This window comes from Lepisosteus platostomus, chromosome 20 (genome assembly GCF_059453375.1).
Source record: "Lepisosteus platostomus isolate fLepPlt1 chromosome 20, fLepPlt1.hap1, whole genome shotgun sequence".
NCBI classification, from domain to species: domain Eukaryota; kingdom Metazoa; phylum Chordata; class Actinopteri; order Semionotiformes; family Lepisosteidae; genus Lepisosteus; species Lepisosteus platostomus.
Window position 1 is genome coordinate 16,341,146 of NC_142630.1, and position 143,160 is coordinate 16,484,305.

Below are 143,160 nucleotides of genomic sequence, written 5' to 3' on the forward strand. Positions count from 1 at the left end.
GTACCGAGGAGGCGCTTGTCAGGCACCTGTGACAAAACTTTCCCGCAGGTCTGTCCACATCTCCCCAGACAGCCTCTAGCTTAGTGCCGGAGGAGCGGGTCTCCCTGACGGAACGTGGGGTGTGCAAACTGCACCACACAGCACCTCCAGTCAACTGCGTGTCTCAAGGGAAAGTGCTGACAGTTAGCAGCTCAAGTGCATGATATATTATAATCCCTAATCCAGAGTCCAAACACTTTGCAAAACTTTTCTCCTGACTCTGTTTTGCGAGTCTTAATACCTTTAACCACTGCAGTTGAAGAAAATAAGAAAAAGGCTTCATCCTTTGTGAGTGAGTTTAACACTCCTTGCACACCGCCTGTGTGTTAATTGGAGCCCGACCCCACCTAGTCAGGTAACACAGTTTCACACAAGGGAGTTATTTCCCTTTTTAACATATCTGTGATATCATCTTTTCATCTATGAGAGGATTATCTCACAGAACCCGCAGTTTCTCTAATAAATCCAGTTTCGACTGAAAGCCGTAGATCAGTTAACAGTAGAAAGACCCAATCTGTCTGTCCGTGTCAGAAAGGCAAGCTTCTTGAGCTGTTAAACTTCTTTCCCTGTATGTAGCCTTTCTCCAGCAGTATAGTACACCTGTGACTAACACATCGATTGCTTGACTCGGCTTCGCCCAGCCAAGAAGATGATTTTAACAAAGGAAAACAAAGCTATGACACATCAGTCACTAAAGCAAATTCCTCCCAGTGACCTGTGCGTGCGAGCTCTCTATAACAGTGGATTCGGCTCTTTGCATGCTTATCCCTTACTTTAGGGGTCAAGGGGGAGCGTTGGAACACAGCTCGGGATTATCTGAGAGAGGAATATCAGCGGCTCAGGTGTGTTTTTTAGTTGTACTCACAGGACAGTGTTATTATTGCGTGTGGTGTGCACACTCCTCAGTTCTGTTTTATTCCTGGATGAAGTAATATAGTCTGAGTGCTCCTGACAGTGACCGACACTTCTCAATAACACCCCCATCTTGTAGAGCCCAAGACTGGCAGGAACAGTGAGACGAAACCCGAGCAGAGGAGCAGCAATTGAATTGTAGTGGGATGGAGAGAAAACAAATACTTAGCGTTTTTATCGTTCACCCAGTTATTCGTTGCACAGTAAAATGTCCGTTCAGTTGGGCTGGAAGCACAGGGCTGAAAGAGACAGATAAAACAACCCAGCTTGACAGCCTGAGCTGTCCTGCCAGGTCTGAACACTGACGCCCTTGATGTGAGGAAAAGATGCTCCAGGGTTGGTCTGTGCTTGAGGGTGAGGATGTGGTACAGACACCTAGCAAGAGAGGAGTGATCCATCACACTGAGAGAACGATGTAGTGCAGTGGACACAGGGTGAGTGTCACAGGTGGTCCACCAGGGGTCACTCTCTCCTGGGTCAGCTGAGCTTTTCAAACTTCAAAGATCATTTTCCTCTTCCTCCTGACTGGCCAGTGCCTCAGAGCTTCCAGTATCCGCTCTGACTGAGGATCCATCCATCAATCACTTAGGATGTGAAGCAGTGTCTTTTTCATCAACAATACTGGCATTTAATCAAGCATGATTGGCCATTTTTTCCATCAAAGAAGTTAATGGAGGTACCCTGCGTTTCGCTACTTTTGGCATTTACCTTCATTTCACTACTATTTGAGCAAATGATTGCTCTTTTTAATCCTGTTCCATATTTTAATACAGTGGGCAGGCCCTGCAGCTGTGCACTGCCTGGATCTCTTTATAGAAATGTTTGAGGTGCTGTCTGCGAAAAGCCACATATCATAACGTTGTGTTTGTTACGTGTAGCTGTATAGAGGTTGTATATCCTTTGCAACAGTCGATTAACCACATCCTCACACATTGGGATAAGCAGTAAGGGAGGGAAAGAGCTGTAGCTGTATATACACCGTGCAGCTACCGCTAGTAAAATAGTGTACACAGTGCCATTAAAAGCAATCAGCTTGAAAAAACCATAGTAAATATGTACGTTAGAACAGACGCAGGTTAATTGCATTTCTCATAGCAGATGTGATCCAGATACTGAGCCCAGTCATGTTTTTCATTGTGTTATAATGCACAGCCTTCTGCTGTTTCATTTGTGCTGCACTGTGGACAAATTATTGAAAAGTTGTTGTAAATCCTGCATTGTCTTTGCTGACTACAGTTGTACACCGACACCGCCAGGGTAGTTATTATTCATCTCAGAGTTTTTGGTCACAAGTTGTTCTGCCTTCTAATTAGTGCTATAGGGTTTCATTTTTCATGAAACAATAAAGTTTTTAAAGAGGAAGATGCGGTTTTGTTTCTACCAAGCACTTTCAAAACCTGCCCCAGTTTTTTCCTGCTTCTTCTCCCACAGGCTGGGCTTAACCCTCTCCATATGATCCAGACAAATAACCAAATTCACTTAATAACCAAAACTGACAGTTTTTAGAAATGACAACAATTTAAATAAACATGACCTGGAGAGACACTGATTTTCACGGTTTTACAACTGCAGAATCTGTTTATTCTCACCTCTCTGAACGCTAAGTGAATATACATTAATTACATGCAATTCTATTGATAACTTTAATAACATTTAACTCCCTTAAATAAATTAAAACAGTTAATTTGCCAAGGGAATGAAGGTAACCTGGAGGGCAGAGTGTTATCGCTGTTGTGCTCTTTTCTGGATTACAGTATCTTAATGTTTGACTGGATCACTGCAATGAGAAATATTTAAATTCATTAGAAAAACAGAGGTTTCCTATAAGGTCGGTGTACAAGTAATATCAGAAGTCTGGACTCACTGGGAAATTGAATTGAAACTTAATTCATGTATTATTCATATTGGTTTTCTTTCACACCCACACACATTAATTCTTGTTTGAATGTTTTCTTGAATACAGTATTTCTTAAGACAGAGAATGTGCAGTGATTCTGAGGAGCATTCCAAACGTTTTCCTTTAATGCTGGAAAACAGTTTGGTTTTCGGCTATAAATCACAGATTCCAGGGAGCCCCATGGGAAAGAGACTCAGATGTTAGATGACATGGAGGTCATTCCACTGAACCATGGCGTCCAGTCCTGTCCTGCCTTGGACAGGAAAGACATACTGTACTGTATATCACCCTGATTCCAGGCTTTAAATCACTAGTATCATGCCTACGGAACTTTTGTATACGATTCAACTGGCTTTTTTTAGCTGACTCTTTGTAGGAAATAATCCACACCCACCTTTTCTAATTTTTGTCTTTATCTTGCATTAAATTAGTGAGGAAGCAATAATTATTATTCCAAGAGGCGACAAATAAAACCAACTTTTATCATTTTTTTGCCTCCCACTCTTAAAGCCTCTTTTATGAACTGATGAAGAAGCACATTGTTTGCAGACCCAAGAACTCTTTTCAGAGCGCGATTCTCGGAATGGCAAAATACAGCTGGACCACTGGCACACAGCTGGAACACTGGCACGCAGCTTGACCACTGGCACGCAGATGGACCACTGGCAAGTAGATGTACCACTGGCACAGAGCTGGATCACTGGCACACAGCTGGACCACTGGCACTCAGATGGACCACGGGCACAGAGCTCGACCACTGGCACACAGCTGGACCACTGGCACTCAGATGGATCACTGGCACACAGCTGGATCACTGGCACACAGCTGGACCACTGGCACAGAGCTGGATCACTGGCACACAGCTGGACCACGGGCACAGAGCTCGACCACTGGCACACAGCTGGACCACTGGCACGCAGATGGACCACTGGCACACAGATGGACCACTGGCACTCAGATGGATCACTGGCACACAGCTGGACCACTGGCACTCAGATGGACCACTGGCACACAGCTGGACCACTGGCACAGAGCTGGACCACTGGCACTCAGATGGACCACTGGCACAGAGCTGGACCACTGGCACTCAGATGGACCACTGGCACACAGCTGGACCACTGGCACACAGATGGACCACTGGCACTCAGATGGATCACTGGCACACAGCTGGACCACTGGCACTCAGATGGATCACTGGCACACAGCTGGACCACTGGCACTCAGATGGACCACTGGCACACAGCTGGACCACTGGCACTCAGATGGACCACTGGCACAGAGCTGGACCACTGGCACACAGCTGGACCACTGGCACTCAGATGGACCACTGGCACACAGCTGGACCACTGGCACACAGATGGACCACTGGCACAGAGCTCGACCACTGGCACACAGCTGGACCACTGGCACTCAGATGGACCACTGGCACACAGCTGGACCACTGGCACACAGCTGGACCACTGGCACTCAGATGGATCACTGGCACACAGCTGGACCACTGGCACTCAGATGGATCACTGGCACACAGCTGGACCACTGGCACACAGCTGGACCACGGGCACAGAGCTCGACCACTGGCACACAGCTGGACCACGGGCACAGAGCTCGACCACTGGCACAGAGCTCGACCACTGGCACTCAGATGGACCACTGGCACAAGTGCTCAACACGAGTGTTTCTGATCCTTCAAAAGAAAAAAAAATTCAGACTGTGAGACATTTTTATCATTTAAGTGTTTAGCTGGAGGTTATGAACAAGCACGGATATTGCTACTGTACACTGATGCTATTTGTTGTAGTGTTCAGCTGTTGGTTGTGGAGCTCATTTGTTTGTTGCGGAGCTGAGTTGTTGGTTGTGGAGCTCAGTGGTTGGTTGTGGTGTTCAGTTGTTGGTTGTAGTGCTCAGTGGTTGGTTGTGGTGCTTAGGTGTTGGTTGTGGAGCTCCGTTGTTGGTTGTGGTGCTTGTCAGATGTTTACAGAAACATGGTGCGATAGGTATTTTACTCTGCGTCTGTTCAGATTTTTAAAGCCAGCCGCCCCTCATTTTGTTAAAAAAAGTTGCTTGTTCAATTGGCAACAAAAGCATCCTCTCGCAAGTTCATTCCAGTCAGGAAGAAAAACGGTGTAGCAAGGATCATATAACCCTGTATAGCCCAGTGCCAGTGTTCTGGTAGCACCATCTCCCTTTGTGCTCTCAGCAGTGCTTAAAGCTGCACAGCCATGATACTGAAGCCCTGCTGAGCCCAACTGAGGCTTTCTTCAAGAAACAGCTTAGCTACTAACTACCAAATGGGCTGTGTTCGTACTGTATATCTCTGGTGTGAAGAAGCCAGTGTTTTGGTGCAGAGGATTTGACATTCAACAGGGGAAGTGTGGCATGCCCATTTGGAGACCTGGGGTGTCTTGGAGTCCCACAGGTCTGGGTGAAGGTGGATTTATGGGTTGAGACACACAGGATTCTCTTTTCATGCATGCATTTCAGGTTGTGTCCCTTGCCTCACCTCCACTTAAGACACAGGGGTCTGTGTGGAGATGCACCTGAAACTACTGAGGAGCAGTCACAGGTGAGCAGAGTGATGCCTCCGTTTCTGTGAGAGCCAAGTTGCAGGGCTGGCCTTCTCCAGCCTTGTCCATCAAGGCAAGTGGGAGATCTGGGAATGTCTGAGTCTGGCCAAATCTGCCTGAGGGAGGTTCTCTGGTGGAAATTGTGTGCCTGCAGAGTAAGTACAGATGGCTGTTTTACAGTCAAAATGTGACTTGTACGGAACATTCTCAGGACAAATGCTGTTGTTTAAAAAAGAATCCTTTCAAATGTAAATAAAATGAATTTTAAGGGGGACAACACTTTTTCCAAGCACCTTATGTTATCTCTGGATTCTGCAGGGAGTCTTTATCCTGGAAATGAGAGAATGCTCTATTCCTGATCATGAGCATTCCTGCACTGTCTTCTCACAGTTGATTGGAGCATGCTGTGCTGTGGAGAAGACGTGTACCAGAGGAAGGTCTCACAAACTGCAAACATTTTACTTTGAAATGATATGGCAGCAAACTCCAGAGTTGATCCTGCTGGTATGGTCTGTGTGTGTGTGTGCTTTGGTGGTTCAGTTGTGTGTAACAGGAGCCCATTCTCTTCAGATGTTAGTTTTTCCCATCCTAATGCCTCCTCCCCTCTCCCCACACACTTCCACCTCCATCCATAGAGCCTCTCATCAACACCTCCCTCCTGCTAAAATTAAACCAGAGGTGAAAAATCTGTGTGTGAAAAGAAAGGGAAACTGCACCAAAAATCAACACCACTTTAATAAGATCAGCAAACCGCTAATAACCCCTGTGCATTGGATAATTACTGTACACAAGCCTGTAGTGCAAATAAATGCTTATTATTTCTAAACTCTTAAGAATCGGATGATGAAAATAAAAATCGCCTGCTCCTGCCGGAACCGTTTTTCAGAGTGTTCTCACAGTTTCAGTCTTCACCAAAGAAGAATAAGCTGAAAAAGCCCAAGAGAGAGGCCCCTGCAGTATCGAATAGGCTGGTTTTAATTTCTGCAGCACAGTGTAGAAAGTCAAGCACCAGAGGCAGCTGCTGTTGCAGATACTCATGATGCATGTTGGGCGCACGCAAACCACTACTTTACTGTACCCTGCGGTGTCGATTTCTTCAGCCTCACCTGTTGGAGGCAGATCTTAGTGTCCCATAAATAAAACCTTGTATTCAGATCAAGTTCATAGTGTGAAAGAGCACCTTCCACCTGCACCCACAAATATCGCTTTGTGCTCAGTGTTAAAGACTGGCGCCCATCGTGGTCGTGCCTGTGGAAAAGTAAAGAAAGAAGAAAGCACACGACACAGACTTTTCCTTCTAAATTAGGTTCACTTTTTCAAACCACTCTTTGTAAGCCAGCTTCAGGTGTCATACATAAATAACATACAATGGCAGGGCAAGATCCTCACAATATCCTCACAGTGCCTGAGAATCACACCTTACAACCAGTGTTTTAACAGCCCTGGTGAACTGAAAATCTGCCAAGCATTGCTGAAACGGCTTACAGGTTAAAAGGTGTAAAGGTGTGCAATGTGGCGTGGTACTTCCTGGATAATCACAGCATAATGGATACCTCATAAACCCTCTGACTATGAAACTGCATACAACAGTTAGAACATTCAAGCACTTTAACTACCGCCAGAAATACAGTATATCCTCCCTCCGTGTGATGTATCACAAGCTCAGAACGATTGCGCTGGACAAATAAATGAACATCGCTTCTGGATGTCAAACCCTTTTGAGAACCCAAATAATTCTCGTCTCTGTTTGTTCCATCTGTTCCTCCGTTGTTGCTTTGCTGAAAGCGGGCGCCGTGCACCGCCAGCCTGCAAGAGAAACCTCTCTGGCTGGAGCCATTTTATTGGCCGACAAGCTCTCCGGCCCTCTGAGGAGTCTGCGGCTTTGCTGATGAATGCAGAAGAAGGATGAGGTGCAGTCGGAGGGCATGATGCACACCACCGAGACCAGCAGAGCTACATGCGTTTAATACAAGGGAGGAGATGCGGTTTCTAGGTGTATAAAAATAAACGAGAAACCGTGCAGTAGTGTAGTTATCCCTCTTCATTCGCCTGTGCTTAATGTTCTTTTTCTTTCACTTTGCAGTATTGTTGTCATTGTTATCAACAAGAATACTGTTGACAAAGGCTGTAAGGATTATTCACTGTTTCCATTCAGTTCCAGTTTAATTGCATGTTATAAATATACAGGGAACTTTCCAGTGATTGTGTTTCAAAATAGTAGCAGAAATATAGAACGCAGATGCAATCACAAAGCTGTGTGTCCACCTCCGGTGGGAAAAGATGCTGAGAGTAGCAGAGTAGGTGTGGTAATGTACTATAGAGAGGGGCACCGCTGCCACTGTCACACTGAGAGCGACTTAACATCACATCACCCCGTAGCTCATATGTGAAGTTTACAACGAATATCCAGGAGGGATGACAACTGGCCAGCTCAATGCGCCTCAGCTGTCCTCTATCGTAACCATTCCTGATGTCATTTTCTCACGTTCAAAATGATAAATACTACATCGGCCCCTTCTCTCCCTCATATTTGTCTTTTGCATTCCTCCTGCAAATGAAATATATATGATGACTGTGGTCTTATGCATGAGCTGCAAATGGAAGCTTTTGAAATGTCTCCTCCAGAAATCTCAATGAAAATCATTGAGCCTTTTGGTCCTTTGGCACTTCATCGAGTGTTCCTGACTCAGTCTGACTTCACTCTGTGGAGGGCTGGCTCTGTGGCTGGGCGAAGTGGTGGTACTCTGGCAAATGATCTGTGCCTGTGGCTGGAAGGGTGCTGGTCTTAATCCTGCTGCCGACAGAGGAATCCTACTCCGTTGGGCCCCTAAGCAAGGCCCTCAACCCCAACTGCTCCAGGGGCGCTGTATAAATGACCCTGCGCTCTGACTCCAAGCTTCTCTCCCTGTCTGTGTGTTTCATGGAGAACAAGTTGGAGTATGCGAAAAGATAAATTCCTAATACAAGAAATTGTATATGGCCAATAAAGTGATCTCTCTCTCTCTAATCACCCAATCAAAGAATTCATTGTGTATTAAATTATATGCTCTAAGTGTCTACCTGCAGGACAGAAATTGACATTCTTGAGATGGTACCATCATGCTTTATGTGATAATTCATTATCCACTGGTAATAATGCACATCTGATTATCCCTGGTAATAAAGCACAAAGCAGGATTATACCCTGAACAGGATACCAGCCCCTTACAGGATGTTCATACACACACAGAGGGAACGATTAACCTGGCCAGCATGTATTTGAAAGGTGGAAGGAAACCCATATGAATGCAAAGAGCGCATGCAAACTCCAGACAGAACGCACTCGAAAGCAGAATGAAACCCAGGATCCAAAAGCTGCGTTGCAGTAGCACCAGGCCCCATGCCGTCGTGCGGCTCTTGTGCGTTAATCAGATTTGTAAATTACATTTGCGGTGCTTTACATACGTGATTAGATTACTACAATGAAGAACTGGATGGGGGATGCGCTAATTACGTTAATCACCAAAAGAATCTGGAAATCAATAATGTAATAAGGCTTTAATTAAACTGCAATTCTGTTACCACTGCAGGAATGTGATTTATATTAAACAAACATTTCCAGCGTTGTTACTGTGTACACGCATTTTGCTGCTGCGTGCATTTCTAAATGCAAGATCAGTCAAACTGTTCATTTCTATACCTAAAAAATGCCTGTACATGTAGACGGCTGAATATACTGTATGAACTTCACGGTGTCACAACAGGTGTAGAGCAAGCTGTCTGTTTTTTGTGTGATAAACATTTAGGCTGTGTGACATTTTATGCACATGGTTTTTATCAGTGCGTGCTAATTGTTATACAAGGAGCTTAAATAAAGGTACATCTTGTCTTGTTGATGCATTTATGGTGTGAAATAGCATCTCTCATTGACAATATTCACAGCAATTTAAAATCATAAGTGCTAGGCCGTATTATTTCACACAGAGAAGCTTCTTATTTTTATTAATTTTAATATAATTTGCAATATATCAAAATACCAGCTGGCTTGTGCTATCTTGGTTTTCCACTCCAGTGTCACCTTTCACAGGGGTTTGACACAGACACATCTGCTGCCACTGGGGCACTACAGACGTCTCAGAAACTGAGAGTACAGCAGTGAGACACGGCGAGCATGACAGCAGTAAGCAAGCATTGATATCATACTGCAGTCCCTGCTCATGCTCACTTTTGTGGTATGAAAGAATAAAATTAGGCAGCAAGATTTATTTTGCAAAACCGAGGCTTGAGTTGGGGATCTGTAAGATAGCTTTAAAACGCCAAGGCAGCTGTACACATTCATGTTCTCAGATCCTTTTTATTTTTCACAGAAAGCCTTTTTTAAAAGCATTCGTCTTGAAAATAAAAATGTGTCGGGGGTGGTCTGGTCTTGAGAACTGTGCTTTGCATGAGAGGGCAGCTTTGTTTGTTCAGGGAACACAATGGAGTCACGGATTTGTCTCTGGTGCGGATGTAGTCACTCTGTTGTCTGGTTATGAGAGTGCTGCTATATTGTCTGCTGTTGCCTATCACATAGCACAGTGCCTCAATTTTCAATGAACAAAAAACAGGGTAAAAGAAACAAATAATTAAATTCCTCACCCAGACAAGTGCAGCTCTGCTACACTGACAGCAGCCCAACTTCTTTAACTTAGCCATTCACAGGAAGCTGCTCAGCCAGATGTGTCAGGGAGAGAAAGTAAGGTGGAGACAGAGGGAAGGTGTGGACGCACATCCCCTGGTGGATCAGCAGTGAATTGTGTACTTCCCTTGTGCTCTCTCATCACCCTTTACCCTTCACCCAGTACCCCTTCTCCCCCCAGTCTGCCTCTCTGGCACACTCCCTGCACTGGGGAGCCGCACAGGGGCACAGCACTGGGATGTTGCACTGGGGGAGTGTACTGGGAAACTGCACTAGGGACACAGCACTGGCATGTTGTACTGGGTAGCTGCACAGGGGCACAGCACTGGCAAGTTGTACTGGGGGAGTGTACTGGGAAACTGCACTAGGGACACAGCACTGGCATGTTGCAGTGGGGGAGTGTACTGGGAAACTGCACTAGGGACACAGCACTGGCATGTTGTACTGGGGGAGTGTACTGGGAAACTGCACTAGGGACACAGCACTGGCATGTTGCAGTGGGGGAGTGTACTGGGAAACTGCACTAGGGACACAGCACTGGCATGTTGTACTGGGGGAGTGTACTGGGAACCTGCACTAGGGGCACCGCACTGGCACATTGCACTGGGGGAGTGTACTGGGAAACTGCACTAGGGGCACCGCACGGGCACATTGCACTGGGGGAGTGTACTGGGGAGCCGCACAGGGGCACAGCACTGGGATGTTGCACTGGGGGAGTGTACTGGGAAACTGCACTAGGGACACAGCACTGGCATGTTGTACTGGGTAGCTGCACAGGGGCACAGCACTGGCAAGTTGTACTGGGGGAGTGTACTGGGAAACTGCACTAGTGGCACTGCACTGGCATGTTGCAGTGGGGGAGTGTACTGGGAAACTGCACTAGGGACACAGCACTGGCATGTTGTACTGGGGGAGTGTACTGGGTAGCCGCACAGGGGCACAGCACTGGCATGTTGTACTGGGGGAGTGTACTGGGAAACTGCACTAGTGGCACAACACTGGAGCTGCTCTTCAGTCAGAGAATGAAAGCTCATCTGAATCAGATGGCTATTTTAAGGCAAGTCCCCTCAAAACCAAAACAACAGCATTCCCCCCACCGTGTTTCCACACCCTCCATTTCAATGTTGGCCATATGCACAAAACCAAGTCACCTGAAGCTGATGTGTTTGAATTGCTCCATTTTGTGCTGGGTATCTTTTCTTATCTGTGCTGCAGAATATTTTCGTATGACTCTGTGCCAATATACTGTAGCTTACACTAAGTATTTAGTGAGTAAGTAATACAAATTTAGCTCACCTTAAGTGAGTTAGGTAAATTGATAGGATTAGTCAAATCAGTTGGGTATTATGCAGTAAAGAGCATGGGGATGCCCAAACTGTAAGTCCAGTCGAGACACATTCACAGCCATCCAACCTTAAAATCACTGAGATGTCAGGTTGCGTTGAAGACACAGAATAAACAGGTCGGTGGTTTCATTATTTGACAAAGTAAATTCCCACATAATGTAACTCAGGGCATACTGGAGTCACTCGTTTTGCCTGTATCTCTAGTCTTCTGAAGTTCTAGCCCAGTCCAGGTCAGAGGATAGTTTAACACTTGGAGGCTCAATTACTTTCTTATCATCAAGCAGGTGATGATCACCACTTTGTAGTTCACAGAGACCGATGATGAAAATAGACGCTTGTTATTTTATGTTATTATATTTCTAGCACAGATATGGAAATCAAGGCATTAGTGAGTTAGAAATAAAACCGAACTCACCTCAAAAGGAAGAGTCTGCTAAGTAAATTGATAGGATTTGTAATATCTGACTTATCCTATCTATTTGGTATGCTGATTACACCCGGTGTGCATATAAAACTATATGTTGTGGTGAAGTGTGGTTTGTTGAGGATGCTACAAATAACAGCCGTGGTGATGTTCTTTTACATTTGTTTTAATGTCTCGAGTGGCAACTGAGTTGTTCAGATACTTAAGGCAGACAGGTCGGCCGCTGGCAGGGATGTGGTTACATCGGGCGCGGAGACGTCAATCCGATGTCATCCGATGGCGCAGACAGCACGCAGATAATGAACACAGCAGCAAACGCGATTCCAGGGCTCACGGACACATACCGAGCCCGGCGGTGTAGCGTGGGCAACGTGTACGTGATGCTCTTAGAAAACACTCGCGTTCCACACGAGATGAAATCTTATTTTTCTCTCGGGTTTGCGTCACCCAGAAGATAAAATCCTCTTTTTCGGATCCTGCGGATGTGAGGCGTCCTCCACCTTCAAAAGAAGAGAGAGAGGGAGAGAGGAAGAGAAAAAAAGTTATTTTGATATCAGCCTCTCTGGAATGCAATCTTTCGCTCACGTTGTAAACAAATTAGATTTTTTACATCAGTAGTCCATTAACTGTAGTGTCTGGAAAAAATAAAAAATGTTGTGATCTGCGCCGGGAATCTGTTCAAATTTACGAACTGTTCTATTTTCGCCAGTTATACGAAGCTGTATAGGGGTCCGTCCCTAGAGTCTTTTAAAACTGTTCGGTTAATTTCCCGGATGGCAGTTTTACTCTGACTCCTGACTTACTCTGTAGTTCACTATTTAAACACCCCCTCACCCTCAAGACCGTGTGTTTCGTGGTGTGTAGTGCGTTCTGATAAATCCATTATGTCAAATTCGGTCTTTAAAGTGTTTTACAGGTCTTTTCTCTTTAAAAGACGTGTTTGAAAAGGAGCGACTCCCTTGTGTTTCTTACAGTCCTAAAGAGCAGGTGCCTTCAGAGCCCAGATTTCACACCTCCCAGTCCACCCGGCTGTGTCCCGGCTCTCTCCTGCGGTCGCTCCGCTTCTGCCTTCCACTTTCCAGCCTCCGCGCTTGCGGGGACACGTAAGGAGCGATCGGTGCTTTATAAACCGTGGCCCCCTTGTCTCGGGCCCGGGGTCCGTCCACTCCCCTCGCTTCTCCGGACCGGTGTCCACCTGGAGCACGCGTATAAGAACAGCCCCAGTCACGTGGGAGGGGGCGGGCCGGGACGCGATTGGAAACCTGCAGCGGTTCTGAGCCGTGATTGGGACCCGGCAGGGGGGTTCTGCTGGAAATGAGAAGGCGGGAGCACCGCTGACGGAGCCTTTGTGTTTCTGTTCCAATATCTCACATATCAATAATTCAGAGCGGCAGCGAACGGACACTGCGCTATGTATTCAACTGTGTTTCAACTTGACAAAGGCCGCGTTCTGCACTCCATGGCTACTTCGAGCCAGCCTTAGAGCGAGAGAAGAAGGCGGGGGAGCGCCAGTCGAGAAAGCCGAGCCAGCCGCAAAAAAACGAGGGAGTGAAAGGGGTGAAAAGGACGCTCTCAGAGAAGAGAAGAAGAAGAAAAAGCATAATCCGAGGTATCACCCCCCCACCCCGCTCTCCTGGGTAAGGAGGAGATAGCATCCCGTAACAGACAAACGAGAAACGCCGGAAAGCAAAAAGTACCTCTCAAAATCTGGATTGGATATAAAGATCTGGGGAGCCCATTCAAAAGAAAACTAAGTGCAGTCTAGTGGGAAATTGAGCTGCATTTCAGGCGCTGACTGAAGTTGCCGTCATGTTGGTGCTTGTAGTGAGTGCGGTGTGGCTAACTGGACTCGTCTGCGGCCAGAACGAGACGGAACCTATTGTGCTGGAGGGGAAATGCCTGGTAGTTTGCGACTCGAACCCCACTTCGGACCCGACGGGGACGGCGCTGGGAATATCCGTGCGGTCCGGGAGCGCCAAGGTGGCTTTCTCCGCGGTCAGAAACACCAACCACGAGCCCTCGGAGATGAGTAACCGCACCATGGTCATCTACTTCGATCAGGTAACTATCCGGGAGCCGGGCAGGGTGAGAGTGAGGCGTCTCCGCCGACACCCGCGGGGGGGAGAGGCTGGAGCAGTGGGCATCGTTGCGGACAGGTGGGTCTGGGAAACACCGGTCCCCGCTGTCCACGGCTCTGGTCCTTATTCGGGCATTCGAGACGTTTGGAAAGCAAGAAAGTTTTCTTGAATTCAGGGGTTCGTTTTTTTTTTTAAATAGAGAATGAGCGAAGACAACAAGCGACTGGAAAATCACAGAAAGAAAAGGAGAATATTTTCCACGTTTGTTGCTATTATTAATAGTAACAGCACTGTTTTCCTGCGAGAACCAGGCTTGCCGACGCGATAAAGCGATGTCTTATGTCGCGTCAGTACGGGCTTCAAACGGATACGGTGAAAGGTTAATTACTACAGTATCGCTTTCGATTATATTTAATGGCGCTGTCCGACCGATTCTGAGATCATAAACTACCTCTTAACTGGGTTATTTCCGTGCTTCTGTTAAATTAATTCTGCAGATTCCCCCGGGGGACGGGACGGGGGTGACACGAAAAAGAATTGAAAAGAGTTTCATTCATTTAGCGAGATATTAACAAACGTGCTCAAAGATATCATGCAAAGGGCTACAAGCCACTTTAGGCACCTACTGTAACAGACAACGGGTAGAGGTGGATTAAGCTGGAGAGCAGAAAGAAGGAAAAACCCTATCGGTTCCCGAGCCTCTCCAGGTGTAAGGATCTGTAAAGAGAACACAGAAGCCCTTTGTCAACAGAAGTTCACCGCCTTTTTATCTTCATCTTCATTTGAAAGAGCGTTCGTTTCACAGAAGGTATTTTGTTAGAATCGGTGCCTCGTCACCAGTGAACCGCGACCGCTGTAGCCTGATCTGACCGCGTTCGTTTTCTCCCCTGCTGTCTTTCCAGGTGCTTGTGAACATTGGGAGTAATTTCGACGCGGACAGAAGCAATTTCATCGCTCCACGAAAGGGGATTTACAGTTTCAATTTCCATGTGGTGAAAGTGTACAACAGACAGACGATCCAGGTCAGAGGCGTTCCGATCGTTCTCGTTTTTAATCATTAACACGCGGGCCAGGGGGTCCTGCGAGGGCTGATATATGCACAATCCTGACGCCTCTTTCGGTTGTGCGCTGATGGCATGTGCTACAGTTTGTTGCCAATTAAAAGACACATCCCATAATGTCAGAAAAGTTTTTTTTTCCCTTCCCCCCAGAATTGCATAACGGTTAATGCCCTCGGGGCTGTGACTTTTGTGTTATGCGCTATTCCTCGACTATAGAGTGAACTGTAATCGAGTCTGAAACAGAATTAGCGGAAATGTACCCGATAAAAATGATAATAATAATCAAGTGAATCGGCGTGCACCAGCTAGCAGTTTCGCGCTGTTGAAAGAGGAGAGACGCGCCGGCGGGAGAGAAGGTGCTGTCAGCACCTCGGACAGCGCCGTCGCCAAACCGCTCGGGTTGTGCTCCTGCTCATAACTCGGCTCTGAGCAGCACTTTCCTGTAGGAAAACAAGTACTCTTCATTCGTGCTCTTAACCAGCGTACCACATCACTACATGAATCTTTCGTGGTCCTTTAAATGTAAGCGAGCTCTTTTAACACGTCGTTCAGCGCACTAAGAGAACGACTTTCATCGGCTGGTAACTGAAATGAAGGGTCCTGTTCGTTCTTAAAATATTTTCGCATATATTATGATACCGTAGGTATTTTCTGTATATTCACTTGAGGGAAAGTCTATTAATGCACTAAACATCCCAATAAAGGGAGCATTAATCTTGTAAAAAACTTTAACGACATGATTTACATTTAATAAGATCTATGGCGTGGTTTATTTGGGTGTTGGCGTTCCCTCGCTACAATATCAGGTTTTTTTTTTCAATATATCCCGTGTCGTGTCACTGTAGCAAAAACTCGTTCATCGCATTGTAAGGACGAAGAGGCGCTGTGGCAGGTTTCTGGGGGTGGGGCGGAGGAGATGTACAGTATGTACCCCAGGAGCTGAGCCACACAAGGGAGCGTGTGAAGGAATCGCACATCACAGCGAACATATGGCTTCCTTTTAGACACAAAGAAAGCATTTCTATTTTAGATACGTTAGGCAGACTGGCGTCACAAGATAAATACACGTGCAGTCGACCCGCAATATTCATAATCTCACTGTTTTACTCTTATGTCAGGAAAGTTTTACACGTATGGTAAAAGTTTGCATCAAAGAGGCCGAATTTGTTTTGCCTCCACATTTAGAAAAAAAAACAGGTTCTTTTGAAGATGCCTTGTTACTGGAAAGAGATCATTTTCAACAGGGGAATAGTACCACATACAGTATTGCAACCCAGTGTGCATCAAACATCATACGCCGCCTGTCACGAGAACGCCCGAGAAAATATCGCCAGCCTTATAGCAGACGACGAAAGCCACACTCAAAAGAGATTACTATGAAATTAAAATATCGGAAGAAAATAGCAATGGAAGCTACAGTACTTGTGCATTGTTTTTCATAAATTCTGCCTTTATCATGAACCATTTGCATCGGAGAGCTGCTTTCCTCATTTAAAAGAGGACTAGACAGAAACCATCTAATTATATGACATTAAATTCCTAATTGAAGTTAATTGCAGCATTACAATGGAGCGCAAATCACTTCCGAAATGTATATTAGAAGCTTTCGCTTTGCTTAATAGGCCTAATTGGATGCTTATACATTAACGGCGTAGGCTAAAGGAACGTCCGTCCATTACGCTTTCATGTTTGTATAATTACAGGCGCTGCTGGCGCATGAATAGTTGTCATTCGGGGTAAAAGACTAATTGCCAGGTCCGGGTCAGTGTCTCACTCATTCTAAACCATCGCTAATGTCTGGTTGCTTGCGCTGCACAGCTGAGCGCGTCGTCCCGACAACATGAAGATGTATTTCAGTTGGAGGCACATGGACACGGAGGGCCAGAGCCAATCATTTTTGTCATGACACAATCATACTAAAATGGTGCTAAAGTAAAGTTCATATTTCGGATATATTAGCGGATTTTCGTAAATACGTTTAAGACGTTCAGTCTCGGTTAACTTTTGAAATGGCGGTCAGTTCGCCGTTTCGCCCAGCCACACGAGCAAGGAAAGAGCTCAGCGGCCGGACGGTGCCCGTGTCCACAGGCTGGTCTGCTGGACTGACTGACCTGGGGTGAATATTCACTCCTAAAGAACGGGCAGTGAGCAGACGGCTTATACACTTTTTTGTAGGGGAAAATCAGAAAGTATGATGACGAACAGGTTCAATTTTTGCCTCACACAAAATACCAGCTCAGTGCCTGTAGTGGAATGTATGAAGGACTGAAAACATCTGGTGTTCTTAGGGTCTCTTTTTGTCACTGCTAGACTAGAAATTCTTCTACCACCTGAATCTCAATTCTCTTCCTCACCTCTGACCACTACCCAGTAGAAAATGAACGATCATAGTCACAACTCCATTGTATTTTAACCACTAAAGATACTTTTAAATTGTGTCACCATGCTTCCTGTAACACCCGTATTCCTCGAATAGCTGCAGTGGTGTGTACAGTACACTTAATTATTTATTTTTGCGATTCTGCTGCTCAGAGAATAGGCATCAATGCTGACATCATAGGCGGAAAAGCAGGGCCGTTTCTGAGAAGGTGTGGTAATGCGCACTCCCGCCCTCCGCGATATACAGTCTTAGGCAACAGAAGTGAACAAAAGCTGTTTTTATTTCATGAACAGGATTTACAAATGAATGATACAGTTCTAAATACAATTACAGAAAATATGTCGGGAGTGGTGCATTCTGCAGGAGGCGTGAATATTTTTGAATCGTGGCACGCACCTTCGCAAACGAAACAACTGAAGCGATATTAAAGGTCAAATACCTCATTAGTATTTGTTTTTAGTGAGCCGTAGAAAGAGAAATAACCCGCCACAACAATAAGCAAGAATCACAAGTGCATTGTCCTCTGCGTCTGCTCACCCTGTCCTGGTGAGAGAGGTACTTGATGAACGCCACATGCTGGTGTGCTTTAGCTCTGAAGACGCTGTTTGACTGAATTACACTGTAAAGCAGAACTGTCCTTCAGAAGAGCGCAGCTGGTGTTAAGCTGAAACAGCTACAGTACTTTGCAGAAGAAATGCATTCTGTCTTCGTTGCTGTGTGACACATTTATACAACCAAAAGCACCTGTTTCTCTATAGTAATCAATCCTACCCGTCTCTCATTCTCCCCACATTGATGTGTCTCTTGAGATGGGCTCTCATCAAGCCAAGATTTTATTTTAATATTTTGTCCAGAACAGCATGAATTGCATGATGTCAATTTGAGAAACAAATCTGAAATGATTGACTTTGTTAAATACGACAAGCGTCTTTTACATCTTTTTTTATGATTTTTATCTCCCAGGGATTGTTTTATTCATTGGGGACACCAATGTATTTTATTATACTCTTATAGCACAACTTTTTACTGTACTGAAAAAAAGTCATTTTGTGGGTCAGACTGTGTCACCACCCAAACACTGTGCGTTTCTGTGCATATGTGTGATCATTCTGTATATATCTGGCCCTCATGCCTGTGCCTGACTGGGACTCTATCATTCCCTGGCTCTGTGGTCTCGTTGAGTATTATCTTAATGCCTTTGAAAGCATCAGTGCCTGGCAGTCTGTGCACCTGCAGGTGACTGCAGGTGACTGTCTGTTTCTCTGGGTGACTGCCAGTGCCTGCGATTGTTGGCGTCAGCGGGGTGTCTGTGGGTGTCTGTGGGAGACTGGGGGTGAGTGCGGGTGTTTCTGGGAGACTGTGGGAGACTGTGGGTGTCTATGGGTGACTGTGGGAGACTGTGGGAGACTGTGAGAGACTGTGTGTGTCTGTGGGTGAGTGCAGGTGTCTCTAGGTGTCTCTGGGAGCTTGTAAGAGACTGTGGGAGACTGCGGGTGACTGTGGGTGACTGTGGGTGTCTGTGGGTGTCTGTGGGTGTCTCTGGGAGACTGTGGGTGTCTGTGGGTGTCTGTGGGTGTCTACGGGTGTCTCTGGGAGACTGTGGGTGTCTGTGGGTGTCTGTGGGTGACTGCGGGTGACTGCGGGTGACTGCAGGAGACTGTGGGTGTCTCTGGGAGACTGCAGGTGTCTGTGGGTGTCTGTGGGTGACTGCGGGTGACTGCGGGTGTCTGTGGGTGTCTGTGGGTGACTGCGGGTGACTGCGGGTGTCTGCAGGGATGTATACGAGTGCACCCGAGTCACTGCCCCATGCTGCTTGCTCCGCAGGTGAGCCTGATGCTGAATGGCTGGCCCGTTATCTCCGCCTTCGCTGGAGACCAGGACGTGACTCGAGAGGCTGCCAGCAACGGGGTGCTTGTCCAGATGGAGAAGGGCGACCGGGCATACCTCAAGTTGGAGAGGGGGAACCTCATGGGGGGCTGGAAATATTCCACGTTCTCAGGATTCCTGGTCTTCCCCCTGTAAAGGACTAAAACTCTGGGGACGCTGGGAAGCCGAAGGGGTAGGAACACAGCGGCGCTCCGACGCACACACACAGTGGCTTTGCAGAGCTCTGGACAGCAAACTTTTATACCTTCAAATATCATAGGAAGAGGCCAAGCCCTTCGTTATCTGCGCCTGTACGCGTCTGCTTTGAGGAATGTTTCTAGTCTTTATTCGCAATCAAAAAGCCGAATATACCATTTTATTTTTGGAGCCTGTGATTTTTTTTCCTCCCTTTCGCTACATTTATCTGTACCTACAACTCTGTTTTCCAGCTGGAACTCTTTCCCCCTTCCTAGTCCCAGTTGCAGTTTTTTTTTTCTCAGACAGCTTAAGCGTTGTGGTTTTCCTTTTCTTTCCCCCCAAGATCCACGTGTGTGCCGTACTGTCTGTGTTCTTAACTCCATCATGATGGTGTTCCTTTGGATTCTCGGGTGGTGTGGAGACGGTCGGGAACAGTATGGAGAACTCTTGCTGTATACTAATCTATAAAATCCTAAAGTTTATATATAATATAACCTATTAATAGCCAAAACCTGGTTGAATATCTGTATTTCAGTATTTCGATGTAATCTCAGTGGTTGTGGAATACCAAGCTGCTATTTGTTCTAATGCTTCTTGTTTTGTTTCGGTCAGATGTGACTAAACTCAATGCCAGAAATGATAATGGAGTTTTATTATAACTGTAAAATATGTGTGAATATTCAAAAGGATTTTTTTTCTCTTTTCTTTGCTTTAAGTCAATAAAATTTAAACGGTACTTTTATTTTTCTTAACCAGACCACGTGACTCCCTACGCGATTCATTTTTCAGGTTGCACAGTGTGAAAAAGAAGCAGAGATGTCGCTCCTCCTGCACGCTGCAGGGCTTTGCACATTTCTCAAGACCGGCGGCGACAGGAGGACTCTTCTGTCCTGCTAACACAGGCCGCTGCAATGACTGGATTTTGTGACAGCAATGTACTTCAGCCTGGGAAGCAGTACTTTCTGTTGAACATCGAAATTGCTTTACCTGTTTTCTGCCAGTCTTGCAAGCCTCACTGCCGTACAGTGTCTGCAGCTCTGTTGCTGTTCCCAGTGAATGCCTTGGCCTTGTGATTGCTTGCCAAAGCTATTCTAGTGAGGAAGCACTGTGATCAGGGGCTTCTCAAGCTTATATTGCAGCACTGAAGAATTTAATTAGCTCCAGAGGGGAAAATTAATACTCGCATAATAAGCAAAGCTACATTGTTTATTCAAAGACTTTTTTTTCCCCCCTTTTAGTTTCTTTTTCTCTCCCAGTAATAGTTTAATAACACAGGAGGGGATTCTGTGTAATGATTTCTTTTCAAGGTGCAAATGGTTACAGCAGGGCTTGTTTATCGCTGATTGGGGATGGGGATTTATCTTTATTTTTATTTTTTTTTACAGTCTTGCAGCTTGGGGTCAATCCAAGGTCTTTGGCTGCTAAAAATAAAAAGGCTAAATTGAATAAAGTGAAATTATAACCTCTGGGCGACAGTATTCTGACAGCAGCGAAAACAAAACTGGAGTGGTTTTCCTGCAGCCTCAGCTAAACATCTGGCGAAAGAAAAACAACTGACTTAGGAGAGGTGAAATTTTAATAATGATCAATTTCAGTAAGCTTAGGTGTGATTTTAAGCAGTTTTATACAGGTACCATTGAACTTGATTTTAAGGTGAAGAAAAGCCTGTGTAAGCACTAGAGTAATTTCTTGTAAAGGAAAACTCTGCAATAATCCCCATTAAAGAAGCGGACAGCTATGGCTGCAGAGAGGGGAAGGCACTGCCCAGGGCTTTGAACAGTAATGGAAGCAGCATCACAGCATCAGAAACACTGTGTTTTTTAGTTACAAGACTATGAGCTACAAGTGTAGCAGCTACAATGTACAGGGGCAGTGACGATTTATTTCTAATAAAGATGTAAGTGTACAGGTCTGAAACTGGTAGCAGGAGTCAAATGCTGTTCTTTTTGGGGTGGGGTGGGGGGCTTGAGGCTGAGTTCATGACTGCAGCTTCTACATGTCTATAACATGTCCTTCCTGCCTGTCTCCCATCGTGCCTCTGGGGCTTTGGGGTGGACGAGTTTTGCCCGACGAATGTCGAACGAAGGCGGAACCACCTTCCCTCACGCTGAGGACTCCCCACCCTCATTAGAAACAAAACAGGTCTTTGTGTCATAAGCAACCGAGCCAACAGGTAAAGATCACAGAAGAGCCTCCTCTGGGGAAGCAAACACCTGATCCGAAGGGGACGATTTTGGAGACATATGAACTGATACCAAGTAGCTGGGGCTTGCAGTGCTAGCTCATCACCTTGCCAGTCTAGTGCAGTCCCACTGACAGACCTCTGCTGTCTGCAGCGTCTTAATGTTGTACAAACACTGCTTCTCCGGCACGGCCTCTTTAAAATACTGGGTGGTTTTATATCTCAACAAAACCAGGAGGAGGAAAATGTAGGAGTTACACTCCGATGGGAACTTTCACTCCCCTTACAAGACTAGCGCTGTTGCCAGTGTTCACGCCGCGGATAACAGCGCTGATAAAGCGACGATACAGACACGGGCAGCGCTCAGGTGCGGCCGCTGCATGACAGGCGTGTGTCTCATCTCCCCGTTCTGGGCGCCGCGGCCCAGCGGATGTCTGGACGTGCAGCCGCCCCGCAGAGACCCTCCTCGCGAACGCCCCTGTCCCCCTCAGTCGTGCGGGCGCGGCAGTGGCGGGAGCCGAGGGGCCAGCGAGGCGGGGGGGTAGAGGCTCGGCGCAGGCTCCGCGGGTCTGCAGCGCCGGGGGCCTGCGTGGCCCGACAGGACCGACAGGTTTTGCTGATGCCGAGACGAATCACGACTTTTTTTTTCGTTCTTGTTGCGTCAGCGCGCGTCATGCGAGGCTCCCTCGGTGCCAGCGCGTCCCGGGGCTGTGGACTGTGGACTGTCCGGCTGAGGTGCGGTCAAGCAGAGCACTCAGGGGCGCATTCCCAGAGTTTCTGAATGCAGTGTTAGGGGGGCATTCTAACTCTGTTTCAAGTACGGATGAGCCGTTTCTGGCCAGCAATGGACACCCTAAAAAAAAGACGAGCTCAATGCGTTTGTTATTCTACTTTCATCTCCCCAATCACAACTAATTCCGCTTTATTTTGATCTCCCCGTCCGGGGGACAGCGAGTTTATTTCGGGAAGAAGGGGCTTCAGACGAGAGCGCCATTCACGCACAGTGAGGTCTGAGATCCCACTTGCCCTTGACTCGTTTGACAGACGCGGAGGGGAAATTCTGTAAGATCGGGCAAAACCACTGAACGGAACTGTAAGCAAGGCCAGGAGCTGGACCTACAAACAGGTGCAGCGCTGACAGCCTCAGCCCAGCCTCCCAGGATGCAGCGCGGAGGGTCACATGACCCGTCGTGCGAGTAATGGTGGATTCAAGCAGCTGAAGGTTTTGGATGCGTCGCCAGGAGCTGAGTGTGAAGTATCTCTGTACAGTGGAAACAGCAAAGCTTCATGACCTACAGGGACACGTCTCGAAATGCACAGAGCGTGACTCCCCCAAACTCAGACACTTTCCACACCTGGGGAGACTTCTATAGCCCTGCTGTACCGCAGAATATTAACCGACTGCTGAGACCGTATTGTTCGATTGATAAGGCTGTCTAGATTGCACCCCGTATGCGAACTCTTCAGGCCTAGAGCAAAGACCTCAGGCGCTACAGGCCAGTGGGAGCGCGGTGCTGTCGCTGGAACTGAAACGTGCTCTCCGCCGACTTGAAAAAGTCCGACTTATTCATAATTTTGTAAGTTGCGGTACTGGTGGGATATAAATTACCGAATCAAGCTGTTTCTTTGCCAACATTGGTATTTAAAACTGTTTTAGATCAAGTTAATTATACACGGCCACGAAACCCCTGTAGTTGGGGTCCCTTTAAGATGGGTAAACGGGGAAACTTAACCTCTGGAGTATTTTATAGAATTAATTTGATCCGTCGACGATTATAACAACACTCCTGGACACGACGCCATTGCAGTGAGGCGGGATGAACCTCCGTTCCCCAAGGTAGCGCAGACTTGAGCGTGGTAACACGTACAGAATGGCTGCAAAAAATAAAATATGATAGTCTAGTCTTACCATGGGGTGTCCTAGAAACCGCACCACCGCGACATCAGCATGTTCATATAGACATGATCCTGTGCTTTTTTCTATTGAAGAGGATTTTATATAATCGTGGGCATTTTAGGCGTTGGTTGTGCGGAGATCATGAAGACCGTGGGAATATGGCCGAGTCTCTGGCGACGCTGGAGGGAGGTTTGAGCAGATTTACAAAGAAAAGCATGAGCTTGATTTCATCGACAGAGATATTGCTGTGGGAAATTGATTACAGCGAGTGCGGTCACACAGATACTAAAGTAAACCGGCAAATAACGAAAACATTTAAATAAAACCCCACCCTTGACCAACGAACTGCAGTTCGTACTGATAGAAATACACCGAACGAAACCTTTATTCTTTACCGAAGAATGAAAATATAAAGGCAGCAACATTTAAGTTAATGTTTTTCATGGACAGTTTTATCAATATTGCACCGTGTATGGAGGTAAAAACGCAGATGTACTGTTCTTACTACACGGTGAAGAAATCAGTGAACCCTAAGAATGTATTTTGGGGGTACTGTTGTATCCCTACAGAAAGGATTCATTATATTGTCCCAGGTACCATGGAATACAGGAAAATAATTTAGAGAATAGTAGGACCGCGATCTGAATTAACAAACAGGCGTTTCTAATCCAGAATGTAGAGCCGCGTGTAAATATCACAGAGATCTTTGCTCAATACAACAGAATAATTAAAACTCATCGTTTGTAATAACTGAGCACTGAACAGCTTTCGTATTTCCCTGTGCAAATGGATTGTGCAGACAAAACACACCTTCCCGGGATGAATGTATTTAGAAAGAAAAATAGATTTTAGGAACTTAAAAAAACGAAAGGGACTTATTACTGTACATGAGCAATAAATACAGTTGATAAGCGTAATACCAATTTTAACTGATGTACTGTATTATCGCTTCTTCCCCGACGCAGAGCTGCAGGTGTTAGCGCAGGGGTATAACGTGTATTAACGGGATATCATACTGTCAAAATGTCGCTTGAGATAGGCTGTAATTAGAAGGACACTTTTGTTGGGGGGAAAGGAAATCTTGGTTTGTAATTTAGATACTGATGAACACGTCTTTATTTAAACGAGCCTCCTAATTGTTCAGGCTATTTGTCTCTTCGATACACTGGGTTCAGCGCAAGTAACATGAATATTCACATAAGAATATTCTGGTCTGTAACTCAAAGATATATATATATATTTAAATTTCACATTTTAAGAGACGTTTCTTTAAAATGTCGATTAGAATTTATGTAGTTTGTCCAGATTTCCAACGAATGGCATAATAACGCGCAATAAAATCAAGTTTTCTCCAGGTGCACCGTGTTCTAAATGTAGGATGTATTCTCTATTATTGGGTAGTACTAGAAGTAGCTTTTAATAATCCTATTGGATTAAATCCTATTTATTATAAGTAGCCATTAATGCACATTGCTGACCTATAGTAGCAGAATCAATTGGACATCTACAGATTTGCAATGGATACAAAATAAAACGTGGCTCTTCAGCTACAGATCTGTAGCTGGCAAACGAGGGCCGAATTTCCTCCAACTGTGTAGAGAGCAATTTTTTTTCTTTTTGTTGAGCTTTTTTTTTATAACCTTAATATAAATTGTAGGTTCTGCAGAATCCGTCGTGGTTCGCTATAAATTATTTGGAATGTCTATCTGTTTTTCCCGCTTTAAAACTATGATTCAATAATGAATTGAACCACGTCGTGGCCGTCCAGAAGCTCGATGCAGACAGGCCAAGACGGAGAGAACGCGGATCTCTGCCTGTCCGCTTATTGATTCTGGGTGGAGGTCTCGGCTTCACCTCGGCCTTCGCAAGTAGTGGGCGTGTTAAACCCAGTCATAGACTTTAAATACATGAAAAAAAAATAATTCAAGGTTTCGTTTTTTTCTAGTTTTTACTGTATGGCCTTTTATTACCCAAATAGTGTAGTTGGTGCGACGTTTCTTAAGCATTCGACTTTTCCACATTTTCGCGCTGAGGCCTGGCGTGTGACACAGTCGGTGCTAAAACTAAACTGTTAAATCCAAGTGCCTGAGAACTCATCTCACCCGACCCAGCGCGGTAAACACAGCCGCTTCCTCACTGCCAGTATTATAACCAATTTTACACAAAATTAGTTTCCAAACAAGCTCAATAAAGACACCTCTTGTCGCGGCACCCGACAGTTTGTAAACGGGATTATTTATAGAAAACAGCTCTTCGCATTTGGAGTATGGTGACAAGCAATTAGGAGCGAAGTTAACTGCGATAATTCCTCAAAGCTACGTAGCAAAAGAGCGAGAGAAGAAGTGAAGCAATTACAGAAGGAAGGAGACCAGGCGTCGCAGATTGAATTTTAATTGCCGGATGAGGGATGTTTACGTTTCTGCGACGCTCGGGCGAGAGGGGAGTAATTATAAGATTGCTTTTTAAATTAAATTAGGCTAGCATAGGTTTATTTGTGGGTGAGTGTGGGGCGTGAATTCGGACTTTTTCGGTGTCGTCTCCTGGTCGAAGAGAATTGTCCCGCTCTCTCTTTCGCTGGGGTTACAGGTTTTATTTATCGTCAGTACCCCCCACTCGATCTGGTGCTTAATTTTGCCGTAATTATTTTATTGGGGACCTCTGGCCTCGGTCTCTCCCCTGTTCTGTGTCCGTGCTGCTTTGCAACCCAATAATTGCACATTGATCCAGCTCACAGAGGAACTTCATCCTTTCCAGACGCCGTTAATGGACTGAGTCCCACGCGGCTAAAAATCTCTTTTCTCGTTTAATGAGCTAAATCAAAACGAGATTTTCCCTTTCATTCATTACAAGGCTGTTTAACTCGTCGGATCTGTTTGCCGTGCCTCCAGCCGAGAAGCTTCTATAGCCTGGTGTTTTATTAAAACTACGAAAGCGTCTCTTCACTCCGGACGAGGTGAGTAGTTTGATGTGACGAAGGCTGTTTGGCGAGCTGTAATAGTTTTGAAGAGGGTGCCTCCATATGATCGAGTGAGTGTTTAATTTGTCGTGACGCTCTAAATTGACTAAAAGTAGGAGGAGCAGTACCGCCTCCTGCTATTGCTTATTGATTTATCAGCCCCCGACCCACCGCCCACTGCTTTGATGCGTGACAATAGAAACGTCACTGGCGTCCCTCACGGAAACAGAAGATTCCGAGAGGCCTGCATTGCAGCAGGACTCATCACCGCCACGGAACCTGGTATTTAAAAAGGGATTTTTTTTCAAGTGGAGTGGGAAGATCGGGTCGGGCCCTAATTCAAGACAACGATTAAACTGAGACTAACTGTGTTGGTTTATGCACTGAAAAGGCATTGACAAAGGGATTCAAATACATTTCCTAGTCTCCAGAAAACATCAACACAGGAAAGGGTTGGCATCATTAAAGGTTGCAGGAACCCGTAATCTACATTACCTGCAGTTATAACTGCTCTGGTGCAGCGTGGAGCAGTGGTCCGGGCTCAGAGCTCAGGGCTCACGAGTGTGAGGCCGTGGGTTCAGTGCCAGGTGGGGCGATATTAACCTTTTGAGCGAGGTGGTTTGTCAGGATGAACGTGCGCCATAGGGCAGTGTGGCACTACCCCTGAGGTGGCATGTGTTTAAACATTTGGGACTCACGAGGGACCACAGCCCTGTTTCTTCAGTTACTCAGCTGCTTAAGGCAGGAAGAAAGTCACAGATGAAAAGGGTTTTGCCACATGGCTGCAATATGGGAGCGAATGATGAAGTCCAGCCAGCAGCTTTCATCCAGAGGCGGTGCACACCGGGGGTGGAGATGTACCGTGCGATGTGGTTTAAGTGGTCTGGGTTGGGGATGGAGCCTCTCCTATTTGTTTTATTGAGGGTAATTCTTTTACTGTACCTGTGAGCTGTAAGGCTTGGCTCGGCACTCCTGTAGCTCCTTAGGGCAGCCACTTGCCTTGTGCCCTAAGACCGGAGAGCCCCTTCAAACATGAAAAACCCTCAAGGCTAGAAACAGGTCTTTCGCTGTTGCGTTTCAACAACTGCCAACGTGAGAACAGCTGTTGCCGTGAGCGGGAGAACCATGCTATCCCTCAGGAGAACAAGCTGCAGACTGTGGGAATTGTAATGAATTAAAATTCTCGAGAAACGTAAGTAAAATCAAAGATGTTGCTGAGACCACTTGACAGTCATTATGAGCAACAGAACAGTTGTCTTTTCCAAAGACGCTCGTGTAGTTTCACATCAGAACAGCTACATGGAGAAAAAAGCTTGTAGTACAACAGTCAAAAATAGCTGACAATGAATGAGATGTAGAATTATTGGCAGAATCATATAAACGGATAATTTACCACGTCCCTGTGATACAGGAAGTGTCCGTGCACATTCTGGGCTCCGCGTCGTCGACTTTTGATGTCGGCTGCCCTGCTTGCTTGTATAGGTGTGCTCCAGCAGGAATCGGAGCCTTTCCTGCTAGTGTTTTCCCAATTGTAGGATTCTGTAAACCTCCTACCTCACAGACGGGACACCACATGCAAATCATATGAACTCTGTTCTGACTTGTTCAGCCCTTGTTTTCCTGGGCTGTCTATGGTCTTTGGGGTTTCTTCCACCTCATTCAAAAATTGAATTGCCGTTTTAGTTAACATTGACATTGTTCCAGGTTGTCTTCTAGAAGTGTGTGACTATGCCTTCTTCCTGGTGCGGAACAGGAGTCTTTGGCCATTCCCCTGAATCCAGAGCTTCCTTCACAGGATGAGTAACTGATCTGGTCTGTGAGCTTCTTTCACCGTTATCGATGTCTTTCTCTGTCTTTGGAAGTATTCTTTATTCTTTATCTACTTTATCCCACTATTAACACCACGTGTGAGTCAGTTCAGCCTTTTCTTCTTGGGGAAACTGCTGACCTGTGGTATCTGCTTATTCAATAAATGTGGCTTTTGTTTGCTGGGAATCTCCTGTTAGTCATCCTGCTCCCAAGAAGGCCTTACTCACAGCGTGATATATAACAAGATCTCAAGACTCTGGCTCTGAAGGACTGCATCTGACTACTGACTGACCAAAGAGCTTCTAGCTCTACATCTCCTCCTTCACATCCTCCCTATCCAAGTTCTCCACCCATCTATCATTTCCCCCTTCACTGCTCTGCTTGTCCTCCATTTCTGCTGTGCAACTCACCCACACAGCACACAACACTGGCCTTTCCTAACAAAGTGGACAGGTATGAGTTTTTAGCCCTGAAATCAAGGTTCTCTTTGCCTAGAACTGTGAAGCTAACCAGCCCGTCAGATGACCACTCATCTCTGGTCATCACCACTGACGGCACTCGCTCGCTGACTCTCTTAGTCATGTGTCAAAGTGCATTTCCATTTTTAATCATTGTGCTTGCTTACGTTTGTCATTTCACTGTTTTTGCCACACTTTTGTATCTAGTTTTTACACGCTGACATTCAACAACTGTAACCCAGCATGTGTTCTTGTTTATAATCCTGATCGGGTGGCGTCAACACAGTTGTTATAGCAGACTGGAGGTTCGTGTGGCTGCAGTGCACCTCTCCTCTAGCTGGGGAGCTGGGATGAAACATCAAGCAACAAGGCCAGACCCTAATCCCAACCTTGCCAGCAGGTGTGACAGCGATCTTTAGCCTATGCCCACTGTGCTGTGCTCGGCTGATGGGCTTACAGACACAGGACGAGGGATTGTTACTGCTGATGAGCAGGTTTGAACAGCCTTTTCTGAATTTGAGTTTTATTGCGCATACATTCTTGTAAATTAAGGATTCCTGTAAAAAACATTTCACACACGTTTGGACAAGGACAAGAATTCAGCCAATCGTAACTAGAAAATCCATAAATATGTATATGTGTACACTGCGTTTCTCTGCAGTGTTTTCTTACCTGATGTCATTCCTCATTGTCTCCGAGATGAGCTGCGTCTTGTTGTCCACTCAACCTGGACTTCCGATCAGTGACAGCTTTGATTTGAGCAGCCCGCATAGTTTGTGAAGGAAAATCATTGATCAATCAAGTTGTTTAATACCACACTGGGAAACTACAGGCCACCCTGATGTAAACCTTAACCCTAGTTCTTTTGCTCTATTTCTATTTTAACAGCATGTACAGGTGCCAGACAGTCAAGTATAAAAATAGGATATCTGTCACCATCGGGGCTGGAGCTGGGTGTGATTGGTAACAAAGAACATGTCTGATTGTGCAGCCGAGCTTAGCATTGGATTTCTAACTGCTCTGGAAAATCTGCTGTCATATTGCTTGCGCTGGCTAAAACTGGGCTTTGTACTGAAGACAAGCGTGGAGGGGAGGGCAGTGATGTTTTAGAAACCGATTTTGTGGCTTGAGTGCTGTGGTAATTGGGATGTATAGGAGAAGTTTGACTTTAGTAAAAAAAAGAGAGACCATTAGAATATTACATTTATGGCCTGAGCTCTCAGTGCCTGTGTACTACAGCTCTTTAGTGCCCATAAAGCTGTCACTACATACTAATATGTCACTGTTTTAAAGGCTTGTGAATCTATAAGTCATAAAATATGGATGGAAGTAAATAGGAAATGGAGGAATGCAGGAGACAATTGTATGACTTATAGCTATGCAAATAGTTGTGATATTTCTTCCCTCAGAGTAATTATATAGAGCTGGAGCTGGCGGGAGGGGGGCAATTAGGGGAGAAACAGAAACCGTGAAGAAAGTGGAGTCTCAGGTGAGGACTCAGACCCTGACGGGCAGACTCGCTGAGGGCTGCTGGGCTCCCTGAGCTCTTTGTGTCTGACAGGTGACAGGGTGGCTCTGCTCACTGGGTCTGTTTTAAATAGAGCTGATAGCGGGCAGTGAAGCCAGTCACGAGGTAGTAAACGCTCTATGAACATTGTAAGTTACAAATGAGAGGAGGCCCTTCTTCCATCTAGCTCATCTGGTTGTTGGTGGATAATTCACGTAAAGATCTCATCCAGCTGTTTCTTGAATGCTGCCAGGGAATTCCAGACACTGTTCTACAGTAAATGTCTGCCAGGTGTTGCAGTGTCTTTAATGTGCTCCGGGTCTTTCTGTATTTCCTTCAGTGCTGGCTGAGGGAGAGAGGGAGCTGTGTTTCCGAGGGGATTAAGGAAGTGCTCGTTCTGTGCGACAGTGTTAGGACACTGTTCTGAGGACACCAGTCCCTCAAAGGCTCAGACGGCCTTCTGGAGGAGAGGGCAGCCTGCTCCTTGTGACCGCTCTGTGGGCGCGGACACCAGGTTCAGGAGATAAGGTGGGGGCACCTGGGGCAGCGTGGGACAAGCTGGTGCGCAGGTCCAGGAAGCCAGAGAGCAGGCTGGGAGCAGGAGACTGGAGCAGGCTGCATCCGTCCCCTCGCCTCGGACGTGGATTGTCGAAATACCTCACCAGCCCGCCCTGCTGTACTGTCGCATGAGCACCCTGACCCTTCCCCGGTCACCTTTGGTAGGCGGAGGGAGGTGGGAAGGGGGAGATAAAAAAAAAAATGCAATTGAAGAAGATGAAACCTTGTCATCTGACATTTAATAACCTTTCAGAAAAGGGAAAAAAAGCCGCATGTGGGAGTTTTTTTTTCTCCATTTTCTTCTCGTCTCCCGCTTATTGCTCGTCATTGTGAGCTGTATCCTTTGTGCGTTTTCTCAAGGTAAGCGTATTGATGCGAGCCCGGGGATTAATAGGAGAGGAGTGGAGTGGGCTTGAGCGTGGAGTTGTTTGAAAGTGTCTGCTGACGAGAAGCATGTGGCCCTGACGAGTTTGGCCCCTGGCGCAACATGTGCGGTTCTCTGGGAGCTGCCTGCCCGGTTCATCAGCACTGTGGCACATCGGCTGCCATCGCGCAGCTTCAGCCAGTGCACTACGCTCAGCAGGGTAAGACAGAAAACAGGTGCTTTATTCTGCCCAATAACTTGCCACTCTGCAGTGGGAGGGGGGACGGCATTGTTTTCAGGGATTATTGACTGACTTGGAAGCACACAATGGCCTGCTTTCTAGCAATGCCATTTTTAAATTCAGGTCTGTTGCTGCTATTCATTTTTTATGCATGAAACCCAGTGGGTCCAGGTCTTGCTGTGGAGGCGTGGATGAGGATTCTGGGTTATGGCACATTAACCAATGTCTCAGACAAGACCCACATTGCAGACAGCCAGTCCAGGTAGGATGAGTGGGTTAGACAGGGCTGTGAATGGGTGCTCCTATGTGGAGAGTGTGCATCAGGTTATTCTTGCCGCACAGCTGAATGAACCACCTCTTCTCCCAGTGCCAGTGCTCAGAGACCCTGCACCCTGCACCCTGCACCCTGCACCCTGCACCCTGCACCCTGCACCCTGCACCCTGCACCCTGCACCCTGCACCCTGCACCCTGCACCCTGCACCCTGCACCCTGCACCCTGCACCCTGCACCCTGCACCCTGCACCCTGCACCCTGCACCCTGCACCCTGCACCCTGCACCCTGCACTCTGCACTCTGCACCCTGCACCCTGCACGGCTGGGTGAGTTCCACTTCACCACAGGAGTACGTTACGCAGCTGAGTCTGAAAAATACCTGAGGACTAACCCCCTCAAGCTTTTTGTATTTTGTAGAATACAAAGTTGGGAGTAGAAAAATAGCCTGATGATAGAGGCCTGCTCTAACAAGAAAGGCTCCCACTGGGTTGACTAAAACGTTCTTACCCGTCTCCTCACACCTGCGGTACTGCCCTGCCTTCCAAGACCAATAGTGCCGGCCTCAGCAGTTCTTGCAAAAGGCAGGGTGGGGGCTCGCCTGTCTGCTTCACCACGTCAGCAGCTTTGTCCTTTGCTGGACGGACCTATTGCTATTGGATTTGAATGACCCCTTGTCAGACTGGCCAGAGGTAATTTCTGCTCAACTGAAACAAAGAAGATGTGAAATTTGAGAACAGGAGCATGTTGTAATCCTCCCCCCCCCTCCTCTGAGTCCTCCTGGGAGATGCAAAGCACAGTGTCAAGAACACACAGACTTGTTATTAATGGGGAGTTTAATTGTTTCGAGTTTTCTGTCTTGACTGGAAGCCCGATAGACTTTTAATCAGTGCAGAGCTGGATCAGTAATGAAGGCAGGACCCGCTTCCTGGTTTTTTCGTAACCAGTAGAGAATAATTGTGCTGAGATCTCCTTCTCTGACGGCAGGCACTGCGCCTCTGGCATTGCGCTGGAAACTGTGCTTAATTGCTTTGCTGATACTGGTAAGTGGTCCTGTGGGGCTGACGGGGTAAAGCTGAAACCCACACTCTCAGCCACGGAGCTGTTTTCTGACAATTAACTTAAAATTAGTCCAGCTGTTAGGATTAATAAACCCTGCCCAGTGGGATCACTCAGGTACAAAGGAGGCTCGTGTTTCTGAGCTCGTCGGTGAGGTCTAAACGCAGCCCTTGTGTGATCTGTGCACAGACGCTGCAGGGGCCGGAGACAGACATGGGTTTTGTGAAGAACGGGGTTGGGGTAGGGGGGGGCCAGGGGATTAAGAGCCCCTGATTGGATGTTCACTGTCTCGTGCAAGTTATAACGCTACTAGCTATGCATTAACGGGCAAGTTTTTTGCTTGTCCGATTAAATGAATGTGAACATCCACTCAGGCTTTGCCCTCTGGTGAAATGCCTTGGCAGTTCCAGACCAGTCTGATTGTTTTTTTTTTTACGCGCTTAGCATTGGATTGGGCGTGCCGCCACGGTCCGAATGTTAAGTGCAACAGCTGGGGCTTCCACTGCTGCCTCTCCCGCAGGAAGGCGATGAGGGGCAGTGAGGCCCTCGTGCAGCTCAACCAACACGGCGCCATCCAGGGGCTGCACCCAGGAAGGACGGGCTGACTGGGCGATTGCTGCTCCCAGCCTTCTGCCTCTGATTGAAGGCCCAGAGGATGGATTCTGACCCATCATAAGGCCCAGGAAGCATCTGATAGTTACGAATGGGAAGACATAACCAATTAAGGTGCGGAGTCTGCCGCCTGTTGCTGCTCCAGCTTGAGCTCCTGATGCAGATCCATGCAGCTCCCTGGGAGCAGCAGCGGTCCTACATGAAAGATTTGCAGTGTAATGAGCACAGACAGCAATCGTGCATGAAGAGCGCGTCAGGAGTTTCGGCAGGAGCACGGAGCTGTGCAATCGTGGAGGGTCTTGGTTGTCGGGATGGGGGGCCGGGGGGCTACCGGCAGCTTGCGCGTTGTTTGCCGCTAATGAAGAACACGTGACAGCGTGACAAGTTTCCACGCCATCGAACCCTGTGCTGCCCTCCCCCACACTTCCTTCTTTCTCCATGCCCCGGGTGGCGTCGCGAAATTCTTTTTACGAGCGCGCGTTGCACGGGATCTGTCGAAGTGCGCAGAACGTTTCCGAAAAGCTGGGTTTTCTCCTTTTATTTACTTGGAGTGTTTGGACATGCATCAGCTGCGCTTGACTGGTTGTTTTTAATAATTTTTAATGAGCTCTTCTCCCCGCTATTCCCCTTTCTAAGCAGCTCAATTAATACAGTGCTCATATCTTTGCATCTTGAGCACAGAAACCCCTGGAGTCCTTGCCATTTCCAAGACTTCCCTTATTCTCCTGGAATGAAATAAGTATATTTGTTGATTTAAATTAGTTTCAGTCTTATGCTTTCTCCCTGGTGGATACCTGGGTGAAATGCAATGAATTCAGGTTGAACCAAGAAATCAACACGCTAAAGTGGCTGTTGTGAGTCCTGAGCTGAGTTGAGCTCGGTTCAGGGCATCCCAGTGGTTTACGTCCTGTCCTCGATGACTGACTGCAGAATCTTGTTGATCTGAAATTCCTGCCCCCTCCTAACTAAACTCTAGAGATGGGCAGCTGAAAGTGGTTCTTGGTGGGACTTGAACAAATAGGATGGTCTAAGTTGGTGGAATAATTGAATATTGGAAAGGAAAGCACAGCAGTTTACCTTATGAAGACAGATATTTTCTTCCTCCAGCCTGAGTCCTTGAGGCGTTACATTTTAACACTTAATATATGCAGGTACACATAAACTGAGGAAACTCACAGGAGACTGCTGCCGAGGAAGCACAATGTTCTGCTTGTAGAACAGTGTAGACAATAGTCTCTCAACCTGCCAGGCCTGTAATTATTACTTTTTTCAGTTGCTGTTTACCTGGTTTCTGATTAATCCTGCCGCAGCAGTGGGGAAATCACCCGGGAGACCGCGTTTGTGTACCTGTGCTATTGAATTTCAAGGTGTTCTCGTGAAAGAACTTGCTCTGACATTTTTTTGGGGACAGTGGCCAAGGCTTGGAGGACCCCAAACTAACCGTCCGAGACCGGAAACTTCAGCTGTAGTTTCTGCCTTCGGTAATGATGTTCCACTTGTCTCTCGTACTGCGTTGTGAGTAAATGCGAGCAGAAAGGTTTTTGGTTTGTTTACCTGTTCTGGGAGTAGCGTCTGAAAGAAAATGAGCGAGCAACAAGCTTTCAAGCAGAGTCCCAATTTAAAACCAGCCTGTCCACCCCTGCCTGTCAGCGGCTGTCCAGCATCGCTCTTCAAGGCTGAGAAACGCAAAGGGCCTTTTAACAGAAGCAGAGAAGGGAATGATTTAGGTAAATTTCTTCTATGTATTTTGGCTGTTTGAAATGTTTTGATATTCGTTTGTTTGTGCATTTTCAAGCTGACAGCATTTTCCCCCTCCTCTATCTCACAAAGCAAATGGGTGGGTGGGAATGTGTGGCTTTATCAAAAAGAATTTTTCAGTTCTGAAACGGAATCTTAGCCACTCTTTTTAGCGGTTGCCGAGGTTTCTTTGTCTTCAGTTTTATAATTAAAAGTGGGGCTGTCAAATGTACTTGAGTGTAATCCCTACGTCTACCCGTATACTTTTTCAAATGAAAAACTCAGCTTATCTGAGGGAAAATGCCTTGAGATCTGCTTTCAGCTGCCCGAGTTATAATTTGAATGATAACAGTATTGTTGATAGATGTATAGGTAAAAATAGTGTTCATATATATTTATATTCATTTAGGAAATAACAAAAGAACAGTTATAAATTAAAGGTGGTTATTCAGCCCACCTGGTGAGTTGTGTAGGTCGTTGCTAACTGATCCCCGGATCCCATTCAGCAACTTCTTGAAAGCAGCAGGGCTGGGTAGCTTGTTTCACACTCCCACAGCTCTTGGTGTAAAGAAGAGCCACTCTGTTCTTGGGCTTAAATACACTTTCATGTAGTTTAATCTGTGTCTGGTGGTTTACATGTCATTCTGAATACACAACACGGATACGGTAACTCTTTCTTCATGACTAGTGAGTCTTGTTTCTCTTCTTCATGGACACTTACCTTGAGTAAGGATTTATATAAATATCACAAGGGACGAGTGCAATACAGATGTCGCAGATGTGGGCACTGGTGCCTATGGCACGAGATTATTTTTCAGGAAGTGTGCCCTCACCCCAGTTCTGTGCTGACAGATCGTGGCTCTCTGCATCTTCTTAGAACTGTGGCCCCGCGGATCAATGCAAGGCAGGGACTTGCTATATCCAATAATAACTCCTCCAGATGAGATGGTGGGCCTTCTGTTTATTTTAGCTACCCTCCCGAGTATAAAACCTAATACCGGGCAGTGGTGTGTTATTTTATTTTTAGCCAACTCCAGCTTGCGAAATGAAACTTGAGCAATTCCAGTGCTGTTCTCGGTGAAGTTGAGGGTAATCCTTGTTGAGCTACAGCCTTGTTTTGCTGCCTTCCCGGGTGCTGTGTGAAATGTCTGCTGTCTGAGCCATTGTCTGATGTCTCGGCTTTGCAGGCACAGCCCTTCACAATAAGCACTGTTTCTGCATAAATATTTAATTTGGAAAAGTTAGCGCTCGTTAGAGTTAGCGGCCGCGAGAGCTGAGCAGTTGCGTGGCAAATTCTTTGGCTGTGCGCTTCCACTCCTGGTGCCACAATGCTGCCCCAGTTGAGTTAAAATCCACTCTGCGGCACCAGGCACTTGAAAGGCCTTTGTTTTTTGTTTTATTTCTTAACATTCTCAGCGGTACGGCAGATTGATATAAAAATCCTCTCTTTTACCAATTAGGTTGCTTCAGCACTACATGAATCTAGCAATAAATAATTTAGCCGTGTCAGGGAGTCAGTGACTATAACCTTTTCCAGCTCTTCAAGGCGTCGTTTCCAATGATGTTGCGCCTCAATCACTTAGCGGCGAGGGGAGCGTTGCGCTGAGAGAAGGTCAGGCCGCCAGAGCGCAGTTCCCTGTTCAGTCTTTGTCATCGGCTCCCGGGGAAAAATGTGTGTGGGGGGGTGGGGCTCTTTTTCCACCCATCCGTGTTCCTTAAGCTTTTCCCGGCTCTGCTGTCTGTCCTGCTGGACAGAGGTACGATCGGAAAAGATAGATAGGTACTTTATTGATCCCGTGAGGGAAATTGCAGTGCAACAGCAGCTTAACACACACAACACAGCCACAGTGTAACGAATGATACAATACAATCAGTACAGTGAGGGGTGCACTAAAAGAGTTACTCGCAGTCCAGGACACACAAAGAACAAACTAGAACAGAACAGTACGCAGAAAAATGGTATTGCACATATGAATATAAATATAGATGTAAATATAGATATAAATATAAATGTATTGCACGGGTACCTGGCATATATTGCACAAAAAACGGTTGTAAACGGGAAAAGAAAAAGAACAGATGTGTCAGGTTACTGTTCAGTCCAGAAACAGGTCACTGTTTGTTAATGTTTGGATGCAGGTTTGTTAAGAGAGAAAGTGTGGCTTTTGTGTTGGCTTTTCCAAGGGAAGGGAAGGCTCTCCTGTTTGTCCCTGTTGTGAACTTATCCATTGAAATGTTCCCTCATTGCAGGCTAGTGGGAAGTTCTGTTCATGTGCATGTGAAGAACAGTGACCCTACTGTAAGTGATGATGACTGTGGCTGTTTCTGGTACTGGGTGGTACAGTGCCTTGCGAAAGTATTCGGCCCCCTTGAACTTTTCAACCTTTTGCCACATTTCAGGCTTCAAACATAAAGATATAATTTTTTTATTTTATGTGAAGAATCACCAACAAGTGGGACACAATTGTGAAGTGGAACGAAATCTATTGGATTTTTGAAACTTTTTTAACTAATAAAAAAATGAAAAGTGGGGCGTGCAAAATTATTCGGCCCCTTTACTTTCAGTGCAGCAAACTCACTCCAGAAGTTCAGCGAGGATCTCTGAATGATCCAATGTTGTCCTAAATGACTGATGGTGATAAATAGAATCCACCTGTGTGTAATCAAGTCTCTGTATAAATGCACCTGCTCTGTGATAGTCTCAAGGTTCTGTTGAAAGCGCAGAGAGCATCATGAAGACCAAGGAACACACCAGGCAGGTCCGTAATACTGTTGTGGAGAAGTTTAAAGCCGGATTTGGATACAAAAAGATTTCCCAAGCTTCAAACATCCCAAGGAGCACTGTGCAAGCGATCATCTTGAAATGGAAGGAGTATCATACCACTGCAAATCTACCAAGACCTGGCCGTCCCTCTAAACTTTCAGCTCAGACAAGGGGAAGACTGATCAGAGATGCAGCCAAGAGGCCCATGATCACTCTGGATGAACTGCAGAGAACTACAGCTGAGGTGGGAGAGTCTGTCCATAGGACAACAATCAGTCTTACACTGCACAAATCTGGCCTTTATGGAAGAGTGGCAAGAAGAAAGCCATTTCTCAAAGATATCCATAAAAAGTCTCGTCTAAAGTTTGCCACAAGCCACCTGGGAGACACCCCAAACATGTGGAAGAAGGTGCTCTGGTCAGATGAAACCAAAATCGAACTTTTTGGCCACAATGCAAAACGATATGTTTGGCGTAAAAGCAACACAGCTCATCACCCTCAACACACCATCCCCACTGTCAAACATGGTGGTGGCAGCATCATGGTTTGGGCCTGCTTTTCTTCAGCAGGGACAGGGAAGATGGTTAAAATTGAGGGGAAGATGGATGCAGCCAAATACAGGACCATTCTGGATGAAAACCTGTTGGAGTCTGCAAAAGACCTGAAACTGGGACGGAGATTTATCTTCCAACAAGACAATGATCCCAAACATACAGCAAAATCTACAAAGGAATGGTTCACAAATAAACATATCCAGGTGTTTGAATGGCCAAGTCAAAGTCCAGACCTGAATCCAATCGAGAATCTGTGGAAAGAGCTGAAAACTGCTGTTCACAAACGCTCTCCATCCAACCTCACTGAGCTCGAGCTGTTTTGCAAGGAAGAATGGGCAAGAATTTCAGTCTCTCGATGTGCAAAACTGATAGAGACATACCCCAAGCGACTTGCAGCTGTAATCGCAGCAAAAGGTGGCTCTACAAAGTATTAACGCAAGGGGGCCGAATAATTTTGCACGCCCCACTTTTCATTTTTTTATTAGTTAAAAAAGTTTCAAAAATCCAATAGATTTCGTTCCACTTCACAATTGTGTCCCACTTGATGGTGATTCTTCACATAAAATAAAAAAATTATATCTTTATGTTTGAAGCCTGAAATGTGGCAAAAGGTTGAAAAGTTCAAGGGGGCCGAATACTTTCGCAAGGCACTGTACTTCTCCCAGATACTTCAAGAGCAAGCAGAATCAAAAGAGTTAAATAGCCACTGTGGGCAGTACGTCTCAAAATAGTGCCCTTTTTCGCCACTTACCATTGTGTATCTATGAGCATGGTGTAAATACGAGCTTTCCGTTGCATTGGTCATCAGGGCCACGCCAGTCCAGCCAGAGACGACCCCGTCAGCTCTGGCTCGTGCCTGCTGCCTGCTGTGTTGTGCTGATTTGCATTCTCACTGTTTCAATGCAGCACCTTGTACTGAATGTCACACGGGTATGTGATGCAGCAGCCTAGCTCAGGTACTCCGATACAAAACTAATCAGAAACCTTGGTCTTGAGGAGGCACAGGAGGGCGAAGCTGCTCTCTGTCGTGCTGTAGGTGGATGTGATTGCATGGGAAGTGGATGCAACATGCAACTTGAAAGATGATTATTTTCAAAAGAAAAAGATGGAACTTGACAATTCCTTAGAATTGGCCAGGTTTATATAAATGAAGACGTGGGTGTATAAGTAGCACAGCTTTTCGGAAAAGGTAAAGAGGGGAAAAAAACTAGAATTCACATCCCTTTGTCAGAAATTGAAATCTGTGTCAATTAGTGAAAACTTTTCACATATGGAATTATGCAGCCATGAGCTGGCACCTGTTCTTGGTCTATCTGCAGATCAGAGCCTTTATCCCATCTGCCCAAGAGCCCAGTCTCCTGCTACTTGCCACTTTTACTTGCTGTAAAAAGCTTGTATTTCTAGAGCCATTGTTTGTGCTTTGAACTGCTGAATGCAAAAGTTCAGGAGAGATTCCTGCATTATTTTATCTTCGATTGAGAAACGACCGCTATGTCATTATCTGGTGAGTATTTGCTAACCACTCCATCCCCCACCCATCCATATGAACACACCTTCCCTAGAAAGAAGGGAAAAACTCCGATTCCTGACTAGCATCACTCCTGTAATCTCCGATTGCCATACTTCCACAGCCAGGAATCCCACTCAAGGGAATCGAAATCTGATAGAGCTGCACTTGGACGACAATTTGTATTATTAGGAGATAAGGAACTGTGAGAGATGAAATTTGCCTGAATGAATGTGCTAGGCTCTTGAGAGAGAGAGCAGAGATTGCTGTGTGATGCACAGACTGGGCTATGGATATTCTTATCAGTTCTCCTTCTGTCGAGCGTGTCTGTGCCGTAGTTCGAGGCCCGGTTGCCTGCTCACGTCTCTAACCTTTCTTGTGTGGCTGTATTCTTCTCAACAGGGCGCGGGTTCAGTTTTCCGTTTCTGAACGGCACTCCGAAGGAGTTTTAGTCCCCTACCCCCTGCCTGGTCCCTGTCCGCTCTGGAAATTTCATTTAAAAACAGTGTGATTCGGGGAAGAGGAGATGGATTTTATATAAACTACACGTCCTGATTAAATCTTTCCAGAGTCGTTGAATTGATTTGTATTGATTGGCCGGGATCTGAAATGTCAGAGGTCTCCATTAATAAAGGCAAAACACAATAGCAGGGGCTGGGTGATGGATGGGCACTCCTGATGCGGGTGGCCTGTGCTTGCTGGGTGCCAGACAGAGCTGCGCTGTTGAAAGCGCGAGTCACCAGCCCGGCAGGTAATAAATGGGTCCAAATTCCGGCTCAACGCAGGCTCCGTATGGATCGAGGGAGTGGAGGGGCTTGGGCCTGCTCTCTGCCCTGGTGTGTGTGCGACAATGTGAGATTTAAATTGAAATTTTATTGCTTTCCATATATAATGAAAAATCCCGTGTTGCCTCTATCAGTGCACTTTAGTCTGGTGCTGTTTTTAAGAGTGTTACTGGAGTTTTTAATGAGGGTTTCCTGCTGCTCTGGCTGCCTTTAGCTTTAACAGATATATCCTTGCTGGGAGAAAAAAAAGAATGTTGACTGTTGCATTTTTTATCTATTTGTGTTACTAGGCTCTTGCTATTCCAGTAGAAAATGTTGAAGACAGGACTTGCAAAGCTGTTTTTTCCTCTCTGTATATTAGTACAGCCATTTCTGCAAGGTCATGCATATACTGTGAGTCTTGAATGCCTAGTTACAGAGGTATTATCTTCTTGAAGTGTTTGAGAGCCATGCACGGCCACAAGGAGTTTCCAATATGGCAGCTTGCCTTTTTCCGAAATCTGCATTTACATTTTTTATTGTCTTAATAGATTTTTATCGTAGGGTTTTTTTTGTTTCAAGTCTCTGCGTGAAATATCCCAGAGCATTGTGAGTTTGCAGAAGAAATTGTTTGTTAGTCAGGAGCTCTGCTGTTCCCATGTCTCAAGTTTCCTGGGTGTTGGTAAAGCAGCTACTTTTCGGGTCCCGCCTCCTGCCTGAGTGTTTTGCAGTCTCCTAACACTCACGTAAGTGTGTGTGTGTGTGTGTTCATAATAATCTCTCGCAGAACCCCTCAATGAGGATTCATCAGAGGAGCTGCCCTTTCTGAGTGCCAAGGGAGACTTATTGTGTGGGACTGCATTGTCAATTCAGACTAAAACTGTACTCTGCAATTATGTATCATGAAATATTGAACTCCTGATAAACGGCTATTGATTTCACTGGGTTTCTAAAGTGGAGGGGTTAGAGCAGGTCCAATTAGCTTTCTTGCCTGCCCTGGCTCTGTATCTGCAGAACTCTAGTGTTGAGCTTCACGAGCTGAAGCCCCCTCACAGGCCCCCTGTGAAGAATCGTCTTTGTCCACTTTGGCATCCCCTCATTTTGTGTCCAGTTTGCAACTTAGGCCAGAATTCATGACATCTTGATTGTACCATGCGGGTTTGTAATACAAAATAGTATTGAGAGTCACTGGCTTTTAAATTTGCTTAAAATATTTATGGATTAAGATAATGACCTGGGCATGCAGTTGCCACTAATTACAATAGAATAGGTTAAAGAAAGAGTGTTTTAAGCATTGTTAATTAGTAATGCTCCGTTAAAGTGTTGCAGATTATAAATCTACAGGTGGAATTTGCCACCCCTAACCTCAATGTTACTGAAAGCAGAGCATGTGTACCAGAACCACTAACCAAGTTCCCAGTTGATGCCCATTCAGAAGTATTTTCACAGTACACTGTAGAAGTTTGAGCTGAGACGAAACTCAAGACTGGGTAGCACCTAGCAGATTACATTTTCTGTAAACAACTGCTGATGTCTGGTGTGCAGACTACACTACTTTATACTACATATTTAGGATGAGAGTGCATCAAGAGGCTCATTATGAAATGACTTGTAAATGTCTCATTATAAATGCTGTAGGATATATAGCTGAAATTGTTATTTATGTCAAGGGATTTTATGTTAAATTTGCTGAATACATAATTAAGACCTCCTTTAGAATAGTGTGCAATTTTGGTCGTGATGTTTGAAAAGATATTACTGCTCTTTAAACAGTCCATAGAAGAGCAAGGAGACAGATTCCAATGATTAAAGGTATGTCTTACTCTGACATGCTAAAGTGTATCATTATACTTTCAAACAGAGACAACTTTGAGGAACTTGATGTAAGTACTCAGAACAGTAAACCCATTGGTCTTTTCTGAATTAACACTGAAACGTGAACTAGAGGATATAAGAGATATATGTGAAATTAAATTTAACTTTGAGGAAGAAGCACTTTTTAACACATAGGGTGGTGGGAGTCAGCTTCAACAATATGGATAATCCTAGCTTGTCCAGATAATCCTAGCTTGTTTCGGACCAGTTAGCCACTGGCCACCAAATCAGTCTCGTTTGTAAACTTCATGGCCATCACATTTCTGACCGGCTCTTTGTCAGGAATTGTAGCTGTTTGCACTATTGTGGTGCTTAATGAGGCCATGTTTCAGTATATTACAGCATTGCTGGACAGCTGTGGCTTGAGACTATCAGCTCCCAGTTCATTGAGTATCGGTACCAAGAGTGTACAAGCATGTACTTACAAAGAGGCCCGAACTTTACAGTCTCCAGTCTCCTGCCTCGGAGCACACCATAAGGGGATGAATTACATTAATGTGCTGTTGTAAATGATCTGACTGGCACTTCTTTCAGAATGCCGTGTCTCTAATAGGCAGCTGTCAGGGAGATTCACAGCCTGCATCGGTAGGGCTTGATTCCTGGAGTAATGGAGATGACACCCATTTCTGGGAAACACATGTGAGAGGAGCTACAAAGAGCTCCATTATCAGCTTGTCAGTTATCTTCATATCAGCTTCTCCAAGAAGACAGAAGTCTATGTGTGGCATTACGTAATGCACATTTAACTGATACAGATAATTCCAATTTATTTCCACTTTTTCAGTAATATGTATTCCAAGCATATATTCAGTAATTGATTGTGTTATTCCCTGTCATAGGGAATTGGAGAGTTCAGGCTTAAGCATTGGAAGTGCATTTTCCAGACTGCCCTGGATCTTTCCTAGGATGGAGATGAATGAGCTCTTACAGTAAAAAAACACACACAAATATTTCAAAAAGTCTGAAGGAACCATTGCATTGATGAAGGTGATGGATGGCCTTCCACATGCAGATGTTGCAGAACAGTTTTGCATGATGTGCTGGGTCATTCTTGGGGTTAAAAAAAAAACATTCAAAACCTTTTCCCTGCATTGGGTGCCTATGTTGTCGTTATTCGGGAGACAGTCTGACGAGCAGCTGTGAGCCAATTATCTTTTATCCAAGGACATGTTTAAAGTCCTTTTGTCATTCGATGGACTTGGCAACATGAACTTGAAAAAGTCTTCAATGTCATCCAGATGAATGTTAAATTGCACACGAATGGCTCAGCTCCCCTCATGAATCCAGTTTAATTATGAATCATAAAGACCTCCTTCAATGGCGAGAATTGCTTTTATGTGAATGTGTGCTCTTCCTTTCAGCGCCAACAATTGATACATTTTATTTTTATGTTTTAAAACAGTAAAAACATTTTTCTGTGCTCGGGTTCCTCTTTCCCCATAAAATCTAGATAGAATATCAGGTCTTATCAGGTAAGATTTGAAGGCAGAGGAGCTGTTTGCAATTTTCATTCTTTACAAAAGTTTTCTTACTTGAACTTGATAGGAACATTTTTTTCTTTTAAAGCTTCTTCTTCAGAAGTATATTAAATTTTCAGCCTCCAAAAAGAAGCCTTTAAGATTCCTTCTTTTACTGTACAGACTGAAGAATCCTCCTTTCTTTGCACAGTGAGTGACAATGGGATAATTGCACAACAATAATTTTTCATTTGCTGAAATCCTGTTGTAGCTGCAGGCTGATAATATACTAGGTGCAACTATTTGAATATTTCTTAGGCAGGAAATTGCATTACTTACTATTAAAAAGTAATTATTTGTACATAAATTTCCTGCGAGTCAGAGGTGGTTCCTGCTGAAACGCTGTAGCTCAATACAAAGATAGTTAAAAAATATGCTCGCTGTGTCTTGTATATTAAAAAAACTGACAAGTCCTTCATCATTTTGTACCATCTTTGTGTCAGAAACCCATTTTTTATATAACCTAGTAATATAATTACTAACGCTTAGCACTGTCACTATAGAATTGCTGGCTTATATTACACACAAATGCATGTCAGATGGCTTCAAACAAGCTCTTAATCCAGATCGGTGGAGATTAGAATAACTCCTAGTCTTCTCTTGCACTGAAACAGATACTTGCATAAAATACTCCGCCTGCCTCCATCTCATTACCATTGCAAACTTATTCTGTCAGCCCGAACAGCTGCCTCTGCTGCAGAATACCAGCATCTCCTCAGCCCAGTTGTGTTGACGTGGGTCTTCACTGCAGTTTAAGAACATCAAGGTTGCAAACAAGCTGAGGCTCCTAGTAGCTAAGTGACTGGAAGATATGATGTTATACCAGCCTTTTAGCTGAAAGACATTCATCTGTTAAATTTAGCATTAAGCCTTTGCCGAGATGAAAATAGGTGATTAACGACCACGCACAATGAACAGTGAGCAATTTGTTTGCTTTACTTGCCAACGATTAGACAATGTGAACAGCTGAACGATGTTACTGTTCAACATTTCAAGTTTGGGTTTACAGGGATCACTATTATACATTTACTGTACCAGAGGCTTTAGGAACGGATATCATCTTGGCAAATGTATACTGCTGAATTCATGCATTCATGTTTTTCAGGTTAAGTCAGTACAATCCTGTGGGCACAGAAACATGGTCACCTGAGGCATGGTTAGCTTTGTTTTCACTTCAGTTCACTCTCACCTACAAAGATTGCCCATGTCCATCCAGCATCATCTGACTCAACGCCCCCGTCAGCTGCTAACCTTGCAGAGGATGCAGGAGGGTTTTTTTTTCCAGTTTTTTAATAATCTCTCTCGGCTCCCTCTTTTGTTGTGACTGTTGATCAGAGCAGAAGCAGCACAACAAGGCAATTAAGAAGTCATTAGGGTGTAAATAAATAAAGGTCATTAATACTTAATGTGCATGTGCCAGCGTGCCAGTTTCAGAGGAGGCACGGCAGACCCTGGCATTCAGGGAAGTGGGAACATGGCACACAGCGTGTCTGTTGCTAGGCTGGATGTTTCTGAGGCGTTGTGATGGCTTTGAACTCGGGGTTCATTCTGAGGGAGGGGAAAGGAGTGAATCTGGCTTGACAGGCGGGGTCTGGTCTGGGGTGTAATTAAAACAGCTGCGTTTCCAGCGGAAAGGGCACATATACTGTCTAAGCAGCTCTGGTATGGCCCTGTGGTCGTGTGTGTTGAGGAGTGATGTCTCCTGTCTCTCCACTGATGCCTCTGGGCGGTGATGTCCTTTAATGTGATTGTGCCACCAAGAATCACTCATTATTCCTTGGTCGCACCTCCAATTATGTGACTTTTTGGTGGCACTGTATTGAGATTGGAACCAGGGACTGGCAGCCCATTACTCCCAGTAATACTCAGTTTGCTGTCGGCGCAGTTTTGTCCAGAATGTGGTAATAAGCCATTTTTAAACTTCTATTAAAATTTAGAAGACAATTCTTATGGTTTTTTATACAACCCCCAATCTGTCATCATTTACTGTTTAAATGAGAATGAAAATAATTCGCTTTTGGCTGTTTTATAAGGACATAAGTTACAAAGTTACAAAAAGGAGGCTGTTGGCCCATCTAGCCCGTTTTTGGTAGATACCAACTTGTGACGTTGTGGTGAGAGACAAGCCCCAGTACTGGTACTGTGAAGTCATGTGTCGAATTTCAGTTGTGAGTGTTTCTTAATGTACTGGTAACAAATCCAAGGCACTAGTCCTCAGCACTGCTCTGTACAATAAGAAGGGATTGTCTGGCAGTGTGTTAAGTATACGGAATAAGACAGAGTCATAGCCCTGACACAGATTACCTGCACTGTGGGAAGAGCAGTCCGGCCCATCTGTGTCAGACCCTGGGCACTGACACATTGCAAGCTGCCTGCCAGCAAAGCGCTCTCTGAGAGAGGATGTCTTGTTTGGTTCTCCACGGCCTTGAAAATAAATGTAATTACCTGGAGCCGCGTTTAGAAACGGAGGGGTGTATGCATCTGTTTTTGTGCTTTTAGGAGCAACACCGCACAAGTGCTGTCGCGCAGCGAGCCCATAATGACGTGCAGGAGTCCTGTGGGTTTTTTAGTGGCAAGTGTGCTCGTCTTTGTCTTCGCCGCCAAGTTGCACATGTTCGCTTCGTACTCGCTCGTGCCCCCCCCCTCCAACCCCACACACCCTTGACCTTCACACCGGCTCGGCACCCCCAAAACCCCCTCCCCAGCCACCTCTCGGGCTTAATCACCGCATCTCTGCTCTGCCGAGTAACAATCTGACAGCAAACCGGTATCCTTGAAGCAGATAACATGCACATTGTAGCGCGGTTGACAGTAATTATTTTGCTTCCAAGGACTGCTGCCATCTCTCCGGCGCTGCTGATGAAAGTGAATGAGGCCGCTGTGTCACCACAGAGGCAGAATAATACACTGCCTGGCTGGGAGGGGGTGCGGATTTATTGTAAAATGAAAAATACCCCCAGAAAAACAAACAATGACTTTTTTTATTAACCGTCTGGTTTGTGCAGTTTGATTTTGTAGATGAGCGTTTTATAAAACTCGCACAGAGGCGTATGCCGAGGTGAGATAACGAGCAGCTCCTTGCTGTCTTGGGTGGGGGGGGGCGTCTTCAACCACATGAGGAGCCAAGATGTTTCTCTCTGCTTGACGCGGACTGGCCAGACACGGGCGCTGGCCTGCCTTTGACCTCGCCACTGCCCGTGCCCCATCTCGCCCTTCCTGTCCCCGAGCTGCGCTTGGCGTCCCCTCGGGAGATCCCTGCACGGGCCTGGCCTGGTCTGGGTGAGGGCGCCTCTCTCCATATCCCCGGGGGTCACAGCCACGCCGCTGTGCCATCTCACCCCATGTGCCCCTCTGTGATGTGGCCAAGAGGTGATCAAAAAGGTCGTCCCCGCTATGGATCCCTCCAGTCCAGCAGGTTTTAGAGCATGGCTGGTTCCAACCTTCAAAAAGCAAGTGATCTTCTTAACCATGCATTGTGTTGAATCGGTTCATTCAGCCCCCCAGGTTTGGATCTGCTCACTGCTGATCTGCCAGCTTGGCTCCCACAGGTCTTGGCACCTCCTGCCACTGCCTGCTGATGTCCCTGTAGCTCGTTTCCCTCTTTCGCCAGAGTGCGATGCTCCTCGTGGCCAGCTCAGCCACAGGAGGGCGTGCATACTCGCACCGCGCTTGTGTCTTTGGTGTTGATCCCTTGACACATCAGTCTTTGGCAGCTGAGCATTTTCCGGTCTATTTTTAAGACTGTTTTGGCCGATGGCACTCTGACATCTCAGTTTGGCCTCCTGTGCGGCGGTCTGGGGTCACGCTGGAAGAGCTGTGACGGTACCTTGCCCTGTCCCCTTCCTGGGATCAGTCAGCCCTTGTCCTTAAGGGTTTCTGAATCATCCTCCGACTCTGGGGAAAGCTGACATTTAAGACCACATAAAAAGCAATTAGCACGCTCTGTGAAACAATTAGATTGCACTTTTGTTCAGCTGATCAGACGCAACCCCGCTTCGTTAGAATTGGTCCGTGCCGAAAGCAGATTTCAATTAGGCCGCCTCTCCTGATCCACAAGCGCTCCTTTTCAAAGATTATGAGTAAATCCAAAGTGCAGCAGTAATCGTACAGTGTGCTAAGCAGGATTCCTAGTGCGATTGTGAACACGGATGAATTAATTATATGAAATGTAAGCCGGGGACATGTGATGTTATTTGGTGCAATCAAATTGCCCTTTGACCCCGAAGTGGCCCAGGTCACATGAGCTTGAGCTTGCAGCCTGGCCCAGAGCACTGCCGGATCGCTCATCTCAGTCCTGCTGCTTGAGCACACTCTGTGTGCCCCATAAAACAAGGGCAAGCCAGGGAAAAAGCCCTTTCCCCTGAGAAGATCCGATGTTTAAAGAATAGGGTTTGACTGCCTGGAGGGATCTGTTAGCCCGGCATCCCCGTCGCTGTGTGTGAGACCAGGCTGGGTCCACTGCGGAAAACGGCAGGGCCAGCCTGATGCACAGCACAGCCCCTGCGCAGCGCGGCGGCCTGCCCGCAACCCTGCGCCCACCCTGGCTTCCCGCAGCTCCTGGGTTTCGGAAGAGCGCAGCGCTAGAGTTCCAGCATTGAGGACTCCCTCTATAAAAGCTCAGCTCGCCATTTAGTTGCTGTTTAGTTTCACTTCATTCTGCTAGATGTGCTAGTGTTCTGGACATCTTCATTTTGTCAAAGTGATCAACTGGTACCGCCTGTCATCTAGGCCTTTGGTGTGCAGTATGTCAATGTCTTCCGGGTGATAGACTTCATTTTGCTGAGTGAGTGTCCTGCCCTGCTTCCCCAGACATAGGAGTTTTCATTTCCTAAGGCAAGTAGTGCACGATCTTAATTTTGTGTGCGGTGTGACAATTTTGACTTGACGATGACATACAGTAAAAGTTGGCTTTGCCTTAGTGCCGGCTGAGTTCTCCCACTTGATCCGGCAACGCTGGAGTGACTGGAGTCGGGGAGACAGGTCCTTGTCATTGTACTGTCCCTCACACTCTGGGCCAGCACATCGCCGTGTCCTGAGTCCTAGGAGTCTGGCATCCTGGAGGAATATGGAGAAACCTAAACTATCAGCATTTTTTTTCCTCCCACTTTTCATCTTTGGAAACGTATAAAGCTGTGAGCTTCTCGGTGACTATTATAAGTATCCGAAGTGCAAGATATTTATTTTGATAAAACTGACAGAATTGACATCACTCCTGTTAGCAACACACATACACCCCCTAATCACTCTGTTCCTGCCTCTCCCATCTCCCTGGTTTCCAACACGCTCCACGGATAATTATAACCACCCGTGTTGCAGCATTGTTAAAGAGCCCCCTGCAACATCTCAGCTGCTGGGGGTGTGACTCTGGGGGTGTGACACTGGGTGGCGTGGCTCTGGGGTGTGTGAAACTGGGGTGTGTGGCTCCAGGGGTTTGGCTCTGATAGGCGTGGCTCTGGGGTGTGTGACTCTAGGGGCATGGTGCTGTGGGTGTGTGTCTCTGGGGTGTGGCTCCAGGGGTTTGGCTCTGGTTGTGTGGCTCTGAGGGGTGTGATTTTAGGGCTGTGTGGCTCTGAGGGCGTGGTGCTGTGGGTGTGTGTCTCTGGGGGTGTGGCCTGGGACTCAGTCCCTGAATGTTCTGAAGGAAGAGTGTTATTGAACTGGATCCCAATCTAGAGCAGATTGTGGGGAGAGAAAATAATTGCCCCCAGTGAACAGGTTTCTGTTTGTTTTTTTTCCTGTGGAAACGTATGGTGTATGCACTGCATCGCATGACGGGAGAGGATACATCAAAGCATGCTTAAAGATCCCCACGGGAGCCCAGTGGATCTGTTATGTCACAAAGCACAAAAGAATAATGGAATCTGCATAATGCACATTCAATAGTTTCTAAACAAGCTGCTGACTGCTCTCTGCCAGCCCTTCGGGCATTACGGCTTAATATATAGAATCATTTAGGCAGCAACGGGCACTTTCTCCTTGTTTGTGGAGAAACAAACTGCTGTGTAAACTGCTAACAAAGCACTGAAAGACAAGCCTAATGGGTTTAGAATCTATTGTAGAGTATTCCTTTCTTCTTAAAGAAAGAAGCAGAGATCTGTTGCTGATGTCTTTGTTTTTCTGTCTTTCCGAGACAATTTGTCACCTCTCGATAAACAGGTTTCAGCTCCCTCCCCGAACACCCCCCGGCCAAAAAACAAAGAAGATGATTTCACTAAGTTTTAAATAGCGTTGTCTATTATTGAAGTGAAACTTGCGATGACTTCAAACTCGCGCGCGGTAGCGGTATTTTGGTGCTGGGATCTGTGCGCGGCCGTGGGGAAATGGCGGCTCTGCGGGAGGTGACAGCTTTTGTGGGAGTTCTCTGGGAACACTTGTGCTCCGGCAGGCAGTGCAAACACACCCACATGCAGAGAGTGGCGGAGGCAGCCAGGACTTTGCAGGAACTGGGTGGGTGACGTGATGTAAAATAAATAGCAAGGCATAAAAGCGCTCATCGCCACTGTACCCTGCGACACAGGGAGGTGGATTGCATTGCTTGCTGGAAAAAGAAAACCTTAATTACCCTTTGAGGTTGTATTTTTTATGTTTTGCTGTTTTTCTTTTTTTTTTTCAGAATTGTAAAACTTTGTCAGCATCTTTAGAGATGAATAGAAAAAGCGCCTCGGCTCTCACACTCTCTCTGCATGACTGAAAGCAGCTGTCCCTGAGCCTCTTGCTTTGCAGTCTTTATCAGAGGCAATAGGCAGTCGTGGTGGAGCTGGAAGCCAGTGGCTTTCCTGTTCCTGGAGAAGCAATACCGGCAACAGGTTTTTGTGTGGATCAGCTCCCTCACAGCCACCGTGGCAGTAAATCCTTGGTAATTGACTGCAAATCTGCACTCCCCATTGCACAGTGTAATCCACGCCTTTTGTGTGCGGTGGAACTGATCTACACATTAGAACATATTTCGGTATTCTAAATGGTTACTGATCCTGAAAGCCTGGTTTTAAATTCCCTGCCAATCCCTTAGGTGTTGTCACACTAAATTAAAAAAAAAAGAAATATTAATTTTAAAAAAGGCAGAAGCCTTACAGAAATGGAGATTTTTTTTAGGGGGTGGAGGGTGAAGAAGCAGTTTGGAGCTGCTCAGCAGAGCCTGATATTCAAAGGCCAGACAGATAAACTTCTTGTCAGCTAAGGAGAAGCTCATCCCGGTTTTCTGACTCAACACTAAGCTGTTCTTCGTGCACTACTGAGACCCAACCTGGACACGTATTGCAGGACGTCCTTATGTAAGACTTACTTCACACCTGCCTGCCCCTATTATTCAATATACGGCTGCTACGCCTTGGATGGGACACCAGTCTGTCACAGTATGCACATAGGACGCTTTGGACATGCCAGCTAACCTACCCAGCACATCTTTGAAAAGAAAGAGGAGCATCCGGTGGGAACTGGCAGAGTAAGGAGAGGAGGGGGGCACAGAAACTCACACAGAGTGCACCCCGGTCCAGAATCAAACTCCAGATCCAAGACATACAGGACACTTCCCCTTAATTACTTCAAAACATGAGGCAGATATGACCAGAAATCACAAGTGGATGACGTTTATTTTCAGGGCTAGTGAACTGAGGCTTATGGGTTTTTTGGCACATACAGTGGCTTTGAGCCAAAATGCACATTGTTAATAAAATTCAATTAAACTGCTGTTAAAACCGAACTATGTGTAAAGTCATCCTTATTTGACCTAGAGCTTCTCCATCTGTGCTTCTCAGAGTTGCTGTGGTGATCATGACTGAAGGAGCGATACTGCTAACAACACTTTCGCTGTTCTAATCAGCATTGTTAGGCACAAGGTAGTTATACTGTAAATCTAGTGCCCGTCCTAGAATAGATGTACTAGATAAGTCTTTCCTATCTTGTGGGTGTTCTGACTTCTTGTTTTGTGAGGCACCAGAGAGTTAATTTATGAGAGCACTTGGTTTTCCTTCCAAACTCTGCAGGTTCCTCCAGTACCTGTCTTTTAGCTAAATGCACGTTCAAGCACATCGCAGGAACGCGTGCCACGAGGGCACTGAATACTGATTTACACTTAACAATGCAAATGAGGTTGTGCTCCATCAGTTCTGCGCAATTTATCTGTGCATCTCCCAGCCCTCCCTCATTCCCCCTCGCGTGTCTTACGGGGAGGAAAGCAAGGGAATGCTGTCCCAGGATTTTTTAATTACAGGGTCTCATTTTTCTGTCACAGGTCACCCATCACTCTCCTAACCTCCGAGAAACAACAACTGGCCGACATAATCTGATAACGTTTTAAGAATGGGGGGAAAAAAAAAGACTAATTGCACCTTCTTGCAAGAGGATGGGCATCGTTGTTTTCTGGTGCAGCAATTTTTAATATGAGGTGGGGTGGGGTGTTTTTTTTTGGGGGGGTTGTCAACGATAAACAGTAACCCATTGAGCTTGTACTTCACACTTCAGTGCTGTTCCCCTGGAAGCTCACTGGGGCAGATAAAAAATCACTATGCCTTTGTAGTGCACCGCCCCTGATTAAATTCTGCGTGTCCTGTGCCTGTGTGTCACGCATGTTCGGCTTGGCTCTGCAAAAGCAATCTTGCTTTGATGGGCAGAAGTGTCTGCTTTCGTTCCTCAGCTCCCTCGTGTTCCAGCGTGGCCAGTTTTTTATCACCTCATCAAAGGGTGAGAGTCCTGGGACAGAGGAGGAGAATCAGGCGAGCTGCTGTGACTGCCCAGCCTGCTCCACACTGCACAGTGTCTGGGGAGTGACCTGTGCACTCTGCCTGAGTGATCCGCCACCTCAGAAGTGCAGAGGAGCTTGTGAAGTGGTGGAATGTATAATTAATAGGCAGTGCTTTGATATCATGCCGTGTTTTTCACCATTACCTCTTAATTTGGTGTTTACTGGGGAGGAAGGAAATGTCTGTAGCCTCTTAAAATCCAACTCATAGGCTGCAGTTGTTTCACGGTTTGCGTGTCTTAATCTTTCTTGTTCTTTGTCATTGCCCTTGTGTTTTGCATTGTCTTTGTTTTGCAGATATCCTGGTTTGCAGCACCAGAAACTGACACAAAATGGTGATAAGAATTTCTGCCCAACTGGTTTAAAAGCTTGGTGGTTGAAACCACCTGATCACCCCTCTGGGTGGTTAAAATAGGGCCACAGCAGTTAGACCCAATCAAGTAAACATACTGATCATAAAAACAGCAGAGTGGCTATGACCATCAGGGCTCAAGAAATATTGGCAATATTGTCTTTCCTACCCTAGAAAAATTCATTCCCTTTGTTTGGGATCTACAGTATCAATATAATTGATAGTCAACAGCCATATCACTCTGCAACTCACAACTGGCAACCCACTGAAGCGCTTTGAGTGGAGTGTCCAGAAAAGTGCAATATAAATGTAAGCAATTATTATTAAATTATTATTAATTAATAGGGCGCAGGTGTGAGCCTGGTCAGTACCTGGATGGGAGACCTCCTGGGAAAAACAGTTGCTGCTGGAAGAGGTGTTAGTGGAGCCAGCAGGGGGTTGCTCACCCTGCGGTCCATGTGGATCCTAATGCCCCAGTATAGTGACGGGGACACTATACTGTAAACAGGCGCCGTCCTTCGGATGAGACGTAAAACCGAGGTCCTGACGCTCTGTGGTCATTAAAAATCCAAGGGCGCTTCTCGAAAAGAGTAGGGGTATAACCCTGGTGTCCTGGCCAAATTTCCCATTGGCCCTTACCAATCATGACCTCCTAACAATCCCCCTCTATGAATTGGCTTCATTACTCTGCTCTCCTCCCCACTGATAGCTGATGTGTGGTGAGCGTTCTGGCGCACTATGGCTGCCGTCGCATCATCCACAAAGCGCTTTGAGTGGAGTGTCCAGAAAAGCGCTATATAAATGTAAGCAATTTTTATTAAATTATTATTAATGGATAGGGTGCAAAATACAAGGTAAAGGTTTATTCCATGCTGAAAGGAAAGGAAAAGAGACACCCTTTAATTATTTTCCTTTCAGCGTGGAATAAACCTTTACCTGTTCCTTTGCAAGCTACTCATGCTGATGCAGCTCCCTACTTGACAGGGCTACCATGATGGTTTTGTAATGGAAGCAGAAGATCCCACAGTTGACTTACAAACTGTCAGACATCGGTATGTGTGAAAATGAAGCCACTTGTTGAATGGTGATGAGGTTTATAAAGGGTGCAGTAAAGGTTTATATAGAGTACAGGGACGCCCTTGAGTCCAGCATGGTTCAGAGTAGTACCTCAGGGTTTTACACTGACAGTACAGTACAGTTGTCACAGGAGCTGATCCTGACTCCATGTAGTGCGTATTTAGGACCCTATTCAGACGGTATCATTCTGAAGAGACTGGAGAAGGACAATAGGGAACATACGGAGAGGAATGGATGGGAGGACTGACGGGGGGGGGGGCGGTGCCAACGGTGATCCAGGTGCGAGGGGGAGCGCAGGCGAACAAGTCCAGTGGAAATCCAAAAGGGAAAAACAGGGCGCAGTTCAAAGTCCAGGTAGCCGGGAGGTCAATCCAAGAAAAACTGTTAAAAACAGGAACCTGGGTTGGAACCGGAACGAGAACGGGGAAGTTCCAGAGCACTCCGAGCCCCGGACCCAGACGGGCAGGACGCCAGGGAAGAAGACCTCCCCTCCGGCTACCCGCGAGCCCAGGGAATAGGCAAGTCTTGTGGCGTCCATCTTCCAATACTGAGCCCAGAGCTTAGGAGCCACATAACTAATACAGTGACAAAACAGGAGACAGGTGCACGTAATAATGAAACTAATGATAAAAGTTCGGAGCGCCCTCTAGAGGAGGGATGACGGCCGTGACAACAATAGCCTCATAGTTGGAAATTGTAAAGACAGATGAGGCTGTTGAATTCAAGAGTAAGGTTTTAAATGGGATGAGCCCATTTGACCCATCTAGCTCAACTGGTTGCAAATTGATCTGCTGATCTCATCCATCTGCCTTGAGAAGTATCCAAATATATTTGCAAAAAAGGCAGGCTGAGTAGCCGGTCCCATATGCCTACAGCACATTTTGTAAAGAAGAACCTTTTGCTCATAGTCCTAAATGCCTTCCCCCTTGTGAAGTTTGTGTACTGTGTTAATTGGCATGCAGCAGGAGTAGCCTCTGTCAGAAAGGCTGTGCTCCTGACAGGGGCTGTGATTGGGAAAATGACAGCTGTAACTAAAACAGGAGTGCAGGAGGCCAGCACAGCATGTGGAATGATTTCACTAGGGCCAGGTCATTGTGCAGCGGGACAAGAGTACTGAGCATGTCTGGGCAGAAGGGTAAAAAAACACAGATAAAAAAAACACACACATTTTACCAAGTTCTGCTGGTTAAAAAATGAATGGGTTTAATTTATGATCAGAATGCACTCCCTGCTGTGTTTTGCATTCCAAAAGCAACAAACCTAGTGAAATCCTGATAGCTAAAGGATTTGATTTTCTGTTTTAGATCTGACTGACTCAGGATGAATTTGAATCGAGGTAGAAGCAAGAAAAATCAAAAGGGCAGGCATACCGCATCTGCCAGTTCTCCGCATGTGTGATTTGGGGAAACATAATCAATTAAGGAGAACATGGAACATCGCTGAACCACTTTGATGGACAGAGGTGGTGTATGAGCTTGAGCTGCAAAAGTCATTTTCGTTGCTTAAGTGAGCTGAAATAATAGAGCGTGCGTTTTTAGAGACTGGAAGAATCTTAGAAAGTACTCCAAGGACGCCACCTTTATTTCAAAGTGAGAGTGTTCATGGGGCACCACAGCTATATTTATGAGCTACGTGTCATTCTATGAGCAGAAAAATCCCCACCACCACCACCTCCTACTTTTTCCGGTCCTGAGTGGCTCCTGTGAAACTAATCATGTTGTTTAAATTTCTAACCTGAGCCGGTTCAACATTCTTCTCTGCAGTTTTTATCTGTTACATTACTTAATTAATTTGAAGTCATTATACACTTCTCTTTTCCTCTCCCTGACAAGTGGTAATACAAAACATGCAGCTTAATCCATGGTTCACTTCCCTCTGATAATTAGCATCAGCTGTGTCTGTGCTGTAATCACAAAGAGTTTGGCAAGGCAGGAGCAGCGCCTGTGAGAAGGGAGGGAAGAAAGAGGAGCAGCTTTGTGGTTTAAACAAAGCGAGATCAGCATGGGCTGTTTTTTTCTGCTGCCTTTAATTCCTTTTATTTGCACTCTGAAGCTTTCATTTCTCGGCTCCCTCTCTGTCCGCGCATAAGCAAATAAGGTTGATTACTGTGTGTCCCACAGTCTCACCCCTTAATCTTGGAATGCTAAGTACAGTACTGGCTCTCAGTGGCCAAAGCCCTCCAAACTTGGCTTGCGGGTCTTGTAATGTAAAGCAGAACTCTGGTGGTGATATCAGTTCCTAGGTCTCCTGGTAGCATTCAGGCTCTGTGTGCTGTGGAACAGGTCCCTTGTGGCTGAGAGATGGCCATTAGAGTTTGGGGTTCAACTGTTTGTGCTGCTTTCATGCTGTGGCTTGGATCAATGAGACTGGTACCTCACAGTGAGGTTTTTCCTTTGTTGCAAAACCCTTGCCGAAATGTGAAATCTGTCCCCTGTGGATGACGACGGACAGGGAGAGTTTCCGAGAACTCTCCGTGAATTAATGGCGATAGCCAGAACTGCTGCTCCACCCCTTGGGAAGCTGATGTGCTTGTGTGTCATGTCCTGAGCGAGAGGGCACACATGGTGCTGAGTGTGAACCTGTCCTTGGGAATTTTGTCATCTGCTCAAGCGGTGGCTTGTTGTAGGACCTACGCAAAGCCCTCTTAATGACTTCATCAGGGTTTTGTCAGACTGCAGCGTGCAATTCCTGTTGGAGCTTCTATATGTCTGTTCCATTCGTTTGGTGGGTTTTGCCTCTGCATCTCTGTAAAATGTTAAATCGTGGTGATTTTTGTGAGGTGAAAAGATGAGAAGGCTTGGCACTGAGCATTACATTCCAGGTCAAGGGCTCTGACTGGGCTTCTGTGCTTCGAAATAACATCAGAACTGCCAAAGCAGTGTGTGATGGTCTTGTCTGAAGCCTAGCTAAAACCTCCTTCCATTACATTGGACACATTTGGCCTGTTTGGCTGATTAGTATAGAAAATAGAAGATTCATTCCACAGGTGAAAAAAGAGGCTTATGCAATTGGCCCCCTGGATAATAGGATGTACTGCAGGATCAGCAAATTATCAGCAGGATATAACAGCAGTCAGGTGCAAGGGCCCGGGCTTGTATGCAGTTCAGGGTGAAAGTCAGGAGAACAACTGTAGGGAGTTAAGAAAAATGTTTTACTCCTGTGTTTTTACCTCAGCAGCCACCGTGCAGTCCTCTTTCCAGGTATGGTTGGAAGTTTTTAAGAGAGTTGAAGGGGAACTGCAATGCTGTTTTAATATTTGGGGGTTAGAAATATGAAAGAATAGAAAGAATCGACATTGATTGCATTTCAAATCGCAATAAAAGTAAAATGTGCACAGTCATTTGTAGAACCTCAAATTTACAGCACAAAATAGATTACATTTCCAGGTGTGCGCAGTGCCATGTTCCGCAATTCAGCTTCCAGTGACGTGTGTAAACAAGAAGGATTGCAAATAAATCTCTTTTAATCCAATAGAAGTATTGCTTCAATTTCAAAATGGTTTTGCCGACAAATATTACTTACTTGTTAGCTCTGCATGCAGATCGCATTGGAACATTTCTGCAGTGAGTTTCTGTACCTGTTCTTATTCGCTTATTTACATCACATTACATCGGTCATTACAGTGACTAGTGAGCAGGAGGGGTCGCGTCATGCCGCAGTCCGTGGGACCTCGAATGAAAGTTTGCAACACTGTCAACTTGCAGTATTTTCACAAAGTTCACGATTTTGTGCTCAATTCAAAATGTCATTTTTTTTCCAATAATGTCAATGAATTTATTTTCTCAGCAACATTTAATAACCAGTGTAAGAAATATTGAGTGCAGTTCCCCTTTAATGGAAGAAACTTTCAAGTATTTTGTTGAGCAGTGGATTTAGGTAAGGAATGATAGATCCTAAGTGAGTTTAGCACTCTGTCTTTCACATGTTCCTGAATTCAATTTGAATACTCCATAGTTGTTACAGAATTGTCGAGAAGTGTTGATTGTAGTTGGAAGCTGGGTGCTGAGGGTGAAGCCATGTGATGATGTAATATGTTAAACCAGATGAGTCCTGTTCAGTGTGTCAGGGTGGCCCTGGATGTGTTATGCATAGTGTTTTTGTAACGAAGAATAATGGAGTTTTTAGGAATTTGGTGGTTCCGGCTTCTCCTGGGAGGGATTGTAGAAGACTTGAATGGCCAATCCATGGGAGATGAAGAAGATCTGAAGATGTTGTAAATACATCTGTGATGGACTTATTTTTGGGACTGAGCAGGCTTCTTCAAAAGGGGACATGAAGGGTACATCATAGGAGCAGAAGCCAAGATGCACCACTGAAAGGCACACTCCTAATCTGGTGGTTTGCTGTCTCAGGCCTGTGGGTCCGCATTCAACAGAGACATTTCTGCAGCTGTGCACTAAAGACTGAAATTCAAAGCTATCCAACATCTCTTCTACATTTTCTTTTCCAACTTTTGCAAATGCATGCTCCCTGTAGTTAAAAGAGAAATTTTTGAAAAGGAGATGTAATAAAACTCAATGCATTATGCTATTCCAGTTTTGTTGAAGGTCAGCTCTTCTTTCTTAACCTTGCTGTATCTTTCGGTCCAACACTAATGATACAGTAAGCTTGAATGCGCTGTGGAATCTTGAAAGAAGCAAAGCCATCATTTAGCTGAATAAATTCTGAATGCCGGGCTTCTGAAGAAAAATCTGCATAAATCATCTGCTGTGATTGGCAATATAGATTTTGTAAAAACTCTTCTGCAAGGTTATAAACAAGGCAATGAGGTTGAAGGGGGAATAAATTAAATTGCGAAATGTTCAGCCTGGAAGCCTGAGACATTCTTTGTTATTCTGTAGCTGCAGCTGTTTTTCTTCCTTCAACTTAAAGAACAGGGGGTTCAATGGACATTGATGTTGGTATTGCAAAAAATTCAATTCCTGTATATGAAGATGCATCTGTTTCTCAAGCAGCACTTGATTCAGGCATCTGAATTTTGCAGATTGTTTTATGTTTGTAGCAATAATTGTTATGGGGAGTCCCCCACATGTTCTTTTTTATATATGCCACTGTTGGAAATGCTCGTTCACAAAGTTCTGTGTCAGAAATGGCAAGAGTACAGCGGTAGAGCAGCAGAGTTTGTCAGAATAATTATTGACTACGACTCTTCTTATAGTCATAGTCTTCCTGGAAAGTTTGTATTTATTTCTTGAGGTTCTAAATTGTCATCAACAGCTAAAATAATGGAAGAATCATCTCTTCTCATAACAATCTCTATCCATTTCTTTATAAATTAGGAGAAATAGATCTCGCAAATTAACATTTAAAACAAATTAACATGCAATCAATTTAGCTACATCTCCTAGCTTGTTCTATCTCTTTTTTTTTTTTCCTTGTTGAGAAAAAAGTCTGCAAACTCCATTGTTTTCTATGGTCACTAGTAAAAACTAGTGACTATAAAAACATTTTCTTCTGTTTGGCCACCTGCGCTTAAAACATTTTATAATCATTAGTACATAATACATCACTTTTATCAATTTTTAATGATTAATTTTTTAAGTATTACAAGTTCTAATTCTGGTTGAAAGATTAATATACTTTATAATATATTAAGATTAAATAGTTTGTTTACTTTCATTACCTTTGAACAGAATTTCTCAAAACACTTGGATAGGTTTCACAACATAGCACAGAGGTTAAAACCAAGTCTGTGGAGTACCGTGTGTTACTGTATTGTTGTTCAGCAGTATTATAGGCCTAGAATATTACATTATAATCATTATTCAGCAGTGGTTTATATTGAACTGTGTTGTAGCTGTATTTTAGCAGTGACATACCATCAGTTTACAATGTGTTTTATTGCAAATGTAATCCAGTCATTATATTAAGGTCTGTAGTGCAATTGTAATTCAGTTGAAATATAGCAAACGCAGTCATTCAGTTTTAATTGGTTATTAAATAAAATTCAGCCACAGACTGTAATAATTATAAGTCTTTCCTGGTGATAAAATCACATCATGTTACTTTTTCTTTCCTCTACGTGTGGCTAAACGTTAAACGTCCCCAAGGCAGAAAGCCCTGCGTACTCCTGAGCTGCTGTTTCAGAAAGCCAAGGTATATTGTGTACTTTGATATGCTCAGAAATAAGGCATGGTATTAGCCAGGAAGACATTCTTTTTTCTGCAGAGGCTTCTGTGATGTCTGTCCCAGCAGGAGTCTTAAGATTGATTCCTAGACCGAAGTATCCAGAGTGCCATGATCCATCTGCTGCAAACTGAGAGCGCACAGAGAGACTGGTTATTGAAAGTGGAGTTAGCTGAACACAGACTCTGGGAGGAGGGGGGTGCAGGGTGGGGGAAGGATATTACAACATTACCACCCTGTTTTCACAGTCCCCGTTGATGTGTCCTTTTTCCAAGCTCTGTTTATTCTCGGAAGTATGGTTTCACACCGAGGACTGGCTTCCAAAGCTTCCAGTGTCAGTCACTGCCTCGCCATCTGTGGGGTTTCTCCTGGGGGCGTGAGGATTGTTGGAATGGGGGGCGCTGGATAGGTTTTATTGAGTCAATCTTGAATCTCCATTTCCATGAAGCCATCAGGACAGGACATGGGAAAGTAAGAACATAGAGCTTTTTCACGAAGGATGTGGGAGTGTCTTAATGCCATAAGGTACAGTACATCACAACCAGTGTTGGCAGAAAGTGTATAAGAAGGTATAGACATTTTACAGAAATGCAGAGGAAGTTGCCCCTGTAGAAGTCTCCCTGTTAATTTAAACGGAAAGGAAACGTTATTTTATCAGTGCTGTACTGGTTTTGATTGGACTTTAAGCAGCAGTTGTGATTTAAGAGTTCAGAAATGACAAGTTAGAGCTGTCTTCTTTCATACCTTAACTTTTTTATAACATGAGTATACAATTGTTGATAGGCTGACCATTACATCTACCTGTTTACAGTAATGAGCGAAGAGCATCAGTAGGTTAACAGGGGAACTGCAAAGGATTTGCTAAGATTTTTCATGTTTACCATTCATAATGTACCAGTCGTAAAATAATGACTGCCTGTGAAGTCCCTTGGAGACGTACCTGTGAACGTGTGCCATCTGAAGAGTAAGTGGGGAAAAGAGCACAGTGGGGAGACTGGGCTGACCAGCAGAACTCTGGTGTCTATGGCAACAGCTTGGGTTCTGTCTCCCAGGTGACTTTCTACATCCTGCTCTGCAGAGAGAGCCTTTCAAACTACGAACATTTAACTGAATTATGGAATTAAAAAACCCCACAATCATTCATCATACACATTTATAGAGCAAAGCCTGTTTGCATTTGCAGGGAGTGTCGGTCTGCTCTTGCTGTCACTGTGCATGCTCTCTAGCACACTGCCACTCCCACTCCTCGTTCAGTTCTGCACAGACTGCATGTCATCCCCTCTGCCTTGACAGTCTCACTGCTCTTTACATAGTCTGTAACTTTGCTAGAGTTTGAAGTTCAGCTCTTTTGCATGACAATAGCTGCAGGGTCACCAATAACCCACTTATCCACACTTGCCTGTGTTGGGGACCTAGTGGTTATTTCCTGCCCAGTGTTTTTAACCTTCCCTGGATGCAGATTGATTTCACTAGTTTTGATCACCTTCCTGCCCTAATTGTCTGTTTTAAATTGGCGCTTTCATGTTTTGTCAGCATGTTGTTAAGCCAGATTTAGAGAGTTCTGTGTGTCATAGTGAAATTCTGCGCTGGTAATCGAGAAGGGCTGAGATGAACCAGCACCGCACACTGGGTCATGTGCAGGTTGATTTCTGGGGCCGGAACTGGTCTCCTGGATAGTCTTCCATCTCTGGGTAAACAAAACCGCTCCCAGCAGGACCTCTACCTTCCCAGCCTGCTGCACAGCAATCCAGTGACGTGTTCGAGTTGAGTGCCGTTCTGCTGTACTCCCAAATAGTCTGAAATAGCTCTGTATTCCAGAGATCTATTCCTTTCATCCACTCCTCTCCGTGCTCCATGGGTCATCCAGGGGGCTGTTTCACAGTCCTGGCTGTGAAAGACCAGCTCGATCAGTGCTGGCTGTAGCTGGGCCCCCGTCACCAGTGAAAACTTGCTTGGCCTGGATTTATTGCTGTCAGAATCAGGCTACAGTGCTCGCTTCTTTATTTTCAATGGGTTTTCTTCACAGTTTAATAAGGTTCAGGAGAGTCGTCTTGAAATATTCAGGACTTAACCGCAAAAACGTATCATCTCCGTCTGCTTCTCTGTCCCCCGAACCCCCCCTCCCCCCGCCACCTCCTGCCTTGCGCCTTGAAAATTTGTCTTTATAAATTTATGAAAAGAGCACAGCAATGAAAACAGGTGTCTTCTTAAAGGTTACTTTCCTAATAAATGCCCTGTGGGTCAATTTGTATAGAGAACCCAAACAAATGGAAGGGGAGTTCTTTTTATTGCCTTTGCATCTGCAGCAGTAGTGTCCGGCACACAGCCGATATTGGCAAAAACCGCAAACGTTCACCGCTTAACCAGGCGTGTTTGTTTGTGCTGGGAAGCCAGTCCTCCCTCTGCATGGATATCTATTATTCAACAAGAGTGCCAGGCTGAGAAAATGTGCAAACCTGCTTGCTGCACTCATTGCAGGGGGTTTTATTTCTGACATTTTTAGTTGCTCGTCTTTTCGAGGCAGGTTTTCCATTTGTTTGGACCACAGAACCTAACACGTTCACCGAGCCATGCACCTGGATGGTGCTGAAAAGAAGCTTATGCCTTCTGTCCAGGAGCACCCTGCCACTTCTTTTCAGGAGTAAGATGGTGGACGAAACGCCAGCGCGGTGCCGCAGGGGATGGGTATCTGGTGCCCTGCAACCCTTTCTCCTCAGGAGTCTGCTCTTTAGAAGAACCTCAGCCTGGGCCGTGGCCAGTCGCTTCACAAACCCGCTCGCGGGTTTAAAAAAACACTCCTTGCAACAGGCCTCCCACCCCGGTTGTCAAAGAGACGGGGCTGTGATCACGCCCACCTGATCGCTTCGCTCTCGGCGTGAACTCCTCAAGCTCTTCGGCTTGCAGCAGGATGTCCTCCACAGAGCTGCCTGCTCGCCACACCTGCTGTGGATATATTGAGATGTTTAGAAGCACAGGACAAGGCCTTTGAACTGTATTATTATTGCAGTCAGACAATGAGATCCTCCACATCGGAGTGACGGGTCCAGGTTTTGATGCCAGGTTGTGGGTTTGGATTTGGCCTGGTGGAAGCTGGGTGATTGTGCTTTACAGTGCGTTAGTTACACTGCCTGGTGTTTATAGCCACCACTCCCTCTGAGGGCAGATCGAGCTTTCCAACAGCGAAGGGGCTGACTTCTTCTCCCAGGTGCAGTCTGGCAGCAGCTGATGTCTCGTCACCTCCTCTGGGGGAGGTCGGAGAACGGAGGCAGTTTTGTGGGGATCGGTGCTGAGGTGCTAGTTTGAGATATTGCTTCTGTCCCAGGACTCCTTCCCCTTCTCCTGCCTGTCAATCATTGGTAGGACAGTGTCCCACAGGGGCCTCCTTGGTTTTAGTGCAGGTTGTGGTGAGTCTTTGACGGTTTTGTGTGCTTCTGGGTTTGTGCAAGTGTGTTGTTTGGGTTGTTTTCTCGATCCTGTGGATATGTGGAGATGCAGAGCCCCATAGGGCTGGAAGCCATTCGAGCAAGGTTGATTTCAGCACCGTGAAACCCTTCCTATAGCGGTGTTCACCTGCAAGTCCTCCAGCTTATTATGAGCACAGCAGTTGTGAGTCATTCCAGGTGTGGAATGGGAAAACCAGATATTGGATGTTGAACATTCCAGTGCAGGACCTTTCCAGCTTGTCGCAGAGTTTGAAGCCAATGTGCACAATCAAAAAGCTTGGATTACACCTAGAAAATCAATATAAATTAAGCAGAAAAGGACATATACTATGGTTTATGTAAGAGCCTGCAGCTGAAAAGTTGAAATGAATCAAGGAGGAGGGGTCGCGGGCTGTGATCTGCTCTGCCCTATGTGCTGTGTTTGGGACGGGGGCCTGACGGAGATCTCCAGGCTTCTTTCAGCTGCAGAGCCAGGAGGTGTTGACTTCAGGCCCTCAGAGGGAACGGGCTGAAACTGCAGTATCACGGTGGAGCCCATCTCCCTCTCGCTCCTGGCTCTGTGAAGAGTGGTTCAAGCCAGCTCACATGTGCAGTTGGAGCCCAGAGGCTGAGATCTGGGCATGGGGGGGCTGGAATTTGTTGGGTGGGGGTGGATTTTTTTTTTTTTTAGCGTGAATTCAGTTTTCAAACAATACCATCCTTCATTTCAGCAATATTTCTTTTTAATTCCACACATCCTTTTCATGTTATTTCACTGGAACAGTTCAAGGTGAGGTGAGAACCACAAGTTGCCATGGTTGCGATTGTGGGCTCACCGCTTTTGACAAAGCTCCCTCCATCGTTGGGCGGTTTGTGCAGGTTTGCATTCCGAGCCGTTTTCTGCTCACACACACAAAAATAAACACAAAGCCCAGGAGCAATGTGTTTAGATGGCAGTCATTAAAAAGGGTCTGCAGACTGCTTGCTGAGACCTGGTAATTTCTAACGCCCCTTCCCTTCACCCCTGCACCTCCACCCCACTTTCAGACGGTCTTCAAACAGAAAGATTCATTCCTCTGCTATGACTTTCAATTACCACTCATTAGCGTTGCGCACTGTTACCAGATCCCGACGCTCTTTACCGCTTCGTTTAGCTTGTTCTGTTGACCGCCTGGCCTTTCATATGAAGCCAGCTATTACTAATGGCTGTTGCTCCAGCTGTGATTAATGAAGAAAGGTCAGAACGTCTGCAGAGTAGAACAGGTCTCCTCAGCTGTGGTGAGGCTTCAGGCACTGTTGCCTCACGCCAGCTCTCCTCCTTTCTTCTGCGTTGTTCTTTTTCGCTCTTTTTCGTAATCTCCTTCAGCTCCCCGGTGCTGCTCAGCTCACAGGCGTGATTAGCGTGGAGTTCTGTGTGGCACCTCCTGCTCCGAGAGGAAATCGGGCCGCCCTGCCAGTCCTCAATGATTTCTCATTCCGGGGGCTGTGGTATCCCGGTCCAAACTTCCCGGCGTGTGAAAGTGATGCCTGGAGATTCCTTGTCTTACCGTCCTTAACCAGCTGCTTGTATGTCTTGCAGTTCTGCACTACTACATGAGCTCACAAGTGCAATTAACTCATTAAATAATTGCCATGTGGTTAATCTGTTGATTAAGATGACAGATCCATGAGGAATTCTCTGGGCCCTTCAGATTAGCTTGCTTGAGCTTAGGTTCATGCAGGATCAAGGCATTGTGGATTCAGTGCCGGGTCATGTCACTAGCTGACTGTGACCAGCGCTCCCCATGCACAATCAGCTGGAGGAGATGGAATAGTCCGCTAAGCTCCCTCAACTCTCAGTAAAACACAGCACCTCTGTGCCTTCCTGGGTGCTCGCAGTGCTGTGGGTGAAGGACATGCCTCTCAGCTGGCACTGGTATGCACCTCCACTCATCCTTCACAGTGTGAGGTCACAGGGTTCACTGCAGGGACTTGAAAACACAGATGTGGCCATTCCAAATTAGTTGGTTATATAAGACCAAAAATTGTTTAATGTCGAACTTTGTTTTGAGCCAACCATGATCGATGGACTCAGAGTCTTTCAATCGCGTAAAGGCAATTATCCAGTTTAAACTGCAAATTTTGTTCACAGTTGTCTCCTTTAATTACTCCCTTTTCTTTGTTTGCCTGTTTTGTTTGCTGTGCTTTTTCTGTGGACTTTAATTTGAGCAAAAGGGGTATTCGGAGTCAAGGTGTTAATTAGTGAACTTTGCTATCGTGATGCTCTTAATGAATGATTTAGCCAGGTTTGTGACCTTTTTCAATTAAAAATGTTAATAATAGTAATAGCAATTAAGAGGGAGAGCCATGCATTGTGATTGTGCGTTCAGAGCTGCTTCTTGTCCCACAGTGAGAGTGGAGGTGTGCCCAGCCGTGCGAGATGGTGCCTCTGTCCCTCTGGAGCAATTCTGATAAGGTGAATTGTCATCCCGCTGGGCCATTAAGTCCGTAATCACCGTTTTAAATAATGTCATTGTGACCAGCCGAGCACAACAGCCAGGGCAGAGGCTGTATTTAGAGCTTAATGAGCTACAACTAACTTGTACAGGAGCCAGCAGAGCCCCTTGTAGTGCTGAGAAGTGGGTTACTTTGGTGTCGCGGGGCCACACAAAAATTCGAGGGCGTGAACTGAGGGCCGCAGAGCAGCAGAGCAAGACCCCAACTTTCACCTCTTAGAGGCTTCCCTCCATGTTTCCAGGATTCCATGTTTCCTGATGTCTTTCCATGTGTCCATTGTGCGCTGCCACACTTCTGTGCGCTCCACGGTAAACGGATATGAGGGATGGTCTTCTGCCCTGTGCTTTTCACCCTTGTACATCCCGGAGAGAGAGTCTGTGCCTGGAGAGGGCTGGGTTCAGATAGGCTGGAGCATGCTTGCTTTTAATGTGAGCCATCGTAAACTTCGGACTTCTCCCGAGATCATGAAAACTGTAATAAGTTTGGTGTTCTGTGAGCGGTATTTTGGAGTGCAGGCTGCTCTTCTCGCTGGATTTTTTTTTTGCCTGTTAAAGTGCAGCGCAGTGGATGTCTGATCTGCAAGCACAAGCCAACAGTGCTGGAGAGACCGAATGGAGATTGCTTTGTAATGGGGGAACATGGCAAATATTGTATGAAAGGAAACCAACAGGAAAAGGAACCACTCTGCATCTAATCATCAAGATTGCTCTGCATTTGAATGATCTGTGTGAACAAGGAGACATATCTCTTCTTTTATTAAACCTGTCACTGCACTTGCTCGGAATTAGCTTGTCAATCCACTGCCAGGCTACAAGGAGAGAGGCGCTCGTTTTATGAGAGATCATTCAATTCCTCTTTTCATTATTATTTCCCTTAAGTCTTGTTCTGTTGCTTAAGGTTTAAAAAGAAAAAAGCTCAAGTAAAAACCTCACCCCCCTCCTGTTTTCTTTCAACCTGACAAAATATCACAAAGCATTTTTATCCTTTTGTTTTACTTGCTGTGTCATTGATCAATAGACCCAAATGCCATGACTCCATCAATGCTACAAAGTGTGATTGTAAGGCTGTCGCGGCCCAGTGGAGCCTATCTGCTCCATCTCAGCCTCCCCGAAATGTCACTTGGGGAGAGACTGAACCGACATATGTCAGCCGTCCTGTCAGATGAGCGCCGGCGTGTTGCGTCGGCTCCGCTGATCCGTCGCGCCTGATTGGTGCCCGGATCCCCTTCCAGGGCCGCAGGTGGAGAGAACTGACCTCTGGGGCCAGCGCTAACGAAGGCGTCAGCTGGTGACATTCCTGTGCTGATTAGCGCGGTCCAGTTGCAATGCTCTGATGTTCCTAAAACCAGCACTGCCCGCTGCTCCTCCGTGCTGAAGCACAGCATATCTCAGCTGCAAGCTTGGCGCTGACCGGAGTGACAATGAGAAATACGCGGCTTTTTCGCTCTTGTTGTAATGTACAACGAGTCCCGTTAAAACAGGTTCGTAGACAATACAGCACCTGCCAACAGGAAAAAGAGGTCATCAAGACAGGAAGATCGATTGAGGAAAGCAAAATAGAGCCGTTACATATTTTATTATGAGGTCTGAATCCAATTTGCTAAATTTATACTGGAATGTAATTCCATTCTAATAATAACAGTTTTTCTTAAGCTGCACAGAGCTGCAGAATGATTTGTTCTGACTTTAGGGAGTTATGTTGATTATGGTCATTGAACCACACTTTAGTTTATGGATTTGTCATTTCAATTAAGAATATAAGAACACATGCAAATGAGAGGAGGCCATATTACAGCCACGTTACAGCAGTAACAACATGATAGAATCCAGCTCTCCTGCAAGATGACTGAAGCTCAAATACAGCTTTTCAGTTACACAAAAAGTCAGTCAAGGGGTTCCAGATATTTTTCCTTGAAAAGACCTCTTTGTTGCAAACTGAATGAAGTGCTACATGTGATGCAGGAAGCATGGAGTTCAGCAGATGGTACTTTTTCTGGTGAAGGATACCTTTTCACTTCAGGTTGAGAGTTTGGAGGAAAAGGTTTTTTTAGAAAATACTTAATTGTATTTCTGAGTTTTGAAATCCTGCAGGTGATTTTTTTTTCTAGGAAAATCAGAAGTGGTCAGGCAACAAAATCCCATTCTTCAGGTGGCCATGGATATTTTTGTTCCTGCTGTTCTGGGTTTGTGAGGTCCTTTAATCTTTTGTAATGTACTGTACCCTCAGGGTGAACCACAGTGTTGCTAACAGCTACACAACATCTGTCTGGACATGGGCAGCTTACAGTGTGCCACATGAAGAATTGCAGCCTCCAATGATTTCTGTGCTACACCTCTTCCTCAAGGCATGCAAGCATTTTATCTACAGTATAAAAGTAATTTATTGTGAGACTTTGTACTCAGTCCAGAGAAGCTGTTGTATAAGTGTAATAAAATAGTCTATTGCATGTAGAGGGCTTACAAACTAACCATTCTCTTCATGTTTCTTTCAGGTACAATATGTCTTGAAAGCCTGCGGTAGAGTTTTGAAAATAGAGAGAGATGAAAATAATTCAGTGTGTGATTGAAATTGAATTTCAATTTACTAGGAAAACTCCATTCTGTGACTGTGGATGCCTGGGAGTCTGTTCAGTCCCAGAGTGCACATTCTCCTCGGGGGATGGCGTCTTGGCCAGAGGGTTTTTTTTGTCTTTAACCTGGTTGCCAAGAGCTGTCCTTCTGACTTTCAAAGCAGAGGAGGAAATTACAAGAAAAGTCAGTCAAGTCTTGCCATCTAATTGAGAGCGCGTTCTTGAAATAATACATCTTCCTGATCGGCGTGCATTCTAGCTGAAATCACCTGGGTTCACCTGTACCTCTCAAAGCTCTTCAAAACTTTGTTACGGCTCACTGTATTTTCCTTATTGTGATTTATGGTTATGACCCCAAATTGACATGTTGTAGTTTAGTGGTGTGTCAGTGGAACTCCTTGGCACGTTCTCATTGCCTGGGCTCCACACACAAGTGCACGCACCCCTCTGCAGTCGGCATCTCTCCCGATTAGATGTCATTCTGTTAGGATAAAAGAAGTAAAAATAATGGCACTTCCTAAATGGAACTTCAGAAGACATTATGTAGCCATTTTTTATCTTTTTAAAAGGCAAGGGAGGGGTTTGCATAAAAATGAGATTCTCAAGGTTGTCTGCATTTGTTCGGAGGGGCACCTCCTGTTCTGCTGTCTCCCCTTGTCCTCGGAGTCCAGCACGATCCCTTGACACCCACAGCAGCCATGGCTGGGTGACCACAGTGGCCATTGGCTTCCTCTGAATTGTGTGGCCGTGTACATGGCTAACCTCTCTCTCGACATCTGTTGTGCTACACCAGGATGGCCAGACCCTGCAACCTACATGTCCCCTAAACTGACCGCTAGTGATAATAATAATAATAATTGCTTACACTTATATAGCGCTTTTCTGGACACTCCACTCAAAGCGCTTTACAGGTAATGGGGATCCCCTCCACCACCACCAATGTACAGCCCCACCTGGATGATGCGACGGCAGCCATAGTGCGCCAGAACGCTCACCACACATCAGCTATCAGTGGGGAGGAGAGCAGAGTAATGTAGCCAACTCATAGATGGGGATTGTTAGGAGGCCTTGATTGGTAAGGGCCAATGGGAAATTTGGCCAGGACACCGGGGTTACACCCCTACTCTTTTCGAGAAGCGCCCTGCGATTTTTAATGACCACAGAGAGTCAGGACCTCGGTTTTACGTCTCATCCGAAGGACGGCGCCTGTTTACAGTATAGTGTCCCCGTCACTATACTGGGGCATTAGGACCCACATGGACCACAGGGTGAGCGCCCCCCCCTGCTGGCCCCACTAACACCTCTTCCAGCAGCAACCTGGAAAATGGATAGATTTTTAAAACACACCCTAAGAGAAAAATTGCTAGCGTTGCAGACAACTTTCTAAGGCTGTGTGCCGCTGGGTTATTTTTTGAGTTCTGCATCCCCGTGACCTCCGCTTGTGATGGGATGTGTCTGGTAAAGGAAGCAATATGGGTCACTGTTGCATTTTAAAAAGCACAACTTCGCTCAGCTGTAGGAAATTGGACTGTGTGATTCTCAGAGGAGCAGTGCAGGGCAGCGCGGGACTGAATCAGATTTATTCAGGTTAGGCTGCACTAATCGAAGCACGGCCTGATCACTGTCCCCAGCTGGTATTATGTCCACAGCAGGGATATGGATGTGCCTTGGCTGGCAGAGGTTATTACGTCCGGCATGCAGTCAGAATCTCCTCTGCACTGCAGTGCTCCTCCGTGCACTGGGGACGGGGGGAAGGCTGTGTTTTTACAGTAAGACTGGATAATGCCATCAGTGACATTTCCACCTGTTTGAAGCCAGCAACTGAATACTCAATAGCTCACAAAAAAAAAACCCACATTGAGCTCTTCTCCACACAGATATTGCATTGGATTCAGCTTTACTGTGGGAGCACTGCTGCTGTGCCTGCGGTTTAATAAAAGATTCCCTCTGTAGACCAGAGAGAGAGAGAACCAGAGAGGGAGGGTAAAAAAATCAGGTATGCTTTATTCTTCCTCTGTCTAGACCAAATAGTGAAAATGTCAGGATGCCTGCTAATTAATGGTGCGTTTCAGGAAAGGGCTTGTATCATTAGTTCTGTCCAGAGCAAAGTCTCAGTGGAGCTCATAGCTAAGCAGGTTGCAGTCTGGAAGCCCCAGCATTTAAAAAAAGGAAGGGAGAAAGTGAGAATTGAGTTTTTTTTGTTTTCTATTTTTTGATGTCTCCTTTGCCTGACCTCCAGAACTCACTGGAATGTCGAATTCTGGCGGTGCTTTCTTGGCCGGTAATGGGGCTAGAAGTAGAGACAGAACCACTGTCCAGAACCAGGCTGAAAGGTGTCAAACGTGCCCATTGCTCGGGGCGGAGACGAGAGGCCCCTCGTACTGCAGTCTGATCCACGTCCGAGTTTGAAAACACTAGGCTCTTGCACGAAAGGCAACTTCGTTTGGCAGGTTAGTTAAAGATATGTAAAATTCTCGCATGCTTTGCTTGCAATTTGTATGTGGGCTTGCAGCTTGCAGTAATAGCTGGAGTCTGTCAAGATGTCTTGCAATGGGAGATTTTCTTTTCCCTGTATGTTGTACTGACACTGCGGGCAGAAACAAGACTGCAGAACACAGTAGGCAAAAACCAACACATTTTAACCCTACCATCAGACTCACAAATCTGTGTGTAGGGAGAAAAACAGGGGATTGTAATTGTCCTACATACAACCTTTATATCTCAGATATCCTGGAATGAGTTGTATGATTGTGAAGCAACAGATTTAACCCTGGTCTGCACTTCCAGCTAGTGTGAAAACTGTGATGTGATTTGTTTCAGATGAGTACAGTAGCAACAGTGAAGTGTGCAGGTGGGTCCTGTTATGCCAGGTAGTTGCAGTAGGCAGTGTAGGTGATGGTGTTATATAAGATAAGGGATAAGATCACTTTATTGGCCCTATACAATTTCTTACATTAAGAATTTGTCTTTTCACATTCCCCAGCCTGCTTTCCATGAGACACACAGACAGGGAGAGAAGCTTGGGGTCAGAGCGCAGGGTCGTCCATTTATACGGCGCCCCTGGAGCAGTTGGGGTTAAGGGTCTTGCTCAGGGGCCCAACAGAGTAGGATTCCTCTGTCGGCCTGCGGGATAAAAACCGGCCACCTTCCAGCCACAGGCGCAGATCCTGAGCCACAGAGCCCCCGCTCGGTGCGCTAGTGAGTGTCTGTGGAGGAAGCAGACCTGCCCTGCAGGTGGAGAATCTGTGATGGGCAGCAAGGCAGACAGAGTCGGCGTGCGCTAGGGCGTGTGTGGCCGGAGAGCTGCAGTGATTCTGAGTGCGTGACGTGCCGAGGACTCGTCGGAGGGTGGCGGACAGGATGGAACTGTTCTGGTTGCTTGCAGTGCTGCTGCATACCCTTCTCTCTGCTCCTGCTCTGCCCTCTGCCCTGGTGTTCTCCACACGCCCCGCACAGCTGTGCCCTGCTCTGCACACCCACCTTCTCCTGCCTCCTTCCCCTCTCCACACCTGCTTTCCCAGCGCTGTCGGAACCAATACGTGTGCATTGCACAGCCACGTGAAATATTAATGCTTTGTGGAAGCTCTTTATTTTTCCCCCCTTTTCTTATTTTTTTTTACCAATTTGGAGGAGAAAGAAATGAAAGGGATGCTCGGAGATGCGCTGTGGATGAAATCAAACATGACTGCGCGCTGTGGCGGGGTGTGTGAAGTAATTGGGTCAGGATTGATATTAGAACTGCTTCCCGAGACTCGCGGAAGCAGGATTGCAAGCTTTCCGTAGATGAAGGTGCTGCACAGACAACGTGGCATCCAGGCGATGTCAACTTTTAATAAAAGCTGGCACCTGACGCCAGGCCGGGAAGCCATGCTGTGACCTCTGCCCCCTGCTGTTGTGACTTTCATTCCTGCAGTCAGCAGGGTGGGCAGAGACACGCCCCTTCCATGATGGCTGAACAGCTTTGCCCTATGAATGCTGCATTGGAGATTGACTCATCATGGTCTCTGATATAGGCCAGGCTCAAGCCATGTCAATGGCCCATCACATAGCCACTGCTGTTCAGATTCCAGAGGCTTAATGCTCCTAACCCGTGCAGACCCGCGTTCGAGTGCTAGCTTCGTCACTTAAGACTGGGTCGGCTTTTGATTTTACCCAGACCGCAGCCTGGTAGCTACTCCTATGCAACGCCATTTTTCTGTCGTGTGTTTTTAAGTTCATCGTTTACATTGAGCTGCCACAGGCCATGGGCTGTGGGGAATGGATACTGCCGTCTCCCGAAAAGACATCGGGGAGGCTATGAAACCCATGTGGGTTCAATGGGTTTGGCTCTCAAAACCATGGCTCATCAGCACATTGTTGAAGGTGCAACCGCTCCTGTCTGTACCTGCCCCCCACTTCAAATCTCCTCGCCTCCTAGAGCTTGGTTTAACAAGCTCGAGGATTTCTGTGCTGAGCTGCACTTCCTGTTGTCCTCCTGAGGCCTTCATCATGCTGATTCTCTGTCCCTGGGGCGTGAGAGGGTGCAAGCAGCGAGATCACTGCTCTTGACACAGAGGGATTCACACAGTGGGCTGTACTGGCAGGCCAGAGGTGGCTGTGTGGCTCAGTTCAGTGCTGCAACAGTGCAGCCTCCTGCATGGAGGTAAAGGATACAGCACACACTCTGGGACCCCCCAAACCTTGGAGAGGACAACCGCACAGGGAAAGGAAAAGAAGGCCCACCTCTGATCTGCTGTTATCTTTTATTTATTGTCTTTCTTCTGCTGGGACTGAAACCCATGCCTTGTCAATTAGAGACGCCTGTCGCATGTCGTGTCAAATAAAACATGGCTCCTTTTCAAAGAGCTGTGTAGCACTGCCTGTCTGTCGCCAGCTCCGCTGAACTGATTGGCATCATTCCTTTCTTCCTTTCCCCGGGTTTTGTAGGCCGGAATTGAAGTGTGTTGTCCTGTGTTTTGATGTCTCGAGCTGGGATTGCACAGAGCCTGGCCGCATTTATCAACAGCACAACAGCAAGCTTGCAGGAGCGTGGCCTGTTGTACTCCATGCAAGGCCTTTGACGTGTGGCTTGGATCCATGGCATAAAAGAAATAGGGTGTCTGTCTTTTTCAAAGATTGTTATTGCAGATCCTCATCGTTCCGCTAGGCAGTGGGGTGTTTCTATGTTCAAGTTCAAGTTCAAGTTTATTGTCATTATACTCATACAAGTATATGGAATAATGAAATGCTGTTTAGCTAGCTCTCAGACGATACAACAGGCAGTGTGCAAAAACAACAACAGGCAATGTGCAAAACAACAAAAAGGTAACAGGTAATGTGCAAAAACAACAACAGATATGCAAAAACATGCATCAACAGAATGAAATAAAGGGATAGAAGTTATGGGGAGTGAGCTTTTGACATGTAAGGTAGAGGTAGATTTCAATGTGTGAGTTTTTGGTAAGAAAGAAGGCACTGTGAGGTTCAGATCATAGGTGAGAGGTGAGGTGAGAGTGAGAGAGGCTGGGAGTTTAACAGTTTGATAGTGCGGGGGTAAAAACTGTTTCTGAGTCTGGTAGTCCGGGCCCGAATGCTCCGGTACCGTTTTCCAGATGGCAGAGGGTCATACAGTCTGTAGCTGGGGTGTGTGGGGTCTTTGATGATGCTTAGAGCTTTCCTCAAGCACCGTCTGTCATAAATGTCCTGTATAGATGGGAGGGCAACCCCAGTGATGGACTGGGCAGTTTTCACCACCCGCTGTAGGGCTTTGCGGTCAGCAGTACTGCAGTTGCCACACCACACTGTGATGCAACCTGTCAGTGTGCTTTTTGTAGTGCATCTGTAAAAGTTAGTGAGGATCTGGGGACATATCTTAGCCTTCTTCAACTGTCTTAGGAAGTACAGGCGCTGTTGCGCTTTCTTGATCAGAGGGCTGTGAGGAACAGCAAAGTCACATTCAAGTGAAGCTCTCCAACCACCTGGTGCATTGAGCCCAGCCAAGCAGTAACAGTCGCCAGTTGCCATCAGACATTCACAGGTAAGCATGAGATACAAATTAAAGACTCGGCTTTGAATTAGTCTTCCTCAACCATTTAGTTAAAATCTGTCTAGCGAATTGCACTTTTCTGCACTTGGTGTAACAGTGCCCCAACAGCACCAGAATTCTGGTGGCTCACTTTTCACTGCTCTTCAACAGGAGTTGTAAAAGCAAAAACGGAATTTCCACTAATGGAAGGTGATCTTCATTTGTTAGAATTCATTTTAAAATCTTTGTTGGTGCATGGGTTTTGGGCTATGGTGTGCAGCTCAGGTAGAAGCTTTTATTTGCAAAGCTGTAATTTCCACATTTTCTTCTTCAATGCCTGCAAAAGCAGAACTTCCCAGTTAGGGAATTTAAAGAGATTCTAAATCCCTTTGCGGCTGCTAAGATGGGCCTGACAGTGTGCCGGGATTTGGGAAAGTGAAACTCCATCCTGACTCCGTCAGCATGCCAGACAGCAGACAGGCTGGTGAGAGGCAGTGACTGCAGATCAGTCCTTGCAGAAGCTGCAACACTTCCACGAGAGAAAAACTTACACAATTTGCCATCTCTGGTGCTCTAACACTAAAGAAGATGAATGTTATAACACTTACTAATCGTCGCCTTCATCATCGTACAGACCTGAAGACAGAATGCTCAGAGCTGTAAATTGTCCCTGTGGGCAGTTGCCATTATAATCCCTACTGTTATGACCTTGGGCATTTTCTGGGCGTTTCTGTGCATGGCTTCTTATGGGTATAAGTCAGCCTAAAACATCCCTCCTGGACTCTGCTGCGGTATTTTAGCCTGACTTATTAAAGTGACCTTTCTGAACCAAGGATTGCTCTGCAGTTTCTTCTGAGACATACCCGGCCAGCTCACTGCTGTCAGTAGGAAATGGCAAAGGTCAAGGTTTCCAGTGTGAAAGCATGGTGTTTGGTATCATATACAGTAGCTCTCCTGCTTCCCCTGTAACATGCAGCTCTTGCAACTGCACTGTATTGCAATTCAGACATTGCTCTGTCTGGGGGAGGGGGGGGGGGGGGACAGTAGAAGCCAGATAAATGATGCATTTATGTCTTGCTCAGCTCTGGGTGGAAGCAGTGTAGCACAAGGCACTGAAAGACAACCGTGACGCCACCTTGAAGAAAGCAGAATTAAATAAGATAAAGCACCAGGGGGCAAAGAGGAACAAACGACTGCACGGGGGTTTGGAGACGCCAAGGTCTGAACTGTAAATTAAAGCCATTAATAAAAAATAAAAAAAAAGAAATGAAAAAGAAACAACAAAAGGAAGAAAAAGTAACATTGACGGTCATAAATAAATCACTGGGATTGCTCAGCTGACACCTTCCAGAGACAGTGGGTAAAAAAAACAAGTTTCCTTTGCCCTTAATTGAGGGGAGAGGAAGCGATATTGCAGCTGGAAGTCGGGGCGAGGGGTGTTGAACAGACTCCGGACTCGGGGCAGCCCACTGGGCAGGGGAGCAAGGGCACAGAGCTCTGCCCAGGCAGTGGCTTGATCCCAGCTGCCCCCTTTCCTCCCGCAGAGCAATAGCTGCATCCCGGAGCGTCCCCCTCGCCTCCTCATTCCCCCTCGGAGCACACCGGCCCGGAGGTCAAGGGCTGGGGCGTACGGGGGCGCGTGCTGCAGGAATAATGCAGGAGCGTCCCGCCACCTCTTTGATCTTTGCCGTTTGATTTACGGCAGCCCTGTCTTTCCCCGGCCTCTCCCCGCGTGCTCTAGCTGTGCGCAGCTTGTGCAGAAATGCCCTTATCGAAACAGAGAAGAAGGCCATTATGACAGCTCTCCCATTTCCATCATCTGTGCATGGAGTGGAAATGGCGTTTTCAACCGTTGGTTTGCTTGGCTTTTGCGTAGGAACGCCTGGTCTTCAGGTTTCTCCATCGTCGGCTGGGGTCGGCACAGAAGGAGTCATTTCTTTCAAGTTCTGTTGGACCAGGAGCTTCGAACCGAGCCCTCTGCTCCTGCATGTGTGTGCAGGGAGAGGAGGTGGGCTTTAAGAAGGCACGGACAGTTGGTGGGCCGGGAGAGCAGGGGGCTCGTTAAAGATGACCTCTCCAAGGTGGTGGAGACGAATCCGACACGGACTGCTCTGTACACCGAGTCGGGGATAAGTGAGGCGCCCAGGGGAGTGACATGCTAGGCATTAGGATGAGGCGAAACATGTCTGGTCAAACGCAGCAGCCTGGGTTTACTGTGCATTGCCACCTTTGGATATTATAACTGGCAGTAGAACCTGGCTCACTGGGCTTGTTTGCTTTGACAATTCAATGTAAGCAGTCATCCGAATGTCTTTCCAACAGTTTTTGAAATCCTTATTTGCTTTCATGAAGGAGTTGCGCTATGCTGGCATTCGTTTTTTATAAAGCAGGCGTGCGAACGGCTCCGGGTTCCTCCGCCAGTTATTGCGGCTCTCTGGACTAAGCCCTCTGTGAGGCAGGAGATGAGTGCCGGCTCCGGGCTGTGCCGCCGGGGGGTGGTGGAGACTCTTCCCCAGTTAACAGAGTCTTAGCAATTCATTTGTCTTGGCTCTCGCTGCTCGCGCTGCGCCGTGTTTGTGTTTTCAATCCTGTTTGCTGTCTGCCGTTTGTTTTTTCTCAGTTCTGAGTAATAAGAAGAAATATTGGCTTGCCTGTTCTCTGCCCTGCTATCGATTCTCCTACAGGTTGTCATGGAGATTAATGAGATATTTCTGGGCTGAATCGTTGCAAATTCCTTTAAATAAAACACAAATCAGCTCGCTGCCATATCTTGTCTAATTAAAGTCCCAGCCTGATGTTTCACTCTGCAGATGGCACAGTTCTTGAAGGTACTCGGCGATGCTCGGTGCAGGTAAATACCCTCCGGCTGTGGTAATGTCAGGAAAAGGGGTGCGTTTAACGAGCGCTACAACAGCACCATCTCGACAGGCAGCACAATAATCCTGCTCGTTTCTCACAGCGACGGAAGTCCACTGCGCACGTTTAACTGCGATGTGCTTCAGCAAGAGCACATAGACTTGTAGCACAAAGCCGTACCATCGTGGTAGAGGCGCTTGAAAGGCAACTTGATGAAAACTGTGCAAATGTACTGCTGTGAATGTTCAGAAGGGAAGGTATCTGCAATGAGTCGTTTTATCTCCCAGTGTGAAACAGAGAGTCGAACACATTGATGAGAACAGCTACATGGATGTGTTAATGATTGCAGTACCTGGATGATTAGCATCATGTTTGCTAGCAGTGCAGGTGTAATATGTTATTAATTATCTGAAATGGGCCAAACAGTCTGTAATTTGCCTCATTAAGACATTTCTAGCAAGGTTTCTGTAATTTAATAAATGGAACATAGTACAGACAGTTTGCTGGCGATTACTGGACATTTTTCACAGCCCAGGGCATTTATAATCATGCCCTCCCCCTATAGTGGCCATGAGCTCATCTAGGTTCTCCTCCAAAGTGAAGGGGAATGGAAGAGGCTGGAGGAACAAGCTGTGGTGAATGTGAGGATGCAATTCCCTCTCTGCACTGAGAGAGTAAGAGGTGTGTGTGTGTGTTGGCACCCCTGCGCCTGACCCCAAGGCGTGCTTGTGTTTAAAATCATCCACAATCCCTCCACCCCGCGCTGTGCCTGCATGGAGCTGCCCGTGATTGGTATTTGTTTAAGGGAACTCAGCCTTTCCTTTCCCCTGACCTGTCTGGCTCATCCAAGAGCACAGAGACGAGGAAGGGAGTGAGTGGTGTGTGTGATGGGGAGGAGAAAGGGGAGGCAGGAATAGATTTTCGTCTTGTTTGATCAAGCCTGAGCAGAACTGACATCTCATCAAAACCGCATGTGCGGTTTCATGCCAGGTTCATCAGAAGGTGCCGCAGAAAGCTCCCGTTCTTTCCAGCATGCAAATGAAATTAGAACCCCCTGCCAACTCTGCCATCCTGACCTTTATCCTGCAGGAACGGTGACACCGGATTACCGGTGTAAGGGTTTTATTATTTGCACTGCTGTCTGAATGATTGGCTAATTAACGGAGATAAGGCTGTAAAAATAATACCAGCCTCCGTCTCTTAATTCTCTTTTCTTTTATTATTATGCAAAGACAGACTTTTCCCATCCAGTGCCAGTACAAACACCCGCGGCGCACACCGACGTGCCGATCGCTGAACAGTCCCGCATCGGCCCAGATTCCGGGCCGGAAAGAGAGCTGGGCACACTGGGCGATCCGCGGTGCCCTGGTGATCTCACACTTCCTGCTTGCTCCGAGACAGCGCTGCTGCGTCGGGTGTTCCTCTCTGACCTCCTATGAGGTAAGACGCACTTTATTCCACGCAGGCCAGGCTCGCCCCTCACTCTGAGCGCCTCAGCCGACCTCGAGGAATTCCACCTGCCCTTCTCAGCCTAATCGCCACTCACAGGCAGCTGCGAGGCCGGGGCCTGAGCTACGTCTAGACTTTGTGGGGGGAAAAACAGGAACCCTGTTGCTTTGCTGCCTCTTCCTGCCCATTGGAGCAGCACTAAGCCACTCTTGCAGTGGCCGGCCTGCTGTCCCTCCCTGTAGGCAGTGCTGGTGTTCATCAGGGAGTCGTGACCTCCCAGGCCCTTTCCACACTGCCGTTTGGTCCGTTCAGCGCCCTTCAGCATGCAATTGGATAGATTGCGAATTAATCAAAACATTCAAACCTGCCGCCAGCTGGTTTGGCTATCGTGAGGGTTAGAAACAGGGCCGTAGCGGAGCGACTAGGAAGATATTTGCTCTTGGGGGATGCCCTCGCTTGAAGGGTCTCACTTCGGCAGTGCGGGCTTCCCCGTCTCCTCTGTGCGGTGGGCTGGGAGTGTCCTGGCGTGACTCCCAGCCATGCCGTCCCGCTGTGTGTCCCACAGGCCTGGGCCTGCTCCTGTCCTCCCAGCGCTGCAGGTCCTCTCTGCTGCATCCTGGCTCTCACATTGAATATTTAATCAAATCATGGGGTTTTTTTGCATCTTCCTCCCCCTCACCCCTCCCCACCACCACCACCATGCGCTGTTTTCTTAATAAACCTGCCTCCCAAGTCACTTGCGCTACCTTTCCGTCAGACTGCCAGAGCCTGGGGATCCATTTAAATCCAATAATCACGAAAATAAGCATAACAGATGTTGTTCTTAATTTCCCCTCCAATCCTCAAAAGTGCAGTTGTGCATATTAAACAAGTTTCTTTTAAAGAGGCTGACCTCTCTTTTTCGCGAAGCTGCCGATGTGAGCAGCGCATCGCTGCTCCCCGGTCCACGTGCTCTCTCTCTGTCTAGCAGTTCGGGCCAATCGTCTACGGGGGGGTGGGGGGTGGGTCGGACCCGCGTGGGCCTGCAGGGGGCGCCGGGTGCTGGCGCTCAGCCCCGGAGGTATGTGTGCGCCGCGGGGGCTCGGCCAGTTCCGTTTCCTCGCGGTCTCGAGAACTGGAGCAGCTTCCTGCTCTTCACAGGTCGCAAGCGCACACACCCCTGTCTGCTGATGTGTCGCTGGGGGTCAGACCAGTCCTTTGTGTTTCCCCCAGTGACATGTCGAAGCTCAATGTGGTCAAAGTCGTTCCAACATTAAGCAGCACTGTTTCTGAACTGACGGTAGTAGAGACAGCCGATCAGCGATCACTATATTTTTCTTAGTTTAGTGCCGGGCCTTTCTGACTGTGGACCACGTTTTCATCTTGTGCTTGACTTTGCGTACTTCACTTTGTCTGTGGTACACAATTGTAAGCCTTTGCTAATGGGGGAAAAAATGACTGAAAATTTGCAAAACATTTTTAACGATTCTCTTCAACAATTAGTGTATTCATTATTCTCGCTCTGCTGCCTCCTTCACACCAAAAGCACTTGTTTCCGCAGTGTGTTGCCGTTATGCTTTCAGTTACGCAGCGTGTCGACGCAGGTTGCAGTCGAGTTCAAGTGCCGTCTAATAAATGTCTAAAGAGGGAAGTGGATCGTGTGGAAATCCTGAAATCCTGAAAGAGTTCCAGCGTCAGGACACTGCATCCAGCTGCTGGCTTGGAATCGGCACGCTGTACCAGGGGACGTGATCAGTCTGCGGAGGAGCTGTGTGTAGTGTCTACAGTATATATGCTGTACCTTCAGCACTCTCAGCGCATCACAGAAAGAAAGCCCTTCCTGTTTATTTCCCAGAGCATTTAATTTTACATGTGCCGAAGTTATAAATCCACTAAAAGGTATTGTCGGAAAAATCTGCAAGCATTTGCATCTATCTGCAACAAATTAAGCTCGCTTAGTGTAACTTTTAATGCCCCACACGACAGCCATTACACACATAAATTCCGCTTTGCTCTTCCTCCGTACACTTGCTGTGGGAGAACATTAACAGTTATCTTTAGAAGAGCTGTGTTATAAATGGAGATGGTTTTAATTTTCCAGCCACTAATAACCCAGCAGTTTCTCACACGGCACCCTGCGCTGGATAAAAAATGAATTTCACCATTTTATGGCCTCTACTCTTTGCTACCCTAAAAAAAAAACATTAGAAATTATTTTACCTTACTGCTGACACAAATTATCTCATCCCTCATATGAGTTTATTGAATCCTGCTTCTGAAACTGTGGATTCTACCTCATTTAAATACTGATCGCTTTCCAGCCGCTAAAGGCCGAAAGCCGTCTGGCGATTCTTAAACGGAGGCAGCTGGAGTTTCTGCCTTCTGTGTTTCTCTTTTCTAATTTCCTTACAAAAAACACAGAGGCTTAAACAGTCTGTTTCTCCCGCTGCTCAGAATTATATCCGTTTCCTCTGTTGCCCTGCTAATAGCAAAATATACATCTCCAATTCAGACATGTAGAAACGTGCCTGTGATTAGTGAAAGAAATACTGTGTTGGAGGTCTGTTTATGAAGGTGGCAGCAGTGGGGGAAAGATCTTAGAACTCCAGACTGGAGGGTTGCCGGTTCAAATCCTCGATGGGTTACAGCTGTTGTGTACTTATTAAGTTATTTACTATACCACAATTGCTCTGCTTTACGACTCATTCTGGTCTGAGCTGGAATTAGCACGGTGTACCTTCTGGGTTTTCTGGGTAGTCTGGTACCTGGCCCTGTGTGGTTCATCCCTTCGGGGCTGCAGCATTACAGCAGGTGGGATAGCACTGCCGTAGTCTTGCACATCTGAGGTGAACACAGCTTCACCAGGCAGCCACAGGTGTCCGAGAGCAGCCATGTCTGCCGGCCATTATCATCACAGTGCAGTCTTCTCAGCATCAACAAGTGTTGCTTTTTTAATCTGTCATCATTAAAATTGATCGGTGGACAACGATCGGAAAAAACAAGCTCTCTCAGAGAATTTTCATTCTAGTAGTGCTACCGAAACATGATCGTGTGCTTGGAAGACTCGTTTCCTGTAAAGCAGAACTTAATGTACTCTGCTTATAGAGACATCAGAAGCCTGATGTACTTTTCTGCTGAAATAAAAAAGTGCTTTTAATTTGGCACAGTTGCCTCTTTGTTGCAGAGAGTTTGGGGGCTTAAAGTGATTCCTTCTCTCGACTGTGAAAAACGTTCATCACCTCAATCTTTTATCAGTCTTTGATATTTAAATTTCATATGCATGCTTAATGTTCTGGAATAATAATTAATGCTGATCATTGAAACAAAAATTCTTACACTAGGTAAAACACTTCCTCTCTGGAGAGTCAGAGCTGATGGATTAAATGCATTTTAAACACCGTAATCTTCCATATTTCGAACAGGGTTCAGTGATTTCTTATTTATTAGTTGGTATGTTTATGTATTTATTTTTTTATATTTATTTTATATACTTCAGCTTGATGGATGAACATCCTAATTTCTTCTACCCAATGAATATCAGATAAAAGACAAACAAAGGTTGTTTTATTGCACTCAAATGGTTAAAAAAAAATCAAGAAAGCTAGTTAACGTTTTTAAATGAATAATAATACTCAAGGAAAAAGTCCGATCGAGGCCTTGTTTCACAGACCAATTTTTAAACCAGGAAGCGATTTATTTGTGCCATTCTTGCCCAGATCCATTTTCAGCTGCGGAGAGTCTGGGAGTGGGGAGGGATTCTACTGAAGATGAGCTCAGACCAAGCTGGCTGTTGACTTCCAGCAGTTTGTGGAATGACCACTGCGGAAGTTTAGATTTAATAAGTCATTTCCACAGAGTCAGCAGGATCGTTACTGAGATGTTTTCTTCGATGCAGCTTGGCAGTTGTAGGATAACGCGTGCAATTTCCTGCATTTCAGTTCCCTGACAGCCGTGACAGCAGGTTCTCTGATCCTGCGTTACGAAGGGATGAGACGTTAGGCGTGATCTCAGGGGCTGCTAACTTGGTGCATTTTTTTCCCTCCTCTGTTTACAGAAGAGCTTGAAAAATAAATGTCACGGGGGGAAAATAAAGAAGAAGAGAAAGGTTTGGTTTTTGATCAATCTTCTCACCCCCCTGCCTCAGCTGTGGAATGCCCAGTGAAGCATGGGGCATGCTGGGATAGGTTTATTGAGACATGAACTGCATGGCCTTTCCTGTCAACTCACGGGGCCTTCACGTGTCGGCAATGCAGCTGTCTGTGCAGCTGCAGGGCCGCAGAAGCTATGACGTCGTGAGAGGGCTGACTCCTGCACGGGGCCTGACACCAGGATTGACACCGGTCAGTGACACTGGTTCGCACATGGGGTCACAATCAAATTGCACAGCGTTGCCCAGCTTGCAAAGAGAGGTTTTTTACAGTAATCTGTCATTGAACATTTGCATAGGGCAATAAGGTGTCCAAGAAAGATGAGAATAATCTTCTACTTTTTTGTGTTTAGGGGGCTGTTAATCCTACATATCCAGGTGTGGCTGATTCAGAATTGCTTAATAATGCGTTGTGATGCCTATATGTTTCAGTGAAGCCTAGCGAATACAGGGTGCAGTGAAATGAGGACTAAGCCTCGATCCACTCAGTCTTCGCCATGTTTTCTCTTTGGCTTCGGCTGGTTGACCGTGCTCTGGTCACCATGCTGCACCGCGCTGTGCAGCTGTGTGGCCTGCTTAGGGACTGTTCCTTCCTTTGCTAGCCTGCTCCTGCCCTGGCCACTCCGCAGCGCAGTGCCACAGGGCAGATGCCCACCCTCGGGCCTCCATTCGGGTGCCTGTTTGATTCCCTGCTTCCCTGCGTGCCGAGGAGCTGCAGCAGGCCTGCGGGGGGTGGGGGGCAGCGAACGCCTCGCCTGTTGTGGGAAGTCCTGTCGATTTTGTCCAGAGGAGACAGTAATTGTTGTCTGCCCTAATGAGCTGCCTGGAGGAGAGGGATGCAGCTTCATTTCCAGGCCAGGCAGGTGGTCTGAGGGGAGCCTAATGGGAGAGAACGAGGGTCTCGAGCTCTGCATCAAGCTGCACGTCACGCCTGGCTCCCGCGGGGCTGCCTGCTCCCGCCGACAGGCCTGAGAGGACAGTAATTGGCGTGGCCTCCCTGCCAGGGCACCCCGATTCATCTCCACAGAGGAGACGGGGGGCAGGGGTGTGGGGAGACGGGGGCCGCTCGCGGTTTTGAGTTCAGCGTTCGGCCCCCACCTGGTGAGAGGAGAGTGGTGATGAGATTTTAAAAAGGGCTAGAGCCATACGAGTAACTACGTCCACACACGCAAGTAAAAAGTTAAGAAATGAGTCGTCGGGCTCATTTTAAAACCCAGGCAGTTTAAGCACCACGATTTACAACACATTTGCCACTGCCTGACACCTACGGTGTGTGTGTGCTTGCGTTATTATTTTGTAAATTGGAGAGCTTGCTGGGTTTATGGAAAAGCTTTCATTAGCATGTATATTTAGAGTTGCCGTTCTCCAGTCAGCGCCGCTACCCTGTTAATCTTCTGGTGAAGCAACGTCATAAATTTTCACTCCTATCTAATAAATGTTACTCAGCATCGATGACTTGTTTAAGTCACTGCACAAAAGAGCTACCTGCCAGGCCAATTGTAACCAGCCTGGCCAGCAATTAAAACCTTACTTCCCCATCTGAGTTCTGACAGAGCCAGGCTGTCCTCCCCTGTTGGTGCTTGTGTATTGGAACATCACTTCGCATCCCGGACCCTCTGTTCCGGTGCAGCACAGAGGCTTCTGTCTGGGGAGCAGGCGCTGTGACAAGACAAGTGATGATTTTCACTGGGGGGGTGAATAATAGCTCCCTGCTCCCCAGTGTGGGGGAATGCCCAGGCAGTGGGGATGATGAGTATTGCTGTCCTGCTGATTTAACAGGTTTACTCCATACCTGCTGCGCTGCAGGACTCTTCCCTGCTCCGACCGGAACAGCGCCGTGCTCTGCCATCGATCCCTCTGCGTTCGCCCGAACGGCTCACGGGGGGCCCTCACACGCGCGGACGCGACTCCTGGCCACAGAGGACACTCGGACACTCATTTTAGCCCGGACTCTGCGAAAGGGTGACCTCGTCTGTCCGTCTGAGTTTCGTCGCTGTGCGGGGCTGCTGGGGTCCCCTCAGTCTTCCAGCATTTCCTCGGCGGCGAGAAGGAACTGTTCGTCTGCTGTGTTCCTGCATTCCCATTAAAAAAAAAAGTCATTGAGCTGTATTGTTCCTTTCTCTTCGGGAAGTGCCTGCGTGCTCTGGGAGCCAGGCCTCCTCACCTGCTGCTGCAGTCTGTGCAGCTGTACAATATCTGCTACCCTTCAGTGTCATTGCTCTAGCTAGTAACACATGTCGTTTCAAGAATCATGAGTCTGCAAATTTAAGTCAGCTCTGGGCCCCCGCAAGTCAGAATTTAATCCCCACGCAATAAGGAAACTGCCCTTTTGTTCTAAATAAGAGCTGCAGAAAATGCACCAGCTTATGAAGGCAGCCAGTGCTGATGAGTTAACATTTTAACAAGCTGGCATCAGCCTGCACATTAGTCTGACTCATAGTGTAAGGCATTGAAGTGACAAGTCGTTTTTTTTTTTTCAAGCAAAGTTTAGGTGACAGAAATAATTCTTCCAATGATATGCTGTTCTGTATAGAGATGTTTTCTGTCTCTAGTAATCTGCAGCTCTGATTGTTTGCATTTTCTTTTCGGCTGTTGGCTCGATGGGACAGGTGTCGCCTTCCGAGCCGGGTGCGGGGGTCATTTTTTTAAAAAAAAGGAGATGTTTCGCTTTAAAAATCCACAGCTCAGAGCTTCCTGGAGTAGCAGCTCCTGTCATCTGCGAGAGCTGTGGGAGTCCTGTCAGCCGATACCAGTGAATCCTGCAGAACGGCAGGCTGTTTATCGGCGAATTTTTGGATTTATTTATTTAGCGCAGAATCCTGCGGCATTATCCTCGGTGCCACTCAAGCGAGACCAGACACAATGTGTAAACCGCCTCGCTGACGGCTAACTTCAACGCCAGACCCACAGCGGCACTGCCAGTAATTAAAGGATATCATAGCTACAAGCATGACCATTTCATAAATAATCCATACGGCAAGAAGACCAATTAAGCCGAATCCTTAATAAATACATAAATGAGCATTGACAGCATTGATAGCAGCATAACTCGGCGCCCACTGTGTCCCTGCTACTGTACATGGAGATAAATAAATGTCCAGTGTCCGTGACAGTGGCCACCAACAGAGAAAGAAGCAGAAGTCTCCTTTCTGACCTCTGTGGCCAGCAGCAGCGCCGAGGTACAGACGGCCACGTTCACAGATATTTCTGAACGAGTAAAAACTAAAACGCAGCTGCGAATCTGTAAAACGACGATCAAAGGCAGGATGGGAGGATTCCCGTTTAGAAATGTCCTTCCTCAAGCCCACCCGTCTGTCGTGCCTTCAGTTCCATCATGCACGGCATGGTCACGTGGGCATGTCTGAAAAACCCAGGCCTGCGTCCCCCTCTCCTCTCTCCCCTCTCTCCGTCCCGCCACGCCGCTAGCATCCCGACCCAACAGATGGCAGGCCGGCCCGCGCCACTTTCTCGCAGGTGCAGCCCAGCAGCTCAGTGCAGTCAGTCGCACCCCAGCCCGCTGAGCACGGCAGCAGGTCTGACACCCCTGCGCCCGTTTCTCGGTTCATCCCTGAGCTGCTTCTCCTTGTGCTTTTGCAACCACGACACAAAAAAAAGAGTACCCAACCCTGTAGAACTGTAACCAAGCATGTGGTCGACATTTTAACCCCCGGCACCTCACAGAGGTTGCAGTGGAGCTTCGATGGCAGCGATAACACCCTGCAGCCTGCTTTCGCACATCTCAGAAGCCCTCAGGGCTGGGCCCCATCAGCACTGGAATAGTACTAAGATCAGTAGGATGTGTGCTAGCAGTACGTCTGACTTATGCAGTACTAGGATCAGTCCTACGAAAAACCTGGCTGCTGCTGTAAGTTGGTCGACCAGTAGGTGGCGATGTTTCCTCTGGAGCATATGTGCACATCAATGAGCCAATATTGTGATCGAGGACTCTGTCTTTCAGGAGTCTTTACATTTTCCCTGGCAATAAGGACTTGCTTTTGCCCTTGCCGTTCTTGAAGTCGACATTTGCTGTCGATCCTCCTTCTTCCTCTGGGTTCTTCGTCCGCGTACAAGACGGCAGTGAGAGGCAGATGCTCGGCCTTGTGATGTTGCCTGTGGATGAGTGTGTTCTCAACAGTGCTCCCTGGATTAACCTGCTGTTTAAAATTCTGTGTAGGTATGGTGAGGCCACCTTGTTATTGTCACAGAGGAGCTGCATTTACTATATAATTCATCAAAGCTGGACCTGCTGTTCTGGGAGTATTAACACATTACAAAACAACAGCAGAAGTTTGTAACAATTTCAGGGGCCATTCGCAGACAGGGGCATCCTGTACAGCAGCTACTGAGATACCCAGGCCTGTGCTGCCTGCAGTTGCAGTTTTTTGTGCATTACTGTTAATGCAATAAGCAGAGAAACAGCACCAATGAGATGTACACACGTGGAGTATGGGCTGCGTGCTTTATCGCGTTAGACAACGGACTATCCTCTTAGGCAGTGCTTTGAAGAACACAGCCTGCAAAGTGTACAAGCAACTTATTACAGGATTGTCTTGGCTCTTGCTTCACCGAATCCCTGTTGCGGCACAGGAAGAATTGGAGGAGGTGCGTTCAAGGACATTTCTTTGTCAGTGCTCCAGTTCTGGTTGTGTTCTGCAACAAAGAGATTGAGAAATGGTTTTAAAGGGCGATTCGAAGTCTGCCGATCTTTTTCCAGAGGTGGTTTCAGAGCGGCGTGTGTGCAGCACGGCAGTGCCGCAGGATTTTCTGCCTGGCGTGGTTGGGCCGGTCCGCGACGGCGGGGCTGCTCATGAACAGTCCTGGGGGGGGCCGTCCCCGGTGTGGGCGGCGTGGAGCGGGCTGCCGGAGAACAGATGGGCCGGTGCACGTCGGGCTGGCGGGCTGGCAGGGGAGGGTTAGGGAGTTCTCGGGCCTGCCTGCCTGCCAAGCCGGGGGCGAAGGGCCCGGCGGATCCCCCGCCCCGATCATCTGCTGCTGCCGCGCTTCTCATTTCCGGCACGGTCTGGGGTTTCTGGCAGCGCCCCGCGCCGAGCCAGAGGAGGCGGGGTTCGAGGGAAATGAGGCACATCAATAAAAAACGTCCGCGGAGCCACGGGCGCTCTCTCTCAGGAGTTTCTTAAAGGGGCAGCCTGGGAGAAACCACGCTGCCTGGCCCGGACCTGGAAGTGGATCTTGGACTCGGGATGAGATGATAAACCGGGGTCCTGACAGCCTGGGTCACTCAGATTTCCCGGCTCTGTTCTCCTGGCTAAACTCCACTCTGGGTCTGAGCAATCTGGCCCTCCCTCAAGTTCCCCCCTTATTCCACCTCGCAGAAGCTTCTCTCTCCTCCTCCGATGTGCAGGGGGCAGCTCTTCAGTGGTTAGTGAAGTGGGTCCCTTCCTTTGCCCCCTCAGTGGGTCAAATGCTTTAGAGTGCTTTGGGGTGAAAGGTACTGCGTACACGCACTGAAGTACTAGTTCTCTGAAATGTCCACATGACTCAAAGATGGCTTTACAATCTGAAAACATTCACTAATGCAGACCTGACAGGTGAGCTGGCTCCAGCTACTAACACAGAGCATGTTTCACCTGTCAGCTTGATGCTGTTATTGTATAGGAGCAGACCGGTGTAAAATATCAGATGCATGTTGTCTCATACAGGCTCTGGTGTTATAACAGGACATCGACATTGTTCTGTCCTATTTCCTGACATGATCTGAATTATTTTATTTTTCTGTTAGCTTGTTTTTTTCATTTGAGAGAAATTGCAATATATATTGTAACCTACAAAAGCCGTCACCTCAGTGTGTCATCCGTTGGGCCTCCTGATGATTCAGGTGTGAGGAATGAATAATCCATCAGCAGTTAATGTAAATCATGTTTGTACATTTGCTTCACTGCTGTGGGTGAAGTCCTGCTGATCAGCCCCACAGATGATGGTCCTTTTTTCACTCATGTGCCATGTGTTTTATGTGGACTCTTTTTCTTAATTCACAGACTTTTTTATTAATAGAAAATCTGGTTCCGTTTCATACCGACGAAACAGCTGCCAGAAATGGTACAGCCCAGTGTCCCGAGCTGATAAACGGAGCCTGGCAGTTTTGTGTTTTAATTGAGCCGGAGGTCTTCTGAGGGCATGTCAAAGCCAGAAAACTAAAGGCAGTGTTCTTGTGCCTGATGTCATTGATTACCCTTCTCCCTTACTGTGAAAAATCAAACGCTGTGGTTTGGAGGCACGAACACAGACTACTGCCAGATCCTGTGCTGGCTCATAAGTAAAGAGACATCAATTACGGGCCATGCTTGTAAAGTGTTACAGACACATTTATGGACCCGAAGGAGTTAGAGCTAAACGCCTGCAGCCTGACAGACGGTCACCGACACTAGTGACCGTTTCACATGAACAGGGCTGTGATGTTTAACTGCTCCCTTTACGGGTGATGCTGGTTTTCTAAAATGCATTAAACTTTGATCCAGTGGTACTTTTTGCGGCTTTAAATTTTACCTTTTGTTTTTCTCTCCACTCTCAAAAAGGAAAGCGTTGCTCCGCTTCCGAAATAAACATTCTAGTCAGCAGTTCTGCAAGATCCCCACTCTCCAGTTATAACGTGGCGTACTTCCAAATGCTTTTATTTACGCACTTCTAGGCCGCACTGTTAAACACAGCGTTATGTTTGACATGCTTGCGCGACTGAATTTTTGGCCTTGCCACGCTGTGCTCCGCTTGTCATGCGCCATGAAGGCAGCGGACGTTACGAGAGGGCTGCGCTGGCACCATGATCAGAATGTGGGTACTTTCACAGTGGACACTCTGTGACAAGCATCTCAGGAGCAGTTCCCAGAGCACTTACAGCAAACAGGCCTTGACGTTTTAATAACGATGCCAGGAGGAGAGTCAGGGAACAGAGAGTGCTGGTAGGGGTCAGTATTGATCTGTATAGGTCTGTAGGGGTCAGTATTTCCGTACAGCTAGCTGGGAGGCTGAGCGGAGCTGATCTGTGCAACTCCCCTCTTCCCTCTGCAATCCATTTTGTAATAAAGTTTTGAGGTCTGCTTCCCCACCGGCGTCGAACACATGGCAGATACAATCTTGTCCTGCTCTTCAATATCTTTTAAGTGAAACACGGCTCCATGTTTTTTAGTTGTGTCTGATTCCTAGAGTTGGGTTCATGATAAAAAAGCTCATTCATTAAGAAGCCTTTGTGTGCTGCATGCTTCAGCCTCCGAGCTTTCACAAACACTTTCCTTTGTGCTATCTGCCCTTGATTGAAGCCAACACGCCCACACGCTGAATTGTAATCTGGCATCAGAAATGAAAAGCAATATTAAAAACGAGCTGACATCCTGCACGTCTGTGCTACTACCCCAACCTCCAAACCCCCCACCAACCTCCCGATTAATTTCTCTCCTTTACATCTCTGAAAACAGAACTAACCACACATGCTAGCAGTTCTACCTAGTGCCATTTTACTCTGTAAGTCGGCTACTGTTTAATCAGGTGGCAAAATGAGGCAGATGGCAGTAGTGCAATATGTCATTACACTAGTTCAGTTTACCAGTGCCAAGTGAATGTTGAGAAAACCATCTTTTTAAAGCCAGGATTCTTTCCAGACCACTTTGGGGTGCAGTCATCTCTGTGCTGGGCTATACCACGCTGTCATGTTTCCCAAGCAAATCGCGCTTTGGCTTTGATCATTCATTACAAAAGCTCGACTTCAAAGGAATCTCTCCTGTTTTACTTGCTTATGAAATTAAATTACATCTCAGAGCTGCAAATCAGTGAGAATGTACGAACACATGGTATTGTTATTTCTACAATGGGAGGCTTGATCTTTCAGGCTAAATGTTGATTCAGCTCATTAGGAAGTCGTATGATCGCTGCTGAAGTGATGATCTCTTAGTACACTTTTGTTCCCTGGCTTCACAGAAGTTGATGCTTGAGGCAAGAAGAAGCATTTTACAAGTGTAAGTGAATTACTGCGTTGGGTTTCTGATGTTGTATGTTTTGTGGCACCTTTTGATTTGGAAATCTCGTGCAAATGGCCTGATTTTCGTTCTTGATTCATCATCAGTCCGACCTGGCACGTGCCCTGAGCCTGCTGGTGCATCTCGCCGGGACTGTGGCAGTGCCAGCGGGATCGCTGTGGGCGCTGTGGCGGCAGCGGAGCGCGGGACTCGCTCTCGAGCTGCTCGCCAGATGTTGCCCAGATGTGCTCAGAAGAGGCCCTCCTGCTTCCACCTGCTCACCCGCGGAGCTGTGGAGGTGCAGCGGCCCAGAGACCTGAGCCCTGTCCTTGAGTCAGCGCCCACTGCTGCGCTGCTGAGCTCTGCCTAGCTTCAAATCTCCTCCCTGGCTGGAATTAGCAAGGTCTTGACACCTTGATTCAATTTGGATAATTAGTGCGTTTAGAAAGCACACTTGGGAAACAACTTACAATTGTTTTTCTGTTTTGTTTTGGCACTTGAACATTTGCTAACAGCTTCATATTGCACATTGAGCAGTTCCTATTGATGCCCATGAACACGAAAGTGTACTGTAAATGTACTGTATGCCAGTCTACGTCTGTAGTAAAAGAGCCTTACCCAAGCTACCCTCTAAGGAAACGAAGCACAGCGGATTGCTTGCATAACTGCAGACAGTGCCTGGAGGCAGTTCAGTTGTAACATCAATGAGACTGGTTGTCTTCTCTCAGGAGGAGTTGTGCAAGTGCAGGGGAGGGGGGGGGTGCCCAAGCGTGTCTGTGCTCTCAGATGTTGCAGAGAGGTTCAGCACTGAGCCCTGTCTGAGCCAGGCGAGATTCCCGGCTGCAGACGGCGCACGAGCACTCCCCTGCCTGCCTCGGAGACTCTCGCGCGTCGCCCTTTGTTTTGTTTGGCTGTTGCTCTGGTTGTGATCCCTGCAGGTCGCGAGCGGAGGGCCTGCGGCGCGAAGAGGACAGCGGGAGGCGTCTCGCGGCCCGGCCTGGCCTCGGGGAGCTGCAGCCGGCGCTCCGCGGTGAGTGCGATTAGGGCTGCGTCTCCGGCGGCCGCAGGGACGGACTGGCAGCTCCGCGCTCGGGGCGGCCGGCCCTCGACATTTATTTCCTGACAGCCGCTCGAAGACGTCACGGCGGCAGGCAGGTACGGCCGTCTCGGCCTCCGGTCCCGAGCACGGGCCGCGCGCCATACGCCTCTCATTAAGCAAGCCTCTCTCACTCCTCTCCGCCTGCGTTCTTTTACCCCCTTATTATAATGATGCATCACCAATAAAGCGCAGAGAAAATGTTATTCTAATGAATAACGAGAGCTGGCGGGAGCAGCGAGGCCTTGATTAATGAGTCGCAGGAGGCAGCTGAGCCATCCTGCTACGCAGAGTCTGCCCTTTGGATTCCAAGAGCTCCTCTAAGAACAAGCAAAACGGTCACCTTGGGCTGCCCTCGTCTCTGACCCTTCTGTGCATAACCAGCCACCAAACCCTGCCTGCAAGAGACCCAAGCCCGACAAAAAGATTCAGGTGAGAAAGAGCCCTTCTGGGCGCGTTATGAAGTGCTCAGGTGTCAGATGCTGTGCCTGCTCTTGGCAGCGTTCTGGCACGTGAAACCAAAACAGAAGAGGTTGTGTGGTTTTGTGCTTCTCCTTGAGAGAAGTCAGCAGCCGCTCTGCAAACCGAAACGTGCAGAGTAGAGTGTGCGTTGCAGAGTGCCAGGGTGGTTGCTCGTGATTTCCTGCTAACGCACTCATACAGCGGGTTATGAATTGATGTGACATGCTGAATGTCATTTGTAAATAACTCCAAACATACTTCATACGCTAATCGCAGCTCACCAGCTCACACACAATTCCTGAGCTTTAGGGAGTCTCTCCCAGCAGCTGGATCATCAATTAGCTCGACACCAAACCCAATCAATTACGTTTCCATCCAGTCACACAAAGTGAGGCAAATTCCCTGCTAATTTTCGGATGATAAAATCCTGATAGTTTCATTTTGAGAATTTGTGGGACACCAAAGCACAAAAGAAACGCCACCCCCAGGTTTAAACGGATTTAATCAAATATTTGAAACATGGAAATCAAACTAAATCCCAGAATATGTGAGCACAAATGCAGTTCAAAGAATCGCTGTAGGTATAGGAAACGTACCATCATAGTAAAGCACGAAGAGGAACATGCCAGCTGGTCAGGGGCGGCCTGTCGTGACGTCTCCTGTTGAAGTCTGTAGTAATTTGGTCCCACAGCTGCTCTATTGCCACAGTGAGACCCTGACAGTGTTTTCCTGAGGTTGTCCTGTTGTAATCCTGCCTGGGTGGTCTTGCATCATCCGTTCTGGAAAATGTTCACTTCCAGCCAGGCTTGCAGGAATGGAAGAGCTGTTTCCTCAAGCTCTTTCTTCCTCAGCAGTAGGTTTATGGTCAGTCTGAACCGAAGGTGACCTGGTGTTAAAGGAGACTCCTCTGCACATCACCACACCTCCACCACTCCAGCAGTTTGTCTTCAACAGTCAACCTAAGGCTCATGAAGGTGTCTCCACACACCTTGTCTTCCATCAGGTCTCACAAGGGCCCAACAGCCTCGTCAGGAAATAAAACACTCCAGCAGTCACTCTGCTGCCACCCCACGTCCTCTGGCCCACAGCAGACAGCGATTTCATCTCCCTGCGATGACATGTTTCCCCTGAGCAGCCTCCGAGCTCGCAGATCGTTGTCATGCACATAGTGAACTAGAGTCGGATGTGTTATTTCTTCTTGCAGTTTCTCAAGCTGTAGCTTCTCCAGTCTGAGAACGATAACGCAGATGGATCAGACAGATGTGAAGGTCCTGGGCCAGTGTGGTGAACATCTGTCTTCCAAGACATGGCCTGTCCCTCGCAGAGCTGTTTCCTGGTTTCTGTGGACCAGTCTGTCAACTGCGAGGGAAAAATAACTCATACTCCTGGCAACCTATCGCACTGAGAGGCTGCCTTCAATCATACTGATAGCAGCCCAACGATCTTCATTACACAAGAGGGGCATGGTCGTTGCTGCCTCTGTTCTTGCATTAATCAAAATCATGTCTTTTTGAGTGGCCTTTTATACAGACTCTTTTGGCAATTTTAATTCAGCTGAGAACCACACTGAGAATTCTGCATTTTTTATGAATTTGCATGACTTGAGCTCAGTGCTTTGTTATCCTAAGGAACAACTACTGCTCAAACAACCAACAAACCTATCTGCTCACTGTTTAATGTATAAATATCATCATGTATGTATATCATGAGCTATTGATTTAAGGCTTAAACCTCTACCATTAGACTTACCTCATGCATTTTCAATGTGGATCAATATTAAAATTATATTTTTTTAATCCATCCATCAGATCTTGATTAAAATCTGTTATTTTTTTTACTGTTTCTACATTCTAATCCCACTGAGAGGTCTAAAGAGATTTGAGGATTATTGCACATCAGGCATTACCTGCTGTGTATGATATCATGCATGGCTCATGGCCGGGTCTATAATGTATACTCACCCTGTTAGCAGGTGGAAACCATGCTCTCAACATGCAGCAGCGCCGTTTGTTATTCAGGCTCGGATCCTGTTTGTCTTGTTGTGCTATGAAAGGTGTATCCTGTGGAGCTGATGTTTTGGAGCCTATTTTTGAAGAATAGATGACTAATTCATGCCGGTACCCATATCATCCTGCAATTCACAATAGACAACCCAATGAAGCTCAGCACATGTGAGCCTGGCCAGTACGTGGAGGGGAGACTCCTGAGAAAAACTAAGGCTGCTGCTGGAAGAGGTATTAGAGGGACCAGTAGGGGGCGATCACCGTGACTACAGTGACTGGGACATTATATTGTAAACAGGAGCCGTCCTTTCGAATGAGATGTAAAACCAAGGTCCTGACTCTCTGTGGTCATTAAAAATTACAGGGCATTCCTCGTAAAGGGTAGGGGTGTAACCCCGCCGTCCTGGCCAAATTTCCATCTGGCGCATCGTCCAGGTGGGGCTGCACACTGGTGGTGGTGGAGGGGATCCCCATTACCTGTAAAGCGCTTTGAGTGGAGTGTCCAGAAAAGTGCTGTAGAAGTGTAAGCAATTATTATTATTAATAAGGATGAGTGCCCACCCCTTCGGTTCGCACCAGCTCACACCCACACGGGCTGACAGGACAGGTCTGGTCGGACAAGAATCGACCGCGGCTCTTCTGTAAGCCCGCAGCGGAGTGAAGCAGTGACGTCACAGTAACGCACAGGGGTAAATGTAAGCACAGTAAAGCCACAGGAAAAGAGTAAAGCATCCAGCACGGTGGAAGGCTACTGCTTTGACAACCACTTCAAATGTAGCCCCAATATTGACAAATAAACAGAAATATATCTTTTTGTCTAACTTTGGCCACTTAAAAATGTAACAGATTTAGGTCCTAACCTGTGACAGAGTGATGTCCTGGGAAGGCCAGAGCAATCTAAACTGATCCTGTTGTCAAGCATAGGAGATGCTTGTAAACATGCTCTCTAATCTCTCCCACAGCAAGATTTGTTAATGAGATTCTGCATTTCCTCCAATTTGTTGACTGATAGCATTGTGCAAATCCTACCCTTTCTGAATGTTTCCAGCAAGCCTCGGTTCTTCATCAGTGAGTGTAAAGCAGATGGCTATGAGTGCCAGCAGCGCTCTGTACTGAACTTTGTACGATGTTTGGAAAGCTAAGTAAGAGGAGCTCTGTGTGTAGGCGATTCTCGGGTCTTTGAGGCGTCAGAACGCAGGTTGAACACGCAGAGACAGAGTGCCACACGCCATATTGCGCAGTTCAGCCCTGCTTGCAGGCATGAAGTTTTTGCACACACACACAACAGCTGTTACAAAGACAACCCCCCCCCCCCCAACAGTGAATGCAAACATTTAGAAGTTGTTTGCTTTGTGCACTTTCACAAAGGTGCACATTGCCACAAGATACTGAGACATGAAAACACCTTGAGGATAATCCTCACACAGGCCATGATGTGCGTGTCCGCAGACGGACTTCCACCTCTAATTTAACTTAAGGATCATGCAGGTCCTAGCATAGGCTGACTGGAAATGAAGCAGTCTAACTGGTGCGTATCCCCCCTGTGTGGTTGGCAGACCTTGCTTGTCCTCACCACCACCTTATACCTCACCAGCATGAACAGGCAAACCACATTCAGAAACGTGCCTGCTTATAGTCCTGGTATTCAGTAGCTGGAGTACCTCCAGTATCCTGCTTTGCCCTTGTTATCTGAGATTGCTCTACCTAAAGCGGGCCTACACCTGTCGCTTGTACCCGCCAGCTCTCTCCTAGAATATTTAGTAAGCTCTCTTCATGCTGGTACACTGCTGCGCCGTGCACAGCGGGCATCTGCTGCAGGGTGTAGAGATACTTTGCTCCTTGAGTGCTGTGTTCTTTTAGAACAGCTGTTGATTGTTATCTTTACATGGCGAATCTACTGTAATTGCTGTTGTGCCACAATCCTTGAGCAAGCTGTGCTCTTGTCATGTAAAGATCTTGAAGAGCCCTGCTAAAAGTTGGACAGAGTACATTTGCAGCACGACAGGGACTTACAGTGCACACCGCAGCAAACTTTTATTAAAGTAAGTAATTGCACTTTGGGACCGATTGTTGTATGTTCACTGTAGAAAATGAATCTGAGACTTTAAATCTGTCTGATGCCTCTTCCCCCGCACATGAGCAGGGATGATTTCGGAATTCTTCTGTGGAGCGGCCGAGGATTTTCGGGACCTGCAGGCGTGGAAGGGACATGGGAAAGATCCAGATCCTCTTGTTTGGTGGTGGTGTCTCAGAGGACCCAGAGGTGAAGGAGAGTCCTACTCCTCCCTCAGTTTCTGATGTTCCAGTTTGTATTCCCAGGATTCCTGTGCGAAAGGCGAGGGTGGCCAGGCGTCAGTGGAGAGGTGTCAGCCGAAGCCCAGGCAGGCAGCGGGAGTCCCGGTGGTGACCCTGGTGCCCTTCAGCATGCGTGGCCCCAGGGCCTGGGCTGGGGGCCCCCTCTCCTTGCCGAATCAGGTGAGTACAGGAAGTTGCAATCCATTCCCGCTGGTCCTAATAGAAAGTGCCTCAGCGGCCCAGCGAGGGCGGGTTGAAGTCCACGATTGGCCGTCTCGCTGATCGGGCTGTCAGAGAGGGCCCTGGCCATGCCGACTAGGTGCCTGGCCCCACCCCCCACCCCTCACAGTGCAGGGTTGGTTCTGAGTGCAACCAGTGGGGGTGTGCAAGCAGGAATCACAGCAACGGTCCCATCCTCCTGCTACAGTAAAGGAAACAAGGAAACAAGGAAACAGAAAGGTGCCAAAACTGAGCATCTAAACCCGTCATTCATATGGGGGGGTGAGTTATTGTCATTTTGTTGGGTGTGGGGTGCAGTTCGCTCCCAGGCCAGCGCTGAGCGCACACGTGCAAAATCCGACACCAGCTCTCGCTGTCCCGCGGTGAGCTCGGCGCTTTCATCTCCAAAGCTTCAAAGACGGTGCTATGATTGATTGAGCTGAATTATTTACTCGGTGGAGCTGTTCCAGAGCGGGGCACGGGGGAACTCCCTGCACGTCACGCTGCTCTCCGCCGCGAGACCTGCGAGCGTGGGGCCGGGGAGGCAGCGGGCCTGTCTGGCTGGGCTGTTTATTTTCCCCCAGAGTTTGTTTCTGCCAATTTGCAGATTTGTTTAGATCAGCATGCAAAAAGGAGGACTGTAATCAATTTAAACGGAAGCCTGTGTTTTGTGCATGCAGCTGCGCTGCTGGTTTCCTCTCGTGAGGCGTGCAGAGAGCAGGGTGCGGTAGTGATGTAGTGCGAGTGGGCCAGTAGCCAGCTGCTTCAGTTTTGGCAGTAATTGCACAACAGAGACCTTTCTGACTCCCTTGTTTCCTTTACAGCAGTAGGAGGGTGGGACCTCCTCCCCCAACCCCACCCCCCCACACACACAGGCTCACACATTTATATACAATTCATAAAATAAATTTTACAGTTTCCTCATTTCTGAGAGCTCCTGCTTGCTTAAGGAGGCCATCGGTTACCAGCAATCTCTCCGAAAAATTGTTTCTCAAGGTCTTTCCCACAACAACGTTGTAAAACTGTCTCAGAATCTCTCACCAAAGGTGTTTCAAGCAAACAAATCCTTTTCAATTCACTCTCAAGTATTTGGCCGAAAATGCTCAGCGTTTCCACCATTATGGCCTGCTTGTCTGAGTGCTCACTTTAGATTTTATATGCATATAAAATACACTGTCACATATGAATGTACATTTTAATGCTTTCATCAGCTCAAAGCAGTGTGCCTTCTTGTTACTGCTGAATGGGACTGAAAAACAAAGGGCCACGTCCCGTCAATGTGATTGCTGGAGGAGTGACAGAGCAACAGTGAGCAGCTCTGTCAGGCCCTGCAAAGAAGGCCGCTCGGGAGAGAGTGTGTTGGCCTGGGCTCCCCACCCCTTGCTGCAGGCGGGGTGTCTGGAAGAACTGTGTGGGAGAATGCCAGTCTCCTCAGTGGCCCAGGACGGTCCTTGGTGATGCTCACCTGGCTTCCAGACAGACATGACAGACGCAGTGTCACACACACGTTCTGCCATCTTCAGATAGCCAGGTTTCTCAGGGACACACCTGGTCCTGTGTTCCTGGGACCCACACCTGTGGGGCTGTGCAGGAGGGCCACCTCGCTGCTACAGACTGGCCATGGAGGCAGCGAGCTCCCAGTCCGAGTCAGGTGCAGTACCAGGTCCAGTGCAAGGTCCAGCTGACCAGCGGATGGGTGAGTCTCCGCCCTGCTTGAGCCCCCTTGCTCTGTCTTAAGGGGTACAGAGGAGGAAGGGAGTTGATAAACCGCAGGGGAGAAAGAAGCAGCAGCCAGTGTCTTTGCTGTTGAAGTGTCACGGGATGCTGGAGAAATGGAGTTTCATCTCTCAGCTTGGGGTAGCGAGTGCGAGTCAGAAGCACAAATTGAGTTTCCGCCACGGCTCCCAGAGAGGCCCTGTGAGACGACAGCAGGCAGCGTGGCAGCCGGAGACCGGGCCGGGCCTCCTGCCCTCTGATGAGCCTATCATTATCCCCTCCGCGCCGGTCCACAGTGTCCTTAATGGGATCCTTCTATCGCCCACAGGACTGCGGCTGGCGGGTCGTTTTGCAAGACGGCGTCCAATTAATACAGGCACAGCCAGCCTCTTCCTGCTGCTTTCCATTGGGAAAACCCATTTGATCATAAACACCGTCTCGGGTGCCAACAAAGGAGGATGAGGGAGACATTCTAGTCCAGCAGAATTTTTCTTCTTTTTGTCCCTTCTCTGTCTGTAAAACTCGATGCTGACAAACAATAATAACGAGGCCATCCGTTCTGAGCACAGAAACATACAACTCTGTAATGTTTATTTGGGGGGGGGTTGGAAACCTATAAACAGGCTCAGCCTGCCGGGAGCGATTTCCCTTCATGGCATCGGAGGGAGCTGGGGAGATTTTAAATAGCTCGAGCCAGAGTCATAAAAACAAACTGCCAGCCGACACCACCGGCTGGCTCGAGCTGTGTCGATTTATCACCTGAGATGCGTCTGTTGCAGAAATCCCCAGCATAACCGGGAGACTGTGCAAAGCATGTAGAGCTCAGCCCGCTGGTGAGTTCATGATGACGGCACGGCCTCTCTGCAGCACTCACCTTTGACCCCTGCGGTCAGCTCAGTTGAGGTCTTGTGCAGCTACTGCCCCAGAATGCTTCGGTTTGAGAAAGCTGCTCTTCGGCGTTTTTTTTTCTCCCATTCCTTGCAAAAACCAGAATTTTCTCCGGGGACAGAAATTCTAGTGTGTATGTGTCTCTAATTTCTCTCTTACACACCTGCTCTCCCCACCACCACCATTACCAGTAGAATAAATGCTGCTGTCTCCTTTCTTTGCCCATATGAGGTAGCATTTTACTTTGGATACTCCTGGTACCGTAGGAGAGCCTAGAGTGCGTCTATAAATACCTGTGGGTTGTGTTTGGCCCATATTGGCATGTCTACTCATTTAAAAGCTCATTTCTAAACATGTCCTGAAAAGATGTTGAAAGAAACATTACGAACATAAAGAAATATAAATTTAATATACTGCATAGCCAAGATAGAATCATAGATTGTGCACAAAATGCAATGATATTAGTTTGCAGTGGGTATATCAATCATTTCAGTCCCCTTGCCATTTCTCTTAAAATAAAAAATACAGAACAATTTGATTTGCACTCTTAGATGAGCCTGATTCTGAGCTGTAGACAATAGGAATGATACCTTTATGGTTTATAGTAACAATAGCATTCTCCTGCTGATTTTTTTTCTATTTAACTGTGAACCGGCACCTTGCTTAAATGCGCCTTTTTTAAAAATAAACCTCTGAGTCCCCCCAGTCGGTGTGGCAGAGATCCTCCCTGTGGTTTGTTTGAATTTGACGTGCAGCTGTCAACTTTGTGTGACAAACATGATGGTTGCTGTGTTCCCATGTTGAGCTCTGCTTCCCTGAAGGGCAAAGCAGGTGATATGTATCTAACTGTGCGAAATAATCCAAAATATACCTCTACCAACTCTGCATAACCTGAAAGGAAAGTGTTTGTGGGAGGATCAACAGAAAGTTGTTCTGTCGGAGTTCATCAGTTGTACACTGATGGCGCAGTATGACCCAGTATGGGGCAGTACGGTGGCTCTGTGGCTCAGGATCTGCCCCTGTGGCTGGAAGGTTGTCGGTTCGTATCCTGTGTCCGGCAGAGGAATCCTACTCCGTTGGGCCCCTGAGCAAGGCCCTGAACCCCAGCTGCTCCAGGGGTCTTGTATAAATGGCTGACTCTGTGCTCTGACCCCCAGCTTCTCTCCCTGTCTGTGTGTCTCATGGAGAGCAAGCTGGGGTATGTGAAAAGACAAATTCCTAATGCAAGAAATTGTATATGGCCAATAAAGTGATCTTATCTTAACCTGGGCTGCAGTCCCTGTGACCACTGCTGGCCATGGAGTTGTTAGGCTCAGCTGCAGGAGCAGCCCAATGGTCATGAGCCAAGCAGAGTCCTCACGCTTGGCTTTTGTCATGTCAGTGATATTAGCTGTCCCAGCGGGGAGCAGCGTGTGATACAGTGGAAGAGAAGGCATCTTTAACACAGCCCTGACAGCGAGACAGTAATGAGAGTCATTAGGAGCGTGGGCTGCTTGGGCCACATGCAGAGAGCTCTTACCCTCTAACTGGTCTTGTTTCCTGCTCTGATCAGACAGGCGGAGAAGAAAGTGCCTGGGAGATGAGGGTCTGTTGGTGCTCCTCACACTTGTACTGGGAAGAGCTTCTGGACAAAAGTTTAGACCTTCCTCTAGGCAGATTGCTGCTGGATCGGATCCGCTCGAGCTAGACTGGATCAGGCAGACGGTTACTCTGCGTGATTATCCTCTCGTGTTGCTCTGGCTAGGAGAGAGCGCTGGTGCACATCACGCAGGGCAATCACTCCTGTTGTCCTTGTGGTGGGGGAAGAATACAGATCACTTACTGGCATCGTCCTGGGTCAAAAGCCAAGGTTAACCAGCTGACCTTTGAAAAGGTCATCCCATTCAAGGTGCAGTTCATAAGTCGCCACCCTCTTCAGATTACGGGGTCCTGTCATTGCAGCAAACAGCCAAGGAGGTTTGTGGAGGCCACGGTGTTGGGGTGACAGTAAGAGGGATTTTGTAGCATTTGGCTTTCCTGCATTGCCCCAGCAAACTGTGCAAGAAAAAGAGGTGTTCTGCGGAGTGTTTGGTCAGCCTGATAGGCCGTCTGGCGTGAAGGGAGAGAAAGGAGGAGCAGAATCTCTTCTAACAGAGCACTGCCCACAGCTGTGTCCTGCTGGATCCATGCAGCTCTCTCTGCTCCATGATGGGGCGCAGGCCTAGGGCTGTCACAGACAGCCCCTTTTAGCCCCCCTGAGGCCCAGACCTGGCCTACTGCGCACCAACCAATGAACTCTCCTGCGCCCACAGATGGGAAAGAGATGGAGGTCAATACAGACGTGTTTTCACTGTTGCGGCTTTGTGGGGCTCTCAGCAAAATGAACGGAAAAATTAAATTATGAGGTGTGCAAGTTTAGCAAAACACGGTGTCTGCCAATGGTCTAATTGAATTGTACGCGGCTGTTCCCCTTTGACATCCAGGCAAGAGCAGAGGCACAGCCGAGGCAGTTTTCATTAAAGGGCCTGAGACTCTGAGTTCTCCCAGCCAGAGGCTGCCTTCTCATTGGCTGCCAGCCTTCATGAGAACACGTATGCAAGTACTGAGACTCCCACTGCAACGCCAACATGATGTGCAAAGCAGGCTGGGAAGGCTTGAAACATGCAGCTTCAGAGCACCTGGAGAGGCAGAGAGGAGACTGGGGACCCCATCCTGGCTGCGTTCTCACTGCAGCCACCTAATCATCTTACAGCAGCTGCTCTGAGTGAACACTACCAAGCACAGGGCACCCCACATAACTCGTCTTTCTATTTATAACCATACTGTAAATTCCACTGCTGCGTCTTCTACAAGGTGCGCTGGAAACGACAGCTTTGGAAAATTCGCTGCGATCAGCTGAGGCTGTTTGTTTGTGAAGCACAGAGAACCAGGGCAATAAGTAAACATTGTGCATTACAAACATTGTTGATCTCGGGTTTGGAAATGAGCAGAGCTGTGGACCAGACAGAGGACAAATAAGCACAGAAGCTCAGGTCAGGTTCAAGTCTAGATGGGACTTTGGACAGATCCCCCAAATCATTGCAAAGCTGTTTTGTTCGGGTTTGGGGTAAGAGGGTTCTTTACTGGTGTGTAGAGAAACCAAACCCCCTGTAGGTACTACCAGGTTTTGTAAATGATAAACTGGAGTTTGCGTTTCTGTTCCTTAGTGACTGACTTACAGTGTTCAGGGGACAACCCAGCTTTTTGCAGCAGATTTGCAGGCCATGTGTTTTGGATCCCGTTGCTCCGCCCCCTTGCTCACTGCTCCTCCCTCTGCGTCCAGGTCAGCTCCAGGGAGGCGGGGCTCCACACCACATGGTCCGGCCAGAGACTGCGCCTGCTCCAGAGCCAGGCTGACATCCGGCTGTGCCACCAGCGCAAGGAGCTGACCAAGGTGAGAGCTGCTGGTGCAGGGAGAGGGAGAGGGCGATCCGGCTGGAAAAACGAGCAGCGTTGTGGGGAGGGGCTGCAAACTGGTCGCCCGACCACACAGGAAGTTCTGAGCCCTGCAACGTAAGGGGACAGTCAGGACTCAGACACAATTCTACAGTTTGGATCTGCAAAGGAAAAAACCTTCCTTTTCAAGTATTAATCAAATATGATTTGATCTGGAGGCATGGACTTCGAGGATGGGCTCCAGTTTGCTGGTAGGGGATGGATGGACAGATAAAGCTGTTGTATTGAATTAGTGCTGCACTTCAGGGGCACAGGGCTGTGCTGGACACTGGTGCCTCCTGTTTGGACACAGGGGCTCAGTTGCACTGTGAGTGGCACATCAGTGACAGGTCACAGGTCAGGTCGAGCCCATTCCCACTGTATTATCTGAGTCATTCACACTCTTTGGCCTTTTTTAAACCAGTGCGAGTGGCTGGGGGCGATGCAGTGTGCCGGGGACAGACGGTGCAGCGGGGTTCAGCGTGCTGAGCAACTGCTTGAGCTGCTGGCGTCTCTCCCAGATCCCCCCAGGCCCCAGGTCTCACACCGCAGCCCAGGCGGGGCAGCTTGCGCGGGGGGGGCAGCCAAGCCCAGACAGGCTCTGTCCCAGTTTCGCTTGCAGCCTCGGCGGCAGGCCGGATTGGCAGGAGAACGGCGCAGCCAGCTGATCCCTTGCACAGACCAGCCGGTGTCTGGCAGGAGAGCCCTGCAGAGAGCTCCTTGAGGACAGGCTGGCTGCCAGCAGAGCTGCTCACTTCTGTGGGAAGATTTTTATATTCATGAACAAGAAGAACAGATATGAGCACAGCTGATATAACCAGGCTTTCTGGTTTTCACTGCTCTTACTAAGACATCCCTGCTCACCTCCCTCTCGCATCCTATTTCATCTTTCTTCTTTTGTCTTCTTCCAAAAGAAGGACATTCTAAGTCATCATGACCCACCACAACAAAACGCTCCCTCATAAAACCCCTCTACACTTCAGATGTCATTATTAAGGCAGAAAAGAGCCATATTATTTCAGCACATTGCAGTCTGATGACAATCTTCAGGTACGTATCTTAAGCTTTCTTAACACAAGGGCCTGGAACAGGCCACCGTTGTGTAAAATATTCTCATTGGTTAAATTCCTCTCAGTTTTAATTAGATTCACTGTTGGGCTAGACTTTAAAGGTTGAAGTGAGTTTGAGTTAAGGCTGGTGGTTATTTTGCTTTGGACAAAGGGTAAGATTTGACTCTATGGCTCTAGTTGAGGTTAGAGCTGGGATTAGGATTAACGCTAGCCCAACCCCAGCCCTAACTCTTTACAAAGGTGATTGTGAGATGTCCTACCTTATAGCCTCTTCCACTGCAGTGTGGTCACATCTATAAAGAGCCATCTGCATTACTGATAAGTGAATGCTCTTGGCACCGACTGGCAGTGTGAATCTGTTGATATTCAGTTCGCAGAGCTTCATGACTTGAGAAAGCCGAGCAGTATGGATTTGCTGATGGCTTTAACGGGTGTAATTGAATTTTCTCTTACTATGAAAACATTAGGTGAACGAGGCCAGAAAACAAATGCTCTGTAATGCAATTGGCACACTTTCATTAGTTCATTATCATTGATGAATCCTACAACAGCAGTTTAAGTTCTTCCCTGCAGTAAATATGCTGCCTTCTTACAATAAAATTATCCTTACAATTCATGCCTCAGTATGAGTCTACCTGACTGTGGAAAGTACATTTTAAACTTTAAAAACAGATTGAAGGATTTTCTAGTGGTTGATAATATAGCTGATACTGCCAGCTTCAGAATGTTAGAGAATCTGTCCCCCCTCTCCACCTCTGTCTGTTGGTGAGGATGCCATGTCTGTCTGTGTTACAGTGGCTGATTTACATTTAGAACCGCCAACAGTTTTTAACATATTGACCCAATCTGGAACGGGCAGTTGTGTGTTTTTCACGTCTCAGCTCATAGCTCCGAACCCCGTCAGCGCACATGAGGAAGTGCAGACAGACTCCTCCGGCCCCGTCCCCCAGTCGAGCCGATCATCTGTTGACACTTCACAGGCATCACCGCCCCATACAGGAGGTTCGGTACTGATTGGAGGAGAGGCATGGTCCTCACCACCAGCACCACAAGTCTGCAAGTGCCTGGAAGGCTGCAGGGGGCACTCTCACTGATAACTGGGAGAGTCCTGTATGACTAATCCCACCCTACCCTCAGTGGCACCAGTGCACCACCACTGGGGGGATCCCAGTCACAGCTGGCTAGTGAATGACACAGGCTTAACCTGCAACACCTGAATCAGGGCTCAGCCTACTGAGAGTCTATCCAGGAGGCTATGCAGATGAGGGAAAGCTGTAGAGGTACAGTGATGGTCTGTGGCGAAGCAGCATATGTCCTAGACAGACTTTATGGGTGACCTACATGGTCAATTTGCATGTGATTAAAAAGGACAGACAATGCCAGAGTTCAAAATGTGACTTGAAAATTGCCATATGACAGAAAAAGGAATGGGCAATTAGCACTAGATTAAATTTTAACCAAAGCTGCTAAAAATTCCAAAGGTTAATGGGACTGATAATCACCATGTGTGAGCTGAGCTTCAGTCTTCAATCATCAAAACACAAAAAAACAGGTCTTTGATCAATTTAGTACGTTAATTTGTTTATTAAGACCTCCTGTCGTCCTGGAAAAGCTACAAGCCAGGTGTGCATGTTTTCATTTCAAGTCATCTGCAAAAAGCTTCATTCAACACATTACGAGCTCAAGTGGCAAGAAACGAGAAGCCTGTGACATAAGCCTGGGCTGAGAAACCGCTGTGCTTGGACTGCAGGCTTGACCAGTCGGAGCCTGTCTGGCCCTGGAAAGGCTGCAGAAGGGCAGAGCTTTGTCTGACTTCCCCTTGCGTGACTCCCCCTGGTGTGCAGATGGTCATTAATAAAAGGCCAGCCCCCTGCTCTACCACCCAACAGGTCCTTTTTCTAATGAGGGTACTGACCCGCGGGGCTCCACAGGCTGTCGGGCCTCTGGGGATGGAACACAATCTCTCCTGCTGTCCTGAGAGCACCCTGCCACACTGTAGGGAGGCAAGACCAGCAGGCCCCCTCATGTCCCAGTCCGAGGGCAGGGGCCAGAAAGGCCAGCAGCCCTGCCTGTGCGTCCAGGGAATCTCTACACAGAGCAGGGCAGGATCATTCTGCAGCAGTAGGGAAACAGACAGTTTACACACAGTAACAATTACCACATCGGACACGTCCCGGCAGACAGCTGATTAGACCGTTTCCTTCTGTGTGAACACCGCAATAAACAGTGTTGAACTTCATTTATAATTAAATTGTAATAACTCGGGAACGCCGCTGCTTGGATAATAGATGGCACATCCGTGCTGTTTCCTGTAAAATGTGCTGTTTATTAGAGCCATCATCAGCTGGTGACAGTGAGCTGTTACTCACATGAACAGCACCGTTCCGCAGCTGTTAATTGGCTTAAACATGTGAGTAAGGTCACTGTGTTGGTGCCCTGACTCTCCACAAAATGCCAGATGCATATTTAAGTCTTTCTGGATATTGATTCTGTTTTCTTTTTCTATTCTTCTCCCCCTCTCCCCTCTCCTGTCTGTCCCATCGCTCCTGTCTCATCTTTCCTTTCTGTCCCTCTCCTCTCTCTTCTCTCCTGTCCATCCCTCTCTCTCCTGTCTGTCACTCTCTCTCCATCTCCTCTCTCTTCTCTCCTGTCTGTCCCTCACTCTCCTGTCCATCCCTCTCTCTGTGCTGTCTGGTCCTCCTCTCTCCTCTCTCCATCTCCTCCATGGTCCCTCTGTCTCCTGTCTCTTCTCTTCTCTCTCTCTATCTTCTCTCTTCTTTCTCCCCTCTCCTCTCTCTCCTGTCCGTCCCATTCTCTCCGTCTCCTCCCTCCCTCCCCTGTCTTTGCCCTCTCCTCCCTCCTTATCATTCTCCGTGCTGCGCCACCTCTTGCCCTCCAATTGTGCCATTCATTACAGTTAATTACCAGGTTATGGATGGGCATGTTGCAGTAAAGGCAGGCTAATTAAATTGAACGAGGGAGCTCATCTGGTAGTAGCAAAGGCAGCTTTGTATCATGATGACTGGGGCCAATGAGCCTGAAAGCCCAAGAGCGCAGGTGCGAGCTGGCCGCTGTGTCTGTCTGTCTCGCAGGTCTGTCCTCACCGAGTGGAGCGATCTTACAGCATGACAGGCACCAGAGTGGCAATGCGGCCAAGGCGTCAGGATATCAGGGAGAACCATCCCCGATCACCACTTTCTGCAAGCAGGTTAGGCGATTTCCAAAGATCCTTGTTTCCGAAAGCCACATTCTTGCCATTATCTATCTTTTTTGCAAAGTTTCTAAGTACTTGGGTCCTAGTATGCTCATGTCTCGGAAGTCCCAGGGGCCAGAGAGGTTCGTCACCCGTAGAAAGGTTGCTGTGCTCCCATGGTCGTCCTGCCTGGCACTGCCTCACGACAGTACGTGGTGCTGTGTGTGTAGCTGTGTGTCTGTTATTTCATTCAGCTCCAGATGGCACGCCAGCAAACAGATCCTGACTTGCAGGTATGGCAATGAAGCCCTTTCCTGATACAGACACTGTTTTGCATGTCTTCTGGGACGAAAACGTTATTTATGACTTAGAATGTTAAGCATGTGCCACAGTGGTTAGCATTGCTGCCTTGCAGCGTTGTGGCCCTGGGTTCGATTCCTGACCCTGGGGTGTTTGTGTTTGTGTCTGCCCTGCGATAGACTGGCCGATTGCTTGCCAGGATAGGCTCCTGTTCCCCCATGAGCCCTTATTGGTAATAAAGTGATAAGAAGATGGATGGATGAAATGTTTAGCTGTGGGAGTCCAGGTTTGAGAGGAATGAGGCCAGGCCTTCACCTGGACCCCTGCCGCTGCCCTGCAGCTTCCCACCAGTGGGCAAGAGGGTGCAGGGGCTCAGAGGTTTCCTGCTGCAGGCATGCCATTGAAAGGAGATCCGAGACAGAAGTGTAGACGCGCGAGTTGGAATTAGCGTGGTGGGCACTGTCTGTGTCATTTGGCCATTTGGCAGGTGCTGCACAGCTCCTGGTTCAGCCTCTGAGCTGATCAGCGTGCCGGTCTACACCTACAGCTCCCATTGCACTGAGCTCCAGTTCAGGATGCTGCTTCACGAACTGTTCCAGCAAGGCGGTTTTCTAACGGGCGTCTTCTCCAGTTTATTGCTTTACTCTTTCAGAATTCACTCAGAACATTCATGTGCTAGTAACACCGGGTCTGTAAATTCCTTGCTTCTGGCTGCAGTGGAGAACATATCAGAACTAAATTAAGAAGTCAACACTGCTGCGGGCTCGTATGTGATTGACAAGAGCTGGGATAGTAAATTCCACTGCAGTCACTCAGCGTACAGTACAATGGAAATTTTTTGATTTAAATTAACTGATTTAATTAACTAAACCACTTGACTTGCACACTGTCATTTCTGATTTCATGCTTTCTCAGAGAGCACGAGCTGTCTTGTATTTCTCATTAATCCCATGAAACATAATGTAGAGAGAGGCTGCAAGCTTTGTAGAACTCTGTTACAAGAATCAAACTGTTGTTTTCATCCGTGGCAAGCTTTACCCATTATTCTCAGTCCTAAACTGTTGCTCCGTGCCTGTGACAGTATTCCTCTGAGCCTGTCAGTGAAGTCAGGGGCTGCACTCAATATTTGGATTACAGATTGTTGATTTAGGCAGAAAAGATTGCAGCTCCCAGCCAGATAACCTCCTGTATCCACAAACTGTGAAATGCCCTCTTCAGAAAAGCTGGTTTGGTGTGTGCTAGTGCTTTATTAATTGAAGTAGCAGGCTTTTGTAATAGCGCCTTGTGCGCCTGAAACAAGATGTTTCACTGTTTTCTGAAGCTTTGATGATCTGTCTAAATGCATTTGGTTGTGATCTGGTTGCTCATCCATCTGAAAAAGGTCAAATCAAATTCAGAAACCTGCCCTCATTTCCCAATGGACTCTTTGACCAGTCGCTTAGTGCAATTCTTCCCTAGAAGAAGCCCGATCAGCAGTTTGCACTAATCACTGTGCCAACCCCTTCCTTCACACACTCCCCACACTGCCCTGCACAGCTGGGCACTGCAGCTGGGTTGTCTAAAGGACCTCCTGCTTCCTGTCTTTTGCACTTGTGTCAGCTGTGAGTGAATTAGCTCTTGCTGCAGAGCAGAGAGAGCAAGGAATGGTGAGCTGGTTTGTCCATGTCCTCAGAACTAAATACCAGAGATCCTGATCCAAACAGAGGTCACTGCCACTTCATTTTTAAAACCTGTTGTGTCCGAGGGAATGTCCTTATTGTCCTCCAAAAATCCCACTTTATGAGCTAACGCAGAGCAGGCTGCAAGACTGCTGGTGTTTCCAAGCACTGAATTGAGAACGAGTCTGTGAGAGACTCTTGTTCAGCTGCACGTGCTGAAGTAGGTTCGAAGGCTGTTCTTGATCCACTGCTCTGGGGCAGCTGAGTTACTTCACGTCACAGTTTTACTCAGGAAGATGCTGGACTGCAGAGTAACGCAGAGGAAGACATCTCAGTCTATCTGCTGGTCTGGAACTCTTCAGATTTGAATTCCCCCCACACACCCCTGGCCTTCCAGGAAGTGGTGTGCACAGCAAAGTCAGAAAACAGCCGCTGAACTGACTCTGATGGAGGTTTTTAATTTGCCGGTTCCCAACAGGATAAGATTGTTGATAAGATCGCCAGCAGCCATATCACCCTGCAACTCACAACTGGCAACCCACTGGAGCTCAGCAGGTGTGAGCCTGGTCAGTACCTGGATGGGAGACCTCCTGGGAAAAACGAAGGTTGCTGCTGGAAGAGGTGTTAGTGGGGCCAGCAGGGGGTGCTCACCCTGCGGCTCATGTGGGTCCTAATGCCCCAGTGTAGTGACGGGGACACTATACTGTAAACAGGCGCCGTCCTTCGGATGAGACATAAAACCGAGGTCCTGACTCTCTGTGGTCATTAAAAATCCCAGGGTGTTTCTCGAAAAGAGTAGGGGTGTACCCCGGCATCCTGGCCAAATTTCCCCATTGGCTTTTATCAATCATGGCCTCCTAATAATCCCCCTCTATAAATTGGTTTTATTCCTTTGCTCTCCTCCCCACTGATTGCTGATGTGTGGTGAGCGTTCTGGCGCACTATGGCTGCCGTCGCATCATCCAGGTGGGGCTGCACATTGGTGGTGGTGGAAGGGATCCCCATTACCTGTAAAGTGCTTTGAGTGGAGTGTCCAGAAAAGCGCTATATAAGTGTAAGCAATTATCATTATTATTATTGTCCAGCTCCTCAGGAACACATGCTCTGTGGGATAGGTGTTGTACAGTGCTCACCTGTTCCTACCTCCTCCAAAATAAAGATCAGACATAGTTCCACTTTGGTGTTCATTTTCTTTGGAACGATGAGGTTTAACTCAAGTGAGCTGAACAGCCTGGGCTTCGTTCTAGAGGAAGGAGAGCTGAAGGCTATTTTGTAAGCAGCACAGTCACATCCTTTATTTTGAAATCGTCCCCACATTCCTGTGCTTTAAATTTGCTGGCATTTCCTGGGACCTCGATTGACTGGGAATTATTCTGATCTCTGAAGGATAGGCTGATGGATGGAGAGTTCTGAGAGTCTGGAAGGATTCTAGGTTCTTAATGAATTTGTGGGATTAGGACAGGGAAGCCCGGCAGCAGTAGAACAGACACTGCATTTAAGGCTAGGGAGACCTGCTGCCTGCTCTTTGCTATGTCTGCGTTCCTGCTGTATTGTCAGCCCCCTGTTGTACTCCTCCTGCCCCTCCGCATGGCCCCAGGTGAGCTCGACAGATGTGCACCATACCCTCTGTCCAGCCTGCCCTCTCAGGGGGTCAGCAGAGGCCAGGCGTGCTCAGGGCCTGCGGAGAGACGCTGGCTGCGCTGAGCCAAGGAGCTGACGAGTGACAAAGCATCCATCACCCTCTCAGCCGACTGCCGGCCCCCATCTGCACAGGCGCTTATGACTTTCATAGCTGCGAAGTTGTGGAGACGAGACGAGATGTGACAGGTGCTGTGCTTTGGAAAAAAAAACAACAACACTTTGAACGCTGGAGACAATTTGATTGTGCGCGTCCGGGGAGGCGTGCTCGCGGGCCGAGCCCATGCGGGGCGCCACACTGCGCCACACTCTGTTTCTTCATGCAGGAGGAGGCTGAAGCACACCTGTTTGTCACACTTCCAGTCAGCTTACCTCAGGGCCAGTGCGCTGGGTCTGCTGTCTGAGGTCAGGCTGTCTCAGTTACAACACCACCAGTCCCTGTGTCTATTTAATAGGCATGTCACTGTAAAGTGGTAGAAGCAATGCAATGCAGTGGAGTATATTCTGGTTTAATAGTGCAACATAATGGTAGAGTATAATCCAGTTGTGTAGAATTGAATAGCATGTACAATACATTTGGAAAAATAAAAGAAAATGCATTGAGGCTACAGAAACACGAAACTTCTCAGTACATTAAAGCCTGCTTGAGTGTTTCCTAAGAGCACAAGAATATTAACGGCACTGGAAACCGATGCATCACTTAATGGAGAGGATGTTTTCATCTGATTTCTACTCACATGTGCTTGGCACCCCTCTCGGGCTCAGAGGCATGTACAAGAGGGGCGTCTGTGTTCAGGACAGTTTATTTTAAGAACGAGCGTGTTCTGTCTTGGGACACTCTCACCTTCCTGCTGTATTCTCTCACTGGGTCTGTGACAGTTGCAGAGTGTTGGGATTGCTCTGGGTCTCTTCCTCTGTGGGGCGGAAGTGTCCAGCACTGTTTGGTCCACCTGCAAAGGGTTAATTTGGTTTGTGGTTGCTCTACAGTCCCTGGCACTTAGCTTTCTGTTTAAGTGACAAAGCAATGCATTTATCAGAGTGTTGCTAGTCCAAGCAAAACAATAAAGCTATCGCAAGATCAATCACCTTCCTGTCATCTGTATACACACAGCTGATGCGAGTTTGATTGGATTTAATGTGAACTGTGCTGCAGAAAGTCAGCTCTCTGCGGGCCCTCTCTGTCTGACTGTGGGGCAGCAGGGGAGGAACAGGCTCATTACAACAGTGCTACACGCCAGCTCCCGCCTCTCTGTTAGAACTTATTAAATTACTGCTCTGTGGTTGTTCTCCCCTCTGAGCAGTACTGATTCTGCAGCTGTGCAAGTGTGGTCGTTACAGAGTAAAGAAAGATGGTAAAGCTCGGATCACTTGCCGGACGAACCTGGCGGAGCTTTTTGATCGAGATGGAGTCGGGGCAGCCGTGAGAGATGCTTGGCATCGCGTGATCCATGTTGCATTCTTCCCCTTTGAGCTCTTAATAAAGCAACAGCAGATCAGGCCCATCACCGTCTCCCTGAAGTGAAGCACTTCGGCGGGAGAGAGGAATCTCTAAAGGGCTCTTTTTTGATCATCTTTATATAAATCAATACGTAATTTGTAAGGAGGTTTTGAATTGGATGGCAAAAGGGGGATTTATATTCCAATGAAACATAAAGCCCGCAGTAAATTCTGGAACCTATGGAAAAACTTTAACAGACTCATCAGCTTGTAGAAAAAGCGAATTGCTCAATGTATATATAAATGGAAAACTTCTCTCAATATATAAACCTAATGGTGTCACACTGCACTGTTCAATTTAATTTTATGGCTTCAGAGAACTATTAAATATCTTTTTCATTGAATAATGACATTTTGTTCAAAAGGAAATTAAAAAATACACGTTTTTTTTTTCCATGCATGGGCTAATAGGGTGTTACGCACAACAGTGCTGGTGAACTGTTATACATCACAAACAAGTCGTACTCAACTGTGGGATCGCAGTCGCCCTGGACAATAACACCTAAATCAGGGGGCCCAAGGAAGAGCTTGGACATGACTCACATCAGCAGAACACTAATATCATTTCAGATGGGCAGGGAGAGGGATGAGGGTCAGAATTAAAACAGGGGCTGGCCAGCCAGCGAGGTTATCAATGGGCAACATGAGCACTGAGGGGTGTGTGGGTTAAGGGCTCTCCGGGCAGGAGAGGGTTAAAGATCTCACTTCAGATGGTGCTGACATTGAGCACATGACCCCTGTCTGCACTACCGAGAAAGACAAAGCTGAATTTCCCCCGAAATTGAATTAGACTCTTAAATTAGTCCTGCATATTCAGCACTCCCTCCCCTACAATGAATCTGAAAGATGGCAAGAACTCCTATCCTGAGCACGCGCCCTGAGACACACACACAAACATAACGCACACACACAAACACATACACACACACACAGGGAGAGCGTTTGAGCAAGACAAAAGCTAGCAGAGCACACTCATATTTAAAACATTCCTTCATATATTTTTAATAAAACAACTGATCTGGATTTGAAAGCAACTCCATAAATCACTCATTATTCAATGTATGTGACTTCAAGGCTTTCCACATGCTGTAGCCGAGAGCAGAGCTGTCTGCGAGACAATAGGTTTGTACTTGAATGCTTGTGGTTTTATGAAAGGTTTATTGGATTTTGTGGTCCCTTAAGGGGAAACCCTTTAAATGCCTTTGCAATTATAACTCTAATAACACTCTCAGCTCCTGGACGGAGCCTTGACTTGACAAAGATAAGGAACTGGAAGTTGCTCAGTCAATACAGAGCTATTAATCTCTGTCACCTGGCTGTCACTGTGGCTCAGGGAGACAATGTAGTTTCTTGACCTACGCGAAGCTGTGTAGCGATTTTATTCAGCTTGTCAACATTCATCAGTGCAAATTTTGTCACCTTCCAACTCACTTGAAGAACTCTTCTGGTTCTTTATCTCTCGTCCTGTGACACCCTTTAGATAGAGGGGGAAATAAAGTGGTCTGCAGGCCGAGATTATTATTATTATTATCATTTACAGCTCATTCTGTAAAGCCTGGAGCCATTCCCTCCCTCTCACCCTCTGTGTCTCTTTCTGACTGCCGGCTGGCCACACATTTAAATACCCCACCGGGGCAGGCTTTCGGGACCCTGTTTCCTCACTCCCTGTCCCGGCAATCGAGCTGGTGACTCTTCTGTCCCGACAGCAAGCGGATGCTCATTTCCAGCCCAGTGTAAAATCTCCTCAAGTGCTCCGCATGCAGACCTGAGGGCTTTCTGTTTTTTACACGCATGGCCGAGGCTCGGTAGTTTAGCCGAGCGGTTTTCAGTGGAATCGGGCTGTGTTCCTTCTCTGTGGGAGGCGGGCACGCCATTCACTCTGCACAGTGTCTTCTGTCTCTTCGGGTTTTCATGAAGTGCCGGCGCTCCGCACGTACAGTAAGCCAGCACCTGGTGCTGCCTATTTCATGCTCACTACTGTTCTCCTGGGCAAATGTGCAGAGGCAGAGGTGGAGTTTAATCAGTCTCTCCTCCTTCATCGAGAGGGGTCCTGGTGATGTAGGTAACGGGCAAAAACTGAAAAGGATCCAAGTGCTAAATGCAAAAGGGGTCTTTTTCGCCATGGAATTCTCTACTTTAATGAGTCAGTTTTTTGATAAGAAGAGACTGGTCAGCAGGCAAGAAGTGATTCAGGCACAGGATGTAACATCACAACGTTCTGCCCAGCTGGGCGCTGCCAGGAACTGCTGGTGTAATAATAATAATAATAATAATAATAATAATAAACTTTATTTTATATAGCGCCTTTAAAGGTGGCTTCTCAGAGCGCTTTACAGGATGACAACAACAATAAATAAGAAGAATACACAAGATAAAACACAATTACAATCTATAGAGGAGACCGTGGATGGTGGTACTAAGAAGAGCAGAGGGGTGAAGAGTGGAACCAGTTAAGTAAAGGCTTTTCTGAAGAAGAGGGTTTTGAGTCTGGATTTGAAGGAGTTTAGAGAAGGTGACTCTCTGATATCCTTGGGCATAGAGTTCCAGAGCTTGGGGGCATAACAGGAGAAGGCCCTGTCACCCATACAATGTAGAGGGGCTTGGGGGACAGTAAGGAGAGCAGAATTTGAAGAGCGGAGGTTGCGAGGTGGGGAGTAGGGCGATTAAAGTTCAGACGGGTACTGAGGTGCCAAGCCATAGGTGAGCATGAGGATTTTAAAGTCTACAACTGTGGTTGTCGTGAGGGCACCGAGGAAAGGGGCTCTGGGAGGACTCGCAGCGCTGGAGCCATGGAGTTTGACAGACGCTGCTCATCCACTCGCCGTGCAGGGAGAGACATGCAGCCCTGAGGTCCGGCTCTGTGGCTCTGTCCTCCCTGCGCGACCTCACTCCTGCTCCCAGCCGGGAGATCACCACACCTCCCCTCCCCTGCCTGGGAATGAAACCCTCTGTTTCCCCGTATTGACAACTTCATTCCTAACGGCAGGCGAGGAGAAGAAAACTGAAAGGACAGGTAATAATTAATAATAATTGCTTACACTTATATAGCGCTTTTCTGGTACAGTATAGTACAGTACAGTGTCCCCATCACTATACTGGGGCATTAGGACCCACATGGACCACAGGGTGAGCGCCCCCTGTTGGCCCCACTAACACCTCTTCCAGCAGCAACCTTAGTTTTTCCCCGGAGGTCTCCCATCCAGGTACTGACCAGGCTCACACTGCTGAGCTTCAGTGGGCTGCCAGATGCGAGTTGCAGGGTGATATGGCTGCTGGCTGTCTGAGATGACTCAGAGGCAACAGCAATCACATGTGTTGATCCCACTAGTACATATGCTTTCATTTTGGGGTGTTTTTTTCTCAAGTTCTAAAAACTTTTATCACTGCAATTATTTTTACCTGAGCTGCGAGATCAATGTGCGCTTTGAACGTTTGGACGCTGAAACGTGAGGTGACTGTTTTTTTTTCCTTTTTCAGCGTGCTCAGACTTAACCGCGGGGTCTCTAAGGAAAACCATATTGCTTATCGACTTTTTGTTCAGGAAGCGCAGCAGCGGCTTCATCAAACTTGGGATGATGGACTCTCCGGCACGTTTTATCATCGGAGTCCTGTGAAGAAGCATTGTTTCACAGCACAGTAGGGCAGGGTCTTCAGCACAGATTCCCGAATCAAACGCAAAGCCCTGGGTCGGCACACAGGAATGGGCTTGCTTTCCTCCCGGGCCCTGGGGCCCTGGCTTCCACCACGCACACACCCACAGCCATTTCTGTTAACCTCCAGCAGTGCGAGTGTGTGCACAGGTCCTTCTCAACCCAGCACTGCTCACAAAATTAAAGGCGGCTTCCTCACACTTTTACAGAACTCACAAGTGAAAAAGTATGCGAGACCTGTGGTACAAACTGACATTCACTCATCAGTTTTTCTTTCTTTCTTTTGCTGCACTCCTCGAATCTGACTTTTCAAGGTTAAGCTGCCAGCCGGCTTTGTTTCATTCTCAGAATATTGTCACTCCCAGCGTAAGGCCAGTCAGCAACGATAGCTTATTATCGGCGGCTCCTTTGATGCATTCGTTGAGCATTAGAAAGCGAGATGGGGGAGAAAAAGCCCTCGGCACTGAAAGCTGACCCCAAAGGCCAGGATCTGGGAGAGCAGAGCTGAGCTTCCAGCTCAGCCTCAGAGACATGGACAGTAAGATGCAGACGTATGGATGTAGCTGTTTGTTGCTTTGCTATATGTCCTCATGCTGAGGCCTGTTTCCACTGGGCATCACTGCAGCAGTAAGATCTGGTGGCTAGACACAGCCCCTCCCAAGGGTTTGCCTGTACAACATGCATCACTTACTCCTTGGATTTGTAACCTTAATGGTTTCTGCCCTGCAACTTGTAGACAATCCCATGTCTACCTTAAGAGCTACAACTGCATTGGGTTGGTGTGTATACCAGAGCTCTCTCTCTGTTTCCCACTCTCTGTTCGGCTCACTGTGTGCTATATCATTCTTGGCACTGTGTGCTTTAAGAATTAGAATTTATGCAAATATATGGCTGAAAAATGAGCTGTTCCTCCTCTTCTGGGCTTCTGGTGAGATTCCAAAAAAAGAACCGACTTATTACAAAGATTCCCTTTGTTATGAAGCTACACAATAATAATTAAAAATGATTTGTGATCTGTACCAAATTGTACTATTTCCAGTGGTAAAATAAGGCAAAAAGACATAGTACAAACAGAAGCAAGTTCCTCTTGCATATTTATTATTACTTTTTTAATTTCAGTTAATGCTTTAACAACAGATTGTGGTGTCACAGTGAACAGTACAGACAAACCTAAGCACTCTTGTATTGTCTAGCTGCGAATAGAGTTATTTTTTGTAGGGATCTGCAGTTTCATTAGATTCTTGTTTCTTTGGGAAATGTAGCACTAATGAAGCTGCAGCATTAAACACTGTGCTCAGATTTGCAGATATGCTGTTGTTTTCTCCCCAATGTGCTTTATCCCAGGAGTACCCGTATCCAGTAGCGTGTCTGATGCTATTCTCCCAGTGCTGCTCCCATGTCAATGGACTGGGCTTATTACTGGCCCTTTACTGGAGACAGGCAGACTGACTGGCTTGGGAAAAACCATGAAGATATGTCATAAAAACTGAAACTGAAATTGAGATGGTTGACTGCTTTTCTATTCGGTTTGTCAGGGCCCCATTAAAGGGAATGCCTGCGTTGATCTAGTTGTTTCCAACAATTAAAACAGTGTGGAAAACAACCAGGAGACCTCTGATCCTGACAGGACTCTAGTTTTTGTGTATTGCCTTGTGTATTCCTGCTTCTTTACAATGCTGTCCTGGTTAAGCCTCCATGGCACTCCCCCTTAGTGAACTTTGGAGTAATTTAAATCCATTTAAAATCTTCCATTATTTAGCAAAGGTCCTTAAAAGGTTGTGTTAAAACAAGTAAATGAGGTCTTGGCTACTAATAATCTCTTATTAAATATCAGCCCTCTGTCTACACTTGTACCAGAGAAATTGCCCTAGTCAAAGTAACTCCGGACTTGTTGAAGAGGACAGATTGAAATGCTTCCAGTCTGGTCATTCATGCAGTGGACAAGGCGATTTTATGACTGTCTTAAGAGCCTAGTTGCTTTTACTGGAAATAAACTGGTTTGGATCTTTAGATCATACCTGATACATAAACAGGTATTGGTTACACTTGGTGAGTACGTATTGTGCTCTGCTTTCGGTTTGATTTTCTTTAGGTCGTTATCGTTAGGTCAGATTATAAACGATGAAATGTTTTCACAGCTATGCCAGTTCTACACAGTGGCACAGCTCTGAAAACCTGGTGCCTTGTTCAGTCTTATTAGTCTGCAGTCACAATTACGTGTGAAAGTCAACCCAGCAGACTTCTTCAGCATCAACAATGAAACACGACTCAAGTGGAAACTATGGTGAACTACAGAAACTGAGAACCGGTGCCACTTAACACACAGACTTCCCAGCCATGTTGTTAAAACCAATCGCCCAGCTTCCTTCAAATACTGTCTAGATGGGGACCTGGATCAAGTAGCTGCAAGCAATCAACCACGCTAAGTGAGACAACTGGGCTCCTTTTAATTTGCAACCTTCCCAATAGTATTTCCATTTTCTTTTAATCATATCTTTCGTCTTCTATGAGCAATACAACAGAGAATTAGGACACAGGGATATGTACACGTGTACCCCAACACAGCTCTCATCCTTAGGATCTCCCCCCTGAACAGCTCGTCCCACAAGAGTTCCTCGGTCCTGATGGTTTGACAGTGTTGGCCGACTGAGGGTTAAAGTTCAACATGGGTCAGCACATGTCAGAGAAAGCAGTCACTCAGCCAGCAGCCCTGTGACAGCCTGGCTGACAAGGCAGGATCTGCTGGGAGAGGCCAGGCTGCACAGAGCAGCTGGGCGCTACTTTAAAACAAGTCTCACGCACTTCTTCCATGACGCAAAACTCCATGTGGTTCATCTAGGGGGCGCTGCAGATACAGGATTGGAAATAATCATAGATGCAAAGAAAAGAGTGGCGATATGAACAAGCAATTTCCCTACTTTGGAATTCAGAATCCAGTCGAGCCAGCAGACTTCTTCAGATCAAGCACTCACACGCGAAACCAGGGGACACAAGTGGAAACTATGTGGAAGTGCCTTTATAACTGAGAACAGGAGGCACTTCTTTACCCAAAGGGTTGTGGGAGTGTGGAACAAGGTGCTCAGCCCTGTTGATAAACTCAATGGTTTCTTCCAAAATGAGATCCCTTAGCTTCTAACCTCCAAATAGGCTTAGTGGACTCAAAGGCCACCTCTCATTTGCTGTCGTTATCCTTATAAATAACAGTACCGCTTCTGTGATTCCCCCTTAGAGTCTATCTTTTCCATCAGTGGGTGAAAGTTGAGCTCTAAACTGTTGATGGCAGTTGCCGTCGTCAGCTGCAGCTGTGATGTCTGCGCTGTTGTCGTGCTCATCTCCCAGGAGCCTCGGTGTTCGCCACATGTTTGAAATGCTGCAGTGGTGTCACTTCCTGTACTCACACGCCGCACTGTCTGAAAGTGACATACTGTAGGATATCGGGTGACATTTCATTTTTGACACAAAGAAGGTATTCATTTAAAAACGCAATGAGTAACTTGTATTATACATCCACCTTATCCTCTGCTTCCACAATTATCTCCAACTCTTCCTACCTCCCACAAGCAGCCAGTGTGCAAAAGGAATTCCTTCCTTTGGGAAGTGGGCTGTCTGATTCCCTGTAATCCACTCTGATGTGCTGTATCCCGTGTCTCTTGTCTGTCTGTGGTGTTATTTTCCTGCGCCTAGAGAGGACGGCGGCAGCCCCTGCGAGCGATGGGATCTCTCTTCACAGGCCTGGGAATCCTCTGGTACCGGAGCCGGGAAGCGGAGCGCGGATTAGGACACGTCTCCTCCTCCGAGCGAGCGGCCCCATCTGTTTCCCCAGCCTCCGCCACCCCGTCCGGGTGCCCCCTGCCAAAACCCAGCAAATGTGCCTCGAATGGTTTTGTGTATTGGTGACACGCCAATAATAATAAAAACAATTACCGGACTCCTGAGGTCTGATTCCGAGATAATTGAGTAGCTCTGCTGTTCAAAGTGCTGACAGAGGACAGTTTTCAAAGTCGTGCCCTGATATCCTGTCATCTCCTGGGGCCCTTCGTGGGAGCCCAAGACACCTAGAGAAAAGAAAACTTTATTATAAATGAGCAAAATCAGCTTAATTGTCTTCAGTAAGTCATAAGGAACATTTGCATTTAGTTTTACGATTTAAATTATAATGTGAAGGAATTTTCAATAAATGCTTTTCAGGGTTTGGATGTGTCCTGTGAATTTTGGGAAACATTAATCTATGGTTTGTCTCTTACTGATAGTGTAACAATGACAAAGGAAACTTGAGGCAGGGGAGACTGAATGGAGCTAATGAGTTGTTTTGCACTGAATGGGCCCTCTGTTGGTCACATGACCTATCGGTGGGTCATGTGACTTTCCTGCGGGTGTGGTACGCAAGAAGTGGGAGGGGCAAATGTGAAACTAGTGACACGCCCCTTCGCCATGCAGGTGATGTGTAGATACTGTACCTGGGTTTCATTTTCTCAATCAGTAACAGTTGTAGATGTCTTTTTGTTTTGCTCTACTGCAAAACTGCTTGTAAAAGTGAGCTGCAGGCTGGCAGACACTCTGCACATCACTCACACTGCGCAGCTGGCCAGCCTGTGAGAGTGCTGACACACTGAGGGCAGATGGCACCCCTGGGAGGGGAAAGTTCGCTCCCTACACCTCCTCCGCCAGGCACGGAATGCTGACTCAGCCCCTGAAACACCATTCCATCATCTCACACAGGAGTCACCCTCGCTGGCCTCTGACCCCCTCCTGCCACCCTCTGTCCATCACCCTCTCCCATTGCCTGATGAGGATCACTGACAATCGGCAGGGGCTTCAGAGAACAAGCAAGACAGGGGAAAGGACATTTTCGATATATTTTAACAAACAGCATCATCAACCAGATGGAAACAACTGCTGTGAACCCAAGTGCATTTGGCTGTAGACATATGTTTAATATAGCAATGTGCTGAAATATACCTAAGGACCTGGAGTTTTCTATGCCAATCACAACCTCTCTGTGCTTATGGCTTTGGTCAGAGACTGTGTTATTTCATTTGGCTATGCTCTGCTTGGTAAATAAGTTGGGTTTTTGGCTGCAGTTAGTTGTCATTATTAATGTGGTGCATTGTTTAAAAGGTGGAGTCTTTTTTCTCATACTTTGTGGAGAGAGATGTATAGACATATATCGTTCATTTTTTCATTAAAAAAATCACTCATCCCTGCAGGTAGCTCCTGACAAGCTGCTCTAATTGCCAAAGGTGTGACTTCCAAATCTCTGCCCATCAATTAGCAGAAAGCCACATACTGTAGGCTGGTGCTGGTCCCATCTTATTCCAGGAGCCTGACGGCTCTGACAGTGCGTGCCCTTTCTATCCCTGGACGGGACACAGAGAGTTTGGAACAGCAGGTCAGACCTGGCTAGCGTGTCTTTAGGAGGCAGGAGGAAACCGGAGCATCCTGGAGGCAACGCACACAGATTCGGGAAGAGCATGCAAACTCCGCACAGAAGGACGCCCCAGATTGGAATTGTTCGAACTCAGGATTCAAGAGCTGGGAGGCCGCAGGGGTAGCCACCACTCCACTGTGCCACCCTTGTTTGATGGTTATTTTCATTTGTTGAGCAATGTAATAAACATTTGTGCTGTGAGCTGATTAAAAGCCCATCTGTATGTTATCGTTATGGTAAGTATGTGTTTAGACACAGAAGAGGAGAGTGGGAGTGCAGTGGAGAAATAATAAGCTAATTACTCGATTGCACTGTGCCATGTTCTGTGAGCCGTAGCACTTCACTGAAAGGATGAAGGCCAGAGTCTGTTTTCCTCTCGGCTGTGCAGCGCAGAGAAGGGCACTGTGCTATTGTGTCTAACTCTGTCAACGAGCCTCGCTGAGAGTTAGTAATGAGTATTCAGCCACTGCATTTTGGAGAGCAGTGTAATTGCTTTAAAAAAATGTGGGTGATAGCTGTTTTCATTTTTTTTTTCCATTGCCAGTGCTGACAGCTCTCGCAACAGCGCGGTGAAGCCGTCTGAGGCTGCTGTTAAAGGCAGGAAACAGATGGGTTCTGCTGAAATAGTGACCCGGCTCATAATGATGGCTCATTAAATGAATATAAATCCTGCAGATATATGCTGGGGTGGAACATGGACTGTCTGTTCCAAATGAGAATAAAAACCTTTAAAAAAAATTAAAAGGCAGGAAAACATCTGGACCGAAGGATTAGTTAGCTCTATTAGTTAGTTCTATGTGTAAGAGAAGGGTGCAGATATGACCACAAGCTGCTGCGCTCGGGTGTTTCAGTGAGCTGAGGAAGGCAGAAGCTCTGTGGTATAAATGAGTTTTTCAGTCGTGGACTGGTGGGACTTTTCTGTGTTCTTTAGGTGTCCAAAAGGCCCAATGCCAGAAATACTTGCACCCTAAATATGATTTCCCTTTCACAGTTTGTGTAAATGTTGAATAACCATAAAACAGTCTTGTACCATCAATTTTGCAGTGATCAGTAGGTGCTTCTACATGCTAAGTAGGATGTGTTTAGAATAGCTGCTTGCTATTAGCAGAAGCTCAAGCCAGTCAGGTGCTTGCTGCCAGCTGGGGGGCAGGGGGTGAGGTTTCTGCAGGTCAGGGCCCTGCCTGTTCCTTCTGAGGTCCTTGCTGGGTGGATCACACACTATACAGTGACAGTGACAGTGGCCAGCAAGGGTATTGACTGTCTCAGCAGTTCACAGTGGCCGTGTGTTGGAATATTTCAGATAACCCAAGGGGTCTGTTATAATTATTGCACTGTTGTGTTCCCTGTGGCTTGCTTTGAGCTGGAGCGCTTGCTGGACGTGTTTGGGACAGTTTCTAGCAGGGCTGCGGCAGAGCTCAGGGCCCGTGTCCAGCCCGAGACAGATGGAAGAGGAAATGGACAGGGGAGAGAAAATAAAACAGGAGAGCAGGTAACCTTAACACTGCGCACAGACGGGAGCCCGCCGTTGTCGTAGCAACGGAGCCCTACTGTGTTCGCAGGGTGGGGGGCACGTAAGGGGTCTCGCCTTTTCATTTGCAGCTCTTCACTGCAAACCTGGAAAAACCTTGACAGACAGCTTCATTTTGCAATAGCGTGGCTCCAGCCTTGGAGTGTATATTCAGATGACAAGGAGGAGACGAGTCTGTCCCCGGCTGCAGTGGCTCCTGTATTACTCCATTTCTGGGTTTATTTCAGGCCACTTTCTGCTCTCCGCCCGGCGGTTTTTTTAATCCTGTTTGGTTAGCAAAAGCATCACGTTTACCGGCCTTAACAAGCTTAACAACGGGGGACGCCCTCATATACAGAACACAGCGTGCACTCGTGCGTAATTCAGTGTTATTAGCCAAGAGCAGCCCCTCGAGATAAAGAGGTGCTGGCAACCCCAAGCGACTGAGCACTCCGCTGTGCTGTGATAACTTTCACATCCTCTGTTTCAGAGCACTGCTCATTATAAAGAAAACGACAGAGGGAGGGCTCAGTCTGCTGCTCCGAGGCAGGTAGGAAGACGATGTGCCGCAGCTCTTGCCCTGCGCAGTGACACCTCGGCCCCGGTGCAGACCGGGGTTCTGCTGGATCAGCGCAGCCTGTCGCTGGAGAGGGGTTTACTGCAAAGCCAGCCTCCCTCCGGGAGATATCCAGTGAGCCTCTAACTTTGTTTATTATCTGGCAGTAAATCCGTGGAGCCATCTGGGCTCCGGGCTCCGGCTGCTCGCGGCGAGCCCCTCCTGCGCCCAGGGCTGCCGGCCCTCGCGAGGCGGCGGGTGACCTTTAACGCGAGCGTCTCGAGGAGTGCCATTCCCACCCCTCCGAGCCCCTCCTCGGCCCACATTTACTCCCGTTCTGTTTTTTCCTCACCGCAGGAGAGAATTGGTTGCCATGAAAGGTTTACTGGAGAGGCTGGAAATATCACACCTCATAATAACTTCGCCGCCTGCATCTACCTGCTGGCACTGATGACGGAGCGGAGCAAAGCGGCTCTATTCTTACTGGGGAGCAGCCGTTTGAAAAAGCCCCAGAGGGAGATTTTGAACATGTCCTTCCTCACCTGGGCTGCAGCTCCCAGGAAGACCTTACGGTTCTGCTCAGGGCTGCTGTGTTAGTGTGTATCTGTGTGTGGCTTTTGTGATGTGTTCATGTAATAATTCAGAATTGCTTATATAGCTTATATATAACACTCCACTCAGAGCTCTTAACAGGCAATGAGGATCCCCTCCACCACCACCAGTGTGCAGCCCCACCAGGGTGATGCTCCAGGCCGCTCCCCTGGACACACCAGCTCTCAGTGGGGAGGAGAGCAGAGTAATGAAGCCAGTTCAGAGAGGGGGATTATTAGGAGGCCCTGACTGGTAAGGGCCAGGGGGAAATTTGGCCAGGACACTGGGATAACACCCCTACTCTTTCAAGAAGCACCCTGGGATTTTTAATGACCACAGAGAGTCAGGACCTCAGTTTTACATCTCATCCGAAGGACAGCGCGTCTTTCCAGTATAGTGTCCCCACCACTATACTGGGGCATTAGGACCCACACAGACTGCAGGGTGAGCGCCCCCTATTGGCCCCTCTAACACCTCTTCCAGCAGCAGCCTTAGTTGTTGCAGGAGGTCTCCCATCCAGGTACTGGCCAGGCTCACACCTGCTGAGCTTCAGCGGGCTGCCAGATGTGAGTTACAGGGTGATATGGCTGCTGGCTTATGTAGAATTTGGTTCTGACCATAAGTGGTCCTTACATGTTACATACATGTGTGACAGTGACACCATGCTGACACAAGTCTGTGGCTCTTTAAACTCTCCGTGTCGCCCGGCCGGCTTCATGTGAAGAGTGTATTTATGGTCCATGAGTAACAATTTCTTCATAATTCACCGAGCACGCTCGTCTGCATGTGTTTAGGGCTTAGAAAAATATGCATGCTTTCTACATTATAGTAAATTATTATTATAAAAAGTTAAAATAAATGGACTTCAAGAAGTCCATTGCCAGGTGTACGTTGGAGACAATTTTATTTAATACTGCAGTTGTTTAAGTTGGAGTGCTGTTGACCTCTGACCTGGAAGCACTAATTACCCAACAAGCCTGGGGAAGAGTCCCTCCAAGCATGGCTCTCTCACTTTCTCTGTGCTCATCTGGAGTTATTTATACCCTGCTGCCTCTGCACTCCTGCATCCTATTACTCATTCTGAAGATTTTATTTATTTCCTCCTTAATCGTTGCATTAGGGGTTGCTAATTAAAAATCCCGTTCCTTAAGAAATGGGTCATTTTCTGAGGAATCTGCATGCAAGCAGTAGGAAAATACGCTTTTTTGATTTTCGCATAATCTGAAAGCACTTTGCAACAATAAAACAATGACAGAAACACTGACCAGATTTGCTTTCAAGTGATACTGAACTCACAAGAAATTAAGAAAAACTACGTTAGTAATTTCTAATAAACAGTAAAAAAAGCACCTGCATTTTAAGATTTATAAGCTTATATAAAACAATGTGTGTACTTTTTCTGTAGAGACCAAACAGTAACTCACTGTTTCCCATGATGCAGTTCTGTAATCTTCCCAGAATTCCTGAGGCTGCTCTCTATAGGATAATGCAACTCATTCCTGCCTGATTTCCACAGGCCTTGGCAATAAAAGAACAAGGAAAAAAGGCTCTTCTGATTGCCTTCGATTGCATTATTAATAGGTTTTAATTAATTATGTGCCTTTACAGGCAGAGCTCTTTGGCAGTGAGATACAAGTATGGCTGTTTTCAGAAATTATCCCTCCCTTGGTGCTTAGCTGAGACTCAGTAGCCATTTAATTTTCATTGCTAAGAAAACCAATTTGCAAGACGGTGCCGTGAGCTGTAAAACACAGCTTCAGTCGGACACAGGAAGTGACGATGTGTCTGTAGTGCTCAGTGACTGGGTAATTCGTGAGCACAACAAGAGCATCCTGGAAATGCCCAGGTGAAGCTCACCAGAGCGGATCTGCAGGTCAGTTTTCCACCTTTTACCTGTGCAGGAATTTTACACTTCATTTCTCTTGGTATTCCTCAGTCTGTTAGCTACCACAGTTCACCAAACCTCTCCAAGCATTCACTGTGCTGACTGAGGTCACTGAACTATGAACATACATGTCCTTGCAGGCCAGCGTCACCTGGACAGCACACCATCCTGTTGCTAAGGCAACTGGACAGGACAGCATCCTATCACTAAGGCAACTGAACTTTCCATTTCCCCTGCTCTCACAAGCTCAGGGTCTTTGTGCTCATTTCTTGACTGCAGCAAAGTGTTTGACTGGAGCACAAATATCAGCAACTTCTGTGTTTTTATTAAGGCCTTTTAAGAGAAAGTAACAGTTTAAAAATGCTTGTAGTGTCTCCTTTAAAGCTGTCTTGTGGCAGTAAGATTAATAACTTAATATAGAGAATTAACCTAAGAGGTTTGGAGTGAGCAGGTCACATATTTATTTATCTGTGTTGCTCTCTGCTTCTCTCCTCTCTCCCAAGTGAGAATTTCTGATACAGTTTGCATCCCCGAGATTAAAATGCTGCATAATTTGTGGCCTGGAAACACGTAGTCTTTCAGTTAACAAAACTCGTGGTCAATAGCAGCCACAGCTCTTGAAAAACAACTTAACAACCAAAGTGCTTGAAAAACAACTTAAGTGCTAAATCAAGTTGTTTTTTTCATTCCCATATTGATCCATCACTCCCTTATCCAGGCCAATCTGTTACCCGTACTACAAAGATGTATAAGTACATCCTTTTAATTGCTCTCTTTCGGTCTGGGATAAAAGCACGCCGAGAATCTTTAAAAGCTTTTGGATGCGTGCCACAGAAATCCCGTTTATTACTGGACAGCATCCTCTGGGTGCACAGCTGATGACTGCAGACGTAAACAGGTCTGAGCCTGTAGCTCGGTGCAGAGTGCTGGATATCCCCCACTGGTCACCCCAGCATGACACCTGTGGCTGGTGGGTACAGGGAGCAAAGCAATTACTTACATCCTAGTTTCCCCTTTTAGCTCTCACTGTCTGCCTTCGTACACCTGTTGAATGGTGCCGTTACACTTGACTTGGAGATCTGCAGATACGCCCATCTGCACAGCTGATGAGCGCCATTCAGAATTGCAGATCTCCACGCGTCGCGTCTGCCGTGTACTCCTACGAGCGTCATGGATCATCTTTCAATATTGAAATTGGCAAAGGTGCACGTGTTCGTTGCTCGTTATTACACTTTGCTAATGGATGGCAAAGCACAGAGGACCTGTGAACACCTGTTCTGCCTTGAATCTTTGCAAGAGGAGAACTAGAAGCCTCTGCAAGTAGGTGATGCGAGAGATTCGGGCAGGACCGGAGAATCATTTCACTGAGCGCTAATACAGAAAACACACGGTCGGCGACCCCTCTGTGACCCCTGTTCATCCGCCTGTCTGTCTGTCTGTCTGTCTGTCTGTCTGTCTGTCTGCCCAGGTGGAGGCTCCCCGGCTCTGGGGACGCCCAGCTGCTCGGCCTCATTGAGTTCACAGCACAATGACAATCCTGTTCGCCACACACCTGCGAGGCAGCGCCTGAATGGAGACAGAGAGCGAGAGATAAAACAGCTAAAGCAATAACAGAGCCGGTGGGGGTGTAGGGAATGGGGGGGGTGAAAACAGATCAAAGGCGGAGGGAGAGATGAAACCGCCGAAATGAGAAACAAGACGAGAACAAAGCCGACTCTCTGGATGGGGGGTGGGGGGGTAGTGCCCACTGGGAGCCCGCTGAGCTTCCTGAAACAGGTGCCAGAGGTCTCCCTCCCGGCACGGCCCCTCACACCTGGAGCGCCTTTTCATTCTGCAGGTGAGCAGACAGGGAGAGAGGAAATGAGCTGGTTATGAGTGGGAGAACGACTCGCCCCCCCCAGCACATCCAGCTCTTAGCGGCTGATTGGTTTCACACTGAAGTCCACCTCAGGTAGCACAGTCCCCACACGTCCCCATGGCTTTCATCCAGAAGCTACAAGCTATGAATGCAGGTTGTTATTGCTGCCGTTGTGTTCTGCGCTGCAGACTGGGGTTGTATTCTGAGGACCTGTTGAGGCCCTGAGCCTGAGTGAGCCGGGCTGCACAGCTGCCAGTCCTGTGCCTGGTGAGGGGGAGAGCAGGGGGCATGCTGCTCGGAATCCCACAGGGAATACTGGGTGTCTTCCAGGGAGAGAGAAAGAGCAATTCCAGCTGCAGACATTGCAACATCCTGTCGCACACTAGTCTTGCTGTGGGGCACAACTTCTGCTTCACAATCTGTCACTTCTGTGTGGATGTGTGTACTGTGTGACACACCAGTTTGACTTGTGCAGCTCTCCTGCCAATAAAGCACTTGAGCTTGAACTGGACAGACAGCAATGAGGATGTGGAGAGGAAGAGCTGAGAGAGACCAGGAGTGAGCAGAGAGGAGTGAGGAGTGAGGAGTGAGGCAGGAGGAGTGAGGAGTGAGGCGGGAAGAGTGAGGGGTGAATAGCGAGGAGTGAGGAGTGAGGAGTGAGGTGGGAAGAGTGAGCAGTGAGGAGTGAAGAGTGAGAAGTGAGCAGTGAGGAGTGAGGAGTGAGGCAGGAAGAGTGAGGAGTGAGGCAGGAAGAGTGAGGAGTGAGGAGTGAGCAGTGAGGGGTGAGGAGTGAGGTGGGAAGAGTGAGGAGTGAGGAGTGAGGCGGGGAAGAGTGAGCAGTGAGGAGTGAGGAGTGAGGAGTGAAGAGTGAGCAGTGAGGAGTGAGGAGTGAGAAGAGAGGAGAGAGCAGTGAGGAGTGAGGAGTGAAGAGTGAGCAGTGAGGAGTGAGGGGTGAATAGTGAGGAGTGAGGAGTGAGAAGAGAGGAGAGAGCAGTGAGGAGTGAGGCAGGAAGAGTGAGGAGTGAGGAGTGAGCAGTGAGGAGTGAGCAGTGAGGAGTGAGGAGTGACATGGTGAGAGAAGAAGCTGGGGAAATGGAAGGAGAGTCCAACTACAGCAACAGGAGGAGTACAAGAGCGAAGGAGGTCAGGAAGGGCAGGGGGCTCCACTGCCCTGGCCGGCGGGACCACAGGAGGGTCTTCGTGCTGCGCCCTGCGGAGAGGGCAGGCGCCAGCAGGCACTGGCAGGAGCTCCTGACGAGTGGGACCTCAGAGCCCATCTTACTGCCAGCCGCTGCAGAGGGGAGACCAATTAAAAAAGTGAGTTATTAGCCTCCTATAATGCTCCGCAAGCGCATTAAAATGATTGCCTTTCTTTTCTTTTGTTTGCTGTCCTCTCTCTTTCCCCCTCGCTCTTGCTGGGAGCTATCAGTTTAATATATTCCTCTTCCCAGGTGAGACGTGGCAGGGGGTCTTCTTTTAGATGTGTAATTGCTTTGTAATGTTTCTGCCCTGAAGGTGTCACACACAGCGTTAATAATGGGTTTCCTCGTGCTGGTGATATTTCTATTGTCGGCTCCAAATTATCGTGGAGATGGTGTCTGGCACTAATTCTGCGTGTCAGTTAATATCGTTAGAGCAATTGTCTGAGCAAGAATATGTGGTAGTTAATGCTTGTTATTGTCGCAGCTTTTTTTTCATTTTTATTTTTAATTCGGCGTTTGCCAACCGGAAAGGACCTCCTGAATTGCAGGACCAGCCCTGCCCTCCTCCTGTCCCATCATGGGATGCCATGTGTCTCCTGTCACCACATTTGTTCACCTGCAGTGTGTAGCCTTGCATTTTTACTGTAGACTTTTTCCCCCTACATACAATACCTCTAAGATAGGATCACTTTATATATATACATATACAATATACATATACTATTTCTTGCATTAGAAATTTGTCTTTTCACATACCCCAACTTGCTCTCCATGAGACACACAGACAGGTAGAGAAGCCTGGGGGTCAGAGTGCAGGGTCAGCCATTTATACAGCACCCCTGGAGCAGTTGGGGTGAAGGGCCTTGCTCAGGGGCCCAACGGAGTAGGATTCCTCTGCCGGCCGCGGGATACAAATCGGCCACCTTCCAGCCACAGGCGCAGATCCTGAGCCACTGCACCGCACCGCCTGCCTATGTACTTTCCTTTACTGGTGTCTTTTGGTTTGTTTTCTGATTTCTCATTTTTCATCTGGCCTTCACAAGCTTTTAGCATGATTTCTCCACAGCCTGCATTGCGGGTTCACCATGCTTTCACCTGGGAAACCCACAGTGTGACACAGCGAAGAGAGCTCATTCTCCCCCGCCTGAAAGTGACTTTTTTTTTTAAATGATTAGTACAGTAAGAGCGCACTGGCTGCCTCAGGCATGTCCACTCAGATATATTGCCTTTTCACCAGAAAGCAAGAATCCCCCAGTGATCAGTCTCTCGCAATCCGAGGCAGAAAAACTTTGCAAATTGGTTCTTGAACCCAAAAGCGGCAAAAATCCTGATGCTCGGTAATTAAGTCAACAAAGGGGGAACAGGGGGAGAGAAGGCCAGTGCTGGAATGCCTGTGACCTTTTAACAGACCAATCGGGCTCTGAAGCCGCAGTGAGAATAGTTCTGCTGCATGTTCCTGAGAGAAACACACCTTGACAGGTGTGCACGGTGTACAGGGCTGACAACTCTGCTCAGAGAATGAGAGACACTTTGAACCCCACGCTCTTCAGCCTAAAGGCCCACACGGGTTTTTTAATTGCACCTGAGGTTTTAATTGGTCAATTGAGCTGATTATGCAACTAAAGGAAAAACTTCTACCCAGGTCTGAAGTAAGCGATGATTTTAAGAAGCCTGCTGCACCGCAACCCTCACCACAGGACTACAGGGTGAGTGAGAGTCTTAAAGAGAAAGCAGCAGCATTTTCCAGCATGAAATCATCATTTTAACAGACGTCTCAGAGTGGGCCTGTGGACATGTCATTCATGATCTCACCCATCCCTGAAGAGAAAGCAGGGACACTGTTCCCTGGGCAGATAAGCAGGTGGTTTGAATGCAGACTGTTCCTGCAGCTCAGGCCAGCAAGACTGAGGAGGAGACCCCGGAGTGGAGAAAGGCTGGGGGTCTGTCTGTCTCACTCAGCGCAGAGAGAGAGAAAGAGAGAGGTCTCACCCCACTGAGTCTCACTGGATTCCTCGCAAGTCATCAGAATCATTGCAGCGGCAGTTTGTTGTAGTGAGCTGAGCGTTTATTTTTGATGGATGGCTCATTTTACACAGAAAAGTGAGCAGGTATAAATGTCAGTGGGTTTTAGGAGCTGTATGTGACGGACTTACTCTCAACAGAAATCTTCTGCAGGAAATGAATAAGACTCCAGTGAGAGAGGAGCAATGTTCAACTAAATCTTCTGGAACAAAGAAAACAGCAAAAACAGGGATTAGTATTGACCCGTCTGAAGAGGCCAAGAGAGATATTGCTTCTTCTTCACTTAGGTCACATTTTTTCCCCCACACCCTGTACTGTGCCTTTCTTCCTGGTGTGGTGCACCACTGCAAATCCAGGAGGAAAGAAAATGCATTAAGTTTAATGCATGTCAACTGTCCGCCAATGTGGCTAATCAGGTGGAGCTAAGAAGCTGAAGCGTGGTTTGGGTAATGCAGAACCACACAGAAACAGGAATAAGAAGAGGGATCAAGTTCCCCCTTCCTAATTACAAATTTACTCTGTTGGCTTTACAACAGAGTAAATTAAAAGAAGAATGAACACTCACACTGTGAAGGAGCCCACGATAAATGTGTAGATAAATGATGTGATCCAGGTTGTCAAAAAAAAAAACACCAGCAGAAACAAAAAGATGGAGTGCCATTGGTAACAAACACAGCTAGACTTCGAGCTTTACAAAGCACAAGACCTCGGGAATTACTTACATGACAGTACTTTTAATGCCAAGAAAGACAGAATGAGCTCAGACCCAGCATGGTTCGGTAAATAAAGCAGCATCATAAATAAGCCAGAATAAATCAGTCACTGGCTGCAGCATCTCATTGGTTTGCCTGGTTGGCCCAGTCGTTTTAGACCCAAAAGTGTTGCTGACGACAATGACCTTAAAAAACCTGCTTGCCAACAGGTTACTTCTCAAAGATACGTGGTCTCAAACACCCTCTAACTGACCCAACGTGCTCACCTGGTCTGTGTCAGAGTACCATGTGTGAAGATAAACTTTTTTCCCAGCACATTCTGTGTTGGGTACAACTCTCTTTTCAAAGCTTAAGACATAAGAGTCGGGGTGGAGCAGTGGCTCTGTGGCTCAGCATCTGCACCTGTGCCTGGAAGGTTGGTGGTTCAAATCCTGCAGCTGTCAGAGGAATCCTACTCTGCTGGGCCCCTGAGCAAGGCCCTTCACCCCAGCTGCACCAGGGATGCTGTACAATAGCTGACCCTGCGCTCTGACCCCAAGCTTCTCTCCCTGTCTGTGTGACTCATGGAGGGCAAGCTGAGGTCTGTGAAAAGACAAATTCTTAATACAAGAAATCCAATAAAGTGATCTTATATACAGTGCATATGCTCCATATAATAACACATCAATTTGTGCAGTGTATCGAGAAGAAGAGAAGCTATTTTTGTTGGTAGCCCAAAAAGAGTCATTCTTTCTTTTCACTTTTTTGCCACGGACAGGAGTTAAATGTCATGAATTTTTAATGCCTAATGAGCCCATCAGCCCTTAAGTGAGCGCGCTGTAACATTTCAGCCTAATTGGCTTCACCAGGCTTCCTTTCTTCTTCCAATAGATTTATTGGGGATGGGGGGGTCTGCAGGAGCTTCTGGCACAGCAGGGGACTGCTTGCCTGGGAGGGGGGTGGGGGGGTTGCTCTGAGGACAGCGGACCTGATCCGGCTGCTGCGAGCGGGAGCCGTCACCCGCGCGTCAGCCCCTCTCGGCATGCGGCTCATCCGGGCTGTGTCACACGGCTGCATCAGGGCTCTGATGGTCCCATTCCCACTGGGCGGCTGCAGACGGGAAGAGCCAGCGCCTCGTTCCCGGCTGCACCTCGGGGTGGGCAAACAGGGGGGTCGTGAGTTCAGATCCAGATCCTGTGGGTGGGGGGCTGCTGGTGTGTCCTGGATCCAGGTACTTCACTCAGACTGCCCCACTAAATGCCCCGCTGTACACCTGGGAGTCCAGGTCAATAATGCACATATTTCAGCTTGACTTTTCCAGCCAAACGAAGGATTAAATAAATGGAAAACGTGTCCGCTCTGACATCTGCTCATCCCGGCTGCCCTGTGTCAGTGAGGAACTCCCCACCCCCTCCCTGCCACAGCCTGCCCTGGACACAGCCAGACACAGGAAAGGTTACAGCGGTGGGGCCCCTCGCACTGGCTTGGTTGTCACTACAGTATTGATCCAAGAGTCTTATCCTGGGAGGTCTAGAGAGTCAACAGAATCTCTCAGCACCAGCCGTCTTCATTTCGTATCCCTGCAGCCCCCTCTTCCACCCGACTGTCTGTACGCCCTTGATCCTCACCCCTCAGGAGCAAGGAAACCAGCGCTGCTCTGTCCTCTATGACCTTTCAGCGGCTGTACAGAGGGCACCTGTGTCCTCCCTGCTGTCCAACACACCCTTCAGTAACTATTCCCCTGCACCAAGCTCCTGTTCCCAACTCTCAGGCGGGTTCTGTAACTTGTAACTAACTTGTAACTAACTGCCCTCCCTGTAAGCATGGAATACATCCCTACAGGGTGCCCCTGTTACCCCTCTGTGTCCACGCTGCCTACGCTGCTTCAGTTCTTACTCCCTCTGCAATGCACGTGTTCTCATCCACTTGGTGCCTTTTCGTCATTTTACTGTTCCCTGTTCTGGCGCTTCATGTGAATTTTCTCTATTGCATCCCACCCTTCATAAGGCCTCCTTCTAAGCAAACACTGATAATGCTGAGAGCTCCCAGACTGCTCCGTCAGTCCATTGCTGGAGCAACAGTTAAAGGCACGAGCCTGCTGAGCATTTCTGCCATCGAGCAGACGTCCTCCCTGTCCAATGGCTGTGATCGATCCCTGAGCAGGCTGCTTCCTGTTTTCCGGGGGGTTGCTGAGCTCCGAGATTTGCACCGTTCCTTCTGGCAGACGGGGCCCGATGAGCACAATTTGCAAAAGCACCGCTCAGTCACACGCTCCCTCCCTCTCTGTGTCTGTCCTGGCACTGCCAGCAATTAGTGGCGGGCCTGAAACTGTGGGCTTAAATCTGCACAGGCAAGGCAGGAGCATGTCTGGCGCATTGCCTCCAGGGAGAACATTACCCAGGCACCCCAGGGTCCCTGACTCCCAGGGCGCGGCAGGCGAGCGTCCTTTCCCTAGACCTGGGGAGAACACTCAGCTCTCCGACAGTCACGGCAAGCGACCGGGCGAGCTGGGGCAGGGTAGCGCGCAGGCCCTGTGTCTTCCCGACGTGAAATTATCGAAAGCAATCAAAGCCCACACCGATCATTCACAATGAGGCCTTAACAGGTGATTTTGTTTCCTCGGTCCTCGATTGAAATCGTGCTCAAGCACTCAGGAAATCAGTTCACCTTCCCCTTCTGAACCTGCCAGCCTGGAGACAGAGAATTGACTCACAAAGCATGCTCTCTAAAACAATGAACAAAAAAAGCCTGTTTTTTGGAAAATCCATTGGCGTGCTTCAACACAAGCTTTATACTGCTGTTGTTTCTCCATGATTGTTTATGACTGAGGTCAGCAGGTCTTGAGGACCTCCTGCTAGTGGGGGTCTTGTCAGACCCCTGTGCTGTCATTAGGCCCGGGTGAGGGCAGCGCACAGGAGGCCTGGCTTCGGCGGCACAAGATAAACCTTGATGATGATCAACACCCTTCTTCTTTCTCAGACATTTCCTCTCACGCTCTGTACCAGACAGAATTGCCTGGATCTGGCAGAGGCCAGATTGAATGACCTCCATGGTCAGCACCCACTCTGATCTCCTTAATGCAGCTATGCCATTCCATGGGGTCCCTGATTTCCACCGCCAATTGTGTGGTGACACTTGGAAGGTGACTAACCACTAAAGAGGTGGGTAACTAAGAGGAAGCATTTCGCTCTTGATCAGATTAGAAAGGGAAAGTCCCTTCTGCTGAGCAGAGGATTCTGTAAACACTCTCTGTCATTGTAAATAACAGGAACTCTGAGCAAACGACTGGGAACAACAAGTGGATGGATGAGTGAGACTGGGATTTGTGCCCTCACGGGAAAGTGTGGTCTGTGGGTGTCTTCTCCCTAAGGGTGGACTGTTGCTGTCCGCAGGATGTCCGGTCAGGAACAGTTTTGGACCCGTCCCCCGCGGGCACCAAGCTGAAGGGCCTGGGTGAGACTGCTCTAGCAGTGAGGAGGACCGGAGAGTGCTCACGGCACCCTGTTAAACTTCAGGTCAGTCAGCTGGACGAATGTGGCCTCTGTGGAGTGTGCGTGTTCTCCCGGAATGCTCCTGGTGCTCTGGTTTCCTCCCACAGTCTGAAGACACACTGGTAGGCTAATCGAACATTGGCCTGGTGTGACTTTGTCCATGTCCGTCTGTGTGCCCTGCAATGGACTGGCGTCTGTTACAAAGCGTTCTTTCTGGGCCCCATGCAGACAACACAATCCGGGCAGGAGTGAGGAAAACACGGGGAAAAAAGCATGCAAAGGGGCTGGAAGGAAAACAGGGGGTCTATTGTGCGCTGGTGTTCGGGGGAGGTGTGGCCGAAGCAAACAGTCCAAAGGAGTCCGAGGCAAATCCATGAGTGGCAATAGTCCAAGACCGGGTGATCCATCCTGACAAAGACGAACTAAGTTAAAAACCAGAGTGGGATCCGGTGGAGGGATGGAGGAATAAAAAGGTGGTCACGGGACCAGGCGCTCCCTAACCCCGGACTCAGAAGGTCAGGACGCCGTGATGAAGTCCGTGCCGTCGAGTCACTCCTGGACTCGCGGATAGGCGGGCTTCCGGGCGTCCATCTTCCAAAGCTGAGCTCAGATTGGCAGGAACGTCTGGCTTTAATAGCACAGGGGGCTGGAACCGGAGGCAGGAGGAAGGGCTGGAGCGTCCTTAAGAGGAGGGGTTTACGAGCGTGACAGCGACCCGTCCTGTCTTGCTCACATTGCCTGCCGAGTGAGGCTCTGGCTCCACTGTATTGGTTAGAAAACAGATGAATGGATGGAATTTGTGACTTCTGATCATTTGATTACAGCAGACTGCAGAACAGACTGTCAGATAGCGGCACATAGACTCCAGCACCAGACCACAGGCTGGGCACATTCCTGGCTCGCCTGCAGGGCTTTCCTCCTACACACAAGGATTTTCTGGGCTCATTCCGTGGCTCCAGATTGCACCAGCAAACTCTGAAGCCCCCCTCCAACCCCCTCCCAGCTGACGGTACGGAACGACAGCATCCTTCCTTTCCTCCCCTCGCTGGGCCCAAGGAAGTCTCTGTCTGCTCCAACCGTAGAGCACAGGCAGGCACCTGTCACCACGGCAACCACCGAATCCACGCCCACTTCATTTCCAGGTGTTTCAGTGCAACATCAGGACCCTGGAGACAAGAGAACAGGCTGATCCACTTATTCTGCCTTTGATGGATTTATATTGGTTCAGCTGAGTGTGAAGTAGCACATGTTTTTTTTTTGTTGTTGTAGTCAGTGATTTATATTATACTGTACCATATCTGACCTTGGTTTATTTCGTAATTTAGTAAAGTGTTATGGATTTATTTTTTCAAGCTCTTTCTAATTGGTTTCCTGACAGCCTTGCAAGATCGCTGCAAAGCGATAGCCCGCGTGCTGTGTTCCATGCAGGTAACAGCACTGCCTGGTTACTGCAGAGAGCAAGAGACCACAGCTTCCTGGGATATTATTAATGCCTCTCCAATTTTTGTTTTTAAACTCCATTCATCACAGAAAAAAAAAGTTTTACCCCCCTGGGTGAGCCACAGATAAAAGTGTTGCAGCGTCGGAATTGAACCTGTGATTTTCATTTGGGCTTGAGAATGTAAATCAACAGTTCCTGTATTTTCAGTGAAGGCTCGAGTGCTGCTTTCATCCTGTATTGGATCAGAGAGAGGGCCTGGTGATTGTCAGTTTCCTTCTGCACTAAATTGTGAGGGAAAGAGACGTTAATGTGTTTGAGTGAAGACAGGAAATTGAGACTTATTCTCTGACTGCGTGGAACATCTTGATATTCTGCCTAGAGTTTTTCCAGAAAAGCACGTTAAATGATGGATGAAGGCAAAGCCCGCAGCCACAAGATTCTGACACTCACACGCACGGACGCTGACAGAAAGAAATACAGCCCAAGCACACAGACACCCACCTCCACACTGAAGCAGACACACCCTCGTTGCACTCAGCGAACGCCTTCGGCTCTTTTCTCAGACTTGCATGTCGGTGCAGCTTGGTGACTTTTTCCTGTTCCTCAGCTCAGATACTGAAACGGAAGAAAGCCTGCATATTTTGTTTACCTCTTGCTTTGTTAAGCTCACTGCTGTCCAAGTGGGATAAGCAGCTATTAATTAGTAGCCAGCGACTTGGAAATGTCCTGAAAGTGCACCCCCTGCAGGCTAGGCCCCTCTTCTACTGGTGGCCACTGATGGCACTCCCCAGGTCCAGTGCTCACCCCTCCACTGGCTCGCCAGCTGCCTTGGTAGAGGAGCTGGGAGCTGGGTGCAGATATTCAATTAGGGGAGGCCATGGAGAACAGCACACCAGGAGGGCGGCTGGATTATAGCTGGTGCAGATAGGGAAAAAAAAACACAAAGCCGTGGTTTCAGATGTGACAAGATTAAGTTCCTAAACAACCAATTAGCAGAGAAGACCCTTCAGCACCACAAGCCATGTGTAAAAATGGTACAGCTTCATTACAGCTTCCATCTAATTACTATGTAGAGGCTGCTGATCACCTAGTAATTAGGCAGTGTGGCGTGTGTTTCCAGCTGCCAATGCAAGATGCTGGAATGACTAACATCATTAGTGTCTTGGTTGGCGTGTGAATGAGACAGGGGATCCAGAAGCTCTCAGCCTGCCTGATCCAGGAGCTCCTGCAGGTAATTACTGGAATCGTACCCTCAAAAGCAAGAACTCGGAAAGAAAGCATGGAGCCTTCTTCTTCTTCTGTCGCGGTTCTCTCTTCCTGTCCTCCTCCTCCCCTTCAAATCGACGGCCCCTGTCTCGAAATCGGCTTTCCCTGCTAATTGCCATGTAAATAAAAAAGCAGAGAGAAGGCTAATTAACTCTCCTCCGTCTATAATCGAAAGTTGGAACAAAAAAAAAGAGTAGTTTGCAGAAAGTAGTTTGCTTAGTTTTGCCCTCCAGAAGTGTTGCCTAGGACATTCTCTGGAATTCTCCCAGGAGTCTGTCAGGAAGCCTGACCCACCTGCTGGCTGGAGGGAGCCTGGCGTTCCCCCGAGAGATGCCTGGGAAAGGATGGGGCGAGCAACCAAAATATCGTCACTACAAAGAGACTGCTGACAGCCCATAACACTGGCGGTCCAGCCAAGCTCCTGCTCTGCACGGGTGTCTGGGTATCCCACGGACAAGGCCCTTTTCACTTTGACCTGTGACCTCGACGCCCGCAGGGTCACCCACAGCAGAGTGCAGAGGCCCCGTGTCCAGTCCGGTAGGACTCATTGTTACCATCATTGCTATTGTTTTGTGATTAATTGCCAGCAGTGCTGGAGGCTTTTGCTGCAGTGATTAGAGCCCAGAGAGCAACTTCAAACCCCCTGCGCTTCAGAAACCGAGCGAGGGAGAGAACAAACACACCCAGAGGTCCTGGACAGGGGACAGTAAATCAGAGGTATCAGCCTGTTGTTAGTGCTCTTACGCAGAGCCTTTCCATCTGCTGAGCTCTGATGGAGCAAATTGGCAATAAGCGTTGGGCACTGATGGAGCCTCTCGAAGAGAAAGCACGTTATGCTCTCGGAAGAGAGAGGAGCAGTTTATCTTAGTGAAGAAAGCACTCTCCCAAACAGCAGGATTAGGGCTTATTATTGTATTATTTGCTGCTTACAAGGCACCAGTGTTCCATTTAAATTTACTGCAGTCTGAAGACTGCTGATCCCTTGCACAAGACACACACCACATTGATTTTTACCACAGGAAATTTTCTCTGTATTTTGGGAGCTTTACAATGTTTATACTGAGACTATCCTGTGCATTTCCTCTAATTTTTCCAGTGGTTTTGTATCATCCATCACTTTGTGTATTTTCATGCTCTTAATACTCATTTTCAATGAGCTTTACTTTTACCACAGTATTGTACAGGAAACTTTTATTAGGAAATTCATACTTCAGCTCCTTTTCGTATGACTCTTACAGTGAAAACGGACTGTCTTAACAAATGACACCCAGCACAGAAAGACTTTGGGAACTCTGCTAACTCTGCTATCCAGTATTTCTCTGTAGCCCGTGTGTGCATGATTTGAAGACAATGTAAAGGTAACAATTCCAAGTTTAATCTGGAAGAGACTTCAGACCTGAGAGCAATAAGCAGATGTGTAGTCACTTAATTGTGTCCTTCTACTTTAATTGCTGAATAATTCCTGACACGTATATGTGGGTCCTGATTTCTTCCAGATAGAAACACCTGTTTTGAGCACAAAAATTAGGTATTTCCTCATTTCCTAATCGCTGTCAGCGATTAGCTTGCAGCCATGTTTCTCCTGTCTCTTTTGCAGAGTTCCAGGCAAGTGACACAGGAGAAACATGGTGTCTCAAGCATGTCTGTGGGACAAAATAAGAATCATGCTGCAATCAAGACATGCAAGTGAGCCAAATGACTTCTGGGTGATATGTTTTGTGCTGGAATAATTAAAAATGAAAGTTAAAATGTGTGCCTCTATTGCTTCTTAATGTAGCTGGGACATCTCAAAAGGCCCAATTCGTCTCACTAATCTTACATGAAATAACATTTGCATTCGAAGAGCCGCATAAAATAATGCTTGGCAGTTATGAGGCAGCCCGGCCACATTACCATTAATCACAATTAAATAAAGCTTAGTGCTTGCCACATGAATATTTACAGTTTTGCGGGACCCATCAGCAACTGTAAATTCATAAATCACTGCCCGGGATTATGGAATTTATGGTTCTTTTATTATTCATGATTCGCCTTTTATTTTCCACATTCATCTCAGTGTGTTCCTCTGCCCACTTGCCCAGCTGGTGCGGACACTACAGCCCCCCAGGAGGAGGCCCCAGGCCCCTTGACGCCGCGCAGGCACGCCATCGAAATCCGCCAAGGTCCGGGAGCACACCGGAGACACAATGGCAGACATCCGGCAATTTAATTCAATTCAATTTATTTTTATATAGCGCCTTTCACAACAAGGCTGCCCCACGGCGCTTAACAATGCAAGTGACCAAGCATGTGAATACAGAACAGAAAAGACCAGAAGACAATGGAGGAGAGGAACCAAGAACTCCTTAGTAAGGAGAGAAAAAACCTCTAGGGGTCGAAGGTCAGCTGTCTGCTCAACCCCTTTGGGCATGCTAACATTATACAGTACACTTAAAAAAAGGAAATAAATGAATGAGGGTATTAATCCATCCATCATGTCTTCTGTATGACATTAAGACATACAGTATCCGTGGCGTAGCCAGTTTCATTATTTGTACAACTTGTGCTTAATTTTTAATTCCTTTGTTAATTCCCGCCTCCCCCCCCCCCCCCCCCGGCTTCCTTGTGCAATTTTAGTCACAATAATGGATCTGAAGGATGCAGCCTTGGCTGATGTGTAAAATCAGAAACGGATCAAACTGCAGTGCAGCGGGAGTCAGAGCTGTGTTCCTGGAGAGTGAGGGGCAGGTAAGGCAATGGCAGCAGGAAAAAAAACAGGCCATCCCCTCATCCACATCTCTCGTGTTACTAATGATCGCATCTACGGCATCGTTCTTGTGTTTGTCTTGCAATGTGCAAAAGGGGCAAATGTGCATTCCCTCCCATCCAGTAGCCTGTAACCGAAACAAAGTTTCTGTGTTCTGAAGCTGTGCTCCTTGGTCAAGCTGTAGTAAATGAGTAATTTCAAGCTGCAGGCAGTCAGTGCTGATATGTACAACTCCACACCAGAGCTTTAGAAGACAGATAGAGTCAGTAAGGGGTTACAGCTCAGTGAGCGGGACAGAGCCCTCCATGCCCATCAGCATGAAGCAGGTTGCTGTGTGTACACAGAGCAAGGTGAAACCAGACATGGGAATCTCTGATTGCCGATTTGCTGTATTCTTCGCCTGTAACTGATGTCTGCATTGATCGGCTTCAACGTGCTTTTCCCAGTAAGTTGGGGTAAGCAGGCAGGACAGTTGACCCTTGTGCCCAGTCAGGCACTGAGCTGAGTGAAGCTCAGCAGAGCAGAACATAGGAAGAGCATCCGTCCGGGATCAGCGCAGGCCTCTTGTGATCGGCAGCCCTCTCCACCCTGTTCTGCTTCTTGACCAGGGAACACAGCTCCAGATTAGCTGGGGAAGAGCAACTAGCTGAGCTCCTACCTTGAACTTGAACTTGAACTTGAACTTTATTGCCATATGTAACCGGTACTGTAGTCTGGATGCCCAAGATCTGATCCCACTCTGTTGGATCAGAAGAAAAAGACTGAGAGCTGTACAACCTGCAGTCAAGGCTAGGCTACCACGGACTGGTCCAACTTCAGCTCCTTGTTCCGTGGTCTTTGTGCTCATGTTTCTCATTGCCATGTCAGCTGTCTGCAGGATAAGTGAGTCCAATGTCACAGGTCCCAGGGGTGATCTTCTCTAGGCCAGAGTTCGTATGGTCGTATGGTTCGTATGGTATGGTTCGTATAGATGCTGTAGTGTTTTCAGTGGCTTGACTGGGCTATGAATATAGCAGCCTGCTGGGCCCAAAAATAAGGAGCTACATTTTACGTATTTGTTATAATACAACAAGTAGATATCATGGGAATGAATATTAATTAGGTCGCTTCACCGGTCATACAGCTGATTGTTAATCAGACTTCATTAGATGTCCTAAATGAAATGAGTCTGTCTCTCAGTACAATATTGAGAAATATGCAGAGTTAATTCATTTTCACTCCCAGAATTTATAGCAAATGCATGGTTTAAAAAAGACACCAGATACTCTTGAAGATAGACAAAGAGATTCTTAAAGTAAAGCTGAGAGCCCATGTTAAATCCGAGACTTTGACCATTTGATCGAGTTTAAAAGTAGCACTGCAGAGCATTGAGCCTTTCCCAGGCTGAGCTCCAGGGGGCGCTGCAGACACCTCCAGCCTGGGTCTCTCTCTGTATGCAAGGCGAGCAGCTGGCAAGGCAGCCAGAGGAAAGGGCGCGCATCAGAAGATATTACAGTCTGCTCCCCACAGGACTCGGCTCTCTCTTCTTGTTAAATAACACTTCCCTTCAATGAACTTTAATAAAGAAAATATTCCCAGCTTGTGTAGGTCTGAAGTCCAAATAATGAAACACATTGATTTGAGCATTACATTATGTCAATACTTCTCGCCTCCGAGTGAAGGAGGCTGACATATGAGTGTTGCGGAGGAGAAGAGTGCCCCCTAGGGGAAGCAGGGAGGGCCTACACAGTAGACGCAGCGCTCCTCTGTTCGTCTAAGGTGCTGCGGGGGGCGGAGGGCCGGAGGGGTGAGGCGGGGGACTTCAGTGGGGAGGCTGGGCTGAGAGGTGCAACAGCACTCAGCTCATCCACTTCCTGGGAGAGTGAGCTCCTCCGCTGCCCCTGAAACTGGGGGCCCAGACAGCTGGGACACCTGTTGGAAGGGATTCCAGGTTCAGAAGAGGGTCGCAAAAGGTTTTACGCTCCAAATGAAAAACAATGGCTGGGGAAATTAATTAATAATTGCTTACGCTTATATAGCGCTTTTCTGGACACTCCACTCAAAGCGCTTCACAGGTAACAGGTAATGGGGATCCCCTCCACCACCACCAGTGTACAGCCCCACCT

General features: G+C 47.4%; 2 protein-coding genes and 2 long non-coding RNA genes across 5 annotated transcripts; 2 read left to right on the forward strand and 2 right to left on the reverse strand.

Moving 5' to 3' along the window:
- Positions 1 to 11,989: 11,989 nt before the first annotated feature.
- Positions 11,990 to 13,046, reverse strand: LOC148644634 (uncharacterized). Its single transcript, XR_015928669.1, has 2 exons — positions 12,812 to 13,046; positions 11,990 to 12,339 (listed from the first exon to the last, which is right to left on the reverse strand). It is a non-coding gene; the product is annotated as an uncharacterized LOC148644634 (long non-coding RNA).
- Positions 13,047 to 13,138: 92 nt separating this feature from the next.
- cbln1 (cerebellin 1 precursor) lies at positions 13,139 to 20,179 on the forward strand. The gene is made up of 3 exons (XM_088613810.1): positions 13,139 to 13,900; positions 14,820 to 14,939; positions 19,183 to 20,179. Exons 1-3 carry the CDS (start codon positions 13,649 to 13,651, stop codon positions 19,378 to 19,380), a joined length of 570 nt encoding a protein of 189 aa, XP_088469936.1. The 5' UTR covers positions 13,139 to 13,648; the 3' UTR covers positions 19,381 to 20,179.
- Positions 20,180 to 34,676: 14,497 nt separating this feature from the next.
- On the forward strand, positions 34,677 to 120,298 carry LOC148644636 (uncharacterized). 2 transcript variants are annotated; one of them, XM_088613688.1, is made up of 6 exons: positions 34,697 to 35,063; positions 92,171 to 92,262; positions 97,113 to 97,268; positions 103,213 to 103,323; positions 107,527 to 107,642; positions 120,055 to 120,298. In XM_088613688.1, the coding sequence occupies exons 1-6, from the start codon at positions 34,919 to 34,921 to the stop codon at positions 120,146 to 120,148; spliced, it is 714 nt and encodes a 237-aa protein (XP_088469814.1). In that variant the 5' UTR covers positions 34,697 to 34,918; the 3' UTR covers positions 120,149 to 120,298. The 2 variants fall into 2 exon arrangements, with proteins under 2 accessions (XP_088469813.1, XP_088469814.1); XM_088613687.1 differs by lacking the exon at positions 107,527 to 107,642 and having other exon boundaries at positions 34,677 to 35,063.
- Positions 93,282 to 95,911, reverse strand: LOC148644637 (uncharacterized). Its single transcript, XR_015928650.1, has 3 exons — positions 95,823 to 95,911; positions 94,752 to 94,921; positions 93,282 to 94,149 (listed from the first exon to the last, which is right to left on the reverse strand). It is a non-coding gene; the product is annotated as an uncharacterized LOC148644637 (long non-coding RNA).
- Positions 120,299 to 143,160: the final 22,862 nt, after the last annotated feature.

What these genes read in the sequence shown, in the direction of transcription:
- cbln1 (XM_088613810.1), top strand. Translation starts at nt 13,649, where the DNA reads ATGTTGGTGCTTGTAGTGAGTGCGGTGTGGCTAACTGGACTCGTCTGC. An exon ending in TGGTCATCTACTTCGATCAG is followed by an intron (nt 13,901 to 14,819) that starts GTAACTATCCGG and finishes CTGTCTTTCCAG; the next exon opens with GTGCTTGTGAACATTGGGAG. An exon ending in ACAACAGACAGACGATCCAG is followed by an intron (nt 14,940 to 19,182) that starts GTCAGAGGCGTT and finishes CTTGCTCCGCAG; the next exon opens with GTGAGCCTGATGCTGAATGG.
- LOC148644636 (XM_088613687.1), top strand. Translation starts at nt 34,919, where the DNA reads ATGAGCGAGCAACAAGCTTTCAAGCAGAGTCCCAATTTAAAACCAGCC. An exon ending in CCCTCTCCTTGCCGAATCAG is followed by an intron (nt 97,269 to 103,212) that starts GTGAGTACAGGA and finishes CTCTGCGTCCAG; the next exon opens with GTCAGCTCCAGGGAGGCGGG. An exon ending in AGCGCAAGGAGCTGACCAAG is followed by an intron (nt 103,324 to 120,054) that starts GTGAGAGCTGCT and finishes TCCTGCGCCTAG; the next exon opens with AGAGGACGGCGGCAGCCCCT.